The 132,255-nt window shown below is 45.7% G+C and overlaps 5 protein-coding genes across 9 annotated transcripts in view; 3 read left to right on the forward strand and 2 right to left on the reverse strand.

Moving 5' to 3' along the window:
- Positions 1-10,555, forward strand: part of LOC136691719 (C-terminal-binding protein 2) — a 95,594-nt gene extending 85,039 nt beyond the window's left edge. The window contains exons 6-12 of one of the 3 annotated variants that reach the window (XM_066664443.1): positions 6-212; positions 829-1,043; positions 2,239-2,369; positions 3,143-3,270; positions 3,358-3,475; positions 7,031-10,284; positions 10,318-10,555. In XM_066664443.1, coding sequence (XP_066520540.1) covers positions 6-212; positions 829-1,043; positions 2,239-2,369; positions 3,143-3,270; positions 3,358-3,475; positions 7,031-7,211 — 980 coding nt within the window. In that variant the 3' untranslated portion in view covers positions 7,212-10,284; positions 10,318-10,555. Of the gene's footprint in view, positions 1-5; positions 213-828; positions 1,044-2,238; positions 2,370-3,142; positions 3,271-3,357; positions 3,476-4,458; positions 4,534-7,030; positions 10,285-10,317 lie in introns of those variants that run through there. The other 2 variants (XM_066664442.1, XM_066664444.1) reach the window with 2 other exon arrangements.
- A 4,263-nt stretch (positions 10,556-14,818) lies between these two features.
- zranb1a (zinc finger, RAN-binding domain containing 1a) lies at positions 14,819-49,160 on the reverse strand. Of its 2 annotated transcripts, none has more exons than XM_066665874.1 (11): positions 48,861-49,160; positions 44,120-44,596; positions 43,467-43,912; positions 25,777-25,964; positions 23,526-23,667; positions 21,547-21,618; positions 20,464-20,662; positions 20,146-20,266; positions 19,173-19,302; positions 17,999-18,228; positions 14,819-16,303 (listed from the first exon to the last, which is right to left on the reverse strand). In XM_066665874.1, the coding sequence occupies exons 2-11, from the start codon at positions 44,491-44,493 to the stop codon at positions 16,085-16,087; spliced, it is 2,121 nt and encodes a 706-aa protein (XP_066521971.1). In that variant the 5' UTR covers positions 44,494-44,596; positions 48,861-49,160; the 3' UTR covers positions 14,819-16,084. The 2 variants fall into 2 exon arrangements, with proteins under 2 accessions (XP_066521971.1, XP_066521970.1); XM_066665873.1 differs by having other exon boundaries at positions 23,526-23,679.
- Positions 49,161-52,540: 3,380 nt separating this feature from the next.
- On the forward strand, positions 52,541-59,289 carry hpdl (4-hydroxyphenylpyruvate dioxygenase-like). Its single transcript, XM_066665243.1, has 6 exons — positions 52,541-53,078; positions 54,949-55,097; positions 56,097-56,263; positions 56,375-56,526; positions 56,983-57,104; positions 57,832-59,289. Exons 1-6 carry the CDS (start codon positions 52,572-52,574, stop codon positions 58,031-58,033), a joined length of 1,299 nt encoding a protein of 432 aa, XP_066521340.1. The 5' UTR covers positions 52,541-52,571; the 3' UTR covers positions 58,034-59,289.
- A 16,534-nt stretch (positions 59,290-75,823) lies between these two features.
- fam53b (family with sequence similarity 53 member B) lies at positions 75,824-121,051 on the forward strand. 2 transcript variants are annotated; one of them, XM_066664285.1, is made up of 5 exons: positions 75,824-75,962; positions 99,562-99,756; positions 100,615-100,669; positions 107,285-107,988; positions 117,657-121,051. In XM_066664285.1, exons 2-5 carry the CDS (start codon positions 99,667-99,669, stop codon positions 117,984-117,986), a joined length of 1,179 nt encoding a protein of 392 aa, XP_066520382.1. In that variant the 5' UTR covers positions 75,824-75,962; positions 99,562-99,666; the 3' UTR covers positions 117,987-121,051. The 2 variants fall into 2 exon arrangements, with proteins under 2 accessions (XP_066520382.1, XP_066520383.1); XM_066664286.1 differs by lacking the exon at positions 75,824-75,962 and adding an exon at positions 79,806-80,217.
- A 9,108-nt stretch (positions 121,052-130,159) lies between these two features.
- Positions 130,160-132,255, reverse strand: part of lhpp (phospholysine phosphohistidine inorganic pyrophosphate phosphatase) — a 46,750-nt gene continuing 44,654 nt past the window's right edge. The window contains exon 7 of the mRNA XM_066666241.1: positions 130,160-130,595. Coding sequence (XP_066522338.1) covers positions 130,499-130,595 — 97 coding nt within the window. The 3' untranslated portion in view covers positions 130,160-130,498. The remainder of the gene's footprint in view (positions 130,596-132,255) is intronic.

The following is a 132,255-nucleotide window of genomic DNA, read 5'->3' on the forward strand; positions in this document are numbered from 1 at the left end:
TACAGGCATTGCAGTGTGTAATATCCCCTCGGCAGCGGTGGAGGAGACGGCAGACTCCACGTTGTGTCACGTTCTGAATCTGTACCGGAGGAACACATGGCTGTACCAGGCTCTCCGCGAGGGCACGCGGGTCCAGAGCGTGGAGCAGATCAGAGAGGTGGCGTCAGGAGCCGCCAGAATCAGAGGGGAAACACTCGGACTCATCGGCTTTGGTCAGAAACGCAAACACACACAAAGACACACACACACACATTGACACAGAGCAGTGTGTAGCCACGCCTCCAAAGTCCAGTCCCAGATGTTCATTACTGTTCCTGCTTCTCACAGCCCAAGACATGCTTTAAATGTTTAGTGACGGTGAGGTCTGGGCTCTGGGGTGGTCAGGCTGTTGTTTTGTGAACCGTGTTCTTTACATCGGTTCCTTCTCTCCAGCTCCACGTCCTTTCAGACCCACTGTGGTGAACTGTACGTCTCCCAGTGGAAGGATGTTTGGACACAGACAGTCTTCTCTCTGAGATGAAAGCTCAGTGCTGTGGTTCAGATGGAGGCGGTTGTCAGGGTTACGCCTGGTCTTGCGCGGTTGTTAGGAGTCTGAATGCCCTTCCCTTCCTTCACATGGTGCATTTTATATCTCATCCCATGAAGTAAAATGCTGTTTTACTTGAATTTAAATAAGACACAAAGGGAGACCTCTCATTGGTCGCTTTATTAGGGACGTCTACCTTGTGTCAACAGTCTTGGTCGTGTATGTACAGTGCTGTAAATGGATAGTAATATAGTTATGATGATGCACAGCTGTTTGTTTACGGTGTTGTCTGTCGCTGGCAGGCCGCTCTGGGCAGGCGGTGGCGGTCAGGGCGAAGGTGTTCGGCTTCAACGTGCTGTTCTACGACCCGTACCTTCAGGACGGACTGGAGCGCTCCCTCGGAGTCCAGAGAGTTTACACGCTGCAGGACCTGCTCTATCAGAGCGACTGTGTGTCCCTGCACTGTAACCTAAACGAACACAACCACCATCTGATCAACGACTTCACCATCAAACAGGTACACACACGTACTGTGTGTGAGGAGAGAGAAACTGAATGTGTGTGAGGAGAGAGAGAGCGTGTGTGTGTGAGGACAGAGGGAGTGTGTGTGAGGGGAGAGAGAGAGTGAGTGTGTGTGAGGGGAGAGAGAGAGAGTGTGTGTGAGGGTAGAGAGAAAGAGAGTGTGTGTGTGAGGAGAGAGAGTGTGAATGTGTGAGAAGAGAGAGAGAGTGTGTGTGAGGGTAGAGAGAAAGAGAGTGTGTGTGTGAGGAGAGAGAGTGTGTGACGAGAGAGGGAGAGAGAGTGTGAATGTGTGAGAAGAGAGAGAGAGTGTGTGTGAGGGTAGAGAGAAAGTGTGTGACGAGAGAGAGTGAGTGTGAATGTGTGAGGAGAGAGAGAGAGAGTGTGTGTGTGTGAGAGGAGAGAGAGAGACTTGCTCTGAGATTCAGAAAGAGGGAGAGAGAGAGCGAGTGTAAGGGTAGAGAGGGAGAGAAAGAGTGTGTTTGAGGAGAGAGAGAGGGTGTGTGTGTGAGTAGAGAGGGAGAGAGTGTGTGTGAGGAGAGAGAGAGACTTGCTCTGAGATTCAGAAAGAGAGGGAGAGAGTGTGTGTGAGGAGAGAGAGAGAGTGTGTGTGTGTGTGAGTAGAGAGGGAGAGAGAGTGTGAGGAGAGAGTGTGTGTGTGTGAGTAGAGAGGGAGAGAGTGTGAATGTGTGAGGAGAGAGAGAGAGAGAGAGAGAGAGAGAGAGAGAGACTTGCTCTGTACCGTATCTTAAGCTCACTAAAGCTGGAAACAAATTCATTCCTTTGCTCTGTCAAATACAATTAGCACCAGCCCACGGCTACAGCAAATATATCGACTCCCTCCAGCAGGAAGTGTGTGTGTGTGTGTGTGTGTGTGTGTGTGAGAGAGAGAAAGAGAGAGTGTAACATTGTGTGAAAGTCCTCTTCCATTTGCTTACCTGTCCTGCCCCCTACAGGGCACAGAGAGAATCTCCCCTCCCTCCTCTGAGTGCTGCTGCTACAGAAATGTTTAACGTTTAAAAGATGACGATTCACAACAATCTTTTCAACGTTATTTGATTTTTCTGATTAAAACCCTTCATTTGAACTGAACTTTTGCGGTGAAAAGTGAAAGCTGGTGTTTTATTTTTGACAAAACAAACAAAAAGCGTATAGTTTTTAAATAGTGTGTGTGTGTGTGTGTGTGTGTGTAGATGCGCCAGGGAGCGTTTCTGGTGAACACGGCTCGTGGAGGACTGGTGGATGAGAAAGCTTTGGCTCAGGCTCTGAAAGAGGGAAGAATACGAGGCGCTGCTCTGGACGTTCATGAGACTGAACCATTCAGGTGATTATTTCTGTGTCTCTCTCTCTCTCTCTCTCTCTCTCTCTCTCCTCTCTCACACACACACACACTCTCTCTCTCTCTCTCTCTCTCCTCTCTCACACACACACTCTCTCTCTCTCTCCTCTTACACACACACACACACTCTCTCTCCTCTCTCTCTCTCACACACACACACTCTCTCTCCTCTCTCTCTCACACACACACACTCTCTCTCTCTCTCTCTCTCTCACACACACACACACACACACACACACACACACACACACACACTGGTTCTGCTGTACTTGAGGGCCTTCTATTGAAATAATGATTATTGTAGTTCATTGACACTACACCTAACTCTAACCACAATCTGAGTGAATAAAGAGTAAATAGTTTCACTCTTTTAGATTTTCACAGGAAAACAGCAGTTAAAACCCTTTACAAACCAGAACGTCCCCACAGTGCCACGAACTGAAATACTCCTGTTGTTGTAAAGACATGTGGTCCTCGGAAATACATAACAACACAAACTAAACGTATGACTTGGATTTCAAGCTCATTAACAGCTATTCTATTAACACATGAATACATCTCACACACACACACACACACACAGAGGGATGTGAAAATGCACATATTGTGTTGCTGATCCTCCTTTATAAACTGGCCTAGTTGTTATTGACTGGTAAAAATGATTTGGCTGTTTACAAAGTGATTTTAAAATCTCCCATCTCTCTCTCTCTCTCTCTCTCTCTGTGTGTGTGTGTGTGTGTGTGTGTGTGTGTGTGTAGTTTTGCGCAGGGTCCTCTGAAGGACGCTCCTAATTTGATCTGTACACCACACACAGCGTGGTACAGTGAGCAGGCGTCGCTGGAGATGAGAGAAGCAGCAGCTACAGAGATCCGCAGAGCCATCACCGGTACACACCCCACACACGCACACACTCATATTTACACGCACACACACACACACTGGTGTAGAATAACAGAGTGTCTCTCTTCCTCAGGTCGGATTCCTGACAGTCTCAGAAACTGTGTCAATAAGGAGTTTTTTGTAACAACATCAACCTGGGGAGTGATGGACCAGCCAGGTGTCCACCCTGAGCTCAACGGCGCTGCCTACAGGTGAGATACTGACCTACACACACACACACACAGCCGTGCATACCTTTGGCTGCATTCATATTCTTTGCTTTTGCATAATATTTTCATTAAGCATGACATTATTCAGCCCTGTGTTTGCCATAACTCTTTAAACCCACATTGGTTCTGTATCACATCGCCCCGGTTTTACTCCCACAACCTTTAATTAGAGAACTTCCTGAAAAGAGGAGGGCCCCTGCTCTGTTAAAGCGGAGTCTGATACAATAAGGAATCATTTCTTAAAGGAGAGGTTTAATTAAATAGATCCTGTTTATTCCGTGGTCTTTACCTGGTTCTTTAGTTTTCCTGGAGCTCCAGTAGAAAGTAATGTATCTCTGAGGCTCTGTGTCTCACTGCTGAGTGTTGGACATGATGCAGTGAAAATCAGGTTTTAAATTGGTTCAACGGGGAGTACATACAGAGTTGGTCTTGTTTTAAAAACAGCAGCGCCTCCTGCTGGAGAAACAGTGGACTGCAAATGAGTGAGTGACAGTGTGGTGTCACACTGACGCTGTCCCAAACTATAGTGCACTATTTTGAGATTCTGCCAGTTTGTAGTAGTCTCCGAAAGCACAATATAGTGCACCCTAACAATCCCACAATGCACTGCAAAAAGTGAACAGCCTACGTATAGCAGTAGATAGCTGATACCATGCAGTGAAATGTTTGCACTGTGAATAAAAGGCGTCCCTATAATAGTGCACTGCACAGTGAGTGATAGTGAGCAGGGAGCCGTTTGAGACGCGCTGAGAAACACACAGCGGAGACGCTACTCTGAAGGCTCAGTAATGATTGGATGTTGTGTAATAGACTAAGTGGGCGTCCGATCTGACCGACAGCGTTTGGAGTGAGGGGAGATTATTTTTATATTTATATAAAAACTGTGAGGATTCAGCATAGTCCTAATCCTGTGTGAATGAGTCCCAACCTCCAGAACAAACCCTACATGTGATTCTCTCTCTCAGCCAAGTGACCCAGAGCCTGCAGGCCATCACTACTGGTCTCCCCCAAGACAAAATCAATGCCTAAATCACCAGCAGGTAAATACTGTTTAACACAGTGAATCTGTCCACTTAGAATCCCTTTCTCTACCGCTTCTGCTCTCTGTGATCCCTCTCTGTCTTCCCTTCGGTTATAAACCGGCCAATCATATTCCTTTACAGTTATAAACCGGCCAATCATATTCCCTTAGTTATGATCCAGCCAGTGGGAGCTGTTAGTTATAAAGCAGCCAGTTATAATCCCATTAAGTTATAGACCAACCAATCAGAACCCTTACAACTCTGACCCGTCTTAATCCCTCTTTAACACATTGTGGTTTGGGCCGGTCAGTCTCTGTCTCAGTGACCGGGCCGAGGCGGTCCGGCCGATTCCTCTGGTCTGTAACTCTGTGGTGTTCTGCTTCACTGGTCGTTTAAACCCTGAATCCCCTCCTCACTAACCCAGCTCTAAACCTGTCTAATGAGCTGCTGTTCTCCACACTCACACACACACACACACACACACACTTCCCTCCTGGACCAGAGCTGTGGCAGTGTGAGTGTTTACTCAGGAGATTTGTCTCAGGACATTAAACCCGTATCAAATAAAACATAAAATAATCTCAGTTTTTTGTGTTAAAATCAAACCATAGAATTATTACATTAATATCATATATGACATAAACCATCCATCCATCTATTATCTGTAACCCTTCTGTATCAAGTTCAGGGTCGCGGTGGGTCCAGATCCTACCTGGAATCACTGGGTGCAAGGCAGGAACACACCCTGGAGGGGGCGCCAGTATATCACATGAACCTAGTGGCATTAATTAAATACAGAATAATTGTCTGAAATAGTCCCTTCACTTAAAATGTTGCTGGTTTGGAAAGTAAGCCATTGTCTGTGACGTGAATGTCCAAGTTTAGGACACATCTCCGTACAGAGAGGATCACCACACTTTACCCTGTACATTCAGACTACACTAGTCAAACCCTGCTCTAAATCTAAACTTAATCCAACTCAACCACTGCATTCTTCATTTCTTTCTCCATTCCTTTCTCTTTTCTGCTTTGTTTTATATGGTTTTTGTACAGATTTGTAGAGTCTGCAGTCTGCTTTTATGATTCACATATCTTCATTTGTCTGTAATCAGCATCAGCCCCTGCTCCTCTGTTGTCTGCACTGCTGCTGGGACTGGAGCTAGGGTTAAAGGGATACTTTACAACTTACGTTTAGAAATAATTTCTTCAGTTTTATTACATTTAACACGCACTCCCCCAGACAAACATCACCCTAGAATAATGTTTTTCTCATTTCCCAACAGAATAAATAAAATGGCATCATGAGAAGGTCATTTCGTTGTTATATTTATACTTTACTCAAAGTCTGTAGCTTAATTAACTGCTAACGTTCCCCAAATCTACTCATTTAGTGGAAAACACACTTTAACACACTTTCAGAGGTGGACTGCTACGCAACACATTTACTCCGTTACATTTTTCTTGAGTAACTTTTTGGATAAATTGTACTGAAAAGAGTAGCACGACCCGTGTTTTGTTTTGTTTTGACTTCCAACGAAGGCTGTGTCACATGACTGCGTCTCACCAATCAAACGTAGCCACTAGCGACGTTTGACTCCGTTTCACCAATCAAACAGAGCCAAGCCGTCACATGACCGCACACAAAATCCCCGCCGCAAACAGAGCACAGAGGCACAGCGCAGTGGCGGAGACAACAGAGTGGCCCCAATAAAATACGTTACTGTGGCTGAATTTAATTTCTATCACTTTGTAAAGATTTAATGTTATTGTTTACGTTGTTTAAGAGCTGTTCTCGGGTGTGTTATTATTAAACAGCGGTGACTCAGCAGTTACTCAGTAGTTTTTCACTTAATACTTTTTTCTCTTACTGAAGTCAACTGGTGACTACCTGAGTCAGATTATTGTAAAGTAACAGCACTCTTACTGAGGAACGGTTTTCGGCTGCTCCCCCCGCCTCTGGACACTTGTTTATTGGATAGAGATGAGCTGAGAATATAAAACACCATTCTTTAAACGCGCATCACACTCGCGTCTGTTCAGCTGTAACTCTACAGCGCCCCTGGTGTCTGCCGCAGTGAGAGGCTCCATGATCCGCCATCGCTGTAAAAGACTGGTCCATTAGAGTCAACAGAGTTCATGCGACTCTCTTTCTCTCTCTTTCTTTCTTTCTCTTTCTCTCTGTCTTTCTCTACCCTTCTCTCTTTCTCTCGCTCTTTCTTTCTCCTTTTCTCTCGCTCTCTCTTTCTTTCTCTTTTTCTATTTCTCGCTCTCTCTTTCTGTCTCTGTTTCTCCCTCTCTCTCTCTCTGTGTGTGTGTGTGTATACGGCTCTGAGTAGAGATAGAAAATGAATTTTAATCTTAAATACAAAATGTAATCCAACTGATGGAACACATGCAGCTGCTCCTTCTGTAAAAATGTTGTTTTCCTGTGTATTTCTTTGTAATTTATTTGTATTGTTTGAACTGGACAAACCCACGCCTGATGTTTGACCTGTGTGTGTGTGTGTTTGTTTAGGTTCCCACCAGGCATGGTTGGCGTGGCCCCTGGGGGTCTGCCCGGGGCTCTGGAGGGCATGGTGCCGGGTGGGGTCCCAGTCCCTCACACACTTCCATCAGGGACACATCCCTCACAGGCCCCCTCCCCCAACCAGCCGTCCAAACACGGAGAGAGCAGAGAACACCTCACAGAGCAATAGCACCAAACACACACACACACATCGAGAATATCTCTCTCTCACACACACACACACATGTAGCACATCTCCAAAACACATACAGTACTGTGCAAAAGTCAGGGACCAGACTTTTTATTTTTAATTACATATTAAGTTAAATATATGTGTATAATGTTAAATATATCATTTTATTTCAGTGATTCATTATTTCACACTTTTATCTCAGACAAATAATTCCACCTTCATTTCAGTCTCAGGAGTTGGTTGGATTCACGGGGTCCAAACTAATCTCTAACACAGAGCTGTTGAGAAGTTCCATTGCTCTGAGACCAGCTGCTCTTTGTAGTGGGTCTCTTCAGTCCAGCTCCACATCCTTTCAGACCCACGGTGCTGCGTTGAGGACGGACACCCGACAGTGGAAGTGGTCAGATGTGGAGCTGGATGTTCTCTACTCTCTCTCTCTCTCTGTGTCTCCCTCCCCCTCTCTGTGTCTCTCTCTCCCTCTCTCTCTGTCTCTCCCTCGTTCTCTCGAAAATGAAAGCTCTCTGTGCAGTTGAACTGTGGGGACAGCTCTTTGATCTCCAGATTTTGAAACTAAATTTCCTTTGATGTTTTGCTGCGATCTCCTTAGAAATGTGTCCTGAAAATGTAAGAAGTTGTACTAATTTAACTGTTTAGATTTAAAATATGACAAAGAAGAAGCCAGACTTTTGCACAGCAGTGTATATACTTTGTTAAAGGTGTGTTCTCTTACACACACACACGCGCGCGGGCAGCCGTTGCCTTGGCAACATGTTTTCCAGCATCTTTCCAATAAAAACCACCCACCTTCCAGGACCAAGAGACTATGATTTTACACACACACACACACACACACACCGGTGATGCAGCTCACTTCTCGGGACTGCTTGTCAGAAACTTTATACTCGACTGTTTTTGTCTCGTTTTTTTTCTTTGTTTTTTCTCTCGTTTCTCGTTTGTATCTCTTTGGGAACCCGGACATTGCTCGAATGTGATTGGAGGAATTGCAGCACAGCCTCGCCCCCCCCCTCCTCCTCTCCTCTCCTCGCGTCTGATTGGACGACCCTGTTTTCAACCTCTGGTGGGAGAGGTCTGAGCGAACTGGCCTTTCAGGACCACATGCCCCGCCCTTTTCCTTAAACCCCGCCCACTGTTAGTTTGAAGTGTTATTTTTGTTTCTAACTTTAGGCTCTTTCCCTTTTGCTCAGTGGGAGACTGAGAGAAAGTAAAGAAGTATATCTATATATTTATCAGACATCAGACGAAAAGGAAAAAAGAGAAATGAAGTGAAAGCGATCGACCACCAGCAGGTGTGTGGTCCTTAACCCTTTCCTGGCCGCTTCCATCCTTCCATCAAGTTGAATGACAGACTGGCCAAAGGCTGGCTAATAGACAACAGAGCAATGGATGTCCTTTCTGATGATGGACTCGGCTGGACTCTGTTGACCCTGTGGACTCGGAGAAACACAACCTTTCCTCTCGTTCCTCTGTTTGAGGTGAACCCTGGCGTTTTTGAAGCTCTTTCATCTTTTCTGACCCTGGTCGTCTTCACATTGCCGTGTGGAGGGTTCAGTTTGGGCTGAAGACACAGTGCGGCCGGTCATCGATGTGTGCGTCAGTGCCAGGACAGAGACCTTCGCGTATTTGATGTTTTTGATGAAAACAAAAGGACACGCAGGCTTTTGGGACATTTTCTCCAGTGCGTGCATTTGTGTGTGTGTGTGGGGCTAATACAAACGTTTCTGTTATTTTATTTTATCCACAAAATGTTCCATATTTTCAGGGTTATTTTGTTGTTTTTTCAGACGCCAGAACGAACAGGAAAGGGTTAAAGTGTTTAACTTCATTCCGCAGTGACTCAGGAAAAAAAAAAAAAAAAGGCAGTTTTTTGCAGATGTTTTCTTTCTGATTTTTCCCTGAAATGTTGTGTGCGAGAAAAAAAGAAGCAAAAAAAAAAAAAGTTTGACTCTAAAAGACTTGAGGTAGTCTGACTGTTTCCCCTCTCATCCATCCTTCTTTTCCTCTCCTCCCCTCATGGTTATTTTTGGTGGTTGAAAAGAATGATTCTAATAAAGAAGTTTTACAGTTCAGATAGATTTCTGTTTCCCAGAATCCTGCTCCTCCCTCTTTTCCCCTACCTCTCTTTCACTCTCCCTCTCTCCCCCCTCCCTTCTTCTGTTTGTTGGGATGGTGATGATGATGAAGATGAAGGTCAGGTTCTGAGGGCTGCCCTGTTCAAAGCTGAACTCCTCCAGTTTATCGTGCCCCTAGCGGACCCCTGACAGCCAGCAGTATGACTCTCTTGGTTTTGTTTGTTTTATTTTGGTTTTGTTTTTAGCGTGAGTATTTGTATTTGTTTCTTGTACAAGGTGAACATTTAGCAGTCAGTACAGTTCAAAATAAAAGATACACTGAGATCTGAGCGCCGCCTGCTTGCTGTTTTTTTTGGGTGTGTTTTATTCTGGTTTGGATATTTCTGTTTACTTTGTGTACCATTCGATGCCGTGCTTCCATTTCGTTTGTGACATGGTTTATTAACAGCATGCTTCCTGACATACACTGACACAGCCTTCGCAACGGCATGGGGTCCCTCTTTTACAGCAGCTCCTCAGTGATTTTATTTCTGTCAGGATCCACCACGGCAGTGCATCCCTCCTGAGAAAGTGGAAGGCTGAAGACGTTTTTTGTTGTTGTTACAAACTTGGTGTGTGTGAAGAATCCTGTTAAAAACAGCTGTTTAATTGTTTCTAGGACGTGCAGAAATTTCAGCTATAGATTATTGGAATATTTTTCTCTCGTGGTTTGCAAGAGAAAACTGAAAATAACTCAGGACTCCAACCAGAAGAAAGCACAACGTCCCAAAATCCGACTTTGCAAATGTTTTTTTATAACATGAAATATTCTTTAATCCACACCTGGCATAGTCCTCCTCTGTCTCCACCCTGTCCTGACCCCCTAAAGCTTAGGATGGGGTCAAATGGACAAGTCTGGACAAAGACTGCAGTAAAGGAGGGGTGTGTTCCTTTCTAAACCACCATCATCTGAAGCAGTGCTGATTAAGAGCTTGTCTCAGGTCCTAGGGTCCAGGGTCTGCCAAGGGTCTCAGGATGGACCGCACCAAGCACTGAGCCACAAGGCCATGGAGGAGGAGGTGATGATTTTGACATTTGTTTCTCAGGTTCACACTGATGCAAAGCAGAATATTTCATAAGGCCTTTGTCCTAGTCCAGGACACTATCGTCAGTGCAGGGCCACAGTCTATCATCTCTGTTTGTTTTTAATATTTTGGCACAAGTCAAACACTTGGGTCTCATTTATAAAACACAATTACACAGTCGCTCGCCCAGTAACATGTATCGCACGCTCGCCCAGTAACATGTATCGCACGCTCGCCCAGTTACATTTATCGCACGCTCGCCCAGTTACATTTATCGCACGCTCGCCCAGTTACATTTATCGCACGCTCGCCCAGTTACATTTATCGCACGCTCGCCCAGTAACATGTATCGCACGCTCGCCCAGTTACATTTATCGCACGCTCGCCCAGTAACACGTATCGCACGCTCGCCCAGTAACACGTATCGCACGCTCGCCCAGTTACATTTATCGCACGCTCGCCCAGTAACATTTATCGCGCGCTCGCCCAGTAACATTTATCGCGCACTCGCCCAGTAACACGTATCGCACGCTCGCCCAGTTACATTTATCGCACGCTCGCCCAGTTACATTTATCGCACGCTCGCCCAGTTACATTTATCGCACGCTCGCCCAGTAACATGTATCGCACGCTCGCCCAGTTACATTTATCGCACGCTCGCCCAGTTACATTTATCGCACGCTCGCCCAGTAACATGTATCGCACGCTCGCCCAGTTACATTTATCGCACGCTCGCCCAGTAACATGTATCGCACGCTCGCCCAGTAACATGTATCGCACGCTCGCCCAGTTACATTTATCGCACGCTCGCCCAGTTACATTTATCGCACGCTCGCCCAGTAACATGTATCGCACGCTCGCCCAGTAACATGTATCGCACGCTCGCCCAGTTACATTTATCGCACGCTCGCCCAGTTACATTTATCGCACGCTCGCCCAGTAACATTTATCGCACGCTCGCCCAGTAACATGTATCGCACGCTCGCCCAGTAACATGTATCGCACGCTCGCCCAGTTACATTTATCGCACACTCGCCCAGTTACATTTATCGCACGCTCGCCCAGTTACATTTATCGCACGCTCGCCCAGTTACATTTATCGCACGCTCGCCCAGTAACATGTATCGCACGCTCGCCCAGTAACATGTATCGCACGCTCGCCCAGTTACATTTATCGCGCACTCGTCCACTTACATTTAACGCGCACTCCCCCAGTTACATTTATCGCTCGCTCCCCCAGTTACATGTATCGCACACTCGGCCAGTTACATTTAACGCGCACTCGCCCAGTTACATTTAACGCACACTCGCCCAGTTACATGTAACGCGTACTTACATTTACATTACATACAGTTACATTTATCGCTCGCTCCCCCAGTTACATGTATCGCGCACTCGCCCAGTTACATGTATCGCGCACTCGCCCAGTTACATGTATCGCGCACTCGCCCAGTTACATGTATCGCGCACTCGCCCAGTTACATTTACGGCACACTCGCCCAGTTACATTTAACGCACACTCGCCCAGTTACATGTAACGCGTACTTACATTTACATTACACAGTTACATTTATCGCTCGCTCCCCCAGTTACATTTAACGCGCACTCGCCCAGTTACATGTAACGCGTACTTACATTTACATTACATACAGTTACATTTATCGCTCGCTCCCCCAGTTACATTTATCGCGCACTCGCCCAGTTACATTTATCGCACGCTCGCCCAGTTACATTTACGGCACACTCGCCCAGTTACATTTAACGCACACTCGCCCAGTTACATGTAACGCGTACTTACATTTACATTACATACAGTTACATTTATCGCTCGCTCCCCCAGTTACATTTATCGCGCACTCGCCCAGTTACATTTATCCCACGCTCGCCCAGTAACACGTATCGCACGCTCGCCCAGTAACAGGTATCGCACGCTCGCCCAGTAACACGTATCGCACGCTCGCCCAGTTACATTTATCGCACGCTCGCCCAGTTACATTTATCGCACGCTCGCCCAGTAACATTTATCGCGCACTCGCCCAGTAACACTTATCGCGCACTCGCCCAGTAACACGTATCGCACGCTCGCCCAGTTACATTTATCGCACGCTCGCCCAGTTACATTTATCGCACGCTCGCCCAGTTACATTTATCGCACGCTCGCCCAGTAACATGTATCGCACGCTCGCCCAGTAACATGTATCGCACGCTCGCCCAGTTACATGTATCGCGCACTCCCCCAGTTACATGTATCGCACACTCGGCCAGTTACATTTAACGCGCACTCGCCCAGTTACATTTACGGCACACTCGCCCAGTTACATTTATCGCGCGCTCGCCCAGTAACATTTATCGCGCGCTCGCCCAGTAACACGTATCGCACGCTCGCCCAGTTACATTTATCGCACGCTCGCCCAGTTACATTTATCGCACGCTCGCCCAGTAACACGTATCGCACGCTCGCCCAGTAACACGTATCGCACGCTCGCCCAGTAACACGTATCGCACGCTCGCCCAGTAACACGTATCGCACGCTCGCCCAGTAACATGTATCGCACGCTCGCCCAGTTACATTTATCGCTCGCTCCCCCAGTTACATGTATCGCACACTCGGCCAGTTACATTTAACGCGCACTCGCCCAGTTACATTTACGGCACACTCGCCCAGTTACATTTAACGCACACTCGCCCAGTTACATGTAACGCGTACTTACATTTACATTACATACAGTTACATTTATCGCTCGCTCCCCCAGTTACATTTAACGCGCACTCGCCCAGTTACATGTAACGCGTACTTAGATTTACATTACATACAGTTACATTTATCGCTCGCTCCCCCAGTTACATGTAACGCGCACTCGCCCAGTTACATGTATCGCGCACTCGCCCAGTTACATGTATCGCGCACTCGTCCACTTACATTTATCGCACACTCGCCCAGTTACATATATTTATTTAGTTACGTATAAAACCGCACGGACACACACCTGAACACTTTGCACATTTAGAGGAAGAATGGTTTAGAGTAAAGATAAAGCAGCCTCATGTTCCGCCTCCGTAACGCCCACATTTACCTAGAAATGGACAATGCAAATACCATCATGAATATTTAAATAGGAGCTTCCTGTTCATCTCAGCTTCAGACCTGTGACCTTGTGGAAGTGTTCACTCTGGTTTTGGCTTGTAATCAACTCAGGAGCAAAAGCACCAAATCTGACCTAGTGTTCCTTTAATTCTTTCCCTCATTTTAAAGATTTCACAGCGGTCCCAGAATGAGGGAATAGTTAATTACACCAAGGGAATGAATAAATCATTGAGGCGACCATTTAAACTTAGGGAAGGTTTGGAGTAAGTTGAAGGAACACATTATTTAACTTGGGGAATGATTTATTTTTCAACTCTGAAATTGGGTTTTAATCGTCGGTTTAATTCTTTCATAAAAGAAAACGTGTTGAATCAGAACGTGTTGAGCTACAGAACCGGGGGTGTTCTCTGGGTCACTTCTTTCATTACTAACACCTCCTTGTTGTCACTGTCCACACGGCGAAAGGAGGCAGACACACTGTAGAACTGCACTGTGCTCCTGTGTGGACTGTGAGCGCAGAAACACTGAGATAGTTGTAATGCTACAACCAACCCTCCTCCAATAGTTACATAGTGCAGTTTCTGCATAGTGCTGAGCCCAGAGTTATCAGAACAGAGGCTCTGTTCTCCCTGGTACAGCTCAGCGGAGCATCACAATGATCCCGAAGCTGTAATTTTCAGGTAAAAAAATACTACAGTGTTTCTTCAAACAGCTAATGATTTCAGCACAGGGCAGGGTTCACAGACAGGGATTAATCCTAGTCCTGGACTGTATCCTCCTTTCACAGGAAAAACCACAGTTCAAACTGCTGTGTGGTCCAGGACTAGGCTTTATTCCTGTCTGAGAAACCACCCCCCAGCGTATAATCACCAAACCCAACACGCACCAATAATTCCACCAACTAGTCATTACACTGTTTCTGCACTTCTCATCCATTCCCTCCACAGGAGCACTTTGTAGTTCTACAGCTACAGACTGTAGTCCATCTGTTGCTCTGCATACTTTGTTAGCCCCCTAGCCTTCAGCTCTCAGGGCCCCCCCCCACAGAGCAGGTGTGATGTGGTGTGCTACAATGAACTGTCACTGTTTATCCTCCCTCCACACCATTTATTAAATATGTATTCCTCCATTTCAGTTCTAGAGAACACCTTTCTTCCCGTTCGTTTTGTCGCGGGCCGTGGGACGACTCTCGTCTGTGATGAGACCTTTATAAACCGCTGAAGCAGGAAACGCAGAAACAAACACGAAGGACACGTGTAGAAGTGTGTGTGTAATTTAATGTTATAGCACACTCGGTAGAAGCTGTGTGTCTGCTGTCGGGTCCGGTCCCGTCCCGGCCCCCCGCACCCCACCCCCCCACCACAGATAAGCACCTTGAAGTTGTAACATCAAAAATGAGGTACTAGATGATCACACATTACACATGTCAGTAAATCTATTCACATGGGGGTTCTCCTCATTCCTCACAGCAAGAATACACACCTCTGAGCAACAGAAACAAACAAAGAGAAACAGGAGACAAAACAGAGAGAGAGAGAGAAAGAGGAATGAGAAAAAGTGAGAGACACAAAGGGGGTAAAAATGAGAGACAGAAAAGAGAAATATAAAACTGAACAGAAAGGGTATAAATGAGAGAGTAAGGTATAACAGAGAAAAAGAAAAGACAGAAGGGGTACAAACGAGAAAAGAGAGGGATTATAAATGAGGGAAAAGAGGAAGAGATAAAAGGGAGAGGGGGGGGGTATAAATGAAAGATGAGGACAGAACAAAACGTAAAATTACTCGTCGTATTGCAGCACTCCTAAACAAATAAATACAGTCAGTCTTTAAAAAACAAACACAACAAACGATGCTAGAGGGCTAAAGTGTGGGGGTGTAGTGAGGAAAAGAAAAATCACACTCACAGGAAAAGTTCCTCCTTTCCTTAGAGAACCCTGCGTATGCTTCTTTAGTGTGTGCTGTCGTAACGTACGAAACAACGTGTGAAATGCACTGCTCTCTCTCTCTCTCTCCACCGTCCACAGCTAAATCTGAAGTTCAACCGAAAACGTCGCCTTCCCCAAAAGTGACTCAATTAAAACTTTCAACAAAAGAAAACCTCAAAAACAAGCTGTTTGTTGAACAAACCTTATTCGTAGAAATGTGCTTGTGTAAGTGCCGATAATAAACCTCTAGAAACTCCTCGCTTCGCCGATGCTGGTATTCTTCCTTTTTTTAATCCTCTTACGCATCTTTTAAAGAACATGCATTACAACTGCACTGACGGGTAAATATCTGCTATTTATATATTTATATTTATATATATATTTATTTATATACTCTTTTGTTTTGGAGAGAATTTATTATTTTTATATGAAGTGTGAAGGTTTTCTCTCCTCGGACTGAATCGCAGGGATCGAGTGGGGACTGCGGTTCTAGTGTTGCATTATGGGATATGAAAATGGAAGGGAAGGGGGCTGTAGAAATTTCCACCAATAAAAACCCTACTTATCTTCTCTCTGCGCACGTGTGTGTGTGTGTTTGTGTGGATAATGAAATGGCAAAAGGCCCTTCCCTCACTGATTATAAACGGTGATGTACGAACTGTGTTATCAGTCTCTGAGTGTTTATTCTTTTCCTCCTCAGCGCTCCTCACTCGTCCTCTTCGTCCTCGTCCTCCTCCCCGTCGGAGAGAGTGGGGCAGGGGCGGATCTGCCTGTATCCGTCCAGCCATTTCTCCACCATCTGAGTGACCAGGGGATGGTTCCTTCGCCTGGAGCTCTTCTGCATGGCTGCCAGCATCCCTCCGTCCGTCACGCAGCAGTCCAGCCACTCCCTCAACAGCTTCTCCTGCTGCTCCTCGTTCCCCATCTGCAACACACACACACTCAGTTATTTATATTTCCCACATTTACAGTGGTCATTAGACATGAACCAGAGTCTCCACAAAAGACCGTTAAGACTGGTTCATGCTTCTGCATCGACTCGACACCGCTGTGAGCGTTTATCCTTCTGCGTCTGTGTCTCTGTGCAATTACACCGCCACACCACTAGGGCTAAATCTGTATTACACAATGCGGTGGTGAAGCCGTATTAGATTTAGAAATCTAGGGGGTAAGGGTGCCCACACACTAGACAAAGTGGTAGACGCAGACGCATGCAGCACCCGTCTGTCTAGAAGGTGTGTATAAGGCTGTAGCCCCCCGCTGTTTTTGATTGGCTGATGTGCCTCCTCGACAGAGTCCGTCGCAGCAAAAGCTGAAATGGTTTGAACATTCCTGACGCTTGCAGGAGCATCATTAACTGCATTCGGCCTCGCTGGTAGTCCGTCAGTAACGACGCCTCACTGAAACACATTCGAGGAATACGTTTAACGTGAGGCGCCAGGAAAGAAACCCATCCAAAGCCGGTGGGGTCATTTACTGCGGTCTGCGTTCTCTGTTGTGTGGAGGAGAGGAGTTCATGTTTCTGGACTTCGTCGGTTCAACTTGATCCATACTTGTCCAAATGCAGTGGATGTGTTCTGTATCAAAGCTGCGTGTAGTAACATTTCTGGAGACGTGCACGTCAGGGTCCGGTGTAGGGTTCACACTGATGCTTCACTGACGGTGAAGGGTTAACACAGAAGCATAAATTGGGCTTTACACCAAAAGGACTCTGGTTCTTGAAGCAGTTACTGTGTGGTTTCATAGCCAAAGCGTCTTTTGGAACAGAGCATTTTCCTGTTTTATTTCCTTTTATTTATTTATATAACATGTTGTAAATGACTGCATCCAGCGCCACTACATGACGACACTTTATTTGAGGCTCTGAGCTCTTTCTGGAGCTTCTTTTTTGTTTGTCACAGTTTTTCTTTTTGTCCAGGGGTGTTTTTCAGTTCCGTGTTGTGGAAAGTGGCTAACAGGAATAACACTAATGAAGATCTAATACTTTATAAAACAGAATGACCTCAAACTGAGGAAAAGTGTATTAACTGTGACTCACTCCTGATTAAAAATGATGGCTCTTTTGTGGCACGTAACGGCTACTGAAAGTAGAATTATTAGATTCAGATATTAATAGTGTCCCTGGGCTCTGCAGTTACAGACCCACATTCCTACAAAGTCTGCCGATATGACACTCGATCACACACACTGCTGATTCACTGGCATTCGCAGCCGAGGCCTCGTGAAGGTCGCAGGCTCTTATTACAAACACAAACACACACACACACACAGGATCACAGGAAAGGAACATATGCTGAAAGTGTGTTTAGATAGGGGGAGTACACCGCTGTGCAGTTTGATCCTTGTGGTATTTTGATCAAAGGCAAGTAACTTCCATTACAGCGTTCCCTTTAACACAATCTCTACAGAAAAACATTTAAATACAGTATTTTTCTGCAAGGATTTCCGCGCACAACAGAAACACTTTAGAAAAACAGTGTAAATTACAGAACTGTATTTTGAAACTTATTCACAGACTTTATTTTCCTTTAGAACCTTATTTTTAAATTTGAAAATCAAGAAGACCAATCACAATGGGCCTTTGTAATGTGTGTGTGTGTGTGTGTGTGTGTATACGTACCTCTTGTGCTGACAGAAAGTGGATGTGCAGCAGCTTCCTCTCGCTGTCAACCAATGGGAGGAAGGTGACCGTGACGTCGTCGTCTGTGTTGAGGTTGGCGCCCGCGCCGCGATTGTCGTAGCCGTCCGTCTCCATGGCGACCAGCGCTGAAAAGTGACCCCTCGTGTAACCAAGGGCAATAGGGCTTTTCCAGCAAAAGCTCTGTTCCCATAGCAACGGCAAGTACACACCTGGGAAAAATATAAACAAGTCAGAGGATGTTAACGCCTTCAGGAAACAGAACAAAGGCAGAGATTCATCAGGACTGGAGAATTTGCCCAGAACAATGTTTCTTTCATTCATTCATTCATTCATTTACATTCTGGAAACCTATTCATCACACTCACCCAGTCACTCCCACCTGTGGAGGATTTCACACACTCACCCAGTCACTCCCACACACAAACACCTGTGTACAATGTCACACACTCATGTATTCACCCACACAGCTTACTTTTGTCCACAGGTGTGTGTGTGTGTGTGTGTGTGTTCCTGCTTTGTGACCAGCGATTCTTAGTGGTCTCTGGAACCACTGTGACCCTAAACAGCATGTAGAGCTCACAGAAGATGAATGAATAAGTGAATGAACAAACGAATGAGTGAATGAATGTTGTAGTTTTAGTCTGTAGCACTGTTTCAGCGCGGCTTAATGGTTCCTTTTACCTCACCCTTCTGAGCTTTACAATTTACACCAAAATGGTGCCATAAGAAGAGTGTAACACACTTCAGCTCCTAACTGAAAAAATGCTTTAATTTTGAGATGATTCTCTGCAGTTTTATTAAGAATCTTTCACACATCCTTTCACTTTGCTCCAAAACACTAGACTCTGCTCTAAAAGGGTTTTACAAAGCACTGAAGTGTCCAGCGAGATTGTGTTTAAAAACACTGCACAAGCAGCGACAGAGATGGCCCCGCAGCATCTCACTCAGAGCTGTAGAGCATCAGTCTGCTCCATAAACGTAAATACAGCAATGCCTTGCACTTGAGACACACACAAGCACTTACTGTAAATCCCACCCACATGAGTGCCCCATATTACACGTCTGGGCAATCGCCATTATCTTATTTATATTCTCATTCTCTCTCTGTCTCTCTCATTTAAAGATGAACAGTTTATTTTAACAGAATCCTTACCTTGAAAGCGCGTGTAGCCTAACGTTTCCCCTCGGAAACTCTTGTAATACTTCACTCCGTAAACTATGATTGGCCGACGTAGAATGTGTGCAAGAACGAATACGTGAGTCTGCTCCAAACTCGCACCAGGCTGAGAGAGAGAGACAGAGAGAGAGAGAGTGCGAGAGAGAGAGAGAGAGAGAGAGTGCGAGAGAGAGAGAGAGAGAGCGCAAGAGAGAGACACAGAGAGAGAGAGAAAGCAAGAGAGAGAGTGAGAGAGAAAGAGAGAGAGAGAGAGAGCAAGAGATTAACAGAAGTTCAAACTCTAAATACAGTTCACAAAAAATATTGCTGCAAATCTGATAAAAGTTAAAATGTCCCTGAACAGTTTTAAACATAAAGCGGCTTTGTGCTAATTCTCCACAGAGAGGGTTTCTCCACAGAGACCCCAGAACCTGTGTCACCCATCACAGCACTCCTGCAATTCCTTCCTGGCCCACTAGGGGGTACACCCTTTAATAATGTCCTGTTAATATTCTGCTTCATTTGGAAGTGCATTGTCTAAGTAACAAACCTGAGTGGTTTCCTAACCATAGTTTTTTGGCAGTTTTTAAAACTTGGTTTTGTCCAAGGGTCCTTTAAACCCCTGAAAGCTTTGAGTACGATGTAGATTTACACGAGCATTCTCATCCAACATTTCCCCTGAACTGAAAGGTATTAAAAGATCCCTCTCTGCTGCAGTAACAGCCTCTGATTTTCTAGGATGGCTTTATAACACGTGCTGGAACATAACTGTGAAAATTTGATGGCACTCAGCCACAAGAGCATCAGTGGTGTTGATTAGTTCTGGACCAAACCACACCAACTCAACCCATAGGAATTGGATGGAGCTCCATCTGTCTAAAAAACACCATCCCATCACTCCACAGATCAGCGCAGAGGGTTGAGTTAGACTCTTCCAACCCACGCTTGGCACTGGTGTGTGTGTGTGTACCTGGCTGGCAAGGGACAGGATGAAGGCCCAGTCCTCCTGCCACTGTTCCTCCCTGAGGGAGAAGTGGAGACCGAAACTCTGCGAATACCAAGACTCCCATTCTTTCCACCGAGTATAGAACCTACAACACAAACACACACCGTTACACACTCCTCCCCTGTACACACACACACCTCTGACAGGGCTGAAATCTCACAGATTAAGCTCAAAAGGATATGATGGTAAAATACTTAAAACCTCTTAACAGCTCTATAGTGTATAGCTTTTAGCAAGTCAGTGTAACATGCCAGATCTCTCTGTGTGTGTGTGTGTTCTGACCAGTGTGAGCAGTCGTGCAGGCTATCGTGCAGTGTTTTGCGGAGAACTGAATCTTTGTCGTAGATCCCCCAGGTGGCCTGCAGCACCGAGTCCAGCAAACAGTCTCCAGCCGTTCGGTTCCACAGAGCATACAGACGACTGTCCAGACGAGTACCCAGCTCCAGAGACCAGTTAATCACCGCAGACTCCTCCTCCAACTCTGCTCGCACACACACACACACGTTCCATCAACATCCCTTAAATCAAAACCATAACTCTCATAAACAGTCACCTATCTGTAAAACCATAAAGAGAAAGCACAGACAGTACTGAGTTTAACCCTTTGTGGTCGAAGAACCACGTCAAATACGACCATTCACGATGTCTCTATTAATATCTTAGCGATAGCACAGCGCAGAAATACAGTTCAAACGCTCTGTGAATGTGCAGAAACTAGTCTTTCTATCGCATGTTATCACCACTGTACTGATACTGTACACCCCGAGTTACCAGCCTGTGTATGAGCCTGAGACACGCCTCCTCTGCCTCTCGCCGCGTCTCACTGGTGGATTTACTTGTTTTTAAGACTCTGATAAAACTATTTCACAAAAACACTTCATCCACACGAGGAAAGGGATGTTTTCACAAGAAACATAACGACTTTCTAAAATCGGACTTAAGTTTTTCAGGGTTAGAGACAGATTACCTCTTCATAAAATGCTGTAGGTCACATGGGCCTCTCTTAACGAGAGAGCTGCGACTGTTCTGAACATTCATTCATTCATCCATTGTCTGTAACCCTTATCCAGTTCAGGGTCGCAGTGGGTCCAGAGCCTACCTGGAATCATTGGGCGCAAGGGAGGTATACACCCTGGAGGGGGCGCCAGTCCTTCACAGGGCAACACACACACATTCACTCACACACTCACACCTACGGACACTTTTGAGTCGCCAATCACTCAAAAGTGATTGTGTGTGTCACTGCTGTCAGTGTTGTTTGTTGCGTTTGTCGTTAAGGTGATGTGTCATTAAAAGCCGGTTGTTCCGGTTGGTTTTGGAGGTCAGCTCTGGTTGCGAAGGTCATGTTTGGTTTCTAAGCTTCACCTTTTTGTACGTCGCGGTCAAGCACTTCATCAAACAGCTTCTCTTGAACAGCAGGAGGTAAATCTTCAATGTCTGGAACAAGAACAAAGGAAAGAACCACTCAAACATTTGTTCACAGCTTGTGTTTAAAAGAGGAATAATCTGAGTACACAAAGTTTAGCGTTTATCAACAGCCAAAATGGACAAAATCGAGATGTAACTTCGTAGTTAGAGCTTGAACAAAGATGCTGAACCCACACGGAGACATCAAAGAGGGCAGGGATGTTTGATGACATGTTATATGATCATTTTATGTGGGAGTGTGTGTTTCTGCTTCATTTTTGGAAGAGAGTGTTGAGTTTAATCCGCTGTTAATTCCGGGCATAGTCCACAAAGCAGAATTTCACAGCTGAACCGGATTGGTTAAGTCCAAAATCAAGCCCGTCCAATAGGAAAGGAGCTGAGGGGCATTCTTACTGGACAATTCCCAACATTAGTCTTAGAGAGGACATTAGCCCCCTCGTCTCCACAGTGGAACACAGTTCTGTCCAATACTCCCCCTGTGTAAACAGCCCCTGTTCAGAACGCCCGCTTTCAGCACCTGTTCCTTTAAATGATAACGAGCCGCTCGCTGTTCACCCCGACCCCGAGCGCACAGCAGTGAGGAGCGAGGAGCAGAAGCTCTGGTTTTTAGCCGTTTTCACTCTGTTCTCTTTCTTCTCCATTCTTGTTTTCTCCGTTTTTACTCGGTTCTCTTATTTCTCCACACTCCTCACATGAGCGCAGGTCCTGCGCTGTGATTGGACAGACTCAGACGAGGGTGCGGGGCTACTTCATCTATGTCTATAGCAGGCTTGAACCTGAGGGGGCGCCGTAGATGTGGAACTGACCCCAATAACCATAATTATTGTTGTAATAATAATAATAACGTATTTATTATTAAAATTTGTTTCTGTAAATTTTCAAATTTAAATCAAGACTAGTTCATTTCATTTCCTCAGAACCACGCAGTGCAGCTGCCCATGAAAACAAGGTCTGGGGTGCAGTTACCCTTTAATGCTCAGTTACTATTTATAAGCTGAATATAACATATTCAGAGGCACATATACAGTGTTATAGAGCTCTGGTCTCCTGCTGTAAGCTGATACTCTGGAATGTCTTGTTTAAAGTCGGCGGTGGACACACTCTCCAGGGGTCACGCCAACAAAAACATCACACCGTTTCACTGCTAATAATAAACATTCAGCCAATTAAAGTGTGTAAAGACGTTCGCGTCAGGCTTAAATCGACAGAGACATGCACCAATACCATTTTCACTGAGTCTCAATTTCAGTGAGTGCCATGAACAGACCGATGACCTGCAGGAATGAGGGAGTCAGACAAAATATTTTCTGTTTCTCATTGATTTAAAGAAGACCTATCATTTATGTTTAATTGAGTATTAATGATATTTCAGTCCCTGAAGGAGGGAAGAATGTTTATTTGATATTTGTTAATAACACTTCAGAAGACAGTGGTAAGTGATGGTGAGCAACAACTGTTTTATTTGATTTTTACGACCTTCAGAGTTAAAGCAACATTATGTATGACGTGGGTTTTCTGCTTCTGGGGCTCCCCCTAGTGTAATTCCTGTTTACAGCACTGTACAGTGATCAGTGGGGAGTGGGTGGTAATTTTCCTAGCCTCCTGTGCAAGTTACAAAGTGCAGTTTCTGCAGTGCTATGACAGAGGCTGTATAGTATGTGTATGCATGTGCAGATTTTGTCTGAAAGGTATCAATACCCAGGGGAATATTATATTTGGGATTAGATGGGTTCATTTTGGAGAATGTGCACAAACGATGCTTCAAATGAAAGTGTGTGCCGAAACACAGCAGCCTCTACTCTGTTTCGGTTCATCTCTGCACTTGCACGGAACTGTTAACAACTGCAAGGTACCAAACAACAAGGTGGCTGTAGCTTCGTTACCACTGAGCACTAAAGGAAGGAGCAGACATGGACCTGCAGGAAGAGTGAAGGTGACGAGGTCGGTGAGGAAGTAGCAGGCGAAGTCTCCTTTGCGCTGGTGCAGCGAGGCGGCGATTTCTCTACGGATTTGTTCCGTCAGCTCGGGACACACCATCGCCGGGATACACTTCACCGCCTGCTGAGAAACCTGGGGTCAGAGAGGACACGGCGAGGTCAAAGAGAAGGCACACGGCTCACTCCGATTCCTACAGTAGGAGGCCAAACGGATTAGGACTGAGATTAATGACACATTTTCCAAAAGCAATGCAATATAAACATCGCTGTAACGCCACACTGTGACCATCTATTTGTACAAAATCCAGAGCACTTTCACCAACACACCCCTACACTCTGAGGGTCTGGGACACTTCAAAGTTCAGTGTTTGATGTTTTAAAACAAATACATGGGCTTTAAAATGTAACGGATGGAGCTGGTCTACGGCGAACAATACTGAAGCCGAACTGGTGTCGTCGATATAATTCCAGCTGATCCCTATCGTTCTTTCACTGATTAATAACTGTTTGAGTCAGTTTTGGTGAAGTACTCCACTAAATAATTCAGCAGATAGCCTGTAAAGCCGTGTCTTTCCATGACAGTGTAATCTGCTCTCCTGCTGTGTGAGAGGGAGAGAGTGAGAGGAGAGAGACAGAGACAGAGAGAGAGAGAGGAGAGAGACAGAGAGCGAGAGGAGAGAGACGGAGCGAGAGAGAGAGAGGAGAGAGACAGAGAGAGAGAGGAGAGAGACAGAGAGAGAGAGAGCGAGAGGAGAGAGACAGAGAGAGAGAGGAGAGAGACAGAGAGAGAGGAGAGAGACAGAGAGCGAGAGGAGAGAGACAGAGAGAGCGAGAGAGAGGAGAGAAAGAAAGAGAGACAGACAGACAGAGAGAGAGAGAGGAGAGAGAGAAAATCAATAGCTAGTGAGGGTAACACTTTGACCAATCACAGCTCAGCGCTTCCGTAATCCAGTCATATAATCCTTTATTGACAGTTGAGCGGCCACTCTAAATGCCCTTTATGCCTCAGACAGGGCGCGCACACACACACACACACACACACACACACACACACGTCCCAGTCAGTACACTCTGAAACAGATACACCGTGCAATCCAAATATTTGGACAGTGAATATGTATTTGATTTGTTGTGTAATCTAACACACTACACTGTCCACTGTGCAAAATACAGAGACTGCACTTCACTGATTTAAAGCAACGCTAGGTAAGATTTGGTGTCTGACCAGACACTGAGAACTGAAGTTAATAAACTGAAATAAATTTTCAATAAATCATCCACTCCTTTCCTGCCCAAATGTCCACTGCTGTGAGGTTAATTTGATGGGGATCATTTAAAGCAACACTAGGTCAGATTTGATATTTTTGCATCTCTTGAGCTCCCCCCTACAGTTGCAGTCAAGGGAGGGAGGGGTAGTGGTTTCCTACCCTCCTCCAAAAGTTAACATAGTGCAGTTTCAGAGCCTGGATTCTCTTTATTACATCTCAGTGGAGCATCACAATGATTTTGAAGCTGTAATTTTATGATAAAAATACGACCTAGTGCTCCTTTAAGTTCATAATATTTAACTGATAGTCCGGAGAAGATTTAATAGGAGATACTGAACGAGGAAAAGGAACGTCAAAAGGAAATGAGAGAAAAGTGAGTCGTCACTAGACTCAGCAATAAAAGCTCGAGAGCATGTATTTACTTCTCCTTTTGCCTTTTTGTGTGAAAGAGAAAAGAAAGAGAACAGAGACAGTGGTGCGTACATTCTTCTGCTTACAGACGTTCCTCTGGTTAAAAGCTAATCGTTAAACTTCATTTTTTTACAAATACCTACAACACTTAATGGAATCACGCCCCACACACAGTTATTTACTGGTTGAGTTGTGTGTATCACTGATGTCACAGCAGGACAATGCACATCTGAGACAATGCATTACGACATTATTTATTCAGTGCACAACAGTAAACAACAGTAGCACTGTTTTAATTATTGCCTTATTTCCTTTGGTGGAGATTTACAGCAAATAATAAAAGTCACTGTCATTGTGTACGTCTTGAGAATCTCATGAACTCAGACTCATGAATGGAATGAAATCATCGGCGCTCTGGAGGTCTTTGTTATTCCCTTAAACCCATAACAATGCACAGATCCATCATGAGACAGGGATGTACAGTGAGTGAAGCTCAGGTTCTGAAAGGACACGAGGGTGAGAGACGTACTGCCGGAGACTGAGAGCTGTACCTCGGTCAGGAGGATGGCGAGCATGTCCTGCCTCTGGAAGCGGATGGCGAGATGGACGAGCGTGAAGCCGTCGTCAAACGCAGACACTCGATTCAGGAGTCGAACCTCATCAGACGTCAGCTGCCGGGCAATATCTCCACCTGAAGATTTATACGCCTCCACCGCAGCCAGATCTCCCTCCACCACTCCTGCAGAGAGAGAGAGAGAGAGAGAGAGAGAGAGAGACAGAGACAGAGAGACGACAGGGAGATGAAGAGATGGAGATTATGGAGGGAAAGGGATGACAGAGGGACAGATATAGAGAAAGATGACAGAAGGAGAAAAAAAAGATGGAAGGAGGGAGGTGGAGAAATGGGGGAGAGAGAGAGAGAGAGACGACAGGGAGATGGAGAGAAAGAGATGTCAGAGAGAGAAATATTAGACCTGATGGCTGCCACCGCTGTGTTCAGTTATGACACTTTATCTAAAGAACGCGTCTTGGCCGACTGACCTCAGCTGCAGTACGAGGGGGAGAAACGGAGACAATAAATTTGAACAGAAATACCCTATGAACGTCAGTCTTTATGAGCACTGATATCTGAACCAACGCTCACTCTCCAGGTGATACAACCACCGCTGGAAGTCTGCAGCTAACTCTGCAAAGGTGTTTCTAATAGAGCGCCTTTTCAATTCCACTCTCATAACCTCAGATGAAGGATTTATAGCCTCTTTCCTTTGCATGTGATGAATGGAACCAATCAGACGTGCTCTTCTCGGTCCCAGAGGCTGTATTAGATCCAGAAATCCACACTTGAAGCCAGCTCAGATTTTCACAATCCACTCCACCCCTTGAAAAAGAAATTTTCACAACACTCTCAAGAGTGAAAAGCGTTCGTTTCAAGTTAATCTCTGAAGCCAGGGGTCTCCGACAATGCTGCGATTGAGCAATTCATGGGGGAAAGAATCCTACCAACTGCACCCATGCTTCTCCCTGACACGCCTTATTTTAGGTGTTAAGCATGAACTACTGCTGATACTAAAAATGCAGCCCATTTCTCCAATGACCGACAGTACATTGATCAAAAGGGGACAGTGAAGGAAGCCAACGACTGTTGTCTTCATTGCATTTCATAAAAAAGTCTGGTATTATTTTGTATTTTAAACAGGACGTATGAAAAACTCCCTCGTTCAGTGCATGTGCATGTTAATTTATACATCTGGAGCCCACCAACCCGCACACTGTGAAACAAGACCGCCCAGTCAGTTTCCTGTGGGCAGCCGAACTCAGAAAAAACGAGCCGTTCTGTTTCTGCACCTCTTCTGACGTCAGCTGCAGAGATTTTAGAGTTGCCCCTCCCCCTCTGAGTCTGTCCAATCACAGAGCTCGACCCGCGTTTACGTGAGAGCGCAAAGATGGGTTTCAGAGACGAGAAAAAAGAAAACAGTGAAATCAGAGACAATATGAGAACGGAGGAGAAAGAAAACGTCTAAAAACCAGAGCTTCTGCTCCTCGCTCCTCACTGCTGTGCGCTCGGGGTCGGGGTGAACAGCGAGCGGCTCATTATCATTTAAAGGAACAGGTGCTGAAAGTGGGCGTTCTGAACAGGGGCTGTTAGATAAACATGAAATAACGAGCTCTTAATTCTATGTGCGCATTTATTCAGAACAAAAAAGGAATGATCAAGCGTCCCGCTGCCAAAATGTTGGGAATATTGTAACTGCTGAGTCTCACAATCCAACAGAAGGTCTGCCTCAGCCCTATATTTGGAAAGTGTAGCCCTGCTACTCTCTCTTCATAAAGCATCAGATCATGTCCACACGCAGTCATTCATCAGCCAGTGAGCACTTGACAAAAGCGAAGCTTGTAAAACTGATTTATAAAGGAATGTTCTCATTTAAAGAGCAGAAGTGTTCATCGTTTCTAATGATTTCATCTGAAAAAGACTAATTAAAGCTTTCAAAAGAGCTGCTCTGCCACAGCATTCAACACTAGCTTTGTGAAAGGAGACACTGGGCAAATGGATGAGATGAATGGAGTGTCATGAAATTAAAGGCAATGGTTCTACACAGCAGCACGAGTTCTACATAAAACCATCTGCGTGGTGAAATCATTCCTCAGATTAATGGAGAATGTGTTGTATATGGGTTCTTCTATTCCAGCAAACATCTTAACAATAAAAGAACTCTTCAAACAGGTGCTACAAAGAACCACACATTTTCTATTAAAGAGGGACTAGGTATGTTTGCTCCTGGGCTCCCCCTACAGGGGCACAGTGTAATTCACATTTACAGCACTGTGGGGGGGGGGAATAAAAAAAATAAAATAAAATTCAAGGACGCTGGTTTCCTACCACTCCTAAAAAAGTTATATAGTGCAGTTTCTGCAGTGCTGAGCTCAGAGGAGCAACAACAGAAGCTCTATTCTCCCTGTTACAGCTCAGCGAAGCATCACAACGATTTTACCTAATGTTCCTTTAATCTGAAGAATTTCACCTCGTCAGTTTTTCTGTGCAGAGACAAAGCTGCTGTAAAGAACCACTGCCTTTTACAAAGAACACTTGAAGAACCCTGTTTTGGTTCTCTGTATTTTTAATGAGTGAAGTGTGACATCAAAATGAAGACTTTATGATGGTTAATGATTAAAAGAAGAATCTTACACACCGTCCTCAGGACACTACTGTTCTACAATTATGAAATGTGCCGTCTTCCTCGGGCGAGAGTTTCTAATTCATGGCTTTTTTATAATCAAAGAATGGACCCCGAACCCTAGGACACACGTAAGTGTCAGCCAACGTACGTTAAAGTGAACATGTGTCACAAAACCAGACATAAACACATATAGTATAGAATAGGCGTGGGCGATACTGCCACAAAATAATATCACAATATTTCAGGGTATTTTGATGACAACGATATTCTTAACGATATGAACAAAAACAAACTTATTAATTTCAAAATCACACTATTGCAACAAAATAAACGTTATATTACTATTAATTATATTTAATGAAATATATTATTTGCACAAAACCATGTTTATTTTGTAACCAAACCATCTCCATACGAGGTGTTTTTTTGGAGCAAAGTCCTCCGCCTCAGAGCCACTTTCCACCGTACTTCACTGCGTCTAAATCACTCACGTAAAGAACGTAGGCCGTATTATGGGTGACAGCATGCCGTTACATAAACAAGTCAGAATATCACTATACAGAATTTTATTTATTTTTAAATATAGTTTAAAAAATTATGACCATATTATCACAAACGATACGATATGACACGGCCCTAGAACAGAATACAACGCTGTAGGGCTGGGCAATTAATCAAAATCGACATTCAGAACTGTTCTAATCGACATAATCTTGTCTATATTGATTAATTAAAAAAATTTAAACTGGTTTTTTAATTATTATTATTATTTATGCCACCACCATGATTTGAGGCCAACTGAGCGACTCGAGCTCGTACCAAACAAAAACACAGCGTCTGTGGATTAAACGGTGTTGTGTTCTGACTTTAATTAAAACGACACTGAACAAAAAGAAGTAAACGCTGAGAAAAAACAGCCAAAGCTCAATCACACACCAAATATAAACAGAGCCCAGAAAACATTCCCCTAGAATAAAAAACATCCCAGCTTTAACACTGGAGCATATTTACAGCACATGCCTCGTCACTGAACTGTGAGGGTCACGAATACAACAACAACACAATCCTTTATTAATCGTAATCGTGATTAAAATCTACAATTTATCGTGATATTGATTAGCGCTCACATCGCCCAGCACTGACCAAGCAGCCACCTGCAGATAAACGGCAGTGAAGATTTCAGTGAATGCCTGTATGTGTGGGAGTGTGTGTGTGTGTGTGTGTGTGTGTGTGTGTGTGTGTACGCCCAGATATGGATTGGCGCTCTATGGTTGCGAGTACACTGGGCACATTTGACTGCAGCTTTTGCAAGTGTGTGTGTGTGTGTGTGTGGACAGTGTTGTATGGAATGGTGTTTAAGCATCACTGATTGTAAAGTGTCCTTGGGGACCTAGAAAGGCACAATATAAGTGTAAATGTTAAATAAAATAAATAAATATTCAATGCTGGAGGAGGTACTGAAGACCTCCAACTCTTCCAAAAAATAGCGAGTGTGTGGGTTGGTGGGTGGATGTGTGTGTGGGTGGATGCACCACTTCAGAGAACAGTTTCCCTGTTCCACACTCCAGTGCAACACATGTGATCGGGCAGGACGACCTTAGGCTCATATTCAGCTGCTCCAGAGCGTCCCATTCTATGGATCATCAAGTCTCTTCAATGCAGATCACACACCTGAACGTCTCTGTCAGCTGTAACTGGTTTGACTCTAGAGCTGCGTCTCTGCATTTCCCCGGGTCCTGACCCCGTTCTGTCGGCACGTTCCACGACGGAGGAAAACCAGAAGTAATTTAAAAAGTAATAAAGAGACCTCACATGAATGAATCTGCTAAGAGCTTTTCCAAAGAGAACAAGGCGGCTGCTGTAATTACATTACTCCCTCCGTTTAAATTTGAGTGCGTGGGCTTATCTCCAACTCTCTCTGAGCTTTTGTGAGGCTTGTTATCCTTTAAAGCTTTAAATTAAAACACTAACTTGAGGGAGATGCTCATTTTAGTTTGGAGTAGAGCTGCTCAAAGAGAAAGGAGTAATGTCTTTCGTTTTATTCATTTACAAGCACTGGAAAAGAATGGAGTACACTTTACACATCTTTTATCTGAACGCGTTTGCATCAACAAATCTGTGGACATATGCAAATGAGATGTCTTCGCCTTTGGCATGAAATTACGTTATGAATAATTATTTTGTTTTTTGCCGGGCGCCCCAGAAGAGCGCTGACTGTCTGACTGACTGACACCTAAAGTTAATTCAGCTGTATTTCACAGAGAGAGCTTAGGGTGGCGCCACTACAACGTCTATGGTTATTTCAGCCATATATTTCACGTTCCAATTTGTGAAATAAGTTTGGAACCGTTCGGTGGTGTCCAGAGGTCCTCCTTTCTTTGGACAAGTCTCTTTTTGGGCCCTAAAAATGCGTCCGACAGGAATTTATAAATTGCTAAAAATATAATTTTGTTGTCTGCACTTTCCCCCGTCCCATTTCTTGCCATAAACCATAAACTCTTCATTAAAATGATCACTTTTGAAGGGTGAGCAGAAGGCACGAGGATTGAAGTGTTCAAGGGGTCAGAGAGTTGAGAGCTGAATCGGGACACACTCGGGCCGCTTCAGCGCTGTAGCTCCACCGTCCGCCGCGGAGCAGCTCAGTGTTTTACTGGAGCCTCCAACAGAAACGTGATGAACGTTGTTGAGGTGATATTCATCACAGTCTCTTCTTTATGTTTGGAGAATGTTTCTGTGACACAGTCTTTTGTTTTCTACTGTGTATTTAACAAACAGAGAGTCATCGTGTGTGTCCCTATAACGACACGAATACACGGACACACCTCACCGTCACTGACTTTCTGACGAGTGAATTACATCTGAACGGCTTTGTGTTTAACTTTACACCACGACGGGGGAAATCTCCAGATCATTAAAGAGCACCAGAGCGAGGTGTTCCTCAAAATAAATGAGTCTGTGGATCAGTGACAGCACTGTTTTTTCAGTCGGACTCTTATAGAAATAATAAATCAGTGATAAATATCTAGTTCCCAGCGAGGCCCTGTTCCTTTATCGAGTGTAGATCACTGATAAAACGTTAAACTTAAATGTTATCTTGTTGTTTTCTGGTAAAAGAGTGGCTTTAATGTCGTCTCAACACAGTTCTTCAGTTTGTAGCTTTGTGTGAACAGAAAATAACAGGCTTTCACTGATCACACACACACTGTCAGCAACTGAGAAGAGAAACTACTTTTATAGTTATAGTTATTATTGTAAATAAAGACGTTGATATGAAGCACCAAAGTTTCTCCAGACCTTCCAGTGATGAGGGGGTGTATTGTGGGCTTTTCCTGTTTTTGAAATGACACAAACACCTCTGTGACAGTGGCTAATGGCTAATGGTCCGGCAAATCTAGGCTCGCCTCGTTTCTCTTTGCTCTTGTTTTTAAAAACTTGTAACTTTACTATGCACACTAACGTTACAATATTTTATTTGTAATTCTGGACCCTTTCTATTGTTCCATTCGTCATGAAATTTAAACACAATGTAAAAGGCAGATGGGGCTCACAAAACAGATCAAACACAGAGGGAAACATGACCTAAATTGAGATGAGAGTTTGTTCTTGGGTTGACGCTGAAACATTCTCATGCTGCCCACCTCTGTCCTAAGGGCTGACAGTGTCTGAAAAGGCCTCAGTTTTGACAGCTGCTCAGCTGCCACGCAACATAATGAGGAAATCCCATAATGCACTGCTTCAACATGACCTTCTCCTCTGGCTGACAGTGACAACACACGAGCAGGTGAGTAAGGAGAGAGCTGTCAAACTGGGTTCAGTTAGAGGGCAGACGAGAAACTGAAGGGGTTGTTTAGAAGCAGAGGCCGAGCACAGCGCATTCCTGGAGCCTAGGCATTGGACGGCTTTGTGGTTCTCATTTTTTGGACACTTTAAAAACGTACACATCTTAGGCACAAGCTGATAATCATCAACCAGGTACAATGGGGCTTCACTACCATCAGCCTCCTGAGGCTACACCAGGCAGTGCTCTGTAACTTCTACTGGACAGAGAGTCTAGATACCGACAGGGCTCTGAGTCATCAATATGTCACATCAGTCTCCAGCTGCAGCAGAGATCACGTTTGTTTTTATCCGACTCACGACGGCAGCTCGTGAAATGACGCCGTGGTCTTTTGAAGAGGTTCAAACGCTCCTTGGATCGGTGGCCGACGAAAGAATCCAGCGAGAGCTGGACGCTGCAACAAGGAAGGAACAAACTCTATTGATCTGTCTGAACTGATGACGGAGCTGTGTTCAGTCCCAAACAACAACAACACGCCGATACACCATGAGTAAACACCGCTTAACGTTACCACCGCCGTTGTTGTGGTTTCCGAAGCCCACTGTTCCCCTTAGAGAAGGGGTTAGCGACGACACCAGATACATTATGGCCAATAAAATAAGCAATGGAGCCAACCAGAGGACTCGTATGTGTCAGTCAGCCCCTAGTATACACTACAACTGAGGTCTCCAGAGGGTCATCACCATCACATACAATCTGTCAGTGTCTGACACAAGCACACACTCGCACACACAGGCGCACACACACAAGCTGTGGAAGAGTATTTGCCTCAGAGGCAGAGAAACAAGGCTAAAGGAAAGGACATTGACTTATTGAGGGGATTAGACTGGGAGAAGACGAGGGGGATGGTGTCTGAAGAAGGGGGTGGACAGGTGAAAGGGGTTAAAGAAAAAGTCAGAGAAGTAGGAGTCTAGTTCCTGACACATTATCGAGCACATTCTCAGTGCTGCTGTGGTGTTAGTGTGAATCAGACACGAGGGCTGCACCTTAAAGTAGATTCATTCACTGATTATAAAAAGGTTTGTGGGTACAGAGTGAATCTAATGTGAAGAGGTGAGCTGCACTGGACATCCACGCCGCAGGATTATTAAAGTATAAAAGCAGAAGGACATTGCTCCGATAGGTTTCTCTCACTGTGTTTAGATCACAGCTGATCCGGAAAAACCAGCCCAGCTCTAGGTGTGTGTTCAGCAGACATGTGGCACACATGAACGTTCAGTATGATACACAGGTGACCGGCGCGGTGTTATTTAACTCCGTCTGTCCTGTTGCTCCTGTCGTCAGTGGCGACTCACAACAGCAGACGGCTGAAGTGGCTTAACGCATTAGAGTCCGAAGCACTCGCGTCCAGATCGGGCAGCGGTGGCCAAGTAATAATCGGCTATAATCTGATACCAGAGCAGGCATCAGGCCTCGGTCACACCGCTGGACTGGGGAAGCGGCACACTGCGGATCGTGGCTTTTTTTGGGTTGAGTTTGGGCAAAAGGCAAACAGAGACCCTCATTTTTACTGAAGTGTTTGGACACACCGCTGTACAAGATGTTTCCTTCAAAACTAATGTATTAGGTGTATAAATAAATAAAAATCATAATAATAATAATAAAAGCATTTTTGTCTCTCACACTTTTGTCATTTTGTGTGATATTAAAAGTGACAATTTATTTAAACAAGAGCAAAGAGAAACGAGGCAAACCTAGTTTAGCCAGACTGTCATTAGCCATTAGCCACTGTCACAGAGGTGTTTGTGTCATTTCAAAAGCAGGAAAAGCCCACAATACACCCCTCATCACTGGAAGGTCTGGAGAAGCTTTGGTGCTTCATATTAACGTCTTTATTTACAATAATAACAAATAATAACAAACTATAAAAAGTAGTTTCTCTTCTCAGTTGCTGACAGTGTGTGTGTGATCAGTGAAAGCCTGTTATTTTCTGTTCACACAAAGCTACAAAACTGAAGCACTGTGTTGAGACGACATTAAAGCCACTCTTTTACCAGAAAACAACAAGATTACATTTAAGTTTTTGAACATTTCTCAAACCACGTGCTTTAACGTTTTATCAGTGATCTACACTCGATAAAGGAACAGGGCTTCGCTGGGAACTAGATATTTATCACTGATTTACATTTCTATAAGAGTCCGACTGATAAAACAGTGCTGTCACTGATCCACAGACTCCTTTATTTTGAGTAACACCTCGCTCTGGTGCTCTTTAATGATCTGGAGATTTCCCCCGTCGTGGTGTAAAGTTAAACACGAAGCCGTTCAGATGTAATTCACTCGTCAGAAAGTCAGTGACGGTGAGGTGTGTCCGTGTATTCGTGTCGTTATAGGGACACACAAGATGACTTTCTGTTTGTTAAATACACAGTAGAAAACAAAAGGCTGTGTCACAGAAACATTCTCCAAACATAAAGAAGAGACTGTGATGAATATCACCTCAACAACGTTCACCACGTTTCTGTTGGAGGCTCCAGTAAAACACTGAGCTGCTCCGCGGCGGACGGTGGAGCTACAGCGCTGAAGCGGCCCGAGTGTGTCCAACAGAGGGACAGACGGTGTAGTGGTGCCACCTTAAGTCTCTGTGAAATACGGCTGAACTAGCAGTCCTTCATCTTCAGGTGTCAGTCAGTCAGCGCAAATGCCTCTTCTAGGGCGGTCCGGCAAAAATAAAAATAAATCAAAAATAACCGCTAAACCGCCCTCTGTAAATCGTCTAAACCCAAACTCACACCTACTTTTGGACACAATATTATTCCCAAGAACAGAACAAATCCATCACAGTGTTCTGCAGCACTTTTTCCTGATGGAGCTCAGAACGAATTCAGAGCCCTATTAACTCTTCACTCGCTGTTTTCACTGTACAGGGTTGGGCCATTTATATGGAGACACCTTAATAAAATGGGAATGGTTGGTGATAGTAACTTCCTGTGTGTGGCACATTAGTATATGGGAAGGGGGAAACTTTTCAAGATGGGTGGTGACCATGGCGGCCATTTTGAAGTCAGCCATTTTGGATCCAACTTTGGTTTATTCAGTGGGAAGAGGGTCATGTGACACATCAAACTTATTGGGAATTTCACAAGAAAAACAATGGTGTGACTTTATTCTTTCATGAGTTATTTACAAGTTTCTGTAATAGTCAGAAGAAATGCTTTAATGACTGCTTTATTTTAAAGGAAGCGCATCAATCTTCTTCAAATCAGGCTCAAGTTGTTTACCCAGAGAAAGGGAATTTAACATCCATCCACTGCCTGCTACAACCCCATAAGAATTCATTAATTTAATCCCTGTTCAATACATCCTCGTCAGGGTCAGTTTCAGAAACTCACCAATTCTCACACACACACACACACCTATGAACAATTTCACACTCACAAACAGTTACACAAACTCATACATTCACTCACAAACTCACCCAGTCACAATGTCAACCAATCCACCCACCAGCATGTGTGTTTGGACTGTGGGAGGAAACCTGAGCACCTGGAGGACACCCACACAGACACAAAGAGAACACACCACACTCCTCACAGACGGTCACCCGGAGGAAACCCACACAGACACAGAGAGAACACACCACACTCCCCCGGAGGAAACCCACGCAGACACAGGGAGAACACACCACACTCCTCACAGACAGTCACCCGGAGGAAACCCACGCAGACACAGGGAGAACACACCACACTCCTCACAGACAGTCACCCGGAGGAAACCCACGCAGACACAGGGAGAACACACCACACTCCTCACAGACAGTCACCCGGAGGAAACCCACGCAGACACAGGGAGAACACACCACACTCCTCACAGACAGTCACCCGGAGGAAACCCACGCAGACACAGAGAGAACACACCACACTCCTCACAGACAGTCACCCGGAGGAAACCCACGCAGACACAGGGAGAACACACCACACTCCTCACAGACAGTCACCCGGAGGAAACCCACGCAGACACAGGGAGAACACACCACACTCCTCACAGACAGTCACCCGGAGGAAACCCACGCAGACACAGGGAGAACACACCACACTCCTCACAGACAGTCACCCGGAGGAAACCCACGCAGACACAGGGAGAACACACCACACTCCTCACAGACAGTCACCCGGAGGAAACCCACGCAGACACAGGGAGAACACACCACACTCCTCACAGACAGTCACCCGGAGGAAACCCACGCAGACACAGGGAGAAGTGTGACAGTGACACTCTCTGAAGGGTCACTGTGCAGCCCACTGATTATTCACTAAAACAGCACTTTAATGCTGAGTATAGCCCTATTACTATTCAACCAGTGCTCCAATGAACAACCACCTTGTCATTTGGGTCAATGTCTGGATTCAAATTCACATTTTCAAGACGATACGGCAATGGACGTGTCACCAGAGAGACTTAATGTGAGTTGCATCCTGTCCTGACACACACACACACACACACACACACACACACACACAGATTGATCACTGTTTACAAGTTGGTCAGGTGCACATGTCAGAGTTATTTATAACTCCTGTGGAGGAAAGCAGAACAGACTGCACAACAAGCACACGGCGTACACTCAGACTGAAGTGTAATTAATGACACAGTCGCTCATTTTACAAGAGACGCTATAAACAAACCGAATAAAAATTATTAAAAGGAACTCGCAGAAATGCTTTAACACAGCGTCTGAAGAGCACTTTGTCTAATTAAAAGAGGACACTGTCCAATTACAAACATTTATCTCCTTTTTTGTCTATGTTTAATTTACAGCAGCTGTGTGAAAATGTTACGATGAACGGACCAATAGAAATGCTCCAAATTTACTCGAAATACAACCTGTTTACACTGACGTCCAACGAACGTGGTCTTCTCCCTTCTCCTGTAAAGTTACTACGTTGGGCGATACATGATTTTAATTGGGCAGCGACGATATACAAAAAAGTCACATGCCCAGTGCCTGTGTGCAATTTGAGCACCTAGAGCCCACCAACCCACACACTGTGAAACAAGACCACCCAGTCAGTTTTCTGTGTGCTGCCAGAGTCAGAAAACACTCTGATCCGCTTCTGACGCCAAGTACGGACTTTAGCATTGACCCCGCCCCCTCGTCTGAGTCTGTCCAATCACAGCGCTGGACCAGAGTTTACGTGAGAGCGCAGGGACCAGGTTAAACGCAGCAGAACACACAACGAGCGCGGAGAGTTACGAGCACGGAGTAAAAACTCAGTTCACTTTGTTCTTTTAAACAAACACTACTCGAATCATTAAAAAAAAAAAAAAAAGACAAATCACCGAAGTTGACAGGCAGCCAATCAGGTTAAACAACTCACGATGCACGAGTCCAATAGTGGAGCTGTATCACAAACTGTCGCCATACTATAAGACTAATACCTACACGTCAGCAACACTAGTGATTCATTATAAAAACTGTGTGAGGAAAACAGACCCATGTGTGATCAGGACCTGATTTTTCTGAGACATTTCACACGTCTGAAGACTCAGGACCGTCAAAGCCCTCGGGGCTAGCTGCTGTTTTATTGTGTCACAAACCGGGTTCACTTTGAGTTTCATCCGTGAAACCACTGTTACACAAACAACACAGTATAACATTACTCATGTGGACAGTAACCCCCGCCCCTCACCAACAGTAAACAAGACGTAGTGACTCAGACGCTGAACGCTGTATGATTTCACCCTGTGGAGAAGTAACAGCCTGGTGCCTTAAAACAGACCTCTCATTCATGTTCATTCACAGCACTGCAGAGCTCACGGACTGCGACAGGGCTCCGTAAACAAAGACGACTGAGGAGGACAAAACATAGCTCACGTTTGGCCAGTCGCAGTCCAGGAGGGAACACAAACAGATATTCCGCTTTCAAAAGGGAGCATCTTTTAGTTTAGTGCGTGTTCACATTAATGTGGGGATCTGGAGCCCACCAACCCACACACTGTGAAACAAGACCCACCCCAGGCAGATATCTGTGCGCTGCCTGAGTCGGAAAACACGGGATAAAACGAGCCGTTCAGATGGTGCTCCGCTTCTGACGTCAAGTGCCGAGACTTTAGGACGGCCCCGCCTCCTCCTCTGAGTCTGTCCAATCACAGCGCTGGACCCTCGTTTATAAACACACTACCTTCAGCGTATTCAGTCTTTAAAGCCCTGCTCGGAATGGAGGAGGTGACTTTAATGAAACATTTCTCAGAGATAAAGCCCCCTGCGTTAAAACGTTTACGTTTTCAGAAACCCACCGAATTGATCATAGACTACAGTTTCACTTCTGCTCCACTACTGATTTGTTTACATTGCCATGATGATAACAGTGTAATCATTCTGCGCTGTGATCCGCCCTCGCGGCTCAGAGCAGCAGCAGTGAGGGAACTCTGAAACTTTAAAAACTACTAAAATGCTTTACTGTGTAAATATACATTGAATATAACACTGGGCTAAATGTTATAAACTTTAAAATGAACGGACGGTTGCTATAAAATATTTATCAGCAGCTCTCAGGCCTCAGTCAAAGAGAACGAAAATAACATGCGTAAACAAAGGACAATAATGCAGCTGTGTGTGTGTGTGTGTGTGTGTGTGTGTGTGTGTCCCCAAGCACCAGGCAAAGAATCACACTTGTACCATTACATCAGAGAACAGAGAGAGAGAGAGAGAGAGAGAGAAACAGAAAGAGAGAAACAGAGAAAGAGAGAGAGAGATAGAGAGAAAAAGAGAGCGACAGAGAGAAAACGAGACAGAGAAAGAGACAGAGAAAAAGAGAGAGAGAGAAAGAGAGAGAGAGAGAGAAACAGAAAGAGAGAAACAGAGAAAGAGAGAGAGATAGAGAGAAAAAGAGAGCGACAGAGAGAAAACGAGACAGAGAAAGAGAGAGAGAAAGAGACAGAGAAAAAGAGAGAGAGAGAAAGAGAGAGAGAGAGAGAAACAGAAAGAGAGAAACAGAGAAAGAGAGAGAGAGATAGAGAGAAAAAGAGAGCGACAGAGAGAAAACGAGACAGAGAAAAAGAGAGAAAGAGAGAGAGACAGAGAAAGAGAGAGAGAAAGAGACAGAGAAAAAGAGAGAGAGAGAAAGAGACAGAGAAAAAGAGAGAGAGAGAAAGAGACAGAGAAAATGAGACAGAGAGAAAGAGAGAGAGAGAAAGAGACAGAGAAAAAGAGAGAGAGAGAAAGAGACAGAGAAAAAGAGAGAGAGAAAGAGACAGAGAAAAAGAGAGTGAGAGAAAGAGACACAGAGAAAGAGACAGAGAGAGAAAGAGACACAGAGAAAGAGACAGAGAGAGAAAGAGACACAGAGAAAGAGAGAGAGAGAGAGAAAGAGACACAGAGAAAGAGAGAGAGAGACTAACTTAACAATGGAGCCGTTAACAGCTTCAGTAACAGCACTGAACCCTCTGAGGGTGTTTTTACTTTTAGTTCATTTCAGAGAAAGAGATAGAGAGAAAGAGAGAGAAAGAGACAGAGAAAAAGAGACACAGAGAAAGAGAGAGAGAGAGAGAGAAAGAGACACAGAGAAAGAGAGAGAGAGAGAGAGAAAGAGACAGAGAAAGAGAGAGAGAGAGAGAAAGAGACAAAGAGAAAGAGAGAAAGAGACACAGAGAAAGAGACAGAGAGAGAAAGAGACAGAGAGAGAAAGAGACAGAGAGAAAGAGAGAGAGAGAGAAAGACACAGAGAAAGAGAGAGAGAGAGAGAAAGAGACACAGAGAAAGAGAGAGAGAGAGAGAAAGAGACACAGAGAAAGAGAGACAGAAAAAGAGACAGAGAAAAAGAGACAGAGAGAGAAAGAGACAGAGAGAGAGAAAGAGACAGAGAGAGAAAGAGACACAGAGAAAGAGACACAGAGAGAAAGAGACACAGAAAGAGACAGAGAGAGAAAGAGACACAGAGAAAGAGACAGAGAGAGAAAGAGACACAGAGAAAGAGAGAGAGAGAGACTAACTTAGCAATGGAGCCGTTAACAGCTTCAGTAACGGCACTGAACCCTCTGAGTGTGTTTTTACTTTTAGTTCATTTCCCCTGCTCGAGACCAAAGCAGAAAATAATCCTCTGTGTGTGTATTAGGCCTCTTTAGCTTAGCATTACAGCTAACGTTAGACATGTACACTCCCCTGTAGCAACACAGAAAATGGGCCCAGCCCACAATGGCGAGGCACTGAGTTTATAAACGTTAGTAACTACGAATAATGGATAAAGTATCACTGAAATGTTTACAGTCCAGGGTTTCTCACAAGAAAAGATGTATATTTTCATCTCACAGGGCTCACTGCCTCCCTGAAACTTACTGAAATATCAGCCACAATTTGTGACCGATGTTTGCAGCAGACGGTGGTCCAGCAAAACTAGGCTCGGCTTCCAACAACAGAGAATAACGACCATTAACTACAAAAGAAGTGGGTTCAGTACAAGTCCAACAGGGTCACGATTTAATGTGATCTGTGATCAGCTAAACATCCTACTGAAAACAATACGGTGTCTCTTAATAAAGGAGGTAGGTTCTGAATCTTAATGAAACATATTCCCCCTGTGTAAACAGCCCCTGTTTATGAGAATAGTGAGACATTCACAGCAGAAACATAGCCTTGAGAGAGCAGCAACACCCCGCGAGCCACAAAGCCGTTCTTATTTTAGCGGTTTTAGCTCAGTTCTCTTCCTGTTCTGCCCCGGTTTTCAAGGTTTTTGCTTTGTTCTCTTATTTCTCCACTTGCATTTTCACTCCGTTGTGTCCTGTTTCTGCTCTTGTGTGTTTTACACGCATTAAGCGCACCTTTACACACTCATAACGTCGTGCATTTTGACTGGAGACACTCAGATAGGGGAGGGTACACTTCTAATGATTCCCCTTGTCACGACAGAAAAAGAGAAGGGCCTGTTTTATCCCATGTTTTCTGACGTTTGAAACCCAAGGTCTGATGTCAGGGCTTGTGTTTGTAGGTGTTCCAACTTACCACTAGAAATGTTTTCTGTCTAATTTCATGCTGATTAATATCGTAATGTTTTGTCACTTTGGGTTTGGCCCTTGTTTTACCTCACGGTGCCAGGGCTCAGACACTGAAATCACTACTCAGGAATACACCACAGGAACCTCTCTGTTAAACGCAGAGGACCGGTTCCATTAACAAATCATAGCACAGAAGCCTTCAAAGACAAACCCAACCCAAAGCTCAAAATTACCCGAGCTCCAGGCAGCACAGCGAGAGAACAACAGAGCTGCTGCAAGCTCATTCCTGCTCTCCATGAGAACACCAGCTAGAGGAGTGCCACAGGGACTTAAGTCGACAGTTACAGAGATAACAGCCTTAGTGCAAACGTCATCAAACGCGTCAAAAACATTTCCCTGATATTAGACAGACAGGCTGTTGTCCTTTCGTGGTTTCACATGTAATGGTTAAATAAGGATGAAGCTCTAGAAAACAACCACTCTTGTTTATAAACATGTAGAGTATAAATAGACTGCTCTTTTTTAGAGGCAACACAAATCTAACCTCACCAACTAATCAATCAGACATGCGCATACATTAACACATCGTTATTTCAGTCGAGTATGTGTTAAGGGTTCGAGTCCCGCTCCAGGTGACTGTCTGTGAGGAGTGTGGTGTGTTCTCCCTGTGTCTGCGTGGGTTTCCTCCGGGTGACTGTCTGTGAGGAGTGTGGTGTGTTCTCCCTGTGTCTGCGTGGGTTTCCTCCGGGTGACTGTCTGTGAGGAGTGTGGTGTGTTCTCCCTGTGTCTGCGTGGATTTCCTCCGGGTGACTGTCTGTGAGGAGTGTGGTGTGTTCTCCCTGTGTCTGCGTGGGTTTCCTCCGGGTGACTGTCTGTGAGGAGTGTGGTGTGTTCTCCCTGTGTCTGCGTGGGTTTCCTCCGGGTGACTGTCTGTGAGGAGTGTGGTGTGTTCTCCCTGTGTCTGCGTGGGTTTCCTCCGGGTGACTGTCTGTGAGGAGTGTGGTGTGTTCTCCCTGTGTCTGCGTGGGTTTCCTCCGGGTGACTGTCTGTGAGGATTGTGGTGTGTTCTCCCTGTGTCTGCGTGGGTTTCCTCCGGGTGACTGTCTGTGAGGAGTGTGGTGTGTTCTCCCTGTGTCTGCGTGGGTTTCCTCCGGGTGACTGTCTGTGAGGAGTGTGGTGTGTTCTCCCTGTGTCTGCGTGGGTTTCCTCCGGGTGACTGTCTGTGAGGAGTGTGGTGTGTTCTCCCTGTGTCTGTGTGGGTTTCCTCCGGGTGACTGTCTGTGAGGAGTGTGGTGTGTTCTCCCTGTGTCTGTGTGGGTGTCCTCCGGGTGACTGTCTGTGAGGAGTGTGGTGTGTTCTCCCTGTGTCTGCGTGGGTATCCTCCGGGTGCTCCGGTTTCCTCCCACAGTCCAAAAACACACGTTGGTAGGTGGACTGGCAACTCAAAAGTGTCCGTAGGTATGAGTGTGTGTGTGTGTGTGTTGCCCTGTGAAGGACTGGCGCCCCCTCCAGGGTGTGTTCCCACCTTACGCCCAATGATTCCAGGTAGGCTCTGGACCCACCGTGACCCTGAACTGGATAAGGGTTACAGATAATGGATGGATGGATGGAGTATGTGTTAAAAAAACACCAAACAAAACTAAGGAACCTGAGCCATGAGATGAACTCTCCAATGGGTTAAATGATTTGGGAAAAGAATATTTAAATGACTTTTCTGACCACTGCAACTACACTTTGCAAGATTCAGGTCTGTTTTAATGACATCTTGCTATAAAAGGGTCATTAAACACAGCTCCGCTTTCTTAATGAAACATCTTTGACCGGCCTTGGTCAAAAAACCAAAAAGATAAACAGCTCTGTTCAGAATGGCCACTGTTCCTTTAAATGATAATGAGCCGCTCGCTGTTCACCCCGACCCCGAGCGCACAGCAGTGAGGAGCGAGGAGCAGAAGCTCTGGATTCTTCGGTCCTGCTTGTTGAGGACCAGCAAAGCCCCATCCGGCTCTGTCAGTTGGATGGAGTTGTTGGGTTGTGGATGGTCACACACCAGCGCAGAGCTTTGGGACAGTTCCCGTACTCACAGGCTACACAGCGCTATGGTAATTTCACACACCCAATCCAGCCAGAAGACAGGGATACACCAAGGAGCACATAAACAAAAACTTCCAGCTATACCTGTGTGCTGCCTGCAACCTCATGATGTGCAGGTGCTTTAATGAATCTATAAATCGAAGCTGATTCTCTCTTGGTAAATTATTTAGTGAAGCGTTTTTCTCAGTGTGTGTGGATTTACCTGCACAGGCGTTGAGGAACAACCAGTCACTCTTCCTCATGCGGTTCTTGATCTGCTTCAGCTTTTTAAAGTCCATCTCTAGCTCCTCTTTGCAGCCATGAGCCCCAGCAGCCAACTCGATGCACTGAATGTCCTGAATCTGCACCTCCGAGTCCCGTTTGGAGGTGGGCGGAGAACGTCTCTGACACGCTGGTCCACACACGCTTCCCGCTCGCTGCGGCCGAACGCGGTCCTGCTCGTTGATGACCGGCGATGGCTCGTCTGGCTCGCTCAGCTGAATCGCGTCGTTGGGTCGCGGATGGTCACACACCACGCAGCGTGGCGTCTTGGGCCAGTTCTCGTACGTACAGGCCGCACAGCACCACCTCTGAACGGGAGTGTTCAGCCGGTTCCGGTCATTGTATTCCTCACAGGGGTCCACGGGAGCTACCGGTCCGGACCTGATCCTAGGGGTGAGAGGCATACAGCGTATTTTAAACAGCACTACTCAAAGCCTCAACACGCTCAGAGGAGAGTACTAAGCTCTAGAAAAGGTATAGTGGTATGAAACAGCATTACTCAAAGCCTCATCATGCTCAAAGGAGACTTAGCAGTCTCCTCTGAGCGTGTTGAAGCTTTCAGGACTTCTGCTACAGGGCAGAGCCCAATCATACCTGAGGCCTGAGCCGGACGTCTGGGGGCTTTCGGTGGGGCTGCAGGAGCGGGGTCTCTGGCACAGGCACTGAGTGCAGCGGAGAGCTCTAGGCCAGTTCAGGTATGTGCACATGTGGCAGGACCACTTGGCGCTGGACTCAGTGCTGTGGGTCTGACGGACCCTGGGCCTGGCGCTGGAGTCGGGGCAGATAAGCAAGCTGCTGCTGCCCGAGTCGCCGTGGGGTGTGTCCAGCATAGAGCCGCTCACAAACGGCTCCTCCGTGATGATGGTGCCGCTCGGCCTCTGGGCGCGGCACATGGTGCACTTAATGGCGGACTGCCAGTTCTCGTAGGTGCAGTACTCGCAGGCCCATTTCACACCCAGCTCCGTCATCGTCACACACACACTCACACTCTCACACACACTCACTCACACACTCACACCCACTCACACCAATTCCGATGTCACATACAGAGGGCAAGCAGGCAGCAAGATACTGAAATCAAAAGAGATAAAGAAACAAACGTAAATAACACAGTAAACAAGTGCAAAATAAATAATTGATGATCCGACAGTGGTTTACAGCTTTTAAGCTCTCAAAGCTAAGACACGTGTGACATTCAACATGCTCAGAGGAGATTGCTAATACGTACAGTAGCAGTGGTACGTACACACAGCTTTAAAAAGCCTCATCACGCTCAGAGGAGGGCACCAAGCTATAAAGGTCTAGCCCAGGGGTGCGTACTGATGGTTTATTATTGATATTTACATCTACAATTTGGACCTGCAAGGTAGGTGTCTATTAGAGTGGACAGTGAGCGGATACCGTGTTTATAGTCTGTACTGTATTACTAAAAACAACCAAGACAGCGTTCCATTTCCACCTTAAACTGTGCGACAGTGTACTGGCACCTGCTGCACTATTTAAGGTGGAACGGGAAACTAGTGAATTACTATATTAAGTGAGTGTGTGCTGTACACAGTTGTGTTGGTGCTGTGTCTGCGCTGGCGATGAACTTAAAACATCTACAAGAAACACGACAAAATTTGAACAAGACGTTTCTGAACGGGACGCTAAGCATGCGTAATTTAGACAGCATTCCAGACCACATTTCAGCTTCACTAATTCTAAAAAAACGCAACAGTGCTTGGCTCCGCTTACAAATGTTTCTGCAAACCCAGGTTTAGACAGAATTACTCACAGTGGTGCTGACTGGAACCAGATGTCTGAATTATTTATTTATAGCGGTATTTTGACTGGAGCCTTACAGTTGTGAGAGACTGATTTGGTGTAACACCCATTTCTGAAATTCATAAGGAAGTAGGGTGATGTGCAAATGTCGTGGGCTCCTAAGATTCCTCGTATTATTATTTAAAGTATTTTATCTTCTCAGTCAGCGCAGTGCTGGTGTCAATTGTATATAAATCACAATGAATACAAAAGTATAACTACAGTAAAAGGATTTTTTTCTACAAGTAGATTCCTGATGTTCTCTTTGATTGTATGGATTTGTTAAATCAACAGCACTCTTTATTTAAAATAACGAAATATTTAGTCAAAGCTAAAACTAGTGACTGGAGGGTAACCTCAAATAATACTGTCACGAGAAGAGATGTGGAAACGGTGAAACCCTCATGTACACTCTCTCTCTCACACACACACGCACACGCACACACATTGAGCTTGATTTGTATTTTTATATTAGGGTTTTTCTGGGGACTTTCTGGACAAAAGTGGCTATACTTGTGCTATAGACAACAGTGACCCCTGGTTTCTCTCATCACCACAACAATAAAAAATAAAAATAACTGGCAGGTTCCTCTACAAACAAAACTTTACACATTAAATAACGAAACACACGCGCTGAGAAATAAGAGCACTGAGTAAAAACGGAGAAGAAAGAGAACAGAGTGAAAACGGCTAAAAACCAGAGCTTCTGCTCCTCGCTCCTCACTGCTGTGCGCTCGGGGTCGGGGTGAACAGCGAGCGGCTCATTATCATTTAAAGGAACAGGGCGTTCTGAACAGGGGCTGTTTACACAGGGGGAGAACACTGCTGTGGGGTTTGTTCCTTGTGGTATTTTGAACAAAGCAGGTCACAGACGTTTCATTGAGACAACGAGACTGTGGTCATCTATGGATCTATGGTTAAAAACATGGATCTTCCAAAACAGTCATTTTAAGCTTTCAGTGGAAGTCAATGTATAAAGATATTATTCAGTGGAATTTTGAAGCATTTCTATTGGTCCATTCGTCATGAAAATTTCCACACAAATGATGTAACAAACTAAACGTTGAGAAAACATGAGGATACTTGTTTTTAACTGAACAGCAATGATATGTGCGTTAAAACCTCCCTCGGTGACTGAATTATACAAGCATTAGAACCATTTGGACCAGCTACACAATGAGCCCGCAGCTTAGGGGAACATATGGGAACCTTCTGCTGTGCAGAGACATTATTTCCAAGGATTCTGTTTGTGCAAAGTGATACTTTGTCCTTTTATTTTATCAGCGATCATAAGGCTAGAGCAGCCGCTGCCCCCTGACTCACATGTTTTCTTTGAAGCCAGGCCCAGAGGAGGTGCAGCAGTTTTCATGCCAACACATACGGAGCCTGCGTGCGCTCGTTTTTATGGCATGCGCTCAGAACAGACGAGGCAAATGTGACTTTGACACCAGCGTGTGACCCGAGTGACGGAGTGGGTGTGTAATATACACTGTCTGTCTGTGTCTGTGTGTGTGTGTGTGTATTAATACAGGAGAGGGCTGAAGGGATAATCTATAGGTCCATACAGCTGAGCTCACAGTGAGAGTGGAGGGGTTCAAGTTGTAACCCCACACGCCGTTCCCCGGAAAACTGATACCGGAAACCTGCCGTGGCCTTCACCCTGCGACTGTAGATACATAACCTGGCTGCAGGAAGCCACTGGGCCAGAGCTTCTGAGTCAAACACACACAGGAAAGCACAGCCATGGTCCCAGAGGATCAGAGTACACTACAGGCTGGTGACTTCCCTGCTCAGAAACTCAGACTGGACCTGGGGTCGCTTTACAGACGCTACAGGTCGGCCTTAACATCAACAACAACTGCCTAATTTTATGTTGTCTATCTATTTAAAACCATTCTGTCACAAAACCTACAGATATTCAGCATTTCTTCTGGAATAAAGAACGTAATGGAACTTCAAGAACCACAACTGGACTTTTAGACCCCTGCTGTATCTTTGAATGGACAATTCCGCGGTCTGTATGTTCACACAAAGTCTTGATTATTGCACAGAGGAAGTCAAAATAATGACTTACGTGAACAGAATCCAGCAGATTTTGCTGATTGCTCTGCTCCAAACATTTACTATAAATATCAACTGCTATTTTTATGAGTTAAAGACGGCTACTGACACTTACACAGAGAGTTTAGTTGTTATTGCTCACAGCTTGATGTACAACCACGAGTCAGGGCAGAAAAACACGGTCAAAGGTTAAGCACAGGGACGCAACACTGCAGCCTCGAGGGACAGAGTTTACTGGTGTTGGGTGATTTCTCTGTTCTAAACTCAGTATAAACGACTACAGGATACCGTTTGAATTCAATACGACTGGAGAAAGACTACTGTTTTAGCTCACAAAGAAATAAAACTGTGCTGTTTGTGTGCGTTGAGCTGGTGCAAGTGAATCGGACAGCAGTGCTGCTGGAGTTTTTTTAAAACCCTGTGTCCACTCTGTTAGATACGACTACGATGTCGGTCCACCGTGTAGATGTAAAGAAATAGACAGTAGCTCATGTGTCACTACACAGTGCGTGTTGGTCGTCCTCTTGTCCTTTATCAGCGGACACAGGACTCTGTCGGCTGGATGCTTTTGGTCGGTGGACTGTTCTCAGTCCAGCAGTGACACTGAGGGGCATTTAGAAACTCCAGGAGCACTGCTGTGTCTGATCCACTCTACACCAGCACAACACCCAAAATCAGACCTGCTCTGTGAGGGTCCTGAACACTGAAATTAGGGTGAAAGTGTGCAGAGCAACAGATGGACTACAGTCTGTAACTGAAAAACTACAAAGTCCACCTGTGTGGTCAGTAAAGATGATTAAATATAAAAGGAACGTAGAGAAGAAGCATTTTAACGCTAGCTTTAAACAAGTTTATCAAAACAAATATAAAAAATAAAGGTGTTTGTCTAAAATTGTAACCGTTTTTTTTTTCAGAAATTAATTATTAGACTGACCGATGAAATACGATCAATCATTAAATAAATGTGTTAAAATGTGTATCAAAACAAGGCAGATGTAAACAAGCCTCTGTTAAAGACTAATGTAGCTAGCTAGCTATAAATAACTGCTAGCAAAAAGACACAGAACATAGAAAACACAGAAAACTAGCTTTTTAAACGGTGTGTTTTTAAATCTAAAGTCTGTTCTATGTGTAAGAATACAACCACAGTGCACTGCTAAAACTGTCTTATTGAGTTTATTCGAATACCCCGTTCCACCTTAAATGGTGCAGCAGTTACAGTCCGGAGCCTGAGGTAGCGTAGTGTATGTACCGCAGCATTTAAGGTGGAACGGAGAATTCGAAAAATAATCTCAAAGCAAGTTCTGCTTCGTCGCCTCGTTGTAGCGACATTTTAAGACGATTTTAAGCCTAACGCTTTCGTATAAACGCTCAAAATAACCCAGCAAACGCCGACAAAAGTCTTATAAAACAAAATGTATCTAAAAGTAGTGTCTAAATCACAGAAAAGTGGTGAAAAACGGCTCACCTTTTCCTGGTCTCCTTCACTGTGCGCTAGTCTCCACAACAAACCCTCTCTCTCTCCCCGAGTCAGCCAGAGCCTTTTTAGCTTATTTTCACACAATCTTACATTTTAACTCTTCGTCGACTTAGAACCTCCCTCTCGAAAGAGCACAGCTTTATTCTCCCCTTTTCCTCCGCGCCGTTAACAGCATTTCAGCGTCCGAAAACCCTGAGCTTTAGTGTTATTGTGGTGTGTAATCTCTAATGGCGGAGAGAGAGAGACAGAGGGAAGCCAAAATGATACAGCTTCAGTGGAGGCGACAGTCATCTGACTACAGAGAGAGAGAGAGAGAGAGAGAGAGAGAGAGAGAGAGAGAGAGAGAGAGAGAGAGAGAGAGAGAGAGAGAGAGAGAGAGGGGGGGGGGGTGATAGAGTGATAGATAGATAGATAGGTATGAACCCACCTGACTGAGATTTTAGCAGGGTTTTATTAATCCAATGTGAAATGTAATATTATTTATGGCTCTATAACATTTCAGCTGCTCTGGATTTCATGCTTTTCTCAGTCAACATTTGTGTCACTTTTGCCATCACATAAACATCAGGATAGCTGCAGATAGTGTCACTGCCAGACAACCAGGTGTGTGTGTGTGTGAGTGACTGGGTGAGTGTGTGTGTGTGTGTGATGACCTGTGATAGAGTTGTGCTCTCTCATTCATTTCTTACTACGATGAAAATGTAACAGAAAATGAATGAATGTAAAATGAAAGAATGAATGAATATCACAGATAAGCTGCCCTTTGTCAAAGTGTTTAGTCTCTCGTTTCTAAAGTTATTAAAGGTGGATTTTAGCGATGTTCCGCCAGCTCGACTGTTTTGATGCTATGACGGCTCTAATGTTAAAGCTGCAGTGTGTAACTGTGTAGAGAGCAGCAAGTGTGAGGTTGTTTTAGAATTTTACAAATTTTCAAACAGATAGTATATAAACAGACCACCATCATTTCTGCACTACTTCCAAAGGCGCTCGTCTAAAACACATGAGAGCTAGAGCACTGCCGGACTACAGCTGGAGGAGTCCCCAAGAGAGTGTGTGTGGGAGAGGAGTGTAGCATGTCATTTTCTACTTCTGTCTTTTTAGTTCTTTCTTTGTTGGTAGCAGCAGTTTGTAACAAGGCTCTGACGTTTTTGTACAGCTAGCTCACTCTGTGTGTGCAGAGCCATGTAAAGGGCCCCACGTGTGTGTAAATTAATCAATATGCAGACAGCAGAGCACCTGAGCCTAGGTGTTAAAGGCAGGTAAACATGCAGGTGGGCCATTCTGCCACAGATAATGATTGATTTTCTTTTTAGGTATGGATGTATATTTGGGGAAAAACCCCTGAGCACCTGTGGAATTTCATTCATTCATTGTCTGTGACCCTTATCCAGTTCAGGGTCGCGGTGGGTCCGGAGTCTACCTGGAATCATTGGGCGCAAGGAGGGAACACACCCTGAAGGGGGCACCAGTCCTACACAGGGTAAAGAAGTAGATACACATATTTTAAGTTAAATTAATGTATCTTTAAACATATTATACATGTTTACAGAAAGAGGAGGATCTGGAAAGTTGTTTAGCAGTATGCTATTAAAAGAATGCACATAATTTATCAATGTAAAGGAATTACGCCTCAGTATGTGTCACACACACAGTGTGAGAGAATAGTGATGATTGTTTGATATAAAATTATGAAAAGCTTTAGAGCATATTATGAATGAAGTTATATAATAATATGCATGTTTACAAATTGTAAGGTATTAAACACCAGAGTCTTTTATTGTGAAAAATAAACATCCAGTTGCCATGGGGATCAGCTTACTAGTATTGCTGTCTTCACACTGCTCATGTAGGGCTCAACGTAGCCATAGATCAGCGCTTAGCTCACAATGTTATGAATAATTCAGATGAAACGAGCTACAGTGTGTGATCTAAAACCTATCATGAATATGTAAATACGCCCGGATTTGAGGCCTCCCATTGGCGAAAACCTTAAGAAGCGTGTAAAAATCTCATATTTGGTCATGTTATCACAACAAAATTTTACGTGTTAACATGCTAATTTTTAATAACGTGTTAACGCACATGTGTAAACACGTTTAGAGCCCAATGGCGTTCCATAGTACTTGTGTGTGCGGAATTGGACTTGGGAAGCTGTAAATGTGAAGTTGTATTTGTGGGAGAGGAAAACAATCTTCATGTTTGCAACTCCTGAAGAGATGTGCTCTGTGACTTTCAAATTTACTAAAACACACTTGTGACTGTTTTCTACAGCTACAACTTCCACTATCACAGGTGCCCAGGGGTTTTGCCCCAAAGGCATATGATCCTCTGTAGTTAAGATCACGTCATTTGTATTATTGACTGCGTGGGTTTCCTCCAGGTGACTGTCTGTGAGGAGTGTGGTGTGTTCTCCCTGTGTCTGCGTGGGTTTCCTCCGGGTGACTGTCTGTGAGGAGTGTGGTGTGTTCTCCCTGTGTCTGCGTGGGTTTCCTCCGGGTGCTCCAGTTTCCTCCCACAGTCCAAAAACACACGTTGTTAGGTGGATTGGCGACTCAAAAGTGTCTGTAGGTGTGAGTGAATGTGTGAATGTGTGTCTGTGTTGCCCTGTGAAGGACTGGCGCCCCCTCCAGGGTGTATTCCCGCCTTGCGCCCAATGATTCCAGGAAGGCTCTGGACCCACCGCGACCCTGAACTGGATAAGGGTTACAGATAATGAATGAATGAATGAATGAATGAATGAATAAAACAACAACAACAACAAAGCTTCTAATACAGACGACAAATGTCAAGTTTTAGGTTCTGATTATAATAAGTTTAGACTGCAGCAGTCTGGTTCCAATCAGAACTCCGGCAGCTGACTGGAATTATACAGCTGAGAGGAGTTTACACATCTAAAGTACAGCAAAAAACATAGAAGCCAAGCCTCTCTCTCTCTCTCTCTCTCTCTCTCTCTCTCTCTAAAATCCCCTTTATCAATCACTGCAAACCACATTAATCACCAGAAAAAAGGCTACATACAAATGTTACTGTCACGTCCAATTTGTATGTCTTCGGAGAGGACTTATCCACTCTTTACACTACACTACTTTATAGCAGTGGTTCCCAAAATGGGGCGGTGCACGCCCTGGGTGAGACAGACCTGTTACTACATATAGAGCCAGTCTCCTTCCTGGCTGTTCCGCGCCCATTTCTGAGAGTCACCCCCACCCTGCTATATTCTGCACCCCTGAGACTGAGAACAGTCCACCGACCAAAAACATCCAGCCGACAGCGTCCTGTGTCACTGATGAAGGACTAGAGGACGAGCGACACACACTGTGCAGCGACAGATGAGCTACTGTCTCTGACTTTACATCTACAAGGTGGACCAACGAGGGAGGAGTGTCTCACAGAGTGGACAGAGAGTGGACACAGGGTTTAAAAACTCCAGCAGCACTGCTGTGTCTGATCCACTCTACACCAGCACAACACACACTAACACACCACCACCACGTCAGTGTCACTGCAGCGCTGAGAATGGGTAAACTGTGGCTAACAAAGTATGCAGAGCAACAGATGGACTACCTCTGTAACTGTGGAACCACGGATTTCTCCTGAACATGTTTTATGACTGTGTCAGGATTTGAGTTTTAAGATGACATCAGAGCTCTTGACCCCGCCCCCTCCGCTCCGTCTCTTCCTCCTCCTACGTCACCGGTAATGGCCGCGCGCGTGAGTCGGCTCCATCACATCTCACTGCACGTGCGTGATGCGGTCCGAGTGGCGCGCACGCTCGCCTCGCGATTCCGCTTCGCGCCGGTGGGCGCGCGCCTGGCGGCGGGGGGCTCGCGGCAGTTCGCGCTGCGCAGGGGTGCCGCCGTGTTCGTCGTGAACGAGCGGCAGGACGCGCGCGCCGGAACTTGCCCGGTGACCTACGGTCGTGACACCGACCCCGTCCATAGGGACGACTGTCTGTACGACGTGCGCCCGCCCTACCCGGTGGACAGCGCGTGCAACGTCTGCTTTGAGGTGGAGGACGTCGAAGGCTCGTGCGCGCGCCTCCGCGACCGCGGCTGCGACGTCCTCGTGCCTCCGACGGAGGTGCGCGACCCCGACGGCAGCGTCACGTACTCCGTGGTGAGGTCCGTGGTGGGGAACGTGCGGCACACGCTGCTGGACCTCAGTCGGTATCAGGGCGGATTCCTACCCGGCTTCCAGCGCGTGGAGGTAAGGCTTTATGCCAGCTGTAGGGGCATTGCTGTGAGAGTTTGATGGTGTTCAGCCACATAAACATCAGTGAGGTCAAGGTCTGGTGGTAGAGGGTTAGATCTGGATCACAGTATCATTCAAACACATCCCGGAGAGACTGAATGGAGCTCCAGCACTCCGGAGAACACCGTTCCACCGTTCCTCTGCTCCACAGCCCAGTTCTGGGGACTTTAGTCCCCTCTGACCCATCAACTCATTAATCAATCAATCAGATTTTATTCTTATAGCGTTTGGTCGACAGCGGAGAGCACACTTTCATTTTGAGCAGCATCTTGTTTAATTTTATATTTTGTTATGAACTTTATACACACTGTCTCCACCATGGGTGCATTGACCAGTTCGCTAAGGTGTCTACAAACTTCTGGCCCTATTTTCAGTAGTTGGCGACTCCCTCTGGTCATCAATCAAACCCCTACACTGTCAGAAAAACTGTCACCCTCAAGGATGCATCTTCAGCTGGTGCAGCCGTTGCACTATGGCACCCAAGATGCTTATTTAAATCTAAAGTTCCACCTTAAATGTTGCACTATGGCATCTAAGATGCTTATTTAAATCTAAAGTTCCACCTTAAATGTTGCACTATGGCATCTAAGATGCTTATTTAAATCTAAAGTTCCACCTTAAATGTTGCACTATGGCATCTAAGATGCTTATTTAAATCTAAAGTTCCACCTTAAATGTTGCAGTATGGCATCCAAGATGCTTATTTAAATCTAAAGTTCCACCTTAAATGTTGCACTATGGCATCTAAGATGCTTATTTAAATCTAAAGTTCCACCTTAAATGTTGCACTATGGCATCTAAGATGCTTATTTAAATCTAAAGTTCCACCTTAAATGTTGCACTATGGCATCTAAGATGCTTATTTAAATCTAAAGTTCCACCTTAAATGTTGCACTATGGCATCTAAGATGCTTATTTAAATCTAAAGTTCCACCTTAAAAGGTGCAGCCGTTGCATCCTAGAGCTGTTGCACAGTGTTTTAAGGCCAATTTATGCTTCTGCGTCAAACCTATTCCGTAGCCTGATGCACGCCAGCAGTGTAACTACACATTGTGTCGACTCTGACCCCAACAACGGTGACTGGCTCACAGTGGAACAGATCGAGCTGAGGAGCCCAGAAATATAAACTCCTCTCCTCCACACTACAGAGACTGCAGACCGCAGCACATTCATGGCGGTAGATTTCCTCGGACAGTGGTTTGTGCGTCACAGTGCGAATTAAAACTGGAACAAGGGACAAATAGGGACGCTTACAGAGGGAAAAAATAGAAAAAAACTTGCTATGAGGAGCGGGAACATGCTGCCGCTGTATGTGCTTCATTCCTGGAACTGCATGTAAACTATGCTCTGTCCCAAATAGAGCCCAACTCCCAAAATACTGCACTTTACACATTTATAGAACACTGCAGTGCAATGCACAAGTATAAACACTCACATCGGCCTCTACGCTTATCTGTGGGATCGACCCAGACGGGCTATTCTTTACTCTCCATTTGTATCAGTGAGCCTTTGGCATCCATGACCCGGTCGTTGGTCTTCAGTTGACCTTCCTCTGACCACTTTGGCCAGGTCTTATCTACTACACACCGGGAACAACCCACCAGACCTGCTGTTTTAGAGCTGCCCTGAACAGAACATTTTGACAACATCAGCGTGGCCATTCACACACTGCCTGATGTAACACCCCGACCCAAGACAGGGGGCTGTGTCACCAGGGTTCTTCACATGGTCTGTCAGTGGTTTTAATCTTGTGGCTGATCTGTGAGCATCAGGAAAAGGGAAAAAAAACAGGATTTATTTTGTGGCGTGTGCTGACCACCCTTAGGTTGATGATGATGGTGGTGGTGATCTCAACTCTCAGTGTCCGGTCACACACTTCGACCACGTGACCTTCGCCTGCCCCAGACGCAGCACCGCTGAAGTAATGACGTGGTACGAGGAGAACTTCGGCTTCCAGAGGTTCTTCATTGGCAGGTAACGACGAACACTGTAAACACTAGACCAGGTTCACGTTTTCACACTGGACTAAATGAAATAGCTGGAGTTGTTTGTTTGAATACATTTAAAGGTGATGCATTCCCCCTCGTCTCCACAGTGGAACATAGTTCTGTTTCTTAATGAAGCGTCTGTGACCTGCTTTGGTCCGAACCCCACGAGCCCCACAGCAGTGTTCTCCCCCTGTGTAAACAGCCCTGTTCAGAACGCCCGCTTTCAGCACCTGTTCCTTTAAATGATAATGAGCCGCTCGCTGTTCACCCCGACCCCGAGCGCACAGCAGTGAGGAGCGAGGAGCAGAAGCTCTGGTTTTTAGCCGTTTTCACTCTGTTCTCTTTCTTCTCCGTTTTTACTCAGTGCTCTTATTTCTCCGCGCTCGTTGTGTCCGTTGTGCTGAGTTTAACCTCGTCTTTGCGCTCTCACATAAACACGGGTCCAGCGCTGTGATTGGACAGACTCAGACAAAGGGGCGTGGCCTTTCTAAAGTCTCTGCACTTGACGTCAGAAGCGGAGCAGAATCAGAACGTCTCGTTTTATCCCGTGTTTTCTGACTTAGGCAGCGTACAGTGAACTGACTGGGTGGGTCTTGTTTCACAGTGTGTGGGTTGGTGGGCTCCAGATCCCCACATTAATGTGAACATACACTGAACAGAGCCGGTATGTGTAGTTGGGAGTTTTGGGAGTTGCTCAGAGCTTTGAAGCGTGCAGTGTGAGTGGTCATCCACACGCCGCGGTCCTGAAACTGCAGCGTCTGCTCGGCTTAACGCAGTCGCATCCTTTTAGAGCTGTAATCTGCAATCACCAGCTCATTACAGCTCTTCTCCTGCCCCTCAGCTCTTGCGCTGTTATCTAGTCTTTTAACGTTATAGTCATCATTATCGTGAATGTTTTGAGAGGACAGTATTGTGAACCCAGTGGCAGGGACCCGAGTGTGTCCTTACACCCCTCTGAGACGTGTGTGTGTGTCTTTGTACGCAGTAACGAAGACGTGGAGGAGGGTTACGTGTTGAACGAGGATGGAATGGGCCTGCGGCTGACCGCTATGGAGTACTGGAAATGCAGTGAGACTGGACTTAAAATCCCTCTTAAAGGCAGGAAGGAGCCGGACTGTAAATTCGTGGTTGCAGAGTCTCTACCGGAGCAGGGTATGTTCCAGCTGTGGTCCATGAGTCCTGCTGCTGTTTAATAAATGTTTTTTTTCTGAAATCAATTATTGTGTGTCATGATTATTTACATTGATCTTATCCCTGTATCAGGCAGTAACCAGGTGGACACCTTCCTGGAGCAGCACCGAGGTCCCGGCATCCAGCACGTCGGCCTCTTCACTCAGGACATCGTGTCCACAGCTCAAACCATGGCCAGAGCCGGGGTGGAGTTTTTCTCTCCTCCTCCAACCTACTACACTGAGGTATCTCCATCATCTTTATTCATCAGTGATACATACTCAAAAGCTTCTGTTTCAGATTTACCGTTCCACCTTAAATGGTGCAGTTGTGCCAGTCTGGTGTCTAAGCTTATTTTGATTTGCCATTCCACCTTAAATAATGAATACACTACATTCTTGTGCCTATATATATATGTCATTGCATTCTAGCATTTAAGCTTCTTATTCGGATTTACCGTCCCACCTTAAATTGAGCAGCTGTTACAATGTGGCAGCACTGTTTATTTGAAATCACCGTTCTACCTTAAATGATGTTACATTCCAGTGCTTAAGCGTCTTTATTCTAATTTACCATTCCACCTTAAAAGGTGAAGCCATTATTTTGTGGCACATAGGCTTCGTGATCAAATTTACTGTTCCACCTTAAATAGTACATCTGTTACCTTCTTGAGGGCGGTACCACTTTTTCCTCTCTGGCAGGTGGGGAAGCAGCAGGAGATTTTGGAGGTGGGGCATGATCCAAAGGAGATGATGCAGCATGGCATCCTATTGGACACTGACTTGCGTAACCATGGAGACCACTCGAGCTCGCCCAGTGGAAGGTAGGGCTGATGTTACGTTCACAATAAACATTATTAAGATTCAAAAACAGCCCAGGGGTTTGACAGTGGACTTGGTGACCTTAGGCTCCTCTCCTCGACAATGTCCAAACACTCGCTGTCCATCCTTGGAACCCCACAGGACCCCCACAGAGCAGGTGTGATGTGGTGGTGGATCATTCTCAGCGCTGCAGTGACACTGACGTGGTGGTGGTGTGTTAGTGTGTGTTTTGCTGGTGTAGAGTGGATCAGACACAGCAGTGCTGCTGGAGTTTTTAAACCCGGTGTCCACTCTCTGTCCACTCTGTGAGACACTCCTCCCTCGTTGGTCCACCTTGTAGATGTAGAGTCAGAGACAGTAGCTCATCTGTCGCTGCACAGTGTGTGTCGCTCGTCCTCTAGTCCTTCATCAGTGACACAGCACGCTGTCGGCTGGATGTTTTCGGTCGGTGGACTGTTCTCAGTCCAGACACTGAGGGGTTCAAAAACTCCAGCAGCACTGCTGTGTCTGATCCACTCTACACCAGCACAACACACACTAACACACCACCACCACGTCAGTGTCACTGCAGCGCTGAGAATGATCCACAACCACATCACACCTGCTCTGTGGGGGTCACAAGGTGGTCATAACGTTACGGCTGGACGCTGTGTGTCTTAAACGTATTTGACTGAAGTAGAACAGCTGTCTGGATGATCCTGGACGTCTGATGGTGATGTGTTTGGACAGGTACCTGCTCCAGGTGTTCACTAAGCCCATCTTCTCAGAGGACACATTCTTCTTGGAGCTGATCGAGCGCAGAGGGGCGACCGGGTTCGGCGAGGGGAACATCCGCGCCCTCTGGAGATCCGTCCAGAACTATATGGAGAAGGAGGAGCGAGAACACAGGCGGGAGTCTGAGGTTAAATCCAAGCACACGAGACAACACTGAAGACTGGTCAGACGGCCTTAGAGCTTAGTACACACTCCGAACAGACCGATGTATTCATCTGTGAAGACTTTGACTATTTATAAACACTGGCACTGTACTGAATGTTTGTAACAGAATGTAATGAAATTGTTTGTTTCCTGTTTGTTCAGCTGCTGTGTTTTTGTTTGGTTCAATGATCCATTGTGAGGAATATTAAAATCAACAGTTTGTTTGATGTGACGCTTTGATTCATTCTCCCTTCACCCGGGTGAATTTTCCCAGCCATGGATTTAAAAGATGTTTCTAATTTGATGGTTTTTAGAAAGGTACGGAGAGTGTCTCTGCCACACAGCTGCAGTGTCTCGGGTCCTGGATCCTCCTGGAGTGTGGTGTGTTCTCCCTGTGTCTGCGTGGGTTTCCTCCGGGTGACTGTCTGTGAGGAGTGTGGTGTGTTCTCCCTGTGTCTGTGTGGGTTTCCTCCGGGTGACTGTCTGTGAGGAGTGTGGTGTGTTCTCTCTGTGTCTGCGTGGGTTTCCTCCGGGTGACTGTCTGTGAGGAGTGTGGTGTGTTCTCCCTGTGTCTGCGTGGGTTTCCTCCGGGTGACTGTCTGTGAGGAGTGTGGTGTGTTCTCCCTGTGTCTGCGTGGGTTTCCTCCGAGTGACTGTGTGTGAGGAGTGTGTTGTGTTCTCTCTGTGTCTGCGTGGGTTTCCTCCGGGTGACTGTCTGTGAGGAGTGTGGTGTGTTCTCCCTGTGTCTGCATGGGTTTCCTCCGAGTGACTGTGTGTGAGGAGTGTGTTGTGTTCTCTCTGTGTCTGCGTGGGTTTCCTCCGGGTGACTGTCTGTGAGGAGTGTGGTGTGTTCTCTCTGTGTCTGCGTGGGTTTCCTCCGGGTGACTGTGAGGAGTGTGGTGTGTTCTCCCTGTGTCTGCATGGGTTTCCTCCGAGTGACTGTCTGTGAGGAGTGTGGTGTGTTCTCTCTGTGTCTGCGTGGGTTTCCTCCGGGTGACTGTCTGTGAGGAGTGTGGTGTGTTCTCTCTGTGTCTGTGTGGGTTTCCTCCGGTTGCTCTGGTTTCCTACTACAATCTTTCATAGGTGGACTGGCCATGTGTGAGTGATTGATATGAGTGTGTGAAAGTTTCCACAGGTGTGTGTGTGAGAGGGGGACTGGGTGTGTATGTGACATCATCTACATGTGTGTGAGCAGGTGAATGTGTGATATTTTCCATATGTGTGAATATGTAAATGACTACGATGTTAAAGGCAAATAAAACATATAAATATCATTGCTGTCCAGTTAAAAACATGTGTGTGTGTTTAGTTTATTACTTTATTTGAACACAGCAGCCGTCCTTCACACTGTGTAAAAAATTCCATGAAGAACGGACCAATAGAAACGCTCCAAAGTTACTCTGAATTCAATCTTTTTACATTGACATCCACTGAAAGTGAAGAGGGTTTTTCTCCTGTAAGGTTACTATTTTGGTTAATAATTGGGGGCAGCTGTAGCCTTGAGGTTAGAGAAGGACGCTTGAGGCCGGAGGGTCACTGGTTCAATCCCCGGGTCACAGCCCTCTGCTCCGGTTGTGTGTGTGTGTGTGTGTGTGTTTACTGCCCCTAGTGTGTGTGACCAGACCTCATCTCTCACTCATTTTAGCCGTTATAGCGCCCTCTGCTGCAGGAGACACTCATTGCAAGTTAAAGCCACAATATTTAAATTATCACTCCCTCTCTATACTCACTATCTATTCTCTCAGCTTCCATTCTACGTACAATCACAGACTGTAGTCCACCTGTTGCTCTGCATACTTTGTTACCCCCCTCTCCCCCTGTTCTTCAGCGCTCAGGACCCCCACAGAGCAGGTGTGATGTGGTGGTGGATCATTCTCAGCGCTGCAGTGACACTGACGCTCACACATTCACCCTGTCACTCACACACACCTGTGAACAGTTTCACACACCCAGTCATTCACACACTCACCTTGTCACTCACACACTCACCCTGTCACTCACACACACCTGTGGACAGTTTCACACACTCACCCAGTCATTCACACACTCACCTTGTCACTCACACACTCACCCTGTCACTCACACACTCACACCTGTGGACAGTTTCACACACTAATCCAGTCACTCACACATTCACCCTGTCACTTATATACACACACACACTTATTGACAGTTTCAAATACTAATCCAGTCACTCACACATACTCACCCTGTCAGTCACACACACCTGTGGACAGTTTCACACACTCACCCAGTCATTCACACACTCACCCAGTCACTCACACACTCACTCAGTCACTCACACACTCACCCTGTCACTCACACACACACACACACCTATGGACAGTTTCACACATTCACCCTGTCACTCACACACTCACCCTGTCACTCACACACACACCTATGGACAGTTTCACACATTCACCCTGTCACTCACACACACACCTATGGACAGTTTCACACATTCACCCTGTCACTCACACACTCACCCTGTCACTCACACACACCTGTGGACAGTTTCACACACTCACCCAGTCATTCATACACTCACCTTGTCACTCACACATTCACCCTGTCACTCACACACTCACCCTGTCACTCACACACACCTGTGGACAGTTTCATACACTCACCTTGTCACTCACACATTCACCCTGTCACTCACACACACCTGTGGACAGTTTCACACACCCAGTCATTCACACACTCACCTTGTCACTCACACACTCACCCTGTCACTCACACACACCTGTGGACAGTTTCACTCACCCAGTCATTCATACACTCACCTTGTCACTCACACATTCACCCTGTCACTCACACACCTGTGGACAGTTTCACACACTCACCCAGTCATTCACACACTCACCTTGTCACTCACACACTCACCCTGTCACTCACACACTCACACCTGTGGACAGTTTCACACACTAATCCAGTCACTCACACATTCACACTGTCACTTATATACACACACACACTTGTTGACAGTTTCAAATACTAATCCAGTCACTCACACATACTCACCCTGTCAGTCACACACACCTGTGGACAGTTTCACACACTCACCCAGTCATTCACACACTCACCCAGTCACTCACACACTCACTCAGTCACTCACACACACACACACACACCTATGGACAGTTTCACACATTCACCCTGTCACTCACACACTCACCCTGTCACTCACACACACACCTATTGACAGTTTCACACATTCACCCTGTCACTCAAACACTCACCCTGTCACTCACACACACCTGTGGACAGTTTCACACACTCACCCAGTCATTCATACACTCACCTTGTCACTCACACATTCACCCTGTCACTCACACACTCACCCTGTCACTCACACACACCTGTGGACAGTTTCATACACTCACCTTGTCACTCACACATTCACCCTGTCACTCACACACACCTGTGGACAGTTTCACACACCCAGTCATTCACACACTCACCTTGTCACTCACACACTCACCCTGTCACTCACACACACCTGTGGACAGTTTCACTCACCCAGTCATTCATACACTCACACATTCACCCTGTCACTCACACACACCTGTGGACAGTTTCACACACTCACCCAGTCATTCACACACTCACCTTGTCACTCACACACTCACCCTGTCACTCACACACTCACACCTGTGGACAGTTTCACACACTAATCCAGTCACTCACACATTCACCCTGTCACTTATATACACACACACACTTGTTGACAGTTTCAAATACTAATCCAGTCACTCACACATACTCACCCTGTCAGTCACACACACCTGTGGACAGTTTCACACACTCACCCAGTCATTCACACACTCACCCAGTCACTCACACACTCACTCAGTCACTCACACACTCACCCTGTCACTCACACACACACACACACCTATGGACAGTTTCACACATTCACCCTGTCACTCACACACTCACCCTGTCACTCACACACACACCTATTGACAGTTTCACACATTCACCCTGTCACTCAAACACTCACCCTGTCACTCACACACACCTGTGGACAGTTTCACACACTCACCCAGTCATTCATACACTCACCTTGTCACTCACACATTCACCCTGTCACTCACACACTCACCCTGTCACTCACACACACCTGTGGACAGTTTCATACACTCACCTTGTCACTCACACATTCACCCTGTCACTCACACACACCTGTGGACAGTTTCACACACCCAGTCATTCACACACTCACCTTGTCACTCACACACTCACCCTGTCACTCACACACACCTGTGGACAGTTTCACTCACCCAGTCATTCATACACTCACACATTCACCCTGTCACTCACACACACCTGTGGACAGTTTCACACACTCACCCAGTCATTCACACACTCACCTTGTCACTCACACACTCACCCTGTCACTCACACACTCACACCTGTGGACAGTTTCACACACTAATCCAGTCACTCACACATTCACCCTGTCACTTATATACACACACACACTTGTTGACAGTTTCAAATACTAATCCAGTCACTCACACATACTCACCTTGTCAGTCACACACATCTGTGGACAGTTTCACACACTCACCCAGTCATTCACACACTCACCCAGTCATTCACACAATCACCCAGTCACTCACACACTCACTCAGTCACTCACACACTCACCCTGTCACTCACACACACCTGTGGACAGTGTCACTCCACATACCAGCAGCTGTGTTTGGACAGTGGGCGTAAACCAGGACATCTTGGCTTTTAACATTTTATTTATTTACACATTTATTTTAAATAACATTCATTATTAGTTGTGCTTTTTTTGTGTCAAAACCTACCACTCCCAAATCTAAATATGCAAATTAATCAGCAAAACCAGCCCATTTTGAATGTGTTCATTGTGGTGTCACAAAAGCCACAACACACCGCACTTTATATATTTACAGTCCAAATATCGGGGCAGCCAATAAGAACAGAGGTCATTTACATAATCAACACCTAAAGGGATGTAAATGGTCCTGATAAAGGAGGTGTGAACGTGTGGGAAAACGATCAAATACAACACAAACGGGGTATGTGCCCTTTAACTGATCTGCTACTGAAGTGTAGGGGTTGCAGTACTAAGCTGTGGCCACTAGGTGGTGGTAAACCAGCGGTGTAGTTTCTCTGAGAGGTTCTCTGCTTCTCGCCGCGTGCGTGCGCTTTCTCTCAGGTTCGTGGAGCAGAGTGAGTGGAATTTTCCAAAGAATCTGTCAACCGCAAATCATCAGCTTTACACCCACTGAACCGAACACTGCGCAGCCGCACAACCGCGTTCACAACACTGCGGCGTGATCAATGATCAGGGTCAATAAATGTGCTTTGGACACACACATGGATGTTTACACACTTTAAATATAGAATCAGACAGATGTCTTAGGAGACATAAGTCACAAGATGCAAAAAAACCCAAAAGTTATTTACTCTATATTTTCACTTTAGTGGTTTATCTCCAGCGCCATGTCCTTTCAGACCCATGCTGTTGAACTGTCTTCTCACAGTGGACAAATCTGAAGTGAGATCAGAGCTGGACGTTCCGCTCCCTCTCACTGTTTATGTTAGAGCCCAAAGACGAGGTCAAACGCAGCAAAACAGACACAACAACTGAAAGAGGACAGAACTGTTTATTAGACGTCTGACTTATAAGGAACCGTTGCTAAATGGGAAAAAATATCCCTTGCTCTCTGCATGTTCACATTAACACACAGAGGATCTGAAGTCCACCTGCTCACACACTGTGAAACAAGACCACGCAGTCAGGTTTCTGTGTGCTGCACAAGTCAGAGAACAGAGTGAAAACGGCTAAAAACCAGAGCTTCTGCTCCTCGCTCCTCACTGCTGTGCGCTCGGGGTCGGGGTGAACAGCGAGCGGCTCATTATCATTTAAAGGAACAGGTGCTGAGAGCGGGCGTTCTGAACAGGGGCTGTTTACACAGGGGGAGAACACTGCAGCTCACGGCAGGTCACAGACTAATTATAATAACTAATTTACTTCCCGTCCTCTCAGAGACGCTCCTTTAAAAGCTTTGACTGGATCTGAAATAAATGAAGGGTATCCGGCTCCTCACCATGTGATCTGGTCTCTATTGAACAGTGTATTGAATGTCTCTTGGTCTTTGGCCAGACGTGACCTCAGCAGGACCGCTGTGTACGTGACCTGTTTCCTGATACTGCTACGATATAAGGCTCTGGCTAACCGACTTATCCACGAGTCAGTTAGGTCCGATGTCAGGGTGAGACAGGGCTTGTGATAGTCTTAGTGCCATCAGCATGCTCTCCCAAACCTTCTCACCCATTCTGACCGCTGGAAGTCAGACGAGTGATGTCATAACCACCTGTCACTGGGGCTTGGGTTTCTTAAATAAATAGAAATTAACAAAAAAATAAGATATAATAATAATAATAAGAAGAAAAACCAATACGCACTGTGTGCTTGAACCCTGAATATATAATGTCCAGTGAATTGCATGAATGATATGCCACTGCAATAAAACCAGATGCAGTTAGACAGCTAGAAAATGACATGTTTCCCACTGACAAATGAACCCCCAGCTGATATCATCACTGTCCCAGAAAACCCAGCACAAACCCCATGTAGCTACAAAGCTGACAGAGCGTCAGAGGCAGTTTATAGGAGGTGGGGACGATCAGGAGGTCAGAAGTGACCATGGGGGCAGATTTTGACAGACGTCGGGGTCGCACTCCAAGTGTATTCCAGGAAATGACCTCTGAATGAACTGAGTCATGTGAGTCATGACTTCACACACAGGGGACAGCACCTTTTACTCAGTAGTGTCCCCTACACTGCTCTCAGCTTTTGGGAGCCACTCAGACCAGAGGAACAGCGCCCCCTGTTGGGCCAACCACCACTCGATTTAGTCAGTGTCACGCTACAGGTTTGTGTCACCACTGATGCTAGTTGGAATTAACCTTTCCTAGATATTTATAAACGTTTATGTCAGTAGTCCTAAAAGACTTATGTACGAGTCGTGTAGGTTTATTAATGCCTTATTAACACTACCGCAGTGGTTCCGGGAGTGTGGGTCTATTTCGGGGAGGGGGTGAGGCACAGCAAGGCAAATGAGTGAGATACAAAACAAAAGTCACTGTAATGATTCCACTATAAAGATTTGTCACTTTATTTTCATTATTATTATTATTTTTAATAAGATGCTGCAGTTTTGTGTGAAGTACAATGTTTTAAATAAATCCCAGTGGAGTCAAGAGTCTAGAAGTGTATCTGTGTGAGTTGGGGATTCTCGAAAGTTCTCCAGGAATGTTTAAGACCCGGAAATGCACTCTCAGGACCCGTCAATGTGGATCCGTTTATTTTTAAAAATTGAGATTTTCCTCTCTATATATTTTTTTAAATATCCCCAGACGTTATTATGCTAGTCCAGTAGGGGGCGATAGTACCTCTAAAAGAGAGGCTTCAAAACACCACGGTGCATGAGAAGCACAGAGGTGTAATCCCAAGTCCCTCCATACTCCCTACGTAGTGCACTACGTAAGTGATTAAATTACTGAATCTAGATCTTATGTAGTGTGTTATATATTTCTAATACAGCATCATTTATATTTATTCATACGTGGGAATCTGAAATCTAGTGCTAGCTGCGTGTACAGTGCAGTTTAATGACTGATGTATTTCACTACAGAGGGAGTGAGGAGCGGTTTGTATTGCAGCCAGAGACAGACACGCTGTGTGACGTCAGCGTTTCCAAAAAGTGTCCGTTAGTCCACACAACAACGGCGTTTTGATAAATGTCTAATTTGGAGAGTGTTTTCGAAAACCTCCGTGACCTAAAACGCTGTTTTCGTGTGAACAGGAGGCCAAAACAGACAAAACCCTCAGTTTTAAAAATAAACGGATCCGTTTGGGAGGGGCCTCAAGCTCCAAATTATCAATGGCCCATAAAATGAGCTTTTATTGTGTGTTGTACAGTAATTTAATGCTAACTGCTAATGATGGTAGCTAATAAAACCCATTTCATTTGAATTCTACACCAAAGCACCACTTTCACCCAGTGCCAACGGCCTCTGTGTTTAAACAGAAATGTATACAACATGCAATGAATGATTCACCACACATTCTCAGATCATCGTTATCCTCAGACGTCTAAAGTATTTTGAGTCTCGCTCATATGAAGGGTCATAAAACTGTCCCGAACAGTGGCCGGCTCAGTACCCGAGGGCCTGCTGTGACACAGTAGGCTGTTGTTTAATTAATCGAGTTGCCTGAGAGAGAGCTGGCTGTTCTCTCCTTCCCTGCCTCTGGGGCCAGATCCTGTGTCTGTGCTGAGCGTATCGCCTCCTTAAAGAAACAGGACAGCACAACATTTACACACTTTGCCCCTGAAAGTATTCTTGTCCTCTTCTGTTAAGAGTGTGACGTGTGAATGATATGATACGTGTGTGTTTTGTAATGAACAGGACATTCCTAGGTTATATGTTGGGGTCTCTGCTCATTTGGCGTGTGCCTGGTGGTGGCGTTCTCGGGTCTACCGCACACTTTAGCTCCTGTGGATTGGAGAACAATAGGAACCTATATATCTAGAACCCTGTTGTGTACTCCTTATACATTTCATTCTGATGTGCTTGCAATATCAGTCTGTATAGGCTTATATGTGTGTATAATGTAATACCTCCACTGTCTTTAGAGGGGGTGATAGCGGGGCAGGCACTACTTTGGATGTGGGGGGGCCTTAGCTGTGGCACTGGGGAGATAGGTAGTGGCTAACTGGGGCCCATAGGCTTCCTTTACTTGTTAGCTACATTAGCCTCGTAGCCGCAGTGCTAAATTAAAGAAGCCAGATTCAGGCTCCAGAGACGTCTTTGCTGATGGATCACTCTTAGAGAAAATGGGAACAATGGATTAGTTCAGTTTTATAAGAAGTAACTATTACTTTAAACCCTCATTGTGGGCCTCTATCTCCCTCTGTCCGCCTTCGCGCAGATTACCGCCTCACAGCAGATGCTCTACTCAGATTAACACACGATCTGCCAACTGGAGTCACCCTACCTCACACACACACACACACACACACACACACATACACACACACACACACACACACACACACACAAAAATACATAGATACCCATGCACACACACACACACACACACAAATACATAGATACCCATGCACACACACACACACACACACATACACATACACATACACACACACACACACACACACACACACACACACACACAAATACATAGATACCCATGCACACATTCAAATATACACACAATAGCATACATACTGACAACTACACTAACACACACACACACACACTTACAATTACACACACATACACACACACACACACACACACAATTACACACATACAAATACAGACACCCATGCACACACTCAAATATACACACAATAGCATACATACTGACAACTACACTAACACACACACACACACACACACTTACAATTACACACACACACACACAATTACACACATACAAATACATAGACACCCATGCACACACCCAAATATACACACAGTAGCATACATAATGATAAACATACACACACAAACACACAAACAATTACACACATACACACAATAGCATACATACTGACAACTACACTAACACACACACACATACTCACAAAGGTCACACACAATCCCACTCTCAGTCACGCACACACACACACACTCAAAAACACACACTCATAAATATGCATACACACACACACACTGTTGAGACCTCAGTCTTCTGTTTTATAGTTGTTACAGATGGACTGTGATAAGACTCTGATTATTGCTTGGGAGGGATATGATTATGGAATGAATTCTGAAGCACTTCTGGCGTATTTAAGACTTCACAGACTCTTGGAAACGTGCATAAACAAACTGCTAGGACTTTTTTGGTACTAGACGTAACTCACTTGCCCTTTTTGGACTGTTCACATCACTATAACAGCATCTAAATACTGTGCACTTCGCTAAATAAAGCTCCACATTCATACAGCACTGTGTCTGGCTCCGAGGCCCAGCGCCAGACTTCCACTCTCAGTAAGTTTCAACAAAAAGGGGAACTCCTTGTCTTACGCAGCTTTCACACGGAGCAAGAACTCAAAAAACTTTCCAGAGCTGTTGTTGTGCTTGGAATGTCCCTTAAAATCACGCAACCGCCAAGAACTACAACCACATCAGTCAAAAACAAGGTTAGTTTAGGAAATGACCTTCGGGAAAATGAAATACGTGTTGACATTAAGTCGACTGGTCATTAAAGGTGTCATAAAGAAAAGCACATTACACCATTTCCCCAGGACTCACACTTCCTCCTGCTCAGATGATGAGGGTAAACTGGGTGGTAGATTCCTGAGGTTGTTGACTGGTAAAAACTCTTCATCTATCTTTTCTTCTGAAAGTGTCTTCTATAAAAACTCACACACACTGTCCACCTAGTTTCTCTTGTATTATGAGTTGTATTTGACCACAAAAGCATTAGTGAAGTCAGATACTGTGGCTTTTCTATTTACTCTGGAGTAACAGAGCTCTGTCAATATCTTTGGGATGAGCTGAAGTGGGGACTGAGATCTAATCAAAAATCAGCATCTGACTTCATATCATTTTTTGGCCGGATGCAATCAGATCCTCATAGCGATGTTTATCTGCTGTTTCGGTGCATCTGGAGTACAAATACTATCGAGTCCAAGACCAAACATGATTGAGTCTAAGACAAGTTCTATTACAAATACTCAGGTCAAATGTCTGGGGTTCAGGAGACCCAGAGCAGCCCAGGGCTCAGGAGTCCCAGAGCAGCCTGGGGTTCAGGAGACCCAGAGCAGCCTGGGGTTCAGGAGTCACAGAGCAGCCTGGGGTTCAGGAGACCCAGAGCAGCCCGAGGTTCAGGAGTCCCAGAGCAGCCCGGGGTTCAGGAGTCCCAGAGCAGCCTGGGGTTCAGGAGACCCAGAGCAGCCTGGGGTTCAGGAGTCACAGAGCAGCTCAGGGTTCAGGAGTCCCAGAATAGCCCGAGGTTCAGGAGTCCCAGAGCAGCTCGGGGTTCAGGAGTCCCAGAGCGGCCCGGGGTTCAGGAGACCCAGAGCGGCCTGGGGTTCAGGAGACCCAGAGCAGCCTGGGGTTCAGGAGTCCCAGAGCGGCCCGGGCTTCAGGAGTCCCAGAGCGGCCCGGGGTTCAGGAGTCCCAGAGTGGCCCGGGGTTCAGGAGTCCCAAACCAGACTGAAGTAGAGCAGTCTGAACTCCAGGACTTTAACTTCGTTAAACGTAGAGCATCACAAGTGTTCCTCAATCATATTCATTTACCCACTCCTCACGCTCTGTGATTTGAAACTGAATGCAGCTGATTATTCTGTGTCTTTTTTGTTAGAAATGTCCAGTTCCACCTTAAAGTGGAAAAGGTAGTTTTTAAAGAAGAAACTGCTGATGTTTGTGGTTTTCTGTGGTTGCGTGATTTCATAGGCATTCATCGCCCTTTGATGTGTGCCCCTGAGAAACTCAGTTTCAAGGGGTATATAACCATCCCCCTCGGCTCTGCCCCTCTTTCACAGCAAGAAATGGGACACCCCACCCCTAGGCAAATGTAGGGTAAGTGGTAGGGCTAAGGGGAGAAATGGGATTCACCTTAAGTACCCCACTCTCATCAGTGCATCAGATAAAACCTGATAGGTGTGACTCAGAGCTCTTACTCCTCTCCATTAGACTCTGTGATCCTCAGTATCGTCTGGAGCCACTTTACACCCAGGAAGGACATGATATCTGGAGTGGACATGAGCTGGAACTGGCCGTGCCATGTGGGCTGAGTAATAGTAATTCACATCCTTATTTGCGGTTGGTAAAACAATGAGAGGCTCTGTGACTCAGCACTGAAAACTAAGCTACTATCTTTCCACTTGTTTAAGGGGAATTCTGTGGATTTTCAGGCTTTTTACAGAATGGAACTGTTGAGATGTAAAGTCGTTTACAAGGATTAAGGTGACATTCTAGAGCAGGGGTCGTCAAACCAAATCCGTAGAAGGCCGGCGTGGGTGCAGGTTTTCTTTCCAACCAAGCAGAAGTGGCACTTCATTCCACCTATTTTTAATCAATGGATTTGATCAGCAGATTCTTCGTTGGAAGGAGAGCCTGCCTCCGCATTGGCCCTCTGTGGTGCTCCTATGAAGGTTAAAAAAGTGGGCTCGGGACCTGCAGGCTGATTTGTGGTGGGGGAAGTAAAGAAACAGCACTGTCTCCTCCCTCAACATCCACACCTGAGGTGCCTTTGAGTACGGTACCTAAACCCTAACTGCTCCCCCTGGCACGGGGAGGGCTGCCCATAGCTCAGGGTGTGTGTGTGTGTGGCTCAGTTGATTTAATGTAATGCACACTGAACAATGACAATGAAAAAAGTACATTTCATGTGTTATTTCCACATTTGAAACCAACAAATCCAAATTGTTCCCAGTGGTGGTGATAGGAACCAGACGTCTGAAGAGTTTAAAGCTGCATCAATTGCCCAGATGCTGTTAAAGATTGTGCCACAATAAATATACTTTTGACAGTGCCTTCAAAGCTAATATGTAAATACACTTTGTTCTGAATGGTTATAAATATATGCTTTAAAAATAAACGACTTACTCCAGCTTTACAGGAACGCTCTGTGTGAACGTGTTAAATTCTAAGGAACAACAGCTCTAACTCTAAGAAGTGTTAAAAATAATTCTGACTCATAAAACCACATGGATGTCAGTAAAGAACAATAAAAACTGAAGAATGAAGAATATGAGCCCTATAAATCACAAAGGTAAAGCCCCGAGGATTAATGATATAATAATGATTTGTAATAAACATATTACGATGAAAATAAACACTGCCATAAGGAGGTAGATTTTAGTAGCGGTAGTTGCAGCAGTCCATAAAGATTAGTTAATAAACAGCTATAGAACTGATGACATCAGCCGTATTCACAAGTTTGATAAAGAGCTCCATATTATACAGTCATTACTTTTTACACTATGGAATATGTTATCAAAGGAGGTAGTGTCACGGTCACACAGCTGCAGGGGCCTGGAGGTTGTGGGTTCGATTCCCGCTCCGGGTGACTGTCTGTGAGGAGTGTGGTGTGTTCTCCCTGTGTCTGCGTGGGTTTCCTCCGGGTGACTGTCTGTGAGGAGTGTGGTATGTTCTCTCTGTGTCTGCGTGGGTTTCCTCCGGGTGACTGTCTGTGAGGAGTGTGGTGTGTTCTCTCTGTGTCTGCATGGGTTTCCTCCGGGTGACTGTCTGTGAAGAGTGTGGTGTGTTCTCCCTGTGTCTGCGTGGGTTTCCTCCGGGTGACTGTCTGTGAGGAGTGTGTTGTGTTCTCCCTGTGTCTGCGTGGGTTTCCTCCGGGTGACTGTCTGTGAGGAGTGTGGTGTGTTCTCTCTGTGTCTGCGTGGGTTTCCTCCGGGTGACTGTCTGTGAGGAGTGTGGTGTGTTCTCTCTGTGTCTGCATGGGTTTCCTCCGGGTGACTGTCTGTGAAGAGTGTGGTGTGTTCTCCCTGTGTCTGCGTGGGTTTCCTCCGGGTGACTGTCTGTGAGGAGTGTGGTGTGTTCTCCCTGTGTCTGCGTGGGTTTCCTCCGGGTGACTGTCTGTGAGGAGTGTGGTGTGTTCTCCCTGTGTCTGCGTGGGTTTCCTCCGGGTGACTGTCTGTGAGGAGTGTGGTGTGTTCTCTCTGTGTCTTCGTGGGTTTCCTCCGGGTGACTGTCTGTGAGGAGTGTGGTGTGTTCTCTTTGTGTCTGCGTGGGTTTCCTCCGGGTGACTGTCTGTGAGGAGTGTGGTGTGTTCTCTTTGTGTCTGCGTGGGTTTCCTCCGGGTGACTGTCTGTGAGGAGTGTGGTGTGTTCTCCCCGTGTCTGCGTGGGTTTCCTCCGGGTGACTGTCTGTGAGGAGTGTGGTGTGTTCTCCCCGTGTCCGCGTGGGTTTCCTCCGGGTGACTGTCTGTGAGGAGTGTGGTGTGTTCTCCCCGTGTCCGCGTGGGTTTCGTCCGGGTGACTGTCTGTGAGGAGTGTGGTGTGTTCTCCCCGTGTCCGCGTGGGTTTCCTCCGGGTGACTGTCTGTGAGGAGTGTGTTGTGTTCTCCCCGTGTCCGCGTGGGTTTCCTCCGGGTGACTGTCTGTGAGGAGTGTGGTGTGTTCTCCCCGTGTCCGCGTGGGTTTCCTCCGGGTGACTGTCTGTGAGGAGTGTGTTGTGTTCTCCCCGTGTCCGCGTGGGTTTCCTCCGGGTGACTGTCTGTGAGGAGTGTGGTGTGTTCTCCCCGTGTCCGCGTGGGTTTCCTCTGGGTGACTGTCTGTGAGGAGTGTGGTGTGTTCTCCCCGTGTCCGCGTGGGTTTCCTCCGGGTGACTGTCTGTGAGGAGTGTGGTGTGTTCTCTCTGTGTCTGCGTGGGTTTCCTCCGGGTGACTGTCTGTGAGGAGTGTGGTGTGTTCTCCCTGTGTCCGCGAGGGTTTCCTCCGGGTGACTGTCTGTGAGGAGTGTGGTGTGTTCTCCCCGTGTCTGCGTGGGTTTCCTCCGGGTGACTGTCTGTGAGGAGTGTGGTGTGTTCTCTCTGTGTCCGCGTGGGTTTCCTCCGGGTGACTGTCTGTGAGGAGTGTGGTGTGTTCTCTCTGTGTCTGCGTGGGTTTCCTCCGGGTGACTGTCTGTGAGGAGTGTGGTGTGTTCTCCCCGTGTCCGCGAGGGTTTCCTCCGGGTGACTGTCTGTGAGGAGTGTGGTGTGTTCTCCCCGTGTCCGCGAGGGTTTCCTCCGGGTGACTGTCTGTGAGGAGTGTGGTGTGTTCTCCCTGTGTCCGCAAAGGTTTCCTCCGGGTGACTGTCTGTGAGGAGTGTGGTGTGTTCTCCCCGTGTCCGCGAGGGTTTCCTCCGGGTGACTGTCTGTGAGGAGTGTGGTGTGTTCTCCCTGTGTCCGCAAAGGTTTCCTCCGGGTGACTGTCTGTGAGGAGTGTGGTGTGTTCTCTCTGTGTCTGCGTGGGTTTCCTCCGGGTGCTCCGGTTTCCTCCCACAGTCCAAAAACACACATTGGTAGGTGGATTGGCGACTCTAAAGTGTCTGTAGGCGTGTGTGTGAGGGAATGTGTGAGTGTGTGTGTGTTGCTCTGTGAAGGACTGGCGCCACCTCCAGGGTGTGTTCCCGCCTTGCGCCCAATGATTCCAGGTAGGCTCTGGACCCACCGCGACCCTGAACCTGATAAGGGTTACAGATAATGAATGAATGAATGAATATGTTATCATCACACTGCTATGGTTCACATTTGTGTCACTATCTTGTTTTCTCCACTGTACATAATGAAAAAATATTTATTTTTCAAAGTAAAGAAATGGCTGAGGTATAAATCATGGACATCTGATAAAATTAGCTGTTGGAGCTTATTAAATGTAACATAGTTGACTCTGGAGAACTATCGGTGTTCATTCAGAAGTCCTTTCAGATCTTTGAAGGTGGAACGGTGTGTACGAGTAAGAAGCTGCCTGTAGCTTGTTGGCGGTTGAAGTTTAACTTACAGTTTTTTTAACGTAAGTCGTTATTCACTGTTTGAATTACCACAGAACCTCATTTGTAACTCGAGCTGTGTTTAGTTAGTGGTTAGTGTTCTCCTGATTTTTAAGTCAGTTCCACTTAAGTTAAGTAATTCATCTGAATCATTCATTCATTCATTATCTGTAACTCTTATCCAATTCAGGGTCGCGGTGGGTCCAGAGCCTACCTGGAATCATTGGGTGCAAGGCGGGAATACACCCTGGAGGGGGCGCCAGTCCTTCACAGGGCAACACAGACACACACACACACACACACACACATTCACTCACAAACTTACACCTACGGACACTTTTGAGTTGCCAGTCCACCTACCAACATGTGTTTTTGGACTGTGGGAGGAAACCGGAGCACCCAGAGGAAACCCACACAGAGACAGGGAGAACACACCACACTCCTCACAGACAGTCACCCGGAGCGGGAATCGAACCCACAACCTCCAGGTCCCTGGAGCTGTGTGACTGCGACACCTACCTGCTGCACCACCGTGCCGTCCTCATCTGAATCAGCAAAACAAAAATAAGTCAGTGTTACCCACCTGTGGAGCAGGAATAGGGCAACATCAACATCGGGTGTCATGCTTTTCAACAGTTTCATTCAGGAACAAAGCAGTTACCTTCTTCATCTCACATGAGTTGCTCTATAGAGAACACTGTATATTTAAAAACAAACGATCACATTCATAAATATTGTTTCCTAATATTTTGTTGGGAAAAATGTACCAATTGCAGCTTTTAAAGTGAAGGAAACCTGATTTAGTTTTAAGTTAAACTGAGATGTAAGAAAAAGCCCAGCTATTAATCACTGGGTTCCCTGGAACATATGAGGACATAAGGGTTGGGTCAGTGCCTGAGGCCGTGGCATGGCAGCATTTCACAAATCAGCACAGATATACATGAGCTCTCCATGTGCTGGGAGGAGGGGTCAGGGCTTTCTCCAGTCAACTCAGCGTCTCACTTTGAAACCTCTTGTGTTTGTGTCTTAACAGAGCCATGATATAATCCTTTTAAGGGCCTGTATCTCACTTCTTTCATTACAAATGATTTCCTTGAGGTTCATTTTCCAGCATCTATGTGTGCATCTTTAAAATATAGGAACAGAAATAAAGGAACCAGGTGTCTGAAGAATTAAAGCAACACTAGGTAGTATTCTTACCTTAAAATTGCAGCTTCATAATAATTTTGATGCATCACTGAGCTATAAAAGGGAGATTAGAGCCTTAATCATTAGTACACTGGGCTCGGCATTGCAGAAACTGCACTAGGTATATTTTGGAGGAGGGTAGGAAACCCCCCTTACTTGGTATATAATAACCAATATATGACACATATGACCTCTTTAAATGAGCAGACATTTCCTTTAATGAATCTCCTTTACCTTATAAAACAGCTGTTATACTGACACCTTGTGTCTTGGAGGTAATTAAAGCAACACCATGTAATATTTTACCTTAAAATTTCAAATTCAAAAGCATTGTGAAGCTTCACTGAGCTGTAATAGGGAGAACAGAACCTCTGTCATTGCTACTCTGGGCTCAACACTGCAGAAACTGCACTGTGTAACATTTAGAGGTGGGTAGGAAACAAACCCCTCCCTCAACCTTGGTTTCAGGTAACAATTACAGTGTTGTAAAAGTGAATTACACTCTGTAGCTGTACGTGAGACCAGGAGCAATTATACTAAATCTTACGTAGTGTTGCTTTAACCTATTTAAATATGGATGCCTTCATGCTGGGGACCCGCTCCATGGAGCATCAACAGGCTCGTTCAAGGATTTACTTGTGAATTGCGCTTAAAAAAAAGAAGCAATGTGGGAAATAATGAATAATCATTCCCATTTAAAACCAGTAGATACTTTTAGTTGGTTTTCTCTTTTAACACTGACCGATATATATGTTCAATAAGTGTGCCATCACTTTTTTTTTTTTTACCAACTCTCATGTGTGCTCCCTTCAGTAAGTGTGCAGTACCACGTGGGGGGGGGGGGTGTTTATCATTTTAAGCCAGTTTTAAGTGTAGATTATGGAGGATAATGGATGATCAATGTACTTTATTCAAATTATAATAACTTTTTAAGACATTGTAGTTACACTGAGGAATAAATACTGGTGTATTTTTGTGAAATTGGGCTGTATTCCTTGGTCTGTCCCCCCCTAGAGTGCTGGGGGAAATGGTATGACCTGAGTGTAGTGTGCAATGTGTTCACTCACTTTACTCACAGGAAAAGACAGAGAGAGAGAGGGAGAGAGAGAGATAGAAAGAGAGTGGGAGAAAGAGAGAGACTCAGTATAGTACAGGGGGTAGGGTGAAAGCAGGGGAAACATGCAGCATCAGAACTGAACTGCTTTGTATCTTATGGACTTGAAGATGCAGTGACCAAAAAGTTAGTTGTTTACTTTTTTTTGTCTGTTTGTTTGTTGTTGATGCAGCTCTGCAGTTATCGTGAGTAGCATTAGGTTCACTCAGATATAGATAAAGTGTGAAATAAATATTACAAACCTAACGTTTGTCTGAAAGTTGACTCCTTTTTTGGAATTCCCCGTTCCACCTTAAATGGTCCGGCAGTTACCGTCTAAAACCTGGGGCGCCAGAACGTAACTGCTGCATCTTTTAAGGTGGAACGGAGAATTTCTTAAATAAGCCAGTTTCAGCCTCATGTTTTAAAACACTGCTGCTGTTTGTGCTCTAGTGATAACTTTAACACTTATTTATACTCTTTCCAAAGTTATCTAACACTTGACAAAGAACCTAAACGACTTTAAATGACCAAACCGTTTACGTGAAGTCACTTCTTGAGGACTAGAAACACTGAAAGCTAACGAGCTTAAGTTAGCCATTGTTTGCCAGGGCATGTTTTCATTAGGAACCACCTGTTTTGGGTTTTAGACAGGACTTAAAAACGTGTTTTATCCACAGTTTCACATTTAATGCGCCCAGTATTGCTCTTAAGCACGTCTTTAAGAGTTTTAATCAACTGCTAATCTCACTTTGTAAGCTGCCAAAGCGTGAGGAGCTGGAAAAGTTCACTTACAGCCACATTACAATCCAGCTTCATGAATTTTGGCTGAAGGTAGTGGCAGAAATGCCCTTAAAACTTTGTATTTGTAAAGCTTTGAAGAGTCACTCTGGCTTTGTGTAGGTCTTAAAACTGTAGGGAACAAGGAACAATGCACATTGGGGTGATATTAGAAAATCCTAATCAGAGATATGATCATATTTATTAATTATTGAGATACAGTTTTGGGTTTGTGAAAAAATACCTTGCTTTTTTTGGAGTACACATGCACGCTACATCACAGAGAGAGCACGGACAGGCCTCGTTTTTTGGATCAGCCGCAGTGAATCCTGCTAAAATATTTAATTAAAGTAAGTTAACAGAATTTTTAAGGCTGTTCTTAAATGAGGCACAGTGTTTTGAGTCATATTGCACATTATAAACTGTAAAAAATGTTTATAAATGTTATGATACGGTTTATTTTATGTAGTTTGTGTCACCCACACACTCATAAATGTTCTCAAGGTTTTTAATACCAGCTTGAGAAGATTAGTGTCTGTTTACTCCAGAAAAGTAAAGTGTTAAAGTAGCTTTTCTGTTCGCGTTGGAACCGAAAAGCAGAGGTACATGCTCTTCAAGCCATGGAGGCTTTCAGTTCTTTCAGCTTTTCAGACTCCACAGCTCTTCCCCCACTCTCGTGTTTGGTCGAGAACTGAAGCGCCGAGCGTGAATGCCAATTACGATTACTTATTAAATCCTTCTTAAGGTTTGACTTCATATTTCACACTGAGAAGTGTTTAATGCTTTAATACTTTGTGTGTTGCTTAATTTCTGTTGCTGCATTGTGCTTTTAGGTTGTTTCTTTTTTCTTTTTTTTTTTTCCGTGGCTGTCTTAAGCTTCAGATTCCTCTCGAGATGACTGTGATGTGCAGCGTGATAGTAAAACTGAAAAGCCACCACTGTTCTGAGAATAGGAGTGCAGATAACTGTACAGATAATTTTACCAATGTGCATTTTTTATTGTAACACAAATTATGGGGGTAGAACTTTATGATGATATCAAAATAGGACTGGCATCAGCAGATAATAAAAATGTTGGCATATGTGAAAACTAAATGTAATACCATATCTGACCTGCGATTCTTCTGTATTTTTTTTCGTGTATGTAACTATAACACATTTGGACAACTGTAGTTACCCCACGTTCCGGCCACTTTAATTACAATATTGGAAATCTTAGCTAACTGTAGATAAATAGAAGTACTTTACTCACTCAAATCAACATTTTTCAGGAGTCGAATATGTGTAGATTAATGTCCAAGACTTGCTTGACTTTGAAAGAAAAGTTAGGGGGCGCTAATAATCTTAGCAGTATTGGCACCTACTTAAACAAAAGCGTTTTTATCTAAAAACACATTTTCTTTCAAAGTCAAGCAAGTCTTGGACATTAATCTACACACATTTGACTCCTGAAAAATGTTGATTTGAGTGAGTAAAGTACTTCTATTTATTTCCGGAAGTTGGGGTAATTACGCTAGGTGCCAATACTGCTAATTACTAGCGCCCCCTAACTTCGGCCACCTCCCCTGCTTGTGACAGTCAAACGAGACAGTTGCTACCACATTCAGTGGTTTTGAGATGTTCACAATGAGATCATGTTTGTCCTGTGTTGGTATCCGTACTCTACATGTAAGGATTAAAATGGCGGTAGATTTTCCCCTCAGAGAAAAAGAAGCTAGCCGGTAAGCTAACGTTTACACTGAGGTAAATATCTGTCGCGAAATGGAAATGTGTTGTGTTCCACATGCAGTTTTGCACACAAAGAATTACAACACTGTTAGAGATACTTAAATATTGTTTAGATGTGTGATTTCTTGCAAGACTGATGTTTAAATGCCCTACTAAGGCTTGAACTTATGTTTTATTGTTTTACCCAGTGCGATAGGCGAAGAGAGAGAGAGCGGAATTGCACCATATACAGCAGTGGCCGGAATTAGGGGAAAGACTGATATATATTAGAGTTTGATACCCAAGACAGGGATTCTGTATTATTTTTTTTTATTTATTAGTGGTGGGCTTTTATAATGTATTCATTTTCAAGAACGTTTATAATATGTTCTATTAAATGTGGACAGTCTTATTATTTTCAAGTTAGTGTTCCATGACTGCACCACAACTCTATGCTCCACCAGAGGGCACTGCAAATTGTTGAAGAGCAAAAACTCAGCTAGCTCAGTTCGCACCATGCTAACGTTCCCCAGATACACTCGCTCTCATCTCCACACACAGCTGTCGGACAGTGACCCGAAGTGAGACCGTGAATTGATCAGTTATTAATTGCCAAGTGATTTGATTATTAATTCTTTATTACTTGATTAATGCTGTGAATATCAAATATTTCTAGAGTTGTGATTATCGTCCAAATACGACATAATGTACGTTTTTAATCCTTTTTCTTTTATTTCAAACACCCAGTTCTCAGCTTCCAGGTTAAGACCCACTTGTTTATATAATTTCCTTAAAGTTTCTTGGTGTTTACGCATTTAAGTTTCTTTCCTAATTGTATTTGTACCATTGTATATATGAAAGCAAACTCTGAGAACCCATGTGACCACATACTCAACGTCTGATTGGCTCCTGCGAAATGTGAAATTATTAATGCTGTGTTGGTTTTCAGGGAAGTGGTGAATGGCACATGCTGTAGATAAGATTTGATAACGTTTTTCTGAATATTGACGTGCCTGGTCATGGTTATGGTTGCAGGGTGTTGTGCAATTTGTGGGTAGATTATACACAGGCTTCTATAAAATATTCTAAAATGTGTTCCCAGAGCTGTTTTTCATCCTAAGTTCTCAGAGTCATTTTCAAGCAGAGAGGGACATGAATGCCACGACTGGATTGTGAATATCGGCCTTGAAAGATATTAAAACATTCAGCTAAACGTCGGCTGGTGACTTTGTGGCCTTATTTCCTCCGTCAGTCAATGTCCAAAATCTTTCGAGTTTCCTGAACGGCATTAAAGCAACATTAGCTAGTATTTTTACCAGAAAACTACAGCTTCAAAATAATAATGGCGCTCCACTGAGCTGTAACAGGGAGAACAGAGCCTCTTCTCATTGCTACTCCAGGCTTAGCCCTGCAGAAACTGCACTATGTAACTTTTGAAAGTGGGGGGAGGAAACCACTCCTCCTTGATCACAGGACGGTGCTGTAATAGTAAATTACACTCTGCAGATGTAGGGGGAGCCCAGGAACAGATACAAAATCTTACTTGGTGTTACTTTAACTGAGGAAGGGACTTTTGAGTTAGGTCAGAGTTGACTTCCCTCAGGACTGTGATGTCACTTGTGCCTGTGACTTTATGGAAGGGAACGGCAGAGTCGTGTTATTGTTTTTGTCGACACTGGTGCGTGATACGTTTGAGGATGTTGTTTTTTTTTTTTCTCCCCGAGGCAAACGCTGATTGCTCTTGTTTGAGTGCAACACGAGCCCCCACCACACGGACGGACGCTCATGCCAGACTTCTTTCCTTTTCACAGGGCTTTCAGGGGGGAGAGGTTTGAGGGAATGTTTGTGCTGGTTAGTTGGGCGTAGCTGGGTAATAGGCCTAATTTCTGAAGAGGTCGGAGCACACGCAGAACAGGTTTGGCATCGGATAACTGCTGTTTATATTAAATACAAGTTTACGACATGTTTCCCCTGCTGCCACGAGACCAGGTGACCTCTGCGTGAATGTTTAGATCGGCCTTTATCTTCAGATTGTTTGGAGGAGCTGTCTGTCTCTCTCTCGGCTGTGATTCCTCCGGAGTGCAGCGCTCTCTCTAACGGGAAGTTATTGGCTTATTTTTGGAAACAACTCTGAAAATCCATTTTGAAACCTGAGACACCTTTGCATTGGTGTTATTGTATGGAACACAGATGTTTTGAGTTGGTTTGATAGTGTTTGACTCTAACAGCCAGGTCTTATTTTTGCTTCATACGATAGTGTGTATATATTAATTAAAATTATTAGGCATTATAATTGTAATACATTTTTTTTGTCATTTTCTGGTAACTGTTGTGTAGTATTAAAAATGACAGTTGCCATAAAAAAAACATTAAAATCTGCATCTTTAAACGGTCTAAATAGAACCTCACATACTTTCTGGTTTGAGAGAAAAAACAAGAACAGAACAGTTTCCTCCGGGTGACTGTCTGTGAGGAGTGTGGTGTGTTCTCCCTGTGTCTGCGTGGGTTTCCTCCGGGTGACTGTCTGTGAGGAGTGTGGTGTGTTCTCTCTGTGTCTGCGTGGGTTTCCTCCAGGTGACTGTCTGTGAGGAGTGTGGTGTGTTCTCTCTGTGTCTGCGTGGGTTTCCTCCGGGTGACTGTCTGTGAGGAGTGTGGTGTGTTCTCCCTGTGTCTGCGTGGGTTTCCTCCGGGTGACTGTCTGTGAGGAGTGTGGTGTGTTCTCTCTGTGTCTGCGTGGGTTTCCTCCGGGTGACTGTCTGTGAGGAGTGTGGTGTGTTCTCCCTGTGTCTGCGTGGGTTTCCTCCGGGTGACTGTCTGTGAGGAGTGTGGTGTGTTCTCCCTGTGTCTGCGTGGGTTTCCTCCGGGTGACTGTCTGTGAGGAGTGTGGTGTGTTCTCCCTGTGTCTGCGTGGGTTTCCTCCGGGTGACTGTCTGTGAGGAGTGTGGTGTGTTCTCCCTGTGTCTGCGTGGGTTTCCTCCGGGTGACTGTCTGTGAGGAGTGTGGTGTGTTCTCCCTGTGTCTGCGTGGGTTTCCTCCGGGTGACTGTGTGTGAGGAGTGTGGTGTGTTCTCTCTGTGTCTGCGTGGGTTTCCTCCGGGTGACTGTGTGTCACACACAAAAGCACTTTCAAACGTATTATTTACTATATATATATTATATTATATACTAATGTAGTTCCCTCATTTACCACAGAGGAGTACACCTGAGAAATCAAGTCCTTTTATTCAATCGGTAGCTGAGAGGAATGCTTTTGTATCAATGTGACACACACTGCCTCCTTCAGATGACTTAATGAGCTAATGCTAACATTAGAGCCACAGAAACAGTGGCACACATGGTACACAGACACACACTCCTCAGTGGAAGAAGTGCCAGGAGAAAGGGGCAGGGACAGCCGTGGCCTAATGGTTAAAACAGAGAGCGTGTTTTGGGTCAAGCTTATTGAGTAGAGTTTAGCTGCAGTTAGTCTTTTTATTACTACGCTTATGTTTCATGGTGGAAATGTGTTATATAATGTACTTATGTATGTACTGTACTTGTGTGCAGATATTAATATTTGGGTTTTGACACCAGGAGCAGGGTCAGCTGTGGCCTAAAGGATAGAGACTTAACCTTGGGACTTAAAGGTATAGGTAAGATCGGGTGGGCATTTATGCACCGAGACTCAGAGAAGTGGTGGAGCACGGGAGTGTGTGATCCCCTACCCTCCTCCAAAAGTTACACAGCACTGTTTCTGCAGTGCTGAGCCAGGAGTAGCAGCAACAGAGGCTCTGTTCTCACTTTTACAGCTCAGTGGAGCATCACGGTGACTTTGAAGCTCTAATTTTAATGTAAAAATACTACCTAGTGTTGCTTTAAAGGCCACAGTTGGATCCCTGGAACAGGCAAGAAAACGCCCCATATTTGTTTTACGGGATGTGCACAGCTTTCTCTTCCATATCGAGACCTTTCGCAGAATTGATGCGTCGTGGTCGGCATTAAAATGATATGGAAATTTTTTTGGGGAAAATTTTTGCGGAAGCTGCAGACCACACCACAAAGTTTAGAAACATGAAATATATGTATGTTATTGTTCGTCGTGTGTTTATTAACTGTATTTTCTGTTATGTATAATATGATTTTAGTAACTGCCAAACCCTAATGTGGAAGAGATGACTGTACGTAGCATACGTGTAATTTACAGTATGTCTCCTAAGGAGTAAATCTCCTCTGTACGATCACATTAGGAGAGGGCTGTAAGTATCAGGCTGATGAGGCTCTGTGTTTTTTTGCAGGTCAGGGATCTTCAGGGTGCCCAGTCAGAGCAGGAAGGGTCTCTTCAGACAAAAAGATACACAAAGCCACAGTTCTCACACTGTGTTTTATGCACGTGCCCAGAGGGCCCTTATTTATTAGTGCCGCTTTGCGATGAGGGGCCTGATCTCAGATCATGTTCTGTTCTGGTCTAATGACTGTGCTTGCTGATGTCTAAAGTGGTGATTATAGATCAGATATAAAGTAGTGTGTGTGTGTGCACACAGACCCGGACGCTCAATATTCCTCATTATGTCGACCCACCCGTGCCCTACCCCCCTCCGTTCTGTATTGTAGAGATTAAAACGCGGTGAGCGACCCAGACAAAGTAAGTTATTAGACGTTTCCACATGGTTGAGCAAGGTCCTATTAAGTTTCTGATCTACTGTAGAGGCTTTTGTACTTTGGATGCTTGGGGAGGTCTTGTGCTACTGCACATGGCACAATTGTTTTATACCGCTCGTTTGGGCATTAACTAGGTCACGTAATCTGGGTGTTTTTCTTTCGTTTGCTTTTATGCCTCTCACCCCACCTTCGTTGGAAGTTCCTATGGTCAGTCACATGGTGGTCAGAGAGTTTTATTGCCTCATTCGCCGCGGGTTTAATAATCCACGGCCGCGAGAGGAGACGCTTCTGCTTTTCCTGAGCACATTCATCAGCCGGACTCTGTCATCTGTTTCAGAAGTGTGAGTACAAACCTGCAGAAGTGGAAGTTTCACTTGGGGTGTGTTCACACACTTTGGTCTAGAAACTTCTCATCAGCGTGGCCCAGCAGTTGGTTTGAGCTGGAAACCGCTGTAATGTGTTTACGAAGCCCTGGCTGTAAATTAGTATAAAAACAAACTGTCTCAGTCCGGTACGCTAGGCTCTCTCTCTCTCACACACACTCCAAGCATTCAAAAGCACAAACCGAGATCAGGGAGTTGCTCTATTCTTGCTCCATAGGTGGGAAATATTGACTTATTTTTGCAGTTTCTGATCACTTAAGATGGAAATGTCTCTCCGAATTTGGAAGACCGCTAACTGCATTACCGACAGTGCTACAAAACTAAGCAGCTCGAGTTACAAAAGAGACTGTGGTAATTCAAACAGTTACACTTCAGACACCAACAAAAAAACAGTCAATGTTCTTCTCAAGCACACGTTTCCACTTTAAAAAAACACGGAGATCCTGAACATAAACAACCCAGAGAGAATTACGCTACGCCACAGTCGTAGATGACCCCTTTAATCTGATCTTTTCAGGGCTGTATAGATATCAGATGTGTATTTGACTCCTGGGCATGTGACATAAATGTGTAGATCAGATTTCATGCATTTTCTGCCTGTAAAAATGCGCTTAGTGCTGTCACCTCTGGCACTTGCAGCATGGCAAAACAACAATGGAGGAGTGGCTCGATCTGCACAGAGAATAGTGCCATCTGTACATAGTGCACTTCACCGATTGTGAAACTAAAACTACTCCGACAGGACACTAGTGCAACAGCAGGATTTGTAGCTTATACCTAAATATAAATTTCATAATCACACATACAACAAATTTGTCTCAACAAAAATAAGTTTTTGTTGTTTAGTGACTGTCTGTGAGGAGTGTGGTGTGTTCTCCCTGTGTCTGCGTGGGTTTCCTCTGGGTGACTGTCTGTGAGGAGTGTGGTGTGTTCTCCCTGTGTCTGCGTGGGTTTCCTCCGGGTGACTGTCTGTGAGGAGTGTGGTGTGTTCTCCCTGTGTCTGCGTGGGTTTCCTCCGGGTGACTGTCTGTGAGGAGTGTGGTGTGTTCTCCCTGTGTCTGCGTGGGTTTCCTCCGGGTGACTGTCTGTGAGGAGTGTGGTGTGTTCTCCCTGTGTCTGTGTGGGTTTCCTCCGGGTGACTGTCTGTGAGGAGTGTGGTGTGTTCTCCCTGTGTCCGCGTGGGTTTCCTCCGGGTGACTGTCTGTGAGGAGTGTGGTGTGTTCTCCCTGTGTCTGTGTGGGTTTCCTCCGGGTGACTGTCTGTGAGGAGTGTGGTGTGTTCTCCCTGTGTCTGCGTGGGTTTCCTCTGGGTGATTGTCTGTGAGGAGTGTGGTGTGTTCTCCCTGTGTCTGTGTGGGTTTCCTCCGGGTGACTGTCTGTGAGGAGTGTGGTGTGTTCTCCCTGTGTCTGTGTGGGTTTCCTCCGGGTGACTGTCTGTGAGGAGGGTGGTGTGTTCTCCCTGTGTCTGCGTGGGTTTCCTCCGGGTGACTGTCTGTGAGGAGTGTGGTGTGTTCTCCCTGTGTCTGTGTGGGTTTCCTCCGGGTGACTGTCTGTGAGGAGTGTGGTGTGTTCTCCCTGTGTCTGCGTGGGTTTCCTCCGGGTGACTGTCTGTGAGGAGTGTGGTGTGTTCTCTCTGTGTCTGCGTGGGTTTCCTCCGGGTGACTGTCTGTGAGGAGTGTGTTGTGTTCTCCCTGTGTCCGCGTGGGTTTCCTCCGGGTGACTGTCTGTGAGGAGTGTGGTGTGTTCTTCCTGTGTCTGTGTGGGTTTCCTCCGGGTGACTGTCTGTGCGGAGTGTGGTGTGTTCTCTCTGTGTCTGCGTGGGTTTCCTCCGGGTGACTGTCTGTGAGGAGTGTGTTGTGTTCTCCCTGTGTCCGCGTGGGTTTCCTCCAGGTGACTGTCTGTGAGGAGTGTGGTGTGTTCTCCCTGTGTCCGCGTGGGTTTCTTTCAGGTGACTGTCTGTGAGGAGTGTGGTGTGTTCTCCCTGTGTCTGCGAGGGTTTCCTTTGGGTGACAGAAGAAACATTCTGAAGCACAAACACCACTCCAAACGTGCTACTCAACCCAGTGCTGGAGGGCTTTATACTCTTCTAGCCTACACTTGGCATTAGGCATGTTGGTCTTAAGCTCGTGCGTAAATGCTCCTGCGTTTACTGAGAGGTCTATACCAACTCTTCGGCATAAACTGCAGCCCGTGTCTTTATTAAAGTTTAAAGTGCTGCTAAGGTGATGGGTAAGAAAACGCCAGCCCAACAAACGTAGAACTTAACGATCTCATTATCCCGGTCCTACAGCGTGAATATGACATCGATTAGACTAGACATGCAAATTACTGCCACATTTTGAAAGACTTTGATGCTTTGTTTTGCTCTGCCATGTCAGTGGGTTCGCATGGCATGTCTGTGACATTATCCAGAGCAAAAAAAAGAGAAGTAGGGGGGTTGGTAAAATCTCTCTGACAGCTGTTTTAACCAAAGTGACTTGGTGGTAGCCGCCCTGAATTAAAGACAGCTTTGCTGCTGTTAAATAAGCGATGATTTCTCAAGTTTGAGATTCAGGATTTTGGTGTTTCTTAAGTTTGGTCTTGTGTCCCTGTTCTACAATGAATATACGATGTGCTAAAACGGGTCTGTCCCAAAACCTAGTGAGCTCTGTAGGCACTGACTGCGTAGGCAGCTGTTTAAGTCGGCAGCGTTCTAATCATCGTCTGTCCTCCTGAGGCAGATTATTGAGGTGCTATAGTTACTGTGCGATAATTTCATGGCTTCTTCCTCAGCGGCTAGCAGCATTTCAGCGCGACGAATTCTGCTCTTCCCATTTTTATCGCAATTTTTTATCGTTATTTTTGCTCTGGACAAAGAGTGAAACAGATGGGATTTGTGCATTCATTGCCCCATGGGATTTCCTTCGCGGCTGAGAAAGGGTTAAATGCTGCCTTAAAATTCGGCCAGATTGAGGTACCTTGGGCAACTAGGACGTAAAATGCTCTCTATGCAGACAGCTCACTAGGTTTTGGGACAGACCCGTAGTGTCATTGAAACCGAGCACTGAATAGCACCCCATGTGGAGCACTTAATAAATGTGAGTATGTGTGTGTGAGTATGAGTGAGTGAGTGAGTGAGTTCCAAGCTGGTTTCCTGAAGTGATACTTCTAAAAATGCGAGGGAAATGTGAGGGAAAGCACCTCTTGTATTGAAACCTAGACAGTGAACTCCTAGTGTGAGAAATGGCGCCCCTTGTGGTGCATTTCTTAAACTCACGGGGACCCCAGAGTTTAACTCGGAGGCATTCCCTTAATTAAGATCAGAGCTTCCCCTTGTGAGATGTCTTTGGTGCTGGTGCTGCAGCCCAGTGTTAACCCCACGCTGACAATAATTAAGGTAGTTGTGGCAGGTAACAGTTAAATAAATACTTTTTAATATTCTTTTTTTATTGTAGAAGCTAATTGCTATAGAAATAGCTGTGAAAAATGTTAGTCTCTGTCTCTCTCTCTCTCTCTCCACCTCTCTCTGTCTCTCTCTCTGTTTCTCTCTCTGTCTCTCTGTCTCTGTCTCTCTCTCTGTCTCTCTCTCTCTCTGTCTGTCTCTCTCTCTCTCTCTCTCTCTGTCTCTCTCTCCACCTCTCTCTGTCTCTGTCTCTGTCTCTCTGTTTCTGTCTCTGTCTCTCTCTCTCTCTCTCTCTGTGTGTGTTTAGTGCAGATGCTTCTCATTGCCTGGTAACAATTTAACTGTGTAGCCCTGTGTTAGCGCTGCTAGTTTCCAGATGGATCAGAGCTCAACTGCAAAAAAGTTCTCTCTCTCTCTCCTTTCTTTCTCTCTCTCTCCTCTCTCTCTCTCTCTCTCTAAAGAGTTTGTCTCTTTTCTTTTTTAATGGACTTGTTTACAGAGCTGTAGGTACAGGGCGGTTTCCTCCAGGTGCAGGTATGTGGACAATGTGTGAATGTGGGGAGCTGTTAATTAAATGGCATGGCCCTTATTCTCTCTCTCTCTCTCTCTCTCTCTCTCTCTCTCTCTCTCTCTCTCTCTCTCTCTCCCCCTCTCCCCTAAAAGAATAAGAAAGAGGAGTCTCAGTCCCTCCCTCTTTGAGATGCTCAGGCTTGCAGGGCTTTTGTGTTTATGGTAAATGGAGGGGGCAGCTGTGTGCTTATGAACCCCCCCCCCTTCATGGCTCTCTCGCTCCTTTGCCCTGGGTATTGTACAGACTAACCCAGATCAGTTTGGCACATCTGCCAATGGCTGTGTTCACTCACTCACACACACACACACACACACACACACACACACACATAAACCCAGAGACCCTTGTTGGACCCTCAGTTCAGTGTCAGTTTGGCAGCGGTGCCCCGGTTATATTTTTGTTAACTTTCCTCATGGTTTATAAAGTTTTGACTCACGGCTCCATAGCTGTTGCTCATCAGATTTATGGCTTTAATTCACACTTGGAATAGGGATGATCTCCACTGATCTCCTAAAACACCCCAGCCACTGCCCCCTTTCCTTAATTCTTGTTAATTTGGCTGGCTCCATGGCAGAAGTCCTATGACTAATTGATTTGCTGCAACCCTCAGTGCAATTACCAAACCTCAACACTGAACAGGGCCTAATGGCAGGCTTCTCATCTCACTCTTTCGCTAACAACGGGGGTTCTCTGATTTTAGAGCTGCCCTTGAATCCGAGTAAGGACTTGGAAATATTTATTCTTGGACTAAATAAAAAAAAATGCTCCTCGGTCACAACAAATATCGGGAAAGATGTGTTTAAAGGAAGACAGTTCATGTGATTCATTTTCAGGTTCTTTAAGAGAACTGATATTTTTGGTGAATTTAAACATTACGGTGAGTATCTGGAGCCCACCAACACCCACACTGTGAAACAAGACCCCCAGTCAGTTTTCTGTGTGCTGCTTAAGTCATAAAAACAAGATAAAACGAGTCGTTCTGATTCTGCTCTGCTTCTGACGTCAAGTGCAGAGACTTTAGAATGGCCCCGCCCCCTCGTCTGAGTCTGTCCAATCACAGCGCTGGACCCGCGTTAATGTGAGAGCCCAAAGACGAGGTTAAACTCAGCAAAACAGACACAACGAGCGCGGAGAAATAAGAGCACTGAGTAAAAACGGAGAAGAAAGAGAACAGAGTGAAAACGGCTAAAAACCAGAGCTTCTGCTCCTCGCTCCTCACTGCTGTGCGCTCGGGGTCGGGGTGAACAGAGAGCGGCTCATTATCATTTAAAGGAACAGGTGCTGAAAGCGGGCGTACTGAACAGGGGCTGTTTACACAGGGGGAGAACACTGCTGTGGGGCTCGTGGGGTTTGGACCAAAGCAGGTCACAGACGGTTCATTAAGAAACAGAACTGTGTTCAGTATATTGTAATTACTACACTATATTGTTTATTGTATTAGTACACTTCTTTTGAAGCTTCCAAAACTGTCTTTGCATGTCTCTGTGGTCATGAGTGAGCCTCCAGTTGTGTGAGAATGGTAAGCAGTGCTTGGCGCTACATCGTAATGATTAAAGTCCAAGAGGAGACTGTAATGCTGGATTCTATGGGTGTGCTCAGCCCAGTATTACAACAGCTCTTCAGGAACTCTCTAAAAGCACCCAGATTTTCACTCCTTTATTTGCTTGTCAGTGACTTTCTTCATTAGACAGTTGCTCAGTGTTGCGTTTGCACCCTGAAGTCGTAACGTTTTCCTTGCCGCCATGAGCCCAACAGGCCGAGACGTAGCTAACTACTCAACTGAACTCTGTTCTTCATTAACCGTAACCTTCGTATTTATATTTATTGCTCTAGTTCTCACCACATTTACTGTCGCGCTCCATTACCTGCCTCGTTTCCCACAGCAGAGCACCAACACACTTATCTCCTTCAGCGATCAATTCCTCTGACCTTGGCCAAAAACAGCTGAGGCGGCAGCAGCAACCACAAAAAAAAAATCCCTAGTCTTCCTCTTTATCTTCACAAATGTAGAGTCGAGCTTTTCTGACCTTATCCTTCGTTTTCCCTCCTGCATCTCTTCCTGCGTTCGGACGTGTTTTAAGCAGTAGTTTGAGAATTTACCTGTAGCTTTATTTATCAGGTTCTACCTACCTTTTCCAAAAGGTTCTGTTTCTTAAAGAAACGTCTGTGACCTGCTTTGGTCCAAACCCCACAGCAGTGTTCTCCCCCTGTTCTTTCAGCGCCTGTTCCTTTAAATGATAACGAGCCGCTCGCTGTTCACCCCGACCCCGAGCGCACAGCAGTGAGGAGCAGGAGTTCTCGTTTTCGCTCAGTTCTCTTTGTTCTCCGTTCTCATTTTCTCACTGTTTACTCAGCTGTGTCTGTTCTGCTGCATTTAACCTTGTCTTTTAGTGAAAGCACAAACACAGATCCAGCGCCGTGATTGGACGGACACAGACGAGTCCCTGCACTTGACGTCAGAAGCGGAGCAGAATCAGAAAGCCTCGGTTTATCCCATGTTTCCTGACTCGAGCAGTGTGTGAGTTGGTGGACTCCAGATCCACGCGTTAACGTGAACATGCACTAACGCTATGTCGGTTTCAATGTTTATGATTGTACAAGGCATTTGGGATTTGCAGCGGCGAGCTGAGGCCAATGCTGTTTGGAAGTAATGGAAACTTATACTGTACCAATTAGGATTGTGCAAACATACTCCTACAGGCCTACATCCTAATCTGGGATCGGTTCCACAGTTTCCTCCCTTTTACCTAAAATGCTGTAGTTCAGCCAAGAGCCTGATGTTTCCTTTTTGGTTTTGGCTTATTTAACTAAGAGGTAATCATGCCAAGTGCACATGTAAACCATTACACGTCTTCCTCAGACCATGTCAAATTGTTTAACCATCTCTAATGGACTTTCTGATGCTTTATCACAGGCTGGTATCTGTAAAATGGACACGACGTAGGTCTTGGTGGTCTATAAACACGCTTTACACAGTACACAGTTCAGTTTCCAAGATTTTGTGGACTTTACGGTGCACCCATTGCTGACAGGGGTCTTCTGCTGTACACGCAGCTTGTTATTTCATCCCTAGAAAAGCATTGTCATTAGATTAGCACACTTGAGCAGCTGTGCGTGAGACTAAGGTCACCGTGTTCAGTGCTAGAGCAGTTGTGCATTGGGCTGTGGAGCAGTGGGACTTTTTCTGGACCGATGCAGCTTTGTCTAATAACGTTGGGATGGGCTGGAGTGGTGGTTGGGACCCTGAACCAGTCGTCTATGACCCGTACCTGTCCCTGCTAATGCTCTCATGCCTGAATGCAGCGGAATTACATAGTGATGTTCCAGTACGGAGTGTAAATCCCTTCCCAGACGAGAAGAGGTGAAGCTGTAAGAATTGTGGGATGAGCAGGTGTTTGTAGAGCAGAACAACGAGTTTCAAGAACGAGAAAATTCCCCAGTTATGTCTCTCACAGCCTTGTGGCCTTGGGACAGAGAGGAGGAGAAGGCACATGCCGGCTCGGTCCCCCCCCCCCCCCGCAGGACTGAATTCCTCCTTGTGGCGAAGGGATCGTGCACATTCTTTGCTGGAGCTCCTCTCAACGGCTTTAAAGTCGGAGGCTTGAATCCCAGGGTTGAATGTCAGCTCGTTTAGTGCCGCAGGTCTCAGGTGCCGGGCAGCCACCGGGCTCCGGGCCAGGGACTGTCCTGCTCATTGTGCCGAACCTTTTTTTTTTTCCAACAGGGCATGTCCTCTGTGAACCGAGGGCCAAGGGTTTTTGGCTCAGCTCTGGTGGTGAAAACACTGGCCTGGTTTCCTTTACCATTCGCACAAAGCAACAGCTCTTTATCGAATTACTCCGCTACAATCAATTCTAGTTGAACACAGCTGTCATCAGACGCAAGTTACAGAAACAAGACAAACTCTTCATTACGTCCCACAGATTTATCACAATTATGGCCTAATTAAAAGCTCAAAGCGGGCATTTTATATTATTACAGTTTGAAATAAGATCACAGCAATTCATTCGAGCTGAATTAGTCAAAAAAGAAGCGGTAAAATGAGCCGTTCTAATCAATCACAATCTCATTTGTCGAGCAAAGGCCATCTGGGTCCCACCCATGTTCATATAAGCGAAGGTGGGGTTAAATCTGGTAAAAGAGACGTCATCAGAGGGGAGATGTTAGAAAACGAGCAAAAACGAGAGTGGGAAAGAGTGTAGGAAGAGAACAGAGCTAAAACTGCAGAAACGAAATCAAAGGTGTGGAATACGTTTGCTGTAACGACTCATTATTAGCAGATGTCTGATGATTTGGGGCTTGCTTTATGTGACAGTTGTCTACGCTATTTTTGGACAAAGCTAAAGCAACAGACTCCAGACCCCAGGCGAGTCTTTGGCTGGTTGCCTTCATTTGAGCTGAAGAGTGCAGAATGTAAATTTTGATTTTGATCTGACTGTGGTTTTAATTTGGACAGAGGTATTTATCTTCCATCTTTGTACTTGCTGTTTGAGTCTGCACTTTGCTCAAGCAGCTGTAGCAGGTCAGATAGCAGATAGTTCACACTCTTACATAAATGACAGTAAATATATCAGCAGTGATCTTGTACTGCGAGTGGTGCAGAACGAGGGCAGGAGCCCTCAGATAAAACCTCAGAGAACGAGCCAGAAAGGGTTGAACTCTTCTGCTGTGTCACCAGCTAACATTTACCCTACAGCAGATGTGCCGCATGTTGGAGCTCCGGCACTGGTGTGTGTGTGTGTGTGTGTGTGTGTACAGTGTATATCGGCTTAACTCATACTTCATGGAGTGGCTCTTCGCTGGATTGTACTATCATGTCTGAAAATGTTTTTACACTTCCTGTTGGCTCAGGGCACAGAACATGACGAGCTGAGCAAACATCGCATCTCTGTTGTCCTCAGATGGTGGCTTGTTGTTTGGAAGTGCTCATTTTTAACCCTTGGGCTGTTGATAAGAGTGGGTTGTCAAAAGGGCTTCATGTAAAGTTGGTTATCATTAGCCTCTTTAGCTCAGAAATGACTCGGAAGTGTGTCTTTTAAAAAACCCCAATGCTTTAACTTGGAATGTAACGTGCAACGAGGGCTCACCTGAATGTAGTTCCCGGTTTTACAGGATGCACCTGCCCAGAGACAGCAACAGCCACTGCATGTTCTAACCAATGCATGCATTTATCTTATATGCTGGTGGTGTAATGCTGTGTTTGCATTTAACCATCATGGTATGGGGGTCACGCTTTGGTGCACACAGTCACACGAAAAATACACAGTATTTCCGGTGTGACTATTAAGCTATTAGGGTAAATATGGTAATTTCACAAGTGCACTTTCCAGTAGGCAGCTGTAAGCCGTTGGATTTGCATTGTGGGAACTGTAGTAGTTTAGGAGTATTGCCTATGGTAAGTGTAGCCTTGTTGGTCTCCTCCTCCTCCTCCTCCTAAAGATCTGAGGTGTTCTTGAGTGGCATGGGCTCTTTGCTGTTGCTTTTGTTAGTTTGCTGCTCATTGATTTAGAGCTGTGTCTTGCGGAATCTGAAGGTGTCGTTAAAACGAGCTGTTTAATGATGACTTGACTGCGACGAAAACAGCTCTGTCAGGCATCGCACATCATATCAGCATCATGCAGGATACTGAGCGGAGGGAGTACAGAGCCCAGCGGACGTGCTTCTGGTGCTGCTCGGCTGTAAACAGTGTGTCGTTGGCAGTGTGTGTCTCTCTGAGACGGGAGATAAGGGGGGAAGCTGTTTGCTCAGCAGTTCTGGCTGAATATGTGAAGTATCAAGTGTTTTGCTGCTCAAGTGAAGTGTGTGTGTATATTTTTTTACCTTAAGATGAGATTAGTTTGATGCATCACTTTTCCTTATTCTGGAGCAGGACACGCTGTCTTCACTCTCACGTCCCTCATGCTGTCTCTAGTGAACCGAGGTCATAGGACTGCATTTGTGACGCCTGAGTAGGAGAACGTATATCACTTGAGTTCTTTCAAAGCCACTTTTTTGTCCTCAAAGCTGGGAGAAAAACCCAATCTGTGTAGGCTTTTCTTTCCCGTGCAGTCCGGCGCAGATTGTCATCATGTCAAGGAAAATCCTGCGGTGTGTTGTCAGTGTCCTCATTCCTGCATGAGAAAGTCCCTCTCCTGCCAAAGCCCCTGCCCGGCTGAGCCAGCTCCTTTTTCACAGGGAACACCAGCGGGATTCCACTCTCAGCCACAGGCCTCATCTGAGGGGTTTCCAAAACACTGCCTTTTCTTCCTTCTCTGTACGTTTGTGAATGTGAGCGGTCCACTCCAGATCACACCATGCTGCAGTCTGAGGCTGTAAACGCATTACAGACATTTAGTGTCGATCAAATACCATCCTTTATCTGTAACCCTTATCCAGTTCAGGGTCACGGTGGGTCCAGAGCCTACCTGGAATCATTGGGCGCAAGGCAGGAACACACCCTGGAGGGGGTGCCAGTCCTTCACAGGGCAACAGAGACACTCACACCCATGGACACTTGAGTTGCCAATCAACCTACCAACGTGTGTTTTTGGACTGTGGGGGGAAACCAGAGCACCCGGAGGAAACCCACGCAGACACAGGGAGAACACACCACACTCCTCACAGACAGTCACCCGGAGGAAACCCACACAGACACAGGGAGAACACACCACACTCCTCACAGACAGTCACCCGGAGGAAACCCACACAGACACAGGGAGAACACACCACACTCCTCACAGACAGTCATCCGGAGGAAACCCACACTCCTCACAGACAGTCACCCGGAGGAAACCCACGCGGACACAGGGAGAACACACCACACTCCTCAGAGAAATAACATTTTATTAGAAATAAATATATACAAAGCCACTCAGACTCTTCTCGGAGGTGCAGGATGGCGCTCCAGCTTTTGTCCATGAATTTTCATGTGCGATATTCCACTTACTTCAGAGATATTTGCCACAGCAGATGGATATTGGGTGCATAATTTTCACCTGCAAACTGATGTGTTCCGTACCGTCTCTGCCCTCTCTGAGCCAACACGGAGGAAGCTGTGATTTCCAAACGGGAGATTATACAACGTACGGATTACAAAATGCAGCACGAGCGAGAGTGAAGAAAAGTGAACAAAACTCCTCTCGGCCGTGCTCATTACACAAGGTCAAGGTGACCGGGGCTTAATGGTTAGAGAAACCGGATCGGTCCCCATAAAAAATAGGGGGTGGAGGGAGTGAAGGAACAGCACAGTCTCTTCCTTAAACATCCATGACTGTGGTGTCTCTGAGCAAAACACATACAGCACAACTACTCCCTGTGTGTCTTCACTCTCACGGAGGGCTCAAATACGGAAGCAGAGTTTAGTTGTACTTCAGTGTAATGACAAAAAAAAGCAGTTTTAAATTTGAAGTAGCTAAATTCACATCCTAAGGGGTCTACACACTGTGCTGTGAGCTCTATAACAGCTTCTGTCTCTCTTACGCCTGCAAAAGGCCGCACTGTCCTGGTTTCTGGGGCTGTTCTGTTTTGATATGAAGCCTCAGTGAGAGCGAATGGCTTGTAGGTGTACTCCAACAAAGAGGAATACACTCTCTTTGCTCCAGGCGCACCATCTGTTGCTATTAAGCTTTTATTTTGAAGCTCTGTATCAAAAACGTCATTGTCACGATATACTTGTGCAGTGAGGGGGGAAAAACAACAACTGCAGTTTAAGTGCTTTAAGGAAAACATGCGTGTCTCAGGAGACCCAGATCTCTCGGGTGTGTGTGACCTCGTTTGTGGTCAAACCGATGAGCCGATGACGTCTCGAGTGCTGATGGATGCTGAGCTGATTGAGGTGTGGTAGTCTTTTGTTACATCAAATGGCTCTTTAGGGTTTTGGTCACACAGATCGTACAATAATGTCTGAAAACAGAAATGATCGTAAAATAAATAAGGGCTTGACTTAGTATCGAAAGTGAACATACAACAGACGTTTTTAAAAAATGACCATATCTGAAAACGGAAACAAAACCTGGGGATCATCAAATGAACATCTCCCTTTCTCTAAACAGCCCTGTTCTTTCAGCACCTGTTCCTGTAAATGATAATGAGCCGCTCGCTGTTCACCCCGACCCCGAGCGCACAGCAGTGAGGAGCGAGGAGCAGAAGCTCTGGTTTTTAGCCGTTTTCACTCTGTTCTCTTTCTTCTCCGTTCTGGTTTTCTCTGTGTGTCTGTTTAACCTCGTCTTTGCGCTCTCACATAAACACGGGTCCAGCGCTGTGATTGGACAGACTCAGAGGAGGGGGCGGGGCCGTTCTAAAGTCTCTGCAGCTGATGTCAGAAGCGGGGCAGAATCCGCTTGGCTGTCGTCTACATCGCTTTATTTTCTCACTTGCTGTATGTGCCCAGTGTGGCCTGAAGTTGCAAGGCCATGTTTTAGAGGCTGCTCCTATTACCTCCCCTCGGGTCACAGGTCAGCCCGGTTTGGTGGTCCTCGCTGGGGAGTTATCAGTGATGTATAAATGCCCTCCAGCAGGTCTGGAATGTCCCTGGTTCTCCATGACCGGAGGGGAATGCGATGTTATTCTCACTGCTCTTTGATCAAAAGAGAACGTGTAAATCAGGCGTCCACTTTCACATCTCAGCTGCGAGAGTTCTAACTGCAGCGATAACGTGAACACGAAGCTGTTCTCCATCAAAGCTTTCTCGGAGGAGCCGAGGTTGTCTGAAGCTGTATCAGATGAGATGAAAGGCGAACATCCGTTACAACCGAAGTGTTGATATCGAAGCTCCTCTTTTTACCTGAGGGCGCTGGTTCCAGGTAAACACAGCCATGCTTGTTGACACTTGTTTCCCAAGCTGTAAATGATAGTAAACAGAATCCTGTGGTTTTATTTTGCTCACTATCCTTCTAAAAGTTTACTCTAAACAATAAGCGCCGGAGTTGTCCTATGTTTGATGTTTTGGACACTTAAAGGAACTCTAGGTAGTATTTTACCTCATAATTACAGCTTCAAAATCACTGTGATGCTCCACTGAGCTGAGAATATAGACTCTCTCACTGCTACTCCAGGCCCAGCACTGCCAAAACTGCACTATGTAACTTGTAGAAGAGGGTAGCAAACCAACACCCCGTTCTCGCTCTTCCCTTAATTTCAGGACAGTGCTGTAAAAGGAAGTTACTGCACCTGTAGGGGGAGCCCAGGAGTAAAAATAACCGATGTTACCTACTGTTACTTTAAAACACAGCTTGTACCACCTTCTTAGAGAAACATGTATCTGCCGATACAATGTGAAGCTTTAGAGAAAATGAGAATTAATACCCAAGGGTTGCTGGATGGATGCCCTTGACTTGTAGGAAAATTGTGGGCGGAGAAGAGAAGGAACAGCACTGTCTCCTCCTTCAACATCCACAGCTGAGACACCCTTGAGCACCTTACCCATGTTGATCCTTGAACATTGGTTATGGGTCACTTCAGGTGTGTGTGTGTTGTTCATGCACTGCCACGGATGTGTGAAATTGAAAGGCACATTGTACTTTGTGCAACAACAATTAAAAAAAAAAAAGCAGTGTTTACTTTCCTTTGTTTGTTTTAATTAGCCCAAGGTCACCATGCCTAAAGCCCAGTGTCTGCTGGAGGGGTGTAAAGCCCTGCCCCCAACATTTTTGTGGCTGAAAGCAATTACAATCAAGTCCTCACAGTAATGTTCCCACATCTGGTCACAGCTTTCCCAGAAGAGTAAAGGTTGTTCTTGCAGCAAACGGAGAACCACCTCCCAGTTGAAACCCCGGGTTTCAGAAGGAACTTGTGCAATCAGAAGATGCCCATAAACGTCTGTCAGTGGGATGTTTTTGGTCGTAATTAATCATGATTCATCTTCGTAGCCGGAGCTGTTCCACTCTCTCCTCCCTGTTCTTCCTCGGGGAGTTGGGCTGAAAGTCAAGCTCGGTCATTTAACCCACGTCCTGGAAACCTTCATCTAGGTGTTGAGAGAAGCACAGAGACATTTAAAGACACATGAGCTCTTATTTTTACAAAACAAATGTATGGAGACTAACTCAGTTTAATTCTGTATGGCACAACACATGTGAGAAACTGTCCACAGGTGTGTGTGTGTGTGTGAGAGAGAGAATGAGTGAGTGAGTGAATGGGTGAGTGTGTGATACTGTCCACAGGTGTGTGTGTGTGTGTGAGAGAGTGAGTGAATGGGTGAGTGTGTGATACTGATGACAGGTGTGTGTGTGTGTGAGAGAGAGAATGAGTGAGTGAATGGGTGAGTGTGTGATACTGATGACAGGGGTGTGTGTGTGTGTGAGAGAGAGAGAGAGAATGAGTGAGTGAATGGGTGAGTGTGTGATACTGTCCACAGGTGTGTGTGTGTGTGTGTGAGAGAGTGAGTGAATGGGTGAGTGTGTGATACTGATGACAGGTGTGTGTGTGTGTGAGTGAATGAATGGGTGAGTGTGTGATACTGATGACAGGTGTGTGTGTGAGAGAGAATGAGTGAGTGAATGGGTGAGTGTGTGATACTGATGACAGGGCTGTGTGTGTGTGAGTGAATGAATGGGTGAGTGTGTGATACTGATGACAGGTGTGTGTATGAGTGATTGGGTATGTTTGTGTGTGTATGAGTGAATGACTGGGTGAGTGTGTGATACTGACCACAGGGGTGTGTGTGTGTGTATGTGAGAAAGAGAGAATGAGTGAATGACTGGGTGAGTGTGATATACTGACCACAGGGGTGTGTGTGTGTTGCCCTGTGACGGACTGGTGCCCTGTTCAGTGTGTGTTTCTACCTTGTGCACAATGCACCCCTGTAGCCTCCGGACCCTGATCAGAATGAAGCGGTTACAGAATATGAATGAATAAATGCTCACTGTCCTTTATCCTTTAAAACAAACTCCCGTTGTATTTTTGCAAATTCCGAAGGCTTTCTGAAAGTTCATATCCTCTGTGGCGCTGTTTAATTTACCGCACGTGCAGGAGGTTTCACAGCAAGGCCGTTAAGTCCTCACTCCGGTGACTGGCGGTCCTGAAAACAGTCAGGTGAAGCGAGCGATTGTTCGGAGGACCGTAGACGCACACATGGCCTCCATCAGTTGGTTTAGAGTGAGAGGTGTGCCACTTAAAGCTAAAGGAAGGGCCGTATGTTTTGATAACCGTGAGGTCGCTGCTATTCTCAGCCTTTCTCCAGAAGCAGATCACATGACTTCTCTTTAACGTCCGTGCAGTGAGGAGGGATGACAAAAGGAAACTCGATCTCTATCGCCTGACTTTAAACTGTCTCCTCATTATTCTCAGGAGGGGAATAAGTTATGGTTCTCCCAGGGTTTCAGTGTGTAGCTAGAACCTAGAATCATGTTCATCGTGGCTTGTATAAATGACCCTAGGCCTGGAGTATGACACTTTAACAGAACATTGATTTCCAAATGAAAGAGGACAACCGGACTGTTTATTAGATCTCTGACTTGTAAGGCACCGTGGACAAATTCACTTTTTCACTAGAAGAAAATCCCATTTTCACATTAATACACAATGTGAATCTGGAGCCCACCAACCCACACACTATGAAACAAGCTCACCCAGACAGTTTTCTGCGTGCTGTTTTAGTCACGGGATAAAACGAGCCGTTCTGATTCTTTTTCGCTTCTGCCGTCAAATGCAGAGAATTTAGAATGGCCCCGCCCCCTCGCTTGAGTCTGTCCAATCACAGCGCTGGATCCACATTTAAACGCAGCAAAACAAACACAACGAGCGCGGAGAAATAAGAGCACTGAGTAAAAACAGAGAAGAAAGAGAACAGAGTGAAAACGGCTAAAAACCAGAGCTTCTGCTCCTCGCTCCTCACTGCTGTGTGCTCGGGGTCGGGGTGAACAGCGAGCGGCTCATTATCATTTAAAGGAACAGGGCGTCGTTCTGAACAGGGGCTGTTTACACAGGGGGAGAACACTGCCGTGGGGTTTGGACCAAAGCATTAAGAAACAGAACTGTGTTCCACTGTGGAGACGAGGGGGATGTGTCTTTAAATAAAAATGGCTAAATAAATAGTGTTTCCAAATCAATTATCTGTGCTTTTTTATGATTTTCCGTATTGTTTGGCATAAACCTTTGTTCTAAGTCATGTCTGTGATGTGTTGGCCGAGTCTGGCCAAAGGTTTTCAGTCCTCCTTGGAAGATAAAGATGTGTTTATTTCAGTGTTTTCTAGAAGGAACGTTGTGCAAAGAACATTTGGCAGATCCAGCCTCAGTCTGTCGGTGGCATTGTTGATTTTTATGGCCGCGTGGGAAGGCCAAGGCTGACCCGTTTCTTTCTTTTGTGTCCGCAGGGTCGAGAGGTCCTGGTGCGGAGGGGAGAGTGAACTCTGATCGGCCGAAGGGCTGAAGATGGACTTCAGGAACTCTCCCATGTACTGGATTGCGCTGCGGCAAAGATGTGTGTTGCAATGGTGATTATTCACACGAAAACGCTGGAAAAGAAGGGTGTCGATGATGTAACGTCCAAAGAGTCAACCTTGCAGCTGGTAAGACTGGGTCCAGACGCTTGGTTTCTGATCGATTGTTTATGTACTGAGACAATGGCGTTTCTGATGATGGCCTCGTTTGTCCGAAATCCAGCTTCCGTCCAGAACGGGCTCCATGAATGAGGTCCCGGAACAAACTGATGTGATTACAAAGGATCCCTGTCTAGTTTACGGATCCTAGCTAATGGGATTTACTTTCCGAGGGTTCAGCTAGCTGGAAAACCGTAGGCATTGTTGTGGCCAATTGCAGGAAGTGACGTCGCGGCCTTTTACATTACACCTCTCCATCGTGGGTTGGACAGAAGGGATGTTTTTCTAACTGATTGTTCTCGTTAGGGCTCGTCATGTGACTCGAAATCGTCCCTGCTTCGTTCATTACCCTCCAAAACAGCAAGGGCTTTTGCTTTCGCTGGCTTCTTTGGGCTAGGCCTGTCGTGAGTCATTTATTCAACCGCTCAAACACATATAAAGAGTGAGAAATCCCCATCCTCTGCCCCTTCACGCTTCTCACAAACCTCTAAGAAGCCCTGGAGCTCAGCTTGAGGTCAAACGTGGAGCTTTTGCTCCAGAAACACAGGCCTAGCACAACGAGAACTAGCATAGGTCTCAGCAGCTAGCATCTGCTTTCACTGCACCAGTTTCCACGGCTGACAGATGAATGTGGTTGGTTTGACCCCGTCGTTGTTGGCGCTGTGCTTGTTCGAACACTGGGGTGGGTGGGAGTTTGGGGTTTCCTGTCTCGTATGTAACAGACTAGCACCAGAGTGGAGGGATTTGCTCGAATCCATTTTCCAAGCCGAGCGCTCGTGTCTCATTCACAGATGCCTCCTTCCTTGACTTATTTATCTGTTTCCACAGCGCCAGCCGTCAACCATGAGCCAGGGAACCGCCCTCTTCTCCTGTGGAATCATGGGTAAGAACGTGCTAATTTTATTGTGGTGGCATATGTCTTCTCTGAGTTGTCATGTTTTACTCTTCAGTGTGTGTGTGTGTGTGTGCAACTGCATTGAGCTTCGTACCCAACCGCGCACTGTGCCACTTCACTCATAAAATGGGTGTTGTCTCAAATCTTTGTGCATACCTCAGATGTCACTGACCCACATGTTAAAGTGGGTCTGTAACAATAAATACGTTGTGCAATATATAGATATTTCCTCAATAAGATCTGCTGACCTTTTCTTCTTCTACAGTGGAATGAACGCCTGTGAACAGCTTTTGTTTTTTTTTGTAGTCGATATATTGTCCCAGAAATAATTGTGATAAACAATGTTATTGTAATCTTATAACCGTTTTATGCCACTGATATAAACTTACATTAAATGTGGAATAAAAAACTCTGTAAATATCCTAAATAAGTAAAACATAAAATAAATACACACTTTTTAAACAAATTTACCTAACGGCCCCAGAACAGAGAGACTGGAGAAAAACAGGGAGCAGAATGGAGCTAAAATATTATTCTTATGTAAACAAACGCTCCAGTGATTGAGGTCATTACTTATTCATTCATTCATTGTCTGTAACCCTTATCAGTTCAGGGTCTCGATGGGTTCTGAGCCTACCTGGAATCATTGGGCGCAAGGCGGGAATACACCCTGTGAGGGGGCGCCAGTCCTTCACAGGGTAACACACACTCACACCTACGGACATTTTTGTGTCGCCAATCCACGAGAGGAAGCCGGAGCACCCGGAGGAAACCCACGCAGACACAGAGAGAACACACCACACTCCTCACAGACAGTCACCCGGAGGAAACCCATGCAGACACAGAGAGAACACACCACACTCCTCACAGACAGTCACCCGGAGGAAACCCACGCAGACACAGGGAGAACACACCACACTCCTCACAGACAGTCACCCGGAGGAAACCCACGCAGACACAGAGAGAACACACCACACTCCTCACAGACAGTCACCTAGAGGAAACCCACGCAGACACAGAGAGAACACACCACACTCCTCACAGACAGTCACCCGGAGGAAACCCACGCAGACACAGAGAGAACACACCACATTCCTCACAGACAGTCACCCGGAGGAAACCCACACAGACACAGAGAGAACACACCACACTCCTCACAGACAGTCACCCGGAGGAAACCCACGCAGACACAGAGAGAACACACCACATTCCTCACAGACAGTCACCCGGAGGAAACCCACGCAGACACAGAGAGAACACACCACACTCCTCACAGACAGTCACCCGGAGGAAACCCACGCAGACACAGAGAGAACACACCACACTCCTCACAGACAGTCACCCGGAGGAAACCCACGCAGACACAGAGAGAACACACCACATTCCTCACAGACAGTCACCCGGAGGAAACCCACACAGACACAGAGAGAACACACCACACTCCTCACAGACAGTCACCCAGAGGAAACCCACGCAGACACAGGGAGAACACACCACACTCCTCACAGACAGTCACCCAGAGGAAACCCACGCAGACACAGGGAGAACACACCACACTCCTCACAGACAGTCACCCGGAGGAAACCCACGCAGACACAGAGAGAACACACCACACTCCTCACAGACAGTCACCCAGAGGAAACCCACGCAGACACAGGGAGAACACACCACACTCCTCACAGACAGTCACCCGGAGGAAACCCACGCAGACACAGAGAGAACACACCACACTCCTCACAGACAGTCACCCGGAGGAAACCCACGCGGACACAGGGAGAACAACTCCAACCAGTAATGTCCATATATTGTTCGATAAATCGATAATGTACTCATTGTGACAGTCCTAGTCACGAATTAATTTTTTAAAAGTTTTTGCTGAAAGTTCATTGTTCTTAAAGGTGTGCAGTAATATGCTGTTAGATTATCTGTACAACAGTGGCATAAAATTGTCTTAAAATGACAGTAATATATAGTTTATTGCAGTTATTTCTGAGACAATGTATCGACCACAAAAACGTATTGTGGCAAACCTAAATTACAGCTTCTCTAAACCGATCCACAGACGTCCGCAACCGTGTAAAACCTTTACAGTCAACCTTTCACTGACAATAACGAGTTGAGTTTAAGGTGTTAATGAGACGGAGGGTGTCTAGTGACTTGACACGTTGTTTAGATGAGCACATCTTCACTTTGGCAGCGTTGGTGGACTCCCTCAGCACCTGGACTGCTCCCCCCCCGCTTAAGGCTGACACCTGATATCTTTTAGCTTTAGCGATGTGTTGCCACAGATGTTCCACTTTTGGCAAGTGCACCTGAGGTGAAAGCACTGAATTGGTGCAGTGTTTATATGTAATTACTTGCCTTAGTTTTGTAAGCAGCTGCCTGTGGGGGCATTCACACCATGCCTTATTTAATGCAAAGAGTGCCACATCACTCAAAATAAAAAGCAAGATTCATATAATAAACCATAACAAAGCACATACACAACACAAAAAACAGCAAGTTCAGAATGTGGTACTCTTAGTTTTGAGGTTGTAGTGGATTGGTCAACAGCACTCAGCACATCATTTGATTACTTTTCAGCTTAAAGGAACAGTAGGTGGTATTTTTACCTTAAAGTTACAGCTTCAAAATAATTGTGATGGTACACTGAGCTGTAACAGACAGAACAGATCCTCTGTCATCTCTATTCTGGGCTCATCACCGAAGAAACGGCACTGTGTAACTTTTAGAAGAGGGTAGATAGCCACCCCTTCCTTTATCCTGCTTCTACATTTAATGATGCCGTTGTGGTTTTTTTCTGTAGTTGTTTTGTTAGCCAGGCCGCCGCTGCCTACGGTTCCTCAGGCGCCTTGATAGTGTTTGTCTAAAAGCAAAATATCTTAACAATTTCAGAACGAAGAAAGCGAAGGTGGGAGAAGAATGGCTCCAGTCTTTGTGTTGAATAAACAAACAGGACGTTGGGTCCCAAAAAGACAACAATAGTGTTTTGTGATTGCGTTAGCCTGGCACCATTGCCGCTGACTGGTAGCTGGCACATAACCCACGATGCCCACTACGGTGTGTGATGGTGAGGCTGCCTTTTGTTTGCCCCCGTGCCCTGGGACAGGAGCATTTCTGTTGTTGACTTCAGAAAAATCCCTCATGTCCCAAATCGAGCTGCTGTCGTTATTGAGGTCAGGCTCATGTTGTTCCCCCCGGCTCTAGATGCAGGCTCTCCTCCAGGAAACCGTGAGACACAGCTGGGTGTGGCCTGAGCACAGAGCCGATGACTGACCTGTCCACCTGCCGACTGCGCTGGGAGGCGTTGGAAAGATATAGCGTGGACTCTCTAAACCCCGATTGATTTAGGTCTAGTGTGTCTTTTTAACTCCTTACAGTCTACAGTCTGAGAGCCAGTCCCAGACACACAGCAGTTGTAATCATAGACTGTGAATGGTTTTAAACAGGGATTCATCATCCATACTGCAATTTAGTGCAAGGCTAGGCTTAAAGGCAGCATTCATGATTTTAATTAAAACACTTTTATAAAATTCTGAAGATGTTTTCTCACCATTTGCTGCTCTCAATTCGGATTGCACTCAAAACTGGTCGAATGTTTTTATGACAGAAAATGGGTAAAAAACAAAAAAACAAAGCGTCTCTTTGGGGTATGCTAGTCTTTCTCTCGCTCTGCTGTGCTTTTTAGACATCAAAGCGATCTCCAAACATTGAAAAGCACAAACCGAGATGAGGATTTTGCTCTATTCCTGCTCTACAGAGGGGGTTGATATTGACTTATTTCTGCAGTAGGTTGCAGTCTCAAAATTCCAGAGAGCACTAACTGCATGAAAGTAAACTCAGAACGAAAGTGCTACAAAACAACTCAAGTAACAATGACTTTCTTTGTTAATTTAAAAAGTGAATAAAAACGTAGACATGTTCACTTCAGCCATGGACAAACAGCCGATTCCACTTTATAAGCTTCTGAATGTAAACAAATCAGAGAACATTGTTGTCCCACAATCGTTTAAGGATCGTTATGAAGCTCCATACTTTATTTCTTTTAACTCTGCTGGACTCTGCACAGCTCTACTCACTGTTTGGTCCCTGGGTAATGATCCACTACCACAGCCCCGCCCCCTCCTTTCAAAAGTAACCTCTTCAAAAGACCACGGCGTCATTTTACGAGCTGCCGTCGTGAGTCGGATAAAAACAAACGTGATCTCTGCTGCAGCTGGAGATTTTACAGATGGTCAGGACCAAATTTACCTAATAGAAAAGCAAAAAAAAAAAGCACAATGGCGTAGAGTAGAAGTACCATGCAGTGGAAAGGCGCTGTAAGTTTCATTGTTAAAAATGTTAAAATGAAGCTTAAGAAATTGCATTCCTTTCTAGGTTTTCATTTTAAATACATTTAAATAAATATTAAATACATCCTTGGAAAACCATTCAAATAATTGACTTCCTGTTGTTAATAAATTGACTTCCTGTTAATAACTCAGTTCATCCCATGGGCTTCTAGGCTTTGAACCCTGACCTAGATAACGAAGTGTCTTTCAAAAGCCATCGCATGTGTTCTTTGGCTGGTAAATACGAACCAAAAGCTTTTGTGTGTCAGATAACATGTATATGGAGGGAATTCAGTGGAGAACAATGTTGTTGTGAGTAAGGCTCACGTGCCCAGACTCCTACAGATGCTGTAAGTGTGCTTTGTGACTAGGTCCCCCTCTTCCAGCCCTGGCAGTCTGCCACCAATCGGATGCTGCTATTCCTGGCTCTTTGTTTTCTAGGCCTCAGTTCCTCTGGAGTGTCGGAGAAGGCTGGCGAAGGTGTCTTCCTCTCTCCTCTCATTTCGCTCTCATGATATCATCTCCTTCGAGATATGACATTGAAGATGAAATGATATTTTCACTGAAAGGCAGTTGCCGCCTACAGCATTCCAGACATTCTTAGAGGAAAATAAAGTATGTCCGTGTGTGGTAGGGCTTGTTTTGTCTGTAACGGCTAATTCATTCTGGAGCATTTCAGATCCAAAGACAGACATTGTAAATGGACATAGGAAGGTGTAACAGTGGATTCTAATCCTGTTGTGCACCTTAATGAGGATGTAATCATGTAAAACTTGCTTGTTCAGTACTTGAATGCCTACGTACACACACACACACACACGCTGAAATAAGACCACCCTGTGAGTTTTTCTGTGGGCTGCTCAGGTCAGAAAACATGAGATAAAACCATTCAGCACCACTTCCTACATCAAGCACAGACTCATTACAATTACACAACACCCCCCAGCACCCTTCTGAGCACCCAGACACACATTCCTGTGAGTAAAGTCTTAGTTAAACTGTGCTTATGAAAAAATAGGCATGTCCAGAGCAGTGAAATTAGAAAAATGAAGCACAAACAAGAACAGAGAAGGAAGAGAACTGAGGTAAAACTGTGTGTTGAAATGTACTCACGTGAGTAGGAACTGTTAGTTCAGCCGTATTTCACAGAGAGAACTTAAGGTGGCGCTACTACACCGTCTGTTATCAGTTCAGCCGTATTTCACGGAGAGAACTTAAGGTGGCGCTACTACACCGTCTGTTATTAGTTCAGCCATATTTCACAGAGAGAACTTAAGGTGGCGCTACTACACCGTCTGTTATCAGTTCAGCCGTATTTCACGGAGAGAACTTAAGGTGGCGCTACTACACCGTCTGTTGTTAGTTCAGCCATATTTCACAGAGAGAACTTAAGGTGGCGCTACTACACCGTCTGTTATCAGTTCAGCCGTATTTCACAGAGAGAACTTAAGGTGGCGCTACTACACCGTCTGTTATCAGTTCAGCCGTATTTCACGGAGAGAACTTAAGGTGGCGCTACTACACCGTCTGTAATTTAGTTCGTGAACTAAATTTGGAACCGCTCGGTGCGTTTCCAACGAACCTAAAAAAAAATGAGTTCCCATGTGGAACTAAAGAACTTCAGCGCGAACCGTGGCATTTATTTATTCAATAAATAAGTAATTGTAATTCTTAAAATCGACAGTGTTCTTGGTCTTTGTTCTTTTCTAATATATATTTTTAAATACAATAAACAGGAAAAACACTGATGCCAGTGTTATTTATTATGAACAAAAACATTTTGCTCGTTTTTCATTTTTCTGAAATGGCAGAAACACCTGTGCTTGGAATAAACGAGTAAAACAGCATGTGATTTATATTTTCAAAAAGATAAAAACAACATCAGATGCCTAAGGTGCGACATAAGCAGTAAACCAAGTAATTCAGCACAAGCCAGGACAAATATCCCAACACACTGGCATTTGACAACAAGCAAAAACAGACAACGTTCTGGTATAGCTCTTTAACCCTGTAGTTTCCATCCGGTGTGATTCTGTAGATTGTCACACAATTGTAGAGATTTTGATCCAGTGTAAATGGATAATCTACATAAACATCAGTACATTTCGATAGGGGCACTGTATACATGCATTTGTTTGGTTCAGGGTGTGGTGACTTCAAAATAGCAGGAATCAGTCAGGAGCTACATCCCAGTCCATGTCTTAAGCCAATCAGCCAGTCGATGTAATAGCTTTTATTTAAGACTCTGACATTCCTGTTGTTTCTGTTCCAGAGGCGAGCCTGTGGCCGGACATTAGCCGAGGCTGTGGGATTCGCCAGAGACCTGTGGGCTCAAGTCTGGAGAGTCTGTGGCACGTCCTTCCGGAGGCTGGAGCGACCGGGTCCATCAGTGGCCTTCTGCAGGATCTGAGTCTGAGCGAAACCCCAGGGTCTGCCACTGCTCCGCCGAGCAAACGTCAGTGTCGCTCTCTGTCCTGCTCAGACGAGCCGGCCAGCTGCCGCTCTCCATGGAGACCCCAGGGATCCCGGGTGTGGACGACGGTGGAGAAGCGGCGCTGTCACAGCGGAGGAAGCGTCCAGCGTGGATCGGCTTTATCCTCGTCCGTGTTCCCTCAGAGCGGCTTCTCTAGCATGCAGCGCAGCTCCAGCTTCAGCCTGCCCACGCGCTCAGAGCTGCTGGAGATGCCGCCTTTTAGCAACATTCAGCGCCACACCTTCGCTCCCTTTTCCAAGGCCCCCCTCTACCTCTCGCATGAACAGATTTGCCTGGCTGAGGATCCTCGAAGTGACGGACCCTCAGAGGCTAGTTCCCCTGACTCCACCCCTGAGTTGGACCGAAGGGGCGGGCAGGGGGGTCTGTCTCGCAGCCGTTCTCAGCCTTGCGTCCTCAACGACAAGAAAATCGGAGTGAAACGCCGGAGACCCGCTGACACACACAAACACAGGCCTTCTCTTGACTTGGCCAAGATGACGCAGGTAGGTCAATGAACATGGCTTTGTCTCGTCACTGTACTGTTCTTCATCAATCTACCACTAGAGAGCGGTTGATGTTTAAGAGCTAAACCTTAAACAAGACATCCTGTGTTCTTGTAGGATTTGTTGACGTGAAGTGTGAAGCTTATCCAGTTCAGGGTCGCGGTAGGTCAGCAACAAATCTGGGCACAAGATGGGAACACACCCTGGAGGGGGCGCCACACGTTCACTCACACGTATGGAGTAGCCAAATTACCTTTGCACGTACGGCTAATTCAGTTAATACGGTAATACCCAATGAAACCGAGTTCACTAGAGAGAGAGAGCGGGACACGAGAGTGAGGACCATGTGTCCTGCTCCAGAATAAAGCTGATGCAGTAAGTCATTTAGAGATGGATGCTTGGATGGACGGAGCATGTTGTGCTCCCACGTGTGCCGTTGATAAGAGACCAAGCACAAATCCTGAGAGCTGGACCTTCACTGAGAGGAGATTTTCATTAATTGAATACTCCTCGCCTGTTGGATATTTGCTAAATCAACTGGACCTCTCCGCAGCACACCTCTGGGGTTCTACTTCATTTTTAAATAAAGTTTTGAAGTAACACTTTGACCATTTCTCATAATCACCCTCTAAACACATGGGTGTGAGCTCGCTTTAAAGGAAGAGTCAAGTGAAAGGACTGAGTCACAGTGGAGATAGGTGTGGAGCAACACTGTGGTTAGACCGTTTCTTTTATTCTGAAATTTAAATTCGTAGCTTTTTCAAGTCTTGTATAATTACTATCTGAGTACATAATTACTTAATTGCATAATTACATTTTCATTAGAAATTTCTGACAGGTTTGTGTCTGCCCTGATATTCAGTTTTAAAGGAGACATGGGAAAAAAATGCACCATCCAATCAGTTTTTCTGTGTGCTGCACAAGTAAACGAGCTGTCGATTCTGCTCCGCTTCCGACGTCAGGTGCCCCGCCCCCTCGTCTGAGTCTGTCCAATCACAGCGCTGGACCCGTGTTTATGTGAAAGCACAAAGACGAGGTTAAATGCAGCAAAAAAGGAGAAATAAGAGCACTGAGTAAAAACGGAGAAGAAAGAGAACAGAGTGAAAACGGCTAAAAACCAGAGCTTCTGTTCCTCGCTCCTCACTGCTGTGCGCTCGGGGTCGGGGTGAACAGCGAGCGGCTCATTATCATTTAAAGGAACAGAGGCGTTCTGAACAGTGAAGAACACTGGTGTGGGGCTTTTTTTAATGAAATTCAAAGCACCAATCGCCTTTAATCAAGTTAAAGTCATAATAAAATATCTCCAGCTTACAAAATCACTAGTATGAAATACATCTTTAAAAAGCCCTGAGTGCGGAGGAGTAGTTTACATAAAATCTGCATACACGTGTTATTCATGCAGTCATGTTGGTGACTACAGTTTAAGATTTGTTCTGTGCGATTAGCCATAACTTCCTTTGGCCTCAATCCACATTACAGCACAATACAGTATTTCTGCTCTCTGCTGTGTGCATTAACCCACTTCTGTACCACTATTAGACTTCAGAGTTTTAAGCTTTGAGTGTATGAACTGCAGAGAGAGTGGTGCTGGATATTTTGCCTGTGTCACTTTGATTCACCATTGTCTAAGCCCAGGATGGAGATGCTCTTTCAGCAGTGACACAACATGAGTGTTTCCAGGTCTTAGCTTCCGTTCAAACAGTTGTCTTCTAATGCAACACTGTTTGCTTCAACTTAATAGAAATGTCTTCAGTAAGACTGGATCTCTCCTCAGAGGCTCAGAGATTGCAGTCAGAGACAGGGCTACGTAGGTTTATATGGATAGCAATAAGTGTTTTATGTATTAAACACATTGGTAAATTATTAATAACCCTTGGTGTGAAATATTGACATGGATCGTTTTAACGAAAATAAATCGGATCACTGATGATTGGGTCATGATGATGTCATTTGTTAAGAAGAACTGAATTGTGGGGAATTACAGGTTCAATTCCAGATGATGCCGCAGCCGTTTAAGGCCAGGAGTTTTCGTCCTACAGAGCGTTGGCCTTACTCTCGGTGTGTAGGACGCCCCCCCAACCCCCCCCACATCTTTCTGCTCCTGGTCCTAGCTAGAGCAGGTGTCTTGTCAGCTGATATGACAGATCTGGAGAGTTTGCATTCTCACCTTAACTCTGCAGTGTGGTTGCATCAGCAGCAGCTCAAAAAGAAGCGGCGGCTTGGCCTCGCGTCTCTCAGAGGAAGCACATGTTTGCCTCCACCCACTCGCGCTGCTGTGAGTTTGATGGAGATTCAGTGAAATGGTAGAATTAGAGATGACTAATCATTGCTGAGAAAATTTCGCAAAAGCTGGGGAAGAAACCCATTTATGTTTGAAAAAAAAAAAACATCTATTTTTCATAACAAAGCCTTCTGTGATGTCTGTGTTGTTCTTCCTAAAGTTAATATTAGAAACTGCATAGACTGGTTTGGCTCTGACACAGACCCAGTTTATTTCAAAACACAAGACTGACAAGAGGATTGCTCATCGTCTCGTATGGTGCATTTCCATGACGTGGCGCCTGCTCTACTCAACTTCTCTGACTTAGCAACTGGTTGGTTTTCCACTATTAAGCCCCCCAGCCCTGCAGTGTATCAGTGTCGTCTCTAACCCCGTTTCTAAGGAAACCACAACAACGGCGGCGGTAACGTTAAGCGGTGTTTACTCATGGTGTATTGGCGTGTTGTTGTTGTTTGGGACTGAACACAGCTCCGTCATCAGTTCAGACAGATCAGTAGAGTTTGTTCCTTCCTTGTTGCAGCGTCCAGCTCTCGCTGGATTCTTTCGTCGGCCACCGATTCAAGGAGCGTTTGAACCTCTTCAAAAGACCACGCCGTCATTTTACGAGCTGCCGTCGTGAGTCGGATAAAAACAAACGTGATCTCTGCTGCAGGCAAAGAATCGTTTCTCTTTATTTGGTTTAAACCAACCATATGAGTTAACTTTATCACTAATACAGTCAAAGCATTTTGGTAGTAGTTCATTAGTTTATTTGTAGTTTGTATTTTAGAGCACTCGCTTAAATACAGCCCCCAGAATGCACCACACCAAGCTCTTGTGCAGTGGTTTCCAGTAAAGATAATATAAAAGATAATAAAAGATAACTAACCGAAGCTCAGATGTGAGAAAGGCACATATCAACGATACATTCCTACGCACTGTTTCACATTACTGTTTTTTTCCAGATTTAAATACTGTATTTAAGCTGTTACACCCTTACAGTAGGGATTACTGTGTTTTTGGAAACTGATGCTGAATCAGAGTCAGAGGATTTTCTCCATGCACATGGTCCCAGGTGTAGAGGGAGGGGAAGCAGATGGACCATTTGGACAATACTGTATGTCAGTAGAGCGACCGAGTCTGGAAATATACACTTCGGCATGTATCCGTTCACAATAGATGGATTTATATTTAGTTGGTGATACGTATTACAAACAAGTCGTAAATGTACTCTGCGGGTTTCATCACGTTGAGATATGAGCATAGCGTCGATATAGACCCTGTACAAGAGGAAAATCGGGATTATGTATAATAATAATACAGATATTGACTTGATTATTGTTGATTACAAGCCAGTGCTCACTCGTTTCTACGTCTAATAAAAGTGTTAATCTTAAAGGTATTAAACCATGTTTTAAGCCGTATATTCAGGTCATTATCTCCAGAAGTCGCTGTCTGTTGATGCTTTGAGCTGCGAGGGTGGGTCACAACTGAGAATGATCCACGAAAGTGGTGCTAACCAGTGAGCGATTGTGCTAGTGAGAAGCTAACACAGTTAGCCGGGGTTTGGACGCCCCTGCAGCAGACGAGGGCTGAGAGGTGACTGTAGTCTTTCCTGACCCTTTACTGAAGCCCCATGCTCAATGGTGCCTCGGGGTAAGGTCTGGTTTGTCGCCTGGTTGTAGCGGGACAAATGGGGGCAGGGTGTGTAAATAAAAGGTGCTGTCTCCTCCCTCAACCTTCACGGCTGATGTGCCCTTGAGCAAGGCTCCTAACCACCATATGCTCCTCGGGCGTGGAGCTAGCTTGCTAAGGTGCTTCGGATGCTGCGCTCATGATATTTCTCATTGCATTTCAGAGACAACTGATCTCATCGTAATTCATTTTCCTTCTCAGTGTGGCTTATCGTTGCTTCCTCATCTGAAAGTGATGTACCTGTCAGCGTAAACTTTATCCACAGGGTCAATGTGGGCAAAACACAGGGTCCAAAGTCAGCCCTTTGAGCCTTTACTGAGGCCGGACATGTCCCAGGCCCTCATACGTTATATGTGTTGTATATTTGTTCTGTTTACAAGCGAGCCAAGATTATCGGCTCATCTCTTGTCTTTCTGAGACGGGCACGAAACTCCAGAGGAAACTGAGAGTTTTACCAAATCTGACGCAATAGGATTGAAGTTGTTTCCTTCCTTTTATCTGCGCTGGAGTGAGAGATGCGGTCCTTTTGATGTTTTGAACTCCTCGCTTTTTAAAGCATGTTTTCTTTGTCGATTTGCAGTAACTCGACACGTTAGAACTCTGTTCAGATCTTCAGCTTAAACAGCAAAGTTTCAGAAATAAAGCAGCATTCATCTTGGCTCAGAAGTGGGAAGCTTGGAATTACAACATTTTCGAGGTGGAAAAGACAACATACCGCCAACAAACTACTGCCTCGTCACTCGCTCATTGTCGATTGGATTTCAGTGGCATCAACAACACAGGGGCACAATCTGGACTGTAGTCTTCCTGTTGCTCTGCATACTTAGTTAGCCCCCTCTCCCCCTGTTCCTCAGTGCTCAGGACCCCCACAGAGCAGGTGTGATGTGGTGGTGGATCATTCTCAGCGCTGCAGTGACACTGACGTGGTGGTGGTGTGTTAGTGTGTGTTGTGCTGGTGTAGAGTGGATCAGACACAGCAGTGCTGCTGGAGTTTTTAAACCCCTCAGTGTCTGGACCGAGAACAGTCCACCAACCAAAAACATCCAGCCGACAGCGTCCTGTGTCACTGATGAAGGACTAGAGGACGAGTGACACACACTGTGCAGCGACAGATGAGCTACTGTCTCTGACTTTATTGTGTGTGTGTGTGTGTGTGTGTGAGACTGAATGAGTGTGTGATGCTCAGTGAAGCACTTACAAAATGAATGAACGAATAAATGAAATCCCATTTACATTTAATGCATTGCCTTGTTGTAAATAAAATGAAATGAAAACGTTGATTATTTTGCGGTATTCTGAGCCCCTTTATGCAAAGTCAGTCCGGGAATCACTTCAGAAGATCAGTTCCACTACCCCTACCACTTCTAGTTCTACATCAATGAAACAGGAAGTTGAGGAACGGCTTCACAGAGCCGTGCCGTGGAAGAACAAATGGTTACTGTGACTTATGCCTGTAAGGACTTTAAAGAGCTTAACGCATTTACATACGGTGTTACACTGAATTGCTCAAAGGTTACAGCAGCCAGCTGCTATTGCTATCAGTTCTCTGTATCAATAGGTGCTTTGGTTTCAGTTCTTTTATGACTTTCAGCCGTGGGGGGAGGAGTGTAAACATTTTGCCTGGTTGGTTTTTATGGTTTCTCTAAATACAGCTGTGAAATCTTTATAATTGTGTTCTGATTCATGTGAGAAACAGCCCAAGCGACTTTCTCCCCTCCTGGTCCCGTGGAGTAGTGGGTTATTGTGATGTTTAGGTTTGGGAACCCGTTGGAAAGGGGAATATACACCAGCCCAAACATTAGGACCACTTACAGAAAGGCTATGAAAGCTACAGCCTGTAAAAGTACTCCCATGAGGATCTCACAGCGAGAACATCTGGAGACAACCACGAGAGTTTTTGAGCTCAGTGAGAAGTAATAACCAGTCCAACACCTAGTGAAGGTAAAGCTTAAAGGGGATTATGATTGTGTTATGAATAAATCCCTTGTTCAGTGCATGTGGAGATCTGGAGCCCGCCAACCCACACACTGTGAAACAAGTGTGTTCAGATTCAGGGAGTGAAGAATGAGTGTCTGGATACTTTTGGCCATGCAGTGTATTTTAGAACGCAAGAGAGGTGTGTTTAATGTTTTGAATATTTGACTAAATCCATCCATCCATTATCTGTAACCCTTATCCAGTTCAGGGTCGCGGTGGGTCCAGAGCCTACCTGGAATCATTGGGCGCAATGTGGGAATACAACATGGAGGGGGCGCCAGTCCTTCACAGGGCAACACAGACACACACATTCACTCACACACTCACACCTATGGTCACTTTTGACACCTACCAACGTGTGTTTTTGGACTTTGGGAGGAAACCGGCGCACCCGGAGGAAACCCACACAGACACAGGGAGAACACACCACACTCCTCACAGACAGTCACCCGGAGGAAACCCACGCAGACACAGGGAGAACACACCACACTCCTCACAGACAGTCACCCGGAGGAAACCCACGCAGACACAGAGAGAACACACCACACTCCTCACAGACAGTCACCCGGAGGAAACCCACGCAGACACAGAGAGAACACACCACACTCCTCACAGACAGTCACCCGGAGGAAACCCACGCAGACACAGAGAGAACACACCACACTCCTCACAGACAGTCACCCGGATGAAACCCACGCAGACACAGGGAGAACACACCACACTCCTCACAGACAGTCACCCGGAGGAAACCCACGCAGACACAGAGAGAACACACCACACTCCTCACAGACAGTCACCCGGAGGAAACCCACGCAGACACAGAGAGAACACACCACAATCCTCACAGACAGTCACCCGGAGGAAACCCACGCAGATACAGAGAGAACACACCACACTCCTCACAGACAGTCACCTGGAGGAAACCCACGCAGACACAGGGAGAACACACCACACTCCTCACAGACAGTCACCTGGAGGAAACCCACGCAGACACAGAGAACACACCACACTCCTCACAGACAGTCACCTGGAGGAAACCCACGCAGACACAGGGAGAACACACCACACTCCTCACAGACAGTCACCCGGAGGAAACCCACGCAGACACAGAGAGAACACACCACGCTCCTCACAGACAGTCACCCGGAGGAAACCCACGCAGACACAGAGAGAACACACCACGCTCCTCACAGACAGTCACCCGGAGGAAACCCAGGCAGACACAGAGAACACACCACACTCTTCACAGACAGTCACCCGGAGGAAACCCACGCAGACACAGGGAGAACACACCACACTCCTCACAGACAGTCACCTGGAGGAAACCCACGCAGACACAGGGAGAACACACCACACTCCTCACAGACAGTCACCTGGAGGAAACCCACGCAGACACAGAGAACACACCACACTCCTCACAGACAGTCACCTGGAGGAAACCCACGCAGACACAGGGAGAACACACCACACTCCTCACAGACAGTCACCCGGAGGAAACCCACGCAGACACAGAGAGAACACACCACGCTCCTCACAGACAGTCACCCGGAGGAAACCCACGCAGACACAGAGAGAACACACCACGCTCCTCACAGACAGTCACCCGGAGGAAACCCACGCAGACACAGAGAGAACACACCACGCTCCTCACAGACAGTCACCCGGAGGAAACCCACACAGACACAGAGAACACACCACACTCTTCACAGACAGTCACCCGGAGGAAACCCACGCAGACACAGGGAGAACACACCACACTCCTCACAGACAGTCACCTGGAGGAAACCCACGCAGACACAGGGAGAACACACCACACACCACAGACAGTCACCCGGAGCGGGAGTCGAACCCACAACCTCCAGGTCCCTGGAGCTAACCTGCTGCACCACCGTGCCGCCCCTGTTTGACTAAATCTTAGTTGGAAATTGTTTAAATTTAATTGGTACTCTTTTCTTTGTATGAATCTGTTTTTTAGAATCTATGAGGTTATGAAATGTGCTTTCTCTTTAGGAACACACACACACACACACACACTGGGGTTTAGGAGCCTTGCTGAAAGGCACTTTAGCAGTGGATGTTGAGGGAGGATACAGTGCTGTTCTTTCACTCACTCATCCCCATTTTTTCTGCATTATTTCCACGGTGATTTATTTTATTATCACATATTCCTCTCCTTAACTAAAGAGATAAAAAGACTTAATGACTTTAATGTAGATCAAGTGTGACACACACACACACACGCAGAGGCCATGTAGTCCACAGGAGATAAGAGTCTGAAAACATGTCACTCACTCACTGTAATATCAATGTCCTGATGACGTTTATGGCTCATAGCTGTTTACTGACGCATCAACCTGAAGGTGGAGATCAGCTGCGTCGGTTCTGCTCTTGTATTTAGGGGTTGTGTTTCGGTGGCATTGGTGTTTGGACCAAAGTAGGTCACAGGCGTTTAAGACCCAAGAGTGTTCCCCTGTGGAAACCAGAGTTGAAATGGAGTGACAGGTGAGGGGTTAATGTTCTGAGCCTGGTTGTTGAAACCTAGGTATTGAAACAAATGAAAATGCATTAGATATAATAGATAATACACAATATACAATAGAGCCGGCACCGTCTGGGCCTTGGACGCAACACCAGGAGAACCAGGAAATCACAATTAGACTTGCTTTATCTGGAGAGGTAGGTAGGCCCCTCCCCCAATCACTCAGAATGATGCCAGACGACTGCGAGATGTTATTACAGAAATGTGCACTTAGTGTTCTCCTCCGAGTGTGTAGAGCTGTAACGAATGCTCATTCTCCTCAATGCATTATTCATTATTACCTTACACACTGCCTATGTGTGTGTGTGTGTGTGTGGGGGGGGGCTGATCCATAAAGCTGGGGTGCTTGCCGTGTGCCAGTTTCCAGACCCTGGGCCTCACACTAACAGAGAGACTGTGTGTCTTGAGGGAAGCCTTTATACATCATGCATTACATAAGAAATCAGGCACCCAAGCACACAGAACTTGACCCCCTTTCACCCCACCCCTACCCCTCAGTCTCTCTCTCTCTCTCTCTCTCTGTGTAAAGGGTGTGGTGGGTATGTCAGTGCTGTTATTGATGGTCTGTATAGTTTTCCTGGTGGACTCTGCCCTGCTTTGTGAAGGGACAGATCTCAGCGCCTCGTGGAAAAACAAGGCTTGATTTACAAACCAAATACTGTGTCTCTGTGGCAACCAGGCCGGGCGTGTAGTGTCTGGGCCTGTGTGTGTGTGTGTGTGTGGTTCCTCTCTGACACCGGCGTGTGTTTAGACACTGAGTCGTAGCTTGGTTTAGAGAATGATTTAAAGTGAATGTAGTTTAAAAGGGTGTTAATACAGTACCAAGAATGGTATAGCAGCATAGTGGGAGGGGCTTCATCTGTCAGAGTAAAGTGGGGAGGGGCTTATTCTATCAGATTAAGTTTGAAATGGGATGGAGTAGTCTAGCGGTAAAGTGAGAGCAGGAGGTACTTGGTTTGACAAAGAAAGTGTAGGGGGAGGAGGGGGTCTAATTATATGTAAAGTGAAAGGGGGAGGGGCTTGGTTAATCAGCATAAAGTGGAAGGGGAGGGACTTAATCGTTCAGGAGGAGTCTTATAATTAAAGCAAATGGGGGAGGGGCTTAGTCTGTCGGAGTAAATGGGAGGAGTCTAAAAACTCCATGATGAAATTACAGTAACAAATTCTCACAATTTCTCGTTTTTTGTTTTCTCACAGAAACAGAATTTCCAGAGCCTCAGCTGTCCTGGCTTTACCCGTGATGTCTGCTGCCAATCAAGCCAAGCCCTGCCTTCGACCAGAAGCCCCACCCACCAGAAAGAGACAGAGACCCCACCCTCTTCCTCTGCGTGCGACCAAGGGGTGGAGCCTCAACACGGCCCCAAAGAGGACTCGACCATTATCGACGAATCGGACGGAGATTTCTCGGACCGCTTGGACTGGACGGCCGGTGGGAAGGACTGGGAGCCTCCGTGGGCGGGGCTTTGTGGCCTGAGGAGAGACGTGTTGGGTGGAGAGCTCGATATTGAGCAGATTGAGAGAAACTGAGAGAAATCGAAGCTTAAACAGGAACCGATTACACACTGCACGAGATGAGATATCGTCAAGTTTTCGCATCGTAGATGTTTCTCACTGAGAGAATGTTTAAAAATGTTTAGGTTATTGAAGTAGTTTCTAGAGAAACTGAAAGTGTACTTGTTTCCCGAATGCCTGTAAGATCACCTACGCCTTTTTCAGATATGAACTCCGGGAAAAAGTCTGGATAATCAGGTCCGAACATTTTCCGGAGTTGTCCTTTCACAAATGTAGCATAGAGCCAGAATCATTTTCACAGCTGGAAATGTTCCGCATGCTTTAGGCATGGGGCGACGACTGTGTAGCGGTGACTATGAGAAACATTAGTGGCTCGGTTCACACGGGGGCTCACTCTGACATTACCCGGACTGTGGACTATGGGGATGGCAGGATAACATGTAAATGTTGTGGACGTTTCCGTTCACAAACACAGCTCCTCCGAACATTCATTACGTTTATATTTTACCAAGAAGTAAGCCTCAAACTGTGGTCACACTGGTCTTTAGTCTTTCACATGCAAAATCACATATTTGCATCAGAATTCCTCGACCAATAGCAGTGCTGCTTTGACTGTGGTGACCCTGAAGGTGCAGAAATGCTAACTATGTAGCGATAATGTAAGCACAAAACTTTATATAACGTAATCCCATCTGAGTAGATAATGGTATATAAACGGTGCGTCAGGAGGCTGGATTAGAGAATGTGCATCTTCTGTAGTGTCTTATTTGTACGTTTAATGCTTGGTAAGTTAGCCACTTTGTTAGCTAACCACAGGAATATAGACTATGTCTAGTGTCACTGTGGATTTACGGCACGCAGAAGATAGAATATTAACAGAGAAACAAGGTCTCGAAATAGGTTAAATGTTGTGAAAACGTTACAAGAATCTCACAGTGAGAAACATCAGCTCAGTTTCCTCATTTAAGAGGCTTCCACTCTTACGATGTCCACATCACGTGCAGTGTCCAGAGCTCTTTGAAGACGTCTTCTCTCCCTCCGTCAGCGCTGATCTAACGGCCTGGATTTAGGAGAGCGATCTCCGACCCTGATGTGTCGCCACTGTTTGCGTTTTATTTTTTTAAATGTTTTTGTTCTCGTTTTGTGCCGTTGGGGCCGAGGGGAGCGCCGAGGGTCGGCGGTTTTTGGAGCGAGACTCAGGAGAAACGAACGCTTATTGCAAGAGGGACTGTGGGATCTTAGGACAACTCAGGTTGAAGCTTAAAGCTGTTTTTCATTTTGTTCTTTTGTTTGTTTGGTTTGGCGAAAAAATAAACGAACACAACGTCCCCTCCCTGTTTGAAACCGGCCGTCAGCCGAGACACGTCTGGTGTATGCTTCTTTACTTTTGAACTGGAACTACTGGTCTGAAGGTGAGGAAAGGAAACTGGAGGCTGGTTTATACTTCTGCTGAGGCCATCGTACGCAGGCGATTACATAGGCGTCCGCTCCAGTGACATTACACTGCACTTCTTCTGACCGCTGATCTTTACACTTCGCCTTGTTGTTATCCAGCTAATCCGGGTCGTTCGGGTCGGGTATTGTTTGAATCTCATGAGCGTGGCTACTGTCCAGCCATTCATCTTTTACTTGGCGCACAGCTCTGCAGATTCTCCACACCTCCAGTAGTTGAGATCCTGGAGGCGCGCACAGCTGCACGTCTGTAGGACAGTTACGTGGGTCTTTGCAGAACTATGAACCAGCCCAGAACCCGTCGGATCACAAACACTGGTGGATAGTGTTGTGTTTTTATCTGGTTTTAGAGACAACAGTGTGATACAAGGGGCTCGATCAGAGGGTCTATCATTTAAAGTGAGAGTAGGAGGTACTTGGTTTAACAGAGGAGAACTGTAGGGGGAGGGGCTTATTAGATCACTGAAACAGGAAGTGGGCTAATGCTAGGATCGCACTACATGAATTTAGCACAAAAACACCAGCATCTCACACAGCGCTTTATTTGACCTGCCTCCCCTACGATCTCCGAGCTCACGCAAGAACGCGAAGAATGATTGGTCCGTGTCAGACGTGTAGCGTCGTCAGGCTTCCGACCAAGAGACGGCACCAATCTAAGAATTTATAGCGCTAATCTGACACGGAGAACGATGTGAAAAGCTAAAATATCGTGTAGTCTGATCCCGGCATTCGGATTGGTTTAGAGGCTTTAATTTACAGGATTAGTTTTACATTCCTTCAACTTCACCGATTGTAATAGGAGACGTAGCAAAACCTCTGGTTTTATTGGTCTATGTTGTTAGCCAAGACACGGAAATAAACATGGTTTACAATAAAACAAACAGAAACAATCCAAGGTGATATTAATCCTACATTTTAATCCAAACAGCAGAACTAGCCCCAGGATATCTCTGTGTTTCAGTAAATAAATATATATGGGTTTCCCTTGTTTGGTAGCTATGCTAGCCTCGTAGCACCAGCGCTAAAGTAAAGGACGGTTCGACACTAAACAGTGGGGGACGTAAATTTAATTTATTTTTGGGCCAAAGTCGGTGTTGAGTGTGTGTAACGTGGGGACATCTCTGATTGGTGCTCTGGATCACAGCTGCACTCTCATTGGTGGAATGGCTAATGGAGATTACTTAGCATTGTTTTTTTCTTCGTAAAGGACGAGGAGTGTGAACCGCAGCGTTCTCTAAGTGCCGTGTGTAGCCTGGCTGCCTGTCTGTGCTGTATGAGGAGTGAACGGGACTAATTCTTCATCTTCTACTTATCTTTCTGTATTCTGTTTCTTTATTTCCTCCTTTTTTTCTCGTCTGTTTTAGTTTTTTAAAGCTGTACTCCGTTCATTAGACTCACCATTGAACTCTATAACACACACACACACACACCTTGCACGCACATATGCACACTTTTTGAAAGTGTAAAGCTTAAAGGGCTTCAGGTTTTAACACTGAATGTAATTTCAGTCGACGGAGCGCCCCCTCCCCCCTCCCTTTTAAAGCTAATAGAGTTTAATTCCTCTTTTTACAGGTAACTACAGAAAAGCAATGGCGAAATGTACTTATTTCTATACGAATAAAGAGCGTTTAAATGTGTTTGTAAACTGGCTCCGGACTCGTGTCTGTTCTCTGGGAATGTTGATCAATTCTAACTTTAAATGCCACTAATAATGAATATGGGACATCGTTTTAAAGGCCTTAGAATTCAGGTCAAATGTTTTGTTTTTGAAATCTATTGTTTGCGTGTGTGTGTGTGTGGGGGGGGCCCAAATCTATTTCAGCTGCTGGGGAAGAAATTTAGTTTACACTCACACTGTGGAAGCATGACCCACACCGTCAGCGTCTGTCTTTCTCTCCATCTCCCTGTTTGTTTCTCTCTCCTCTGTGTCTCTCCCCTTTCTGTCTGTCTCTGTCTTTCCTCTATCTCTCTCTCCCTTCTCTCTGTCTGTTTCTCTCTCCTCTGTCTCTCTCCCCTTTCTGTCTGTCTGTTTCTTTCTCTCCTCTGTCTCTGTCTTTCTCTCCTCTATCTGTCTCTCCCCTTTCTCTTCTCTGTCTCTCCCCTCTCTGTCTGTCTGTCTCTTTATCTCCTCTCTCTGTCTGTTTCTTTCTCTCCTGTGTCTCTCCCCTCTCTCTGTCTGTTTCTTTCTCTTCTGTCTTTCTCTCCTCTCTGTCTCTCTCTCTCTGTCTGTTTCTTTCTCTCCTCTATCTCTCTCTCTCCCCTGTCTGTCTGTTTCTTTCTCTCCTGTGTCTCTCCCCTCTCTCTGTCTGTTTCTTTCTCTTCTGTCTTTCTCTCCTCTATCTGTCTCTCCCCTCTCTGTCTGTCTGTTTCTTTCTCTCCTCTGTCTCTCCCCTCTTTCTGTCTGTTTCTTTCTCTGTCTCTCCCCTTTGTCTGTTTCTTTCTCTCCTCTGTCTGTCTGTCTTTCTCTGCTCTGTCTCTTTCTCTCCCTCCTCTGTCCATCTCTCTCCCTCTGTCTGTCTGTCTCTGCCCTCTCTCTCTCTCTCTCTCTCTCTCTCTCACACACACACACATACATTAAACCTCTTTCACGTGGTGACAGACGGAGGTGTGTGTGATGGTCAATTGAGGAAGTGGCTGGTCACACACACCGTTGACAGTGGGTGTTTGTTAGGTGTGTATTGAGTGTTAACCCCCCACTCCTTGGCACACACTCACAGACTGACCGCATTCACACGTGACCATGACGTGACACGTCTGAGAAATGACAGATCAGCCACAAGATTAAAACCACTGCCAGGTGAACTCTGGGTCGGCACTGAGCGCAGCACTGGGTAGACCCCGCAAGACACCGACCAAAACATTAAGACCATCACCATGTCTCACGTGTCACTGACACAGATCCTTACTCACCACAGGGGGCAGTGTAACCAGGTCGGGGCGGTTCCCGCCGCGTGGCAGTGGTTTTAATCTTCAGTGTATAATATTCTGGAGTTGATTTAAAAGAGCATCAAGTTCCACTTACAGCAGAAACAGCTCATCTCGGAAGGCCAGACAATCACATATTTGAACACTGCTGTGAGGATTTGATGGAATCCAGGCATTAGCGAGGTCAGGTACATAATGGATGGAGGTCTGCGCTCCACCGTACATTACATTACGGGATGTGATGAGCTTTGGCTCATGTGCAGCTGCTCCAGGGTTTAGGGCACGAGTGGGAGCTGAATACGGGGTTTTGCTGAACTTTTCCATAGACGTGCTCCTTTCTTTCCTTCTCCCCCTGCTCCGTTCCTCCTCAGGGGTCCGTGTGGTCACTCTGGGTCGCACTGTGACGGTCAGCGCTTTGTTTGTGACGACTGAGATGATAATGTAGCCTTTCCCATCAATCCCAGCTTTCAGAGCGCTGGAGCCGAGGGTCAGGGTCTCACTGCAGCTCACCCCTCAGCTCCACTGACCACACAGGATCATACTGTACTTCAACAATTACAGGCTGTAGTCCATCTGTAGCTCTGCATACTCTGTTACCCCCTTTCCCCCCTGTCCATCAGCGCTCAGTACCCCCACAGAGCAGGTGTGATGTGGTGGTGGATCATTCTCAGCGCTGCAGTGACACTGACGTGGTGGTGGTGTGTTAGTGTGTGTTGCGCTGGTGTAGAGTGGATCAGACACAGCAGTGCTGCTGGAGTTTTTAAACCCCTCAGTCACTATTATTATTTCATACACAGTCCTGGAAGCGTAACGTCCTTCCTGTAACGTCACTCTGGATGATCCCTCACTTTATAACGGAGCGAGAAGGACATCAGCTTAGTTTTTATTTACAGAACACATCTGTTATGAAACGCTTCTTGGTCCTGATTGGCCGAGCCTCACTGGGAGATGATACACACGTGATAAAAGCGCAGACGTCACAAAAAGAGGGATTTAACCACTGGGTTTGGGCTTTAGTCCATGTTTTTTTCTTTCATAGAGACTCTGCTCTGTCTTTGTAGAAGAGAGAGACAGAGAGAGAGAGGGATTGTTTTAGACGAGTGAATAAAGGAGTGACAGAGACTGAAGGGCGTTTACACACAAACACAAGCAGATGGACACTGCCACACACCAGAACAATGCATTGCCTTGAGTTACCTGCCTCTCCCACACACACACACGTGTCTCTGTGTGTGTGTGTGTGTGTGTGTGTGCGGTACAGTGCAGTCAAAAAATCACCAACACATATTTCCTGCTCAACAGGACGTATTGTGGTGTGTAGGGGTTATTAAGAATAGGTGTGTGTTTCTAGGAGAGTTGTGTGTTGGGGTTTCCCCTTACTGGTGGACGTTTGCTGTACACATCCTTCTTTACCAAACACTCTTGTGGTTATGAAGTGATTAAAGTAACACCATGTAGTATTTTTACCTTAAACTTACAGCTTCAAAATCCTTGGGAAACTCCACTGAGCTGCAACAGAGAATAGAGCCTCCGTCGTCACTACTCCAGGCTCTGCATTGCAGAAACTGCACTATGTAACCACAACAGTGCTGTAAAAATTAATTACACTCTACAACTTCCTCTAGAGGGAGCCCAGGAGCAAAAACACCAAATCTGACTTTTAGTAGTGTTTGAACACCTATGTCACTGAAAACAACCATTTCCACACATTTTTGGGGGGAATTGAGCTGCTACAACTGTCCATTTTTTAGTTAATAGTGCTCATGGTCTAGTTTGTTTTGTGATGTCACAAGACACACTTAAACATTTCTACTCAATTCATCCAGCAGCAGAAAGCCCTTCCCACTCAGACTGTGCTTTTGCTAGTGCTTCTTTTTTTTGAGTAAGACATGATACAGGACAGCCAATCAGAACAGAACTCATTTACATATCGCTTTAATAAGCACAGTAGCCAAAACGTGAAATGTTGTCCATTTGTTGCTCTGCATACTGCAAAACAACAAAGTGCTCCTGTGTGGTCGGTGGAGCTGAGAGTGTGGACAGTGAGTGCAGAAACAGGGTTAATGGTTGATCAGTGTGTAAGTAGTTTGTGTTTCCATGGTAACAAGGTACACTGTAAACAGTATGACGTTACTGAACGTGGGGAAAATTTGTTCCTGTTAAACACACACACAGCTTCCTGCCCCGTCCCAGAGGCTTTGGCCAGACCGAACAGGAAATGACATAATGATGTGTTTGTTTAAGGAAAGTGAAAGCCCACAGTGGGCAGAGTTAGTCCTCCAGGAGTTTGTCAAATGTAGAATCATGGAGTAACTTGCCTAATCAATCTTACTGCTGCGATATGTAAATTCACAGCAAATTACAGAATTACAGAATTAATTGCAGTCTGATTTGATTTACACTTTGCACAGAGGAGGGTGTTACTACTTACACTCAGCTACACTTCCTTAAAGGTGATGTTCACAGGCTTAATCCAATACACCTTTTATCTAATGTTTGTGCACTGGAAAAAGGTCCAGTGTTAGTACGCAGCCCTGGCTCTGTAAATTGGAAACAAAGAAAGGGCTTCAGTCAAAACTGGCTCAGCTCTCTCTCTCTCTCTCTCTCTCTCTCTGTGGAGAAACTGAATATTGAAAAGCATGAAAAAAGATGATAGAGGGATAACACTGACTTATTTCTGCTGTTTCAGTTACATTAAACAAGGTGGAACTGACTCTAAATTCAGGAGAGCGCTAATGAAAGCATAAACACAGTGAACGTGCAAATGAGTTACAAATGAGTTTCTGTGGGAATTCAAACAGTGAATAAAAACTTAGACAATTTACACTTCAGACACCAACAAGATACAGTCGCTTCTTACTCACACACACCGCTCCACCTTAAAAGATACAGTCGCTTCTTACTCACACACACCGCTCCACCTTAAAAGATACAGTCGCTTCTTACTCACACGCACCGCTCCACCTTAAAAGACACAGTCGCTTCTTACTCACACACACCGCTCCACCTTAAAAGATACAGTCGCTTCTTACTCACACACACCGCTCCACCTTAAAAGACACAGTCGCTTCTTACTCACACACACCGCTCCATCTTAAAAGACACAGTCGCTTCTTACTCACACGCACTGCTCCACCTTAAAAGATACAGTCGCTTCTTACTCACACGCACCGCTCCACCTTAAAAGATACAGTCACTTCTTACTCACACGCACCGCTCCACCTTAAAAGACACAGTCGCTTCTTACTCACACGCACCGCTCCACATTAAAAGATACAGTCGCTTCTTACTCACACGCACCGCTCCACCTTAAAAGATACAGTCGCTTCTTACTCACACGCACCGCTCCACCTTAAAAGATACAGTCGCTTCTTACTCACACGCACCGCTCCACCTTAAAAGATACAGTCGCTTCTTACTCACACGCACCGCTCCACCTTAAAAGATACAGTCGCTTCTTACTCACACGCACCGCTCCACCTTAAAAGATACAGTCGCTTCTTACTCACACGCACCGCTCCACCTTAAAAGATAGTTGCTTCTTACTCACACGCACCGCTCCACCTTAAAAGATAGTCGCTTCTTACTCACACGCACCGCTCCACCTTAAAAGATACAGTCCCTTCTTACTCACACGCACCGCTCCACCTTAAAAGATACAGTCCCTTCTTACTCACACGCACCGCTCCACCTTAAAAGATACAGTCGCTTCTTACTCACACGCACCGCTCCACCTTAAAAGATACAGTCGCTTCTTACTCACACGCACCGCTCCACCTTAAAAGACACAGTCGCTTCTTACTCACACGCACCGCTCCACCTTAAAAGACACAGTCGCTTCTTACTCACACGCACCGCTCCACCTTAAAAGATACAGTCACTTCTTACTCACACGCACCGCTCCACCTTAAAAGATACAGTCGCTTCTTACTCAGACGCACCGCTCCACCTTAAATGATACAGTCGCTTCTTACTCACACGCCCCCCTCCACCTTAAAAGATACAGTCGCTTCTTACTCACACGCCCCGCTCCACCTTAAAAGATAGTCGCTTCTTACTCACACGCCCCGCTCCACCTTAAAAGATACAGTCGCTTCTTACTCACACGCCCCGCTCCACCTTAAAAGATACAGTCGCTTCTTACTCACACGCACCGCTCCACCTTAAAAGATACAGTCGCTTCTTACTCACACGCCCCGCTCCACCTTAAAAGATACAGTCGCTTTTTACTCACACGCACCGCTCCACCTTAAAAGATACAGTCGCTTTTTACTCACACGCACCGCTCCACCTTAAAAAATACAGTCGCTTTTTACTCACACGCACCGCTCCACCTTAATAGACAGTCGCTTCTTACTCACACGCACCGCTCCACCTTAAAAGATACAGTCGCTTCTTACTCACACGCCCCGCTCCACCTTAAAAGATACAGTCGCTTCTTACTCACACGCACCGCTCCACCTTAAAAGATACAGTCGCTTTTTACTCACACGCACCGCTCCACCTTAAAAGATACAGCCGCTTCTTACTCACACGCCCCGCTCCACCTTAAAAGATACAGTCGCTTCTTACACACACGCACCGCTCCACCTTAAAAGACACAGTCGCTTCTTACTCACACGCACCGCTCCACATTTCACTAGAGAGAGAGCGAGAGCGACGCGAGAGGGAGGACAGTGTGGACAGTTCACTAGAGAGAGGGTCACAAAGCAGGGTGCTAATGAAGAGCAGCGATGTGAAGTACTGCAGAGACCCTGAGGTCTGGGACTTGGCTGTGACCCTCGGGGGTGTGTGTGCTGCTGGGGCCTGGTGTGCGTTTCCTGTCTGCAGTTGAAAGCTCTGGCTGAAAGCTGTATAAAGAAGCGGAGCTGTCTGATCTGGCTCTGGAGTGTGTAACAGGTTGTAAATGTTGAGTGTTTTCAGCGCTCCCTCCAGAAGAGAGAGTTTCCTGCCGCTCTGACTCTAGAGGTGAAGTGTGTGAGGGGTTCGACCTGCAGTTGATACAGAGCTAATCAGTGGTGTATTCGTTTCATTGTTAGAAGCAGTGGGGTGGGTGTTGCTGACGGTGCCCAACTTTAGCAGCCTCTTACTCAGGTACGCAAGTACAAACTCATTTAAACTGTCCTTCAGCTCATGGAAGGAGTCGTAGGCCGCCTCTGACTCTAGTGTTTATTCGCTCTGTTCGTGAGCCGTTGATAAAGGTGTGTGTGAATTTAAAAGTCAGCTGAGAGTATTCTTTTCCTATGAATATGACACTGGAGCAGGGGTTACACACTGTGAACTCTTCTTTTCTGGATGATGTAAATACAGTCAGTCAGTGGAACAGCTGTGGTCTGTTGCAATGTGTGTGTGTGTGTGTGTGTGTGTTCCCCTCTCTTCCTGTGTGCTCCATATCTCCACAGTGATTATAGCTGGAAACACAGCCGTAATCACACTGTCATGTTTCAACACGTCCTCCACTGTGTAGAGTGTGTGTAATACATCACACACTACAAATTTACTCATTTGTTACTGGATAAAGTATATTTGCTATTTACTGCAGGTATTCCTCGTTCTCTTAGAGACACACACTCTGTCTAGGGTTTGTACACACCACTAAAAAAGACATTAAGAATAAATCACATGTTCTGTGCATGTTACAATTAATGTGTGGATCAAGAGCCCACCAACCCACACACAGTGAAACAAGACCCCCAGTCAGTTTACTGTGCACTGCCTGAGTCAGAAAACACAAGAGAAAACGAGTCGTTCTGATTTTGCTCCGCTTCTGACATCAAGTGCAGAGACTTTAGACTGGCCCCGCCCCCTCGTCTGAGTCTGTCCAATCACAGCGCAGGACCTGTGCGAAGATGAGTTTAAACGCTACAAAACAGACACAACGAGCGCGGAGAAATAAGAGCACTGAGTAAAAACGGAGAAGAAAGAGAACAGAGTGAAAACGGCTAAAAACCAGAGCTTCTGCTCCTCGCTCCTCACTGCTGTGCGCTCGGGGTCGGGGTGAACAGCGAGCGGCTCATTATCATTTAAAGGAACAGGTGCTGAAAGCGGGCGTTCTGAACAGGGGCTGTTTACACAGGGGGAGAACACTGCTGTGGGGCTCGTGGGGTTTGGACCAAAGCAGGTCACATGTTTAATTAAGAAATAGAACAGTGAACTCCAGCGTCTCATTCAGCACAGTTCAGTACAGTATAACCCTCTGCACTGTTAACTCTGTCCCACATAGAGCGCACACACACAGGCATAAAGGCCTTGACGAAGTCTCCTTTCACACACTCTTGCGTCAGATTTCTTTCACGCACTGCCAGCCTGCACTGAATGAACAGAAGCAAATGTCAACAGTTTACAGCTCATTTAAAATGCATTCTTCCCATTCCAGCCTGCACTCGTAAAACAGCGCTACTGAATCACACTGCTGTTTTACACCCTGCTCTGGAGAACACACTCCTACACACTCGCGCATTTACGTCCACGTCTGCTTCGCCTGAGAACGGAAGCTGTTTGAACACTGCATCAGTGCATCTTCTTACACTCAGCCTTACTCTAACGTCTGGTGTTTAACGCTGTCGTACTGTGCTTTTCAAATGTAATTACTCAAGCACATGACGTTTCCACAGACAGTAAACATCTCTGTAAAAGTGACCCCGTTTATCTAAATACAGGTGTAAACACAAGATTTAAAACAGATTCATGCAAACCACTTCAAGAGGATTTCTGAGACACCAAAAGTTGTGAAAGTGTGTGCGTGTGTGTGTGTGTGTGTGTGTGTGTGTGTGGGTTTGGAGGGGGTGGCAAATATCACTGGTGCCTTGATGATACTGATTTGAATATTATGTGCCACATAACAAACAGGTTTTAGATTTTTATCGGGTGAAAATATGTGTGTGATTTTATCATCAGTGCACAGGAGTACAACAAACATTTGCTCCTGCATTTGACCCATCCACAGCAGTGAAAACACACACACACACACACACTCTCACACACACACTCACACTCTCACACACACACTCACTCACTCACTCACACACACACACTCTCACACACTCACTCACAGACACACTCACAAACACACAGACACACACACACACAGACAGACACTCTCTCACTCATTCACACACACACATACACACACACACACTCACAGACAGACACTCACTCTCACACACACACACTCTCACACACACACATACACAGACACACTCACACACACTCACAGACTCACACTCTCACACACACACACACACACACTCACACACACTCACACCCACACAGACACACACACACAGACACACTCACAGACACTCACTCACTCAGACACACTCACAAACACACAGACACACACACACACACAGACAGACACTCACTCACTCACACACACAGACACACAGACACACACTCACTCATTCACACACACACATACACACACTCACAGACAGACACTCACTCTCTCACACACACACACTCACACACACACACACACACACACACACACACAGAGACACTCACTCACTCACACACACATACACACTCACAGACAGACACTCACTCACAAACACACACACAGACACACACTCACAGACAGACACTCACTCATTCACACACACACATACACACACACACAAACACACAGACACTCACTCACACACACACAGACACACACACACACTCACAGATACTCACTCATTCACACACACATACTCACACACTCACAGATACTCACTCATTCACACACACAGTGAGAGAGAGTGAAGGGCAAATAGGGTGTAAATAAGGTCAAAGAAACACACCAACACATGATATTACTGATTACATTACTGTGATTAATTATTGATTTTCTATGTTACAGATATCTCTGGGTCTTAAAGTACAACTGTAAACTTAAAGACACTTATATTTTCATAAAGACACTACAAGAAAATCCAGGTGTTTTTTATGGTTTTCCTGCTCAAAAACATTGGAGCTTCAGAGAAGTGTCAGTGTGAAAGCCCTACGTACGTCACTGAATATAACGAGTGGTGATGGAACTCATTTCAGATCCCAGTCTTCTGCGATATCCATCCTCCAAAACCCAGTGACTTAATCACAAGCCACAAACCTGCTGTAATCTAAGGTCAGCTCTACTCCGAAAGTTCTCAGAAAGTAAACTGTCTTCATTTGCCACGATGCTGGAGGATGGCCTCCACTGCGGCAGCCAGGTTGTCCACGTATCCGTCGGCCGTCACCGTGGGGTGTCTCTCATCGCTCGGCCTACGAACACACACAGAAGACACGCGTAAACATACGAACACACAGAGAGAGTGACCGCGGTGAGTGAACAGAGTCTCAATCACATCACAACACGACTGCACTGGTGAAGAGTTTATGAAATGAGTTCAAAATGAGTTCATTAAAGCTGCAAGGCTAATGTTGCTAACAGACACTGGAAGTCAATAGTCACCTAAATAGCATTTGTAAATGTGTGCCCACAAACTTCTCCCCAACCTGATCAAACCACATCCAGGTCTCAATAAACGCAGGACAGGTGAGTCTGTGTGTTTTAGGACGCAGTGAAGCTATAAAACCAACGTCACTTCAGTGTTTAGGCTAAAAATGAAACAAAGAATCGGTGTACGGGAAAGCGGGTGCTATGCTAATGATAATATAGTCCCAGTACACATACAATACACATTTTAATACAAATTATATCCTTAAAAACAAGTTCACAAAGCCTAAACACATATACTGAAGTATGTATTTACAAAAGCTATTTGGGTGACTATTGACTTCCAGTGTTTGTTAGCAACATTAGCCTCAATGCTCCAGCTCTAAGCTTAGGCAGAAAAACGCGGACTCCGAAAATTCTTGGCTGATCGACTGCACCCTGGATCAGTGTTAAAACCATGTGCATTTGATTTTCTCACCAAACTACTTCTTTAAAGAAATTCATAAGGTAATAAACACATTGAAGTCATTAAAAAGCTGCTATAAAGCAAACACAAAACAGAACAGTGACCTGTTGGTTGCCAGATAGTGAGCCCGCATCCACCTGCACTGTCAAAGCTCAGATCCAGCTGGTTAGTGATCTCACGCTGTTTACACATATGAACTCTGGAAAATGTCTAGAGAATCGGGTCAAGGGGGGGGGGGGCAGTCAGAGTGGGTGCGTATCAGACTCGTTCTCACAGTGGGACATGTTCAGTGTGTTTAAGACATGGGGCGGCTACCAGAGCATTACTGGCTCTAATCACACATTTCCTCACTTCTGCTTTCAAACATACACACATTTTCTGGGACACTGTGTTTGTGTGAGAGGGGCTTTACTGTCTTCGGACTGCTGCCCTGTTTATACATGAGTTATAACAGCCCACAGCTCAGCGCCATTGGCTTTGTCTCTCTGAGTTAATGTTAATGTAAACTGAATGTAGATCACTACAGAGGGATTTCTCTAGAAGGATCTGTGCGTTCAGGAAGTGCTTATTAAATAAAACACATACAAACATTCAATTAAATATTGCGTAACGTGGGAATCAACAATAAAATTATATATAAATAACATTTAATAACGAATCATTTAACTCTAGCAATGTAGATCCAAGGGCTGGCCTGTGTGTGTGTGTGAGTGTGTGTATGCGCAGGAAGGTCTGAGCGTGCGTCCATCTTCTGCACAGCCCAAACACACACACACAGATCAGTAAACAGGAGGGTGGAGTGGTGATGCTATCACACACACACACATTAGTCAGTGTGCGTGTGTGTGAGTGTGTGTGTGCGTGCGTGTGTGTGTGTGAGTGATAATAAAGTGGAGGGGTGTGATTGTGATTCCAGTCTGATTACATGCAGCAAATGTCTCCACACACACTCAGAGATGAAATGATAAAGAGACAGGCTCAACTCGGATAGAAATATGGAGAAAAAGGGCAGGGCCACA

Source organism: Hoplias malabaricus, chromosome 3 (assembly GCF_029633855.1).
Source record: "Hoplias malabaricus isolate fHopMal1 chromosome 3, fHopMal1.hap1, whole genome shotgun sequence".
Taxonomy (NCBI): Eukaryota; Metazoa; Chordata; class Actinopteri; order Characiformes; family Erythrinidae; genus Hoplias; species Hoplias malabaricus.

Excerpts from the sequence above, each read along its gene's own strand:
- zranb1a (XM_066665873.1), bottom strand. The coding sequence starts at position 44,493 with ATGACGGAGCTGGGTGTGAAATGGGCCTGCGAGTACTGCACCTACGAG. Across the intron at positions 20,267-20,463 it reads CTGCACGACTGCTCACACTG|GTTCTATACTCGGTGGAAAG; the intron begins GTCAGAACACAC and ends TTTGTGTTGTAG. Across the intron at positions 16,304-17,998 it reads ACTTTCTGTCAGCACAAGAG|ATGGGGAACGAGGAGCAGCA; the intron begins GTACGTATACAC and ends TGTGTGTTGCAG.
- hpdl (XM_066665243.1), top strand. The coding sequence starts at position 52,572 with ATGGCCGCGCGCGTGAGTCGGCTCCATCACATCTCACTGCACGTGCGT. Across the intron at positions 55,098-56,096 it reads CAGAGGTTCTTCATTGGCAG|TAACGAAGACGTGGAGGAGG; the intron begins GTAACGACGAAC and ends CTTTGTACGCAG. Across the intron at positions 56,264-56,374 it reads AGAGTCTCTACCGGAGCAGG|GCAGTAACCAGGTGGACACC; the intron begins GTATGTTCCAGC and ends TCCCTGTATCAG.
- fam53b (XM_066664285.1), top strand. The coding sequence starts at position 99,667 with ATGTGTGTTGCAATGGTGATTATTCACACGAAAACGCTGGAAAAGAAG. Across the intron at positions 99,757-100,614 it reads AAGAGTCAACCTTGCAGCTG|CGCCAGCCGTCAACCATGAG; the intron begins GTAAGACTGGGT and ends CTGTTTCCACAG. Across the intron at positions 100,670-107,284 it reads CTTCTCCTGTGGAATCATGG|AGGCGAGCCTGTGGCCGGAC; the intron begins GTAAGAACGTGC and ends TTTCTGTTCCAG.